The sequence below is a fragment of the Phoenix dactylifera genome, chromosome 8 (genome assembly GCF_009389715.1).
Source record: "Phoenix dactylifera cultivar Barhee BC4 chromosome 8, palm_55x_up_171113_PBpolish2nd_filt_p, whole genome shotgun sequence".
NCBI lineage: Eukaryota > Viridiplantae > Streptophyta > Magnoliopsida > Arecales > Arecaceae > Phoenix > Phoenix dactylifera.
This window is the reverse complement of record NC_052399.1, coordinates 15021526-15144683: the sequence shown is the minus strand read 5'-3', so window position 1 is coordinate 15144683 and position 123158 is coordinate 15021526. Positions and strand designations below refer to the sequence as shown.

Sequence of the window (123158 nt, the reverse complement as noted above, 5' to 3'; positions counted from 1 at the left end):
CCTGGGATAGCCTTATCGCCCCTCATCGCCATCCTGGGATCGCCATGAATTTGGCTATCAGCTCCAGCTACCCAGTGGCCAGTGCCCATGATGGGATATTAGGAATCATAGCTGGCTACCTGGCTGCTGCCCTGCCTTAGCTGCCTATGAAGTACGAACGATCCAGCCTCCAGCCTCCAGGCATGGCCAACAAGCAACAGACAACGGGGCTATGGAGGGCCCTATGCCCCTACGATCCTCCATAGCCCGTCTTCTCCATCCGCCGGCCGTAGTCACCACTCACCAGTCCAAAATGGCAGAATCCCATCCAGCCATCCCAGATAAGAGAAAACCAGTAAACCAGAGAGAGTCCTCCTTCTAAACTTTTCTTTGGTTCTTCCTTCTTCCCTAGTTCCTCACTTCCTCCTGAGTCCTTACTCCTTAGTTCTTCAATCTTCGGTTCTTCCGAGTTCCGACTTCCGAGTTCTGTCCTTCGCCCATTTCCGGCCGTTCGCCACTCGCTCAGTCGCTCTCGCCGTCGTCGGTCCTCCCCGTCGGCACTCGGCCGAAGAGAGTGACGAGGGAATAAGGGAGGCGGCATCGCCGGCGTGACGGTGTCTCTTCTCCTTCAGTCCTTCTCGACCCAGCCTTCCATCCTCGCCACCGTCGCCTACTCGCCGGAGCCCGGAGGTGAGTTTCTGCCTTCCGAGAACGGCTTTAGGCCCTCTAGGGTGTTCTCTTTGTTGGGATACTTGGGTAATGGGAACAGACTACAGAGGAGGTATGAGAAAGAACCCAAGCATGACTTGTGTAACAAATTTAATGCTCAGGCACAGGGCCCAGCTCGATAACAAATTTAATGCTCATCCTTGATATCTTTCCTCCCTGGAACAGATTCAGAATCTGTTTGAAGAAATGCCAAAGCTAGTCTGAAAAATATGGGGGTCATTTATCACCTGAATCCTGCACAGCTTCTTCCAATTTAATTTCAAGATCAATTCTTTTAGCAATAAACTTCTGAATCTGAAGCTCCAGCTCCTCAATCTTGGCCTGATATGTGCTAAGAGAAATCTTTGCAGCATCATTTGACTCTGCCTTTGGTCAAGTGACAGGCTCTTGAGTCTTGATGAGAATATGGTAGTCCTTTGCTCATCTGATTTTAGGAGAGCAGATATCAAGTATTCCTTTTCTTTAATGGTGGAGATTGCTTGTCTATATCTTTGTTCTGTTACTTCTGTACCAGACAATGCATGTTTAGTGGAGATTGCTAGACGAATTAATAGTGGAGATTGCTAGACGAATTATTTCTAAATAAATTTTTAAAGTATTTTATATTTATTAAAAAACTTTATTATTATTTTTTTAAAAAGGCCTCATTTAGTGAATTCGCCTTAGGCCTCCAAATGCATTGGGCCGCCCCTGCAAGGAGGTCGAGGCCATTGCATTGCTTTTATAGCCCACTAGAGGGAACTCCAATTACAAGAGTGATTAGTTTGATCCATACAAATGTTGGGTTGGACTGCAGTGTGCAAACCGTTTTCGAGATGGTTCATGCTACAACAAAGGAGGAGAGCTACAGCAAATTCGCATATGAAAGAATATAGGCAGCTCATCATCGGAGATTAGTTTTCACCCTTTAAGATAGGATTGTTATTGAATAGAGGCTAATTTACTGGCTTATAAGATAATACATGTCTATAAAGAAGCTAATAATGCCGCAGAATGGATGGCAATATATGTGACTAATCATATGGAGACTACCTTGTGGACTACTACATCAAATATCCTTTCTAATTTGTTAAATATTTTATTTTCTAATTTCCATAGATTAAATCCAACTTTTTAAAAAATAAAAGAAGGGAAGACAGGTATCATGGAGGGTCTTAATCGGTAAAAAGTTATTGAGTGTTGAATACCAATGGCATAGGTTAGGGTCCTGCCCTCATCTTGATTTCTGCTAGACCTCCTCCTATATTTTTGATTAACTTTTTCATCGTCACAGCCCAATAGGAAAATCCAAAAAATAAAACGCAAAAGAAAAGGTGAGCTGAGACGCCGAAAGGGCCACGGCACGTCTAAGAGACTAAGATCCAGCCATCACCTTGTGAGGCATGCCTCTGTGCCTATGAGATTTTTTATTTTTTGGACTTAAGGTAGATGGTAATGGTCAAGGCAGAAAAATCATCAGGTTGGGGAATTGGGATGGATCAAATTTTCGACAATCAGTGAAATAGGGTTTGATTGCTGCTCTTAAGGGACATCAAAGCCTAGTGAAGAGTTTGCTACTGCCTCCCTTGGAAGCCCATCCGATCCTGAGAAATCGAGTGCTCGGAAATATTTTTCTCACAAGGTTGCTTTGGGTGGAAAGGTCCCACCACCATCTCAGTTCTTATAATGTGTTGTCCTTTTCAAGAGGTTGCCTGGAAGCCCACCCCTTGCTTTGGGCGGCATGGGCTGACTTGGGCTACACGCAGCAAGTGTTGCAGATATCTTCCACCAATACTTGAGAAAGACTCAACCACTATGATTGAATGAATTCAGGATGGCACCAGCAACGGTAGAGGGGGTCACTTCTGCTTCGAGACATACGAGCTATATTGAGTGATGATATGATCTTTCAAGCTAAACATATTTTCAGAGAGGTGAATGAGACCGTGGACTGTGTGGCGTCGTATGTGGCTAGACATTTTGGAGGCATCTTGTGGGTTAAAATAGTAGAGTACTTCGTAATTTATTATTTTCTGATCTTATTAAAACTATCCGTACTAAAACTGTATGAAATCATCAAGATCCACATGCAAATGGGAACAATATGTTGCTCGCTAAAGTTTGAGATCTTCCTTGAAGCATAGCGGAGAGGGACCAACAAAACAAACGGTAATATGTGCTCGTTCGCAACGAATCCTAAACTTCCTAATCTAGTGACTGCTCACAGAGAACAACTCACACGATGAAAGGCACCATCTCAGTTAGCAAGCAATAGTTTTTGGTCCATGTATGGTCATATGCCTTACTTCGTACGGCATTTCACTTGGTGCAGAGTGAAATTCGTTGCATTTAAATCAGTGGACCCTTAACCAATCAAATGTAATGGGCGTCACAACTCTCCATCAAATAACTGTCCGCGGAGATCATTACGTTATGGGATTCTTCAACAATCTTTTTTTTTTTTTTTTTTTTTTTTTTGTTCTCTGGCTCACATAGAATATATTTATCCTCGCATGATTAAATTTATGCAATTTATAAAAAAAAAATATCATCGAGCTGTCACAATAAAGAGCCCTCCTACTAAACTTGGTACCCGACATTCGAGTTCAGGGATCAGACATTGTTTGTTACCTACGTACTGCCTATCAGCCCATTTAGCACCATAGGTTTCTAAATGCCACAAGAAGTTATAAATACGACTGAATAGCCTTCTTCGCAGCTCATCATTTTGAAGATTTTATTGAAGAAGATTACGTGCCTACGCCTTATTCTCTGTATTATTTTCTTTATTCTGTTTTTATTGGCTGCATCCAAATTCATCGTACCAAAAAAATAAATAACTAAAATGCCTATGCTTTAGTAGCACCGCATGATGAGAAATGACAAGATCTATGCCAACATCATGGGTCCCCTATAATGACGTTCACATATTCTGCCTTCAAATGCATAACATTCACGTATTCCAAACTGATTTTAAAGGTAATGGAATGACTTAGCTCCATGTCTGCATGCATAACCTATAATGCACAATTGCCATCTAAATGCAACTTTATTGCAATAAGGTCTGTCTTAAGGGAAGAAATGGTTTAGCTCTCACTCTGGTGCAACATGACGTGGATGAGTGCCATGGGAGCTAAACGGGTAAACTTGCAAGCTGCGTCTAAAGGAAGAAATGGTTTAGCCTGCACTCTGCTGCAACACGACGCAGATGAGTGCCATGAGAGCTAAACTGGTTGAGCGGCATATTCATGCATAATCTAAGGTCACGTTTGGTTTGTGACTGAAATCGAAATCGAAATAGATTGGAATAGCCACATCCTCCGTTGCATGTGGTTCGTGATTGGAATTGAAATTACAATAGAAATTGAATTTGAACACCGGAAAAAAGTAGGAATTGGATTTTGGAGAATTTGGATGTTAGTATTTTCTTTTGGAATCGGAATGAGAATAAAACTTTATTCCAACAAAATGATTGGAATAAAAGTTACCCAATTCTATTTCCAATTCAGAACCCAAATTTCTTCAACCAAACATGCCATGATATTACAAGCCATTGAGGCACAAAAATTTCTTCGAACTCTCACTGGCTAAAAAGTTAGCCTATGTTTATATTTGATAGAATGTAGAACGAGGCACCACCCTCAGGTGACTTAAAACAGAAGTCACGCACCAGCCAAAGTAACTCTAGCACGCAACGAACCCAAATGCGAACGTGGTTTGTGTGGAATATTGTTCACATTATTTTGCCAAGCTTGCTCACCACCTACCAAAATTCTACCAGTTGCAGCCCCACCTTGAGGCACGAGGGCCTCATTTCCAAGTGTGTGTGTGTGTCTAGGTACATATAATATGCATATATATATATATATATATATATATATATATATATATATATATATATATATATATATATATATATATATATAGGCAAAGGCTTGATGGACTGTAAAAGAGATGAGACCTCAACTAAAAGTTAATAACTATCACCTTTAGGAATATCAAATATAGCTAACGTAATGCATATCAAAACAGTAATATCCCATTTACTGTCCAATGGCCATGCCCATGTTTTACTCCCGCAAGAAGTTAATTCCTCATTGAATGAAGTTTGGTCACTGACTGGTTCTATGAAAATTTATGAAGCCACACCATCAGACCTTTATATACATTATATTCAGAAATAATCAGAAACATAAAAGAATCCCTTGTTTGCTCGTGGGGTCACCAAGGCTGCTGCATCCAGATAGTGCATTCCTTGTTCATGATCACAGCGTGAATGCCACTTAGCCGAAAGCAGTTAACCTGCAACAGTCGCAGAAATTCTAGTTCACTGCGGTGAGATTCGGATTTACAAGCTTTAAGGAGAGAGAAAAATATTAGGTGGCAGCCATCTGGGCGATGCCACAATGGAAAGCCACCTAATTGACATAGGAAAGGAGAATAATGAAACAAGAAGGAAAAGAAAAAAAAAACAAGGGAACAAGAACATACAATATTTATATGGTTCGGCCTATTGATCTATGTCTATAAGTAGAGACAATACAAAAGCTTCACTACAAAAAAATTGAAGATTACATAGTATAAAATTATCGCTCAAACTCTAGCTCTCAATACACCTGATCTATACAATACTCAATTCAAAATTCTCTTGGGGTTACAAGGGATATATATAATAGAGTAAATTAATTTGGTATTTTTACAATAATCAAGTTAGGCCAATATATAACTAGCAGTCCTAAGTTGATCAAGACTTGATCTGGTATCCTAAGTTGACTTTCTAAAATTGACGTGGATTTGACCTTCTCGAACTTGTAAACTTAAGACATACTCAATACTTCTCAATCTTGACTTGCAAATCAAATGTATCAAAACATTTCTCACCTTTTCTTCCACATCTGCCCCTACAGGCATCAACCTCTACATACACCAATCAAGTCCAAACAATGCATGAGGTCATGGTACATTGTACGGATCCGAACTGGGTGGTATAGGGTATACCATACCATACCGATTTTGTACCGGTATCCGGTATGTCAAAAAAATTTCATACCATACCGTACTGACACTGTGTTAGTATAGCATCGGTACGAGGTCCGGTATCGAGACGGCTAACCTTGGTTGAAGTATCTGTTAACTCAAAGTGGCTCAATCTCTTCATGCATGGTTGTGACCCATTCTACAAACTCCTTGATATTAATTGCATTCTAATATGAGAAAGGTTCCTTACCCTCAATACTCTCGGCTACTGAAAAAGCATAAGCAATCATAAAGATGGTCCAATCTGCCTTTTCTCTCTGCTAGTAGCAATACTGTACTGTTGTTGTTGTTGCGACACATCACCCTATATAGAATCCTGCATCTCTATCTTATTAAGCTAAACTGGAGAGTTTTGCAACATATTTCTGAAGCTTCATCATCAAGCTCTACCTATTTACTAACAATGCGGTCCATAGCTATACTATCTACCAATTCCTTCTTTTGGTTTAACATAGCAAACTCATTAAATGTAGCATCTCTATTAATAATAATTTTGGATGATCGAAAATCATCTATACATCATAATCTATATTCCTTCGCCCCATCTGTATAGCCTAGAAACATGCATTTTTTTGCCTCGACTTAAATTTTACCACCATTCATATGCACATATACAGGCCAAGCAAATATTTTCAAACCAGAATAATTAACAGAGTGATCGGACCATACATCATGCAGAATCTTACACCCAATTGTAGTTAATGGAGACAGATTTACTAGTTATAGTAATGTATTAACTGCTTCAACCCAGAAAATTTTGTTGAGTTCAACATTTGAGAGCATACAACAAACTCTCTCCATGAATATCCTATTCACCCATTCTGCAACTCTATTTTGTTGTGTCTTTCTTATGCAATGTGGTGTCTCACTATACCTTCATTTGTGCAGAACATGTCAAATTTACCAGAATAGTACTCCAAGCCATTATCAATCTTTAGTATTTTAATCTTCTTTTCGGTCTGCTTTTCAACCAAGGCTTTCCACTGTTCGAATTTGACAAACACTTCATCCTCATGTTTCAGAAAATACACCCAAACCTTTCTAGAATAATCATTATTGAACATTGAAAAATAATGATGTCCACTCATCGATGCAACTGGAGAGGGACCCTAGAGGTCTGAAAGTAATCCAACGATCCTTTGGTACTGTGAATACCGATACTGAATATTGCCCTACACTACTTGTCGAATACACAATGTTCACATAAATCCAATTTTCCTATCTTCACACCATCAAGCATGCCTTTTTTGGATGGAATCATAATCTCTCTCTTGCTCATATGCCCTAAATGCATATGCCATAATTGAATAGCATCCGTATCTGATAACCTTGATGATGAATTGTTGCAATACCCATCATTGTTTTACCCAATGAGTGATGCAAGCCATTAACCAACTTTTCATTCATTACTATGAGTGCTCTCTTAGAGATTTTTAGAAAACTATTCTCACCAGTATACTTATACGCTTGAGAATCCGAAGTGCCTAAGAAAATCATGTTCTTTTTTAATTTCGAAACATGCCAAGCTTCAAAAATTTTCACAGTATCATCATACATCTTAATTCAAATTGTTCCAATACCAACAATCACAATGGATTTATTGTCTCCCAATAGAACCTTTCCTTCCCTAGTCAAATAAGTAGAAAACTAATCTCTATTAGTACTCATGTGAAAGAAACAACCAGAATCAAGAATCCACTTTCTCAGAGCTACTAACACTGACTGATAAAATCTCACTACCAGCATTATTGGAATTTTTCTGTGCTACACTAGTATTAGCTTTAGAGATAGGCTCTCTCTTTTCATCCTTTTCTTTTCTCTCTGGACAAAGTCTTCTAATGTGCCTTTATTTGTGAAAATGAAAACAACATATATTTCAATTTTGATCTAAACTCCTTTACCATTCAAATTAACTTTTTTTTTTTTCTGTTCCTTTAAGTTTATAACTCCCAGACACCTTTTTTCTTCAACTCTTTAAATTGCAAGGTATCTTTTTATCACTAACTAAAATAGATTTTCTACTATACAGCATGGTATCAATAAAGTTCTCATAAGAAGGTGGTAGTGAGCACAATAGAATAAGGGCATGATCTTCATCACCAAATGGAACACTAATATTTTTTAAATCCAAAATAGCTTTATAAATTTCATCTATATGATCTTGCATGAGTGTACCTTTTTTCTTGTGCAAGTGGTAGAGCCGAATCTATTTAGAAGTGACTTGGTTATGTATCTACTCTTCAATTTTAACTATAGTTTAGCCATTGTCTTCTCTTCAACAACTTCTCTGAGCACTTTATCTACCAAACACAATTACATTGTATTGTGTGTCTTCGCCAACAACTCCTTATCTCCATCGAACATGTTCTCCAGTAACTTTTTCTTGCCTTCCAATATTTTCCACAGTCTTTATCACACCAAAAAGGCTCACATCTTAATCTGCCAAATGCCGAAATCATTTCCGCTATTGAATTTCTCTATTTTGAATTTTGCAGTTGTTATCATGAAACTCCAATCGAAAAGACTAAGGCTCTAATACCACTTGTTACGACAGGCAAGGAGAAAAATGAAATAAGAAAAAAGAGAAAGAATAAGAGAAGAATAAGAAAATATAATTTTTATCTGGTTCAGTCTATTGGCCTACATTTACTAGCAGAGACAATGCAAAACCTTCCTTATAAAAGAATAGAGATTACAAAATATAAAATTGTCTCTAAAACCCTAGCCCCCCAATGCACCTGATCTTTAGGATACTTAGTTACTCTTTTTCTTTGAGATTACAAGAGATATAAGAGCAAATTGATTTGGACTCGAACTGTTATTTTTATAATAATCAAATTAGGCCAATATATAACTGGTGTCTTAAGTTGATGTGAATTTTAACTGATATCCTAAGTTGATATTCTAGAACTAACATGGATTCGATTTTTTAGAACTTGTAAACTTAAAACACTCAATAAAAATGGCGAACGAGTTGACGTGATTGGCCTTTGGCCAAAAAATTATTGAATAACAAAAAATATGTACAATTTATTTGGACTTGAACATGACATTAGAAAGACAAATGTGACAAACAATCTAGAATATTAATTATCAGACTGCGACACCGAAAGAAATTAGCATTTAAGCCATCCAATCACTATAAACCTCCTCCATTGAGTTACTATATTGCTATGATGTTCTCCCTTCTATCACTCTCCAAGTGTTACAATTCAGTGTGGAGCCGGGAAGCCGTTTGGCTTCATTGAAGAGCGAAAACTTCTATTTCCATTGCAGTATCGTACAATAATTTTTATAGTTCTAAAATTGCATGAATTGACCAGATTCAAGTGGGATACAGGTGGGACCCAAGATGCGCATTGGATGGCTCCGTCCACAAGACTATTAGGCCAATGAAAACACGACACACGTCCATCCGTCGAGAAGCAAAAACATAATTTTATTTCTATTACAAAATGCCTAATAATTCTGATAATTCTATAGCTTGCATGAAATCTTAAAATCCATCGCGAGACACACCAGACCCAGCCGGGACACAGGGTGGGACCCAAGATGTGTCCTAGTGGCCCACATTTGTGACTATTTGGCCAACAAGATCGTGACACGTCACAAAAAATAAAAAAAAAAAAAGGTTCCCCACCTAGACGAAAATACGAGGACGCCAACGTGATGCACACGGGCACGCTATTGAAGAACATGGAGCCACGTGGTAGGTGACGGGTACTGATGGGAGAATCCTATCCGTCAAAGCCATAACCATCATGCGTGCCATCCTCGAAAAAGTGGGCCATCACGGTTGGTATCATTCGGTGAGCAGTCTCCGAGCGAGGACAGCCCATCTAATCCACGTGTCGCATTCCAGAGCCGCAGCAAATCCAAGCCCCGATCTCAACTGTAGAAATTGCATCCATGGTAATACCTGTGCAGAACAAGCACGGCTCCACAAATACTAGTAGCAGAACTTTGCCAACCGGCAATGACTAGAATAGAAGGCAAATTCTTCATCCCTGATGTAGATTGCTTAGCTACTAAATTTGGTTTCACCATTAACATCATGGGATTGCAGGAGTCGCACAATAACCCAATTGGAATGGCACTTCTCAGTATTGACAGATTTTGTACTAGAAAACATGTAGCCGTGATAATATCTATTGTAAGAATTCGTGCGGCGTGTGTTTAGTCCCACATCAGTTATTCCCTAAAAAAATCTTGAGTGCAAATATAGGATCAAGAAATTTAAATAGTATCTTCCGACTAGTCATTTTAAGTGAGGTCATGGGTTGTTATAAATAGTATCAGAGCGAACACGATCAATAACCTATGTGGACTTGAACGAAAAGAATATGTGAAGATCCATACGGACATGTATTTAGTTCTTTATCGATTATTCGCCGAGGAGCTTTTGCATACTTATATAGGATCAAGGAGTCCAAATAATACATTCCGATTAGCCATTTTGGGTGGGGTCATAAATTATTACATCTATATCTGAGGTAATTTTTTTTGATGAGTCCTCATTAAAATTCTAGTTATGCGATCTTTCTATAACAACACTTTTTAGTTCAAATTATAATCGAGCTCACCGTGTTGGCGTTGCTTCATAAGTTTCATGAGAGACATAATTTAACAAACTTGTCCTCCTCGGCGAGCACCGAAAGACAAATAAATTATCACAATTATTGGGGGACCATATATTCTTGATAATCAAAGCTCTTAAACCAATGGACTTTTTTTTTTTTTGGGGGAATCTTTCTTTTTTTTTGGACGTAATGAAGGTTTTCTTTTTCATCCACCTTGAAAGATCATCCATGTTGAAAGATTAGATGCTACTTTGAGAGCTGCTTATCACAAATGTGTTACATGACAGTTGAGTTGCTTCATAGCCTGCTTGAGGGCGGATAATTTTGTACAGGCCGAGATGAGTTTAATGTGCAAATCTCCATGGAAGAACCCATCAATCCAACTTCGAAGCACCGAAAGCAGATGGAACAAAATGGCAGAGAACCTCACAATTGAATCAAAGTCCAACCATGGCACACGCCTTCACGCCGACAAAAACAAAAAGAATGCGTCCAGCCTAGAAAACTTACCAAAGCAAGCAGTATTAATTTGTCACCCTTGAAGGTCTTTTGCTTTCTTTTGGCTGAAGTCCCAAGGAAGGCCTTTAAGACACCAACCGCTAATAAACGTCACTGGGGTCTGGAGGTACAGCCACGACACCATCATCTTTGAGGCATGTGCAAGGCGCCCCCATCCCATTCTTATCCAAATTAAGAACTACGTTGAACTCCCCACTGGTACGACCAAGTGGACTTTTGGATGCCAGCTCTTTTCTTCGGTAGAAGAACTTGGCTGGTTGCGTCCACCGTTCCCCGGTGTGAGATTTCTCTACATTAGAGTCCGACTTCCTCTTCGCTGGACAGAGAATGGACCAACGCCGATGAAATCCTTCATTGGTATCGGATACTGTGCCAATTTTTCAATAAAATGAGTAGATATAGGTTCGTGCTGTGTCGTGTGGACTCAGTTTTTCGATTTAGAACGGTTCTGCTGACTCTAGATAGAATCATCCATATACTTCAAGCTGTTAGTAGACAAAAACGAGTCCCCATCCACCATTACCTAAGATTTACCTCTTTTTTTTGCTGGCTGATAGGTCTTTAGGTACCATCTAAACTTTAAATGCAGTAAAAATCAGTGGGCTAACATTTTAGGGCGCATGGATCTTTGGTGTCCTATTATATTTCTTGGTTGGTACTACTAAAAAGTCAAATATGAGATAGCCTCACATGGAATGGTTACATGATTTAGACTTCTCATCAACTGGATAAGGGAAAAATATCTCATTTTTCTTTTTTAAAAAAAAGATGAAAAACTCTTAGAAAAGAACAAAAATTATTTTAAATTTCTACTGAGCCACTAATTAGTGATGGCGATTTTTTTCCTCTTTTCTCTAAATTCCATCTTCTCTTTGCCTTGCATGCAAGGTTACCTTTCTTGCCAAACTAAAGTCTGGACGGATTGCTTGCATGTAATAATTATGTGACTGGATAAAATGTTGTATACGGATAAAACGTACTGCTAAAAAGCCAAACGGGCGCATTCACGAGACGGCTGGTTGGTTCACACTTTCTGATTGAACATTGGTTGGTCAATAACTTCGTCCTCTCAACCACCGATGTTATATATCAGCGATGATGATTTGTTTGAGCTTAATTCTATCATAATTATATGCTATTTATCGTCAGAAAAAAAAAAATACTTGCTATTTGGGTGATGAGCATTTGGATCTTCATTATAATAAAGAGAAGATGAGCATGTCAATGAAGAAGTAGAGGGTGATAAATGAGAAAGTTTTATTATCTAAGCAATGCTCAATGCTCACCCCAAGGTAACAGAAATGGTGCAATGGAACCTTGCGATTATGTTCATGTTTGAACATAAATGTCCGAAGAAATCTTTGCACAGCCCATTAGATGTATGGTTACAAGGAAATGGATCTGAAAACAAATTCAATGCCCATAGCCTTTCCATCAGTAAAGCAAAATCTGAGAAGCCACAAACAAGTGAGACAAAACTTATTCCAACTGGGATAAAACAAAGGGGGGAATTATGCTATCGGTTCTTATAGCTCGTTCTGCATCGATCATCGCCTGTCTCAAAACGATATTTGAGATTCACAGACTACTAATTGGCTTTTAATTATGTAACCTCATCTCTTACATCATATAATTCTCCATATTTGCAATATCCTTACTCCAAGGAGTTTTCTTCTACAAAAATCCCACAGGGAATTGCAAGCGAGAGGATTCAAGAATAGTTATAAAATATAAATTCTGATGTTCTTGTTAGAAGGAAGAATCAAGAGAGCAGCAGCATATACAGGTATCTGAGAATTTACAATGACAAACCGAACAAAAATATCTTCAATAAACTCTACTCTCCTCGCATATCTTCTTCTTTCTTTTTATTATTCATTGATAATTAGAACCCAAAGCGAAGCCCGGCGGCCGGGCGTCAGTTCTCCGGTTCGGGGGCGGCGGCAGCCGGCGGCGGCGGAGAAGGAGGGGAGAGCGCTGCAGCCGAGAGGGCGTCGGCGAGGGTGCGCATCGCCTTCACCTGCATCTCCAGCGCCGCCAAGTAGTCTGCCGCCTCCTCCAGCAGGCTCGGCGCCGACAGCTTCCGGCACCCCGGCACAAGCCGGGCCAGCACACGGAGCCGATCCCTCACCTTCTTCCCCTTCAGCGCCGCCGGTGGATGAGGCAGCGCTGCGAACTTCCCGGCCGGCCTTGCACGCCGCCGCCGCCGGACCTTGCCGCCGGCCTTGAGGAGGAGCTTGCGCCGGCGGAAGCGGCCGAAGAGGATGGCCCGGCTCCACCGAGACTGTCCGCGGGCGGTGAGGGCGAGGGCGGAGTCGGCCGCCTCCTTGACGGCCCGGGCGCCGCCTGCTGCGGCCGAGCGGCCGGCCCGAGAGGAGCGGAGGGCCTCGACGAGGCGGCGCCCGTAGATCCGCTCTTGAGCGCCGGTCCGCCACTTGTTCCGGGCCTGGGTGGGCGGACCGGGCCGCAGTTTTATCCGTGAAGCGGACGCTGAGGAAGAGGAAGGAGCGGAGGAGGAGGAGGAGGATGAGATCATGGTGGGAAGCAGAGGAGGAAGCGGGAGGAGAAAATAATGAATTATGAAACAGATGTAGTGGTCTATTTATATTTATACTGTCGTTTTGTGCGTCATTTTCTTTGGTGCTTCATCTTTGGGGAAGCATAAATTTAACTTGGTAAGGGGGCATATATTATTGGAGCATAAACTGTGGTTAGGTTGGGGACATGGGAAAGGCTGAGGCCCAAGGCTAGACCCGCACCAAATTTATTCACATTATTCCCTTGTTATAATATTGTTAATATCTGGTATATTTTATTGCCAGGACAATAGTGTTGATACTTGCACCTAAATAATTTAATAAATCTACATCCTTTTAGGGTAGGATGGCTTCCAACCACCTAATAGAAATTGTTGTTGTGCGATATTATGTTGCCCAAATTGTGCCCTTTCCTTTGGCATGACACTAGATGAAATGAATGGGATTGTTTCAATAGAAAGAGGCATCCAAATTGTCAAATATGGCACAGATACTTGTACATTTTCTTACATGATGGTAAGGTATGACTATGCCCCCTGCAATCATCAAATGTGTTTATATATTAGCTGTTTCTATCAAAAAGAAATACATGCGTTGCGCCTTTTTCTTTTTCTTTTTTTGTGAAATGATTCGATCCTTTCTTAATTTGTTATTTGCATGATTGAGCAAGGATAAAGTAAGAAAGAATAAAAAATATAAAACTCATAAATTATTAGGTGCTACGATCGTTGATGTTTCTGACTCCAAGCCATTTTTATTGCATTCCTATACGTGCATAATGTTTGAAGTCTACACGTAATCATCAACATAGAAATCTATATCAGTTTTATGAAAATTATAATGTAACAACGCACCTAGAATAACTTCTTAAGTGTAGAATGAGTTTTGGGAGTTATTATCCTGTAGTTAGGTTAATAATTTGATACATAATGTGCTATGTAATGTAATACATAATGTAATATGTTGTTCATGCTAGCCAATCATCTAGGACATTTAATTAGAAGGCCATAAAATATTTAGAATCTACTTGGCATCGGTTTTATTTTTTTAGTTCAAAAATCATTTTCATTATTTCTAAAAAATAAAAAAAAAATTACTTTCAATATTTTCAAAAAATAAGAAATTCAGTTGTTTTATTACCACCAATGCCACCATCGACGTCTTTACCGTACTACTACTGCCATCATCGCTGCTTTCATCATATCACCAATATTATCACCACCATTGTTATTGTTGCCATTACATTACTGCCACCATCATCACCGCCTCCACCGATATCGCGGGCACCTTAGCACCATCGTCATAACATTACCTCTATCATATATTGTCGCCTTTGTTGTTGTTGTCTTTGCCACATAAATAGTGCATCTTTTTTCTTTCTTTTTTTGGTACAACGGCAGCTCATATGTAACGTATGTGAATGCAGCCAAGTAAAGCAACGACAAAAGTAGTGCATCTTCTACGGCCACCTTCCTCTTCTATCATTGTGGCCATACCACCACCGCCCTTGCCACTAACATTGCCGGTGTATTTATTATCTTTACCACTACCACTATCACCTTCATTATTATGGTTATATTTATATATTTAAAAATAATTAGAAGTAAATTTTTTTTTTAGGATGCAAATCAAGGAAGAGTGATTGAGTGGATAAGATCTGTATAAATCCAATAATAAACATGGGCAGAAGAGTTTTGTGGAATAAGAAATCCTTCATTCAGCATATCATGCACCAGGTCGCGTCCACTTGCAATATACAAATGGGTGAATTCTTCGACCCATGTGAGTAGGGATATCAATCCTCCAAAGTATAATCGGCACTTTGCCTTTGTCTAATGAAATAGACGGCTTTGGCTTTGGCTTTGGCTCGCCTCCCCCGGCTTTGGCTTTCCCCACTACGGCAGTGGGCGGCGGGGCCTACCGTGTCTCTCTCTCTCTCTTTTTTGCCGTCGCTTTACTTGGCTTTGCACAAATAGTTAATAAGCACAAATGTTTATAGTTGTTGGGCTGCTGTTGGTATTGGTGGTGGTGCTGCTGCTTTTAGTGGTTCTCTTTTCTATCGAACGTGCCGGTGGTTTTCATAAAGAAAGGATTTGAGGAGAAGAAGTGGGGATTAATTAGGTGGGCAGGGATGTCTCTTGCCACGATACCTTTGGATTAGTCTAATTTACTCCCAATGATGTGGATTTCGTGGGTGTTGTGGTTATCTTTTCCGTCTTTGTTGACACCTCCGTTTCGTCTACCAGGTTGAGTTATCGCATCTGCGGGACAGCCGGCTGTTCATTTTATCAACATAAAATTCAACGAATTTTTATTTTATGAGAGCAATGGCGATCCCTCATGTCAAATCTAGTACAAAAATATTTTTATAAAAATTAAATAACTTTTTTTCGAGCATGATCGTCTATATTATGATAGTGACCATCGAGTTCTCTCAGTATTTTACAGTGCAACTAGTGCAGTACAGAAAAAATTCTGATCTTTTTTTTTTTGCAGAAATTTCTAAATATGTCCTTCAATTTGTTTATTAATAGGTTTCTGATGGAACCCTAGCGGGCCCACCATGATTCCTCTACCTGCTTTGCAATGGGCTTCCAGAGTCTACAGATTCAGTACGTGGCAGGTGCGGATTGGGACGTCAACATGTGGCTGACTTTAACTGCGTAGCGTACTTTTTTTTCCTAATGATATTGCATGCGTGTAAGTGAGAATTAGAAGATTAGGTTAGGTGGAAGGGTCTCTTTTGGGAAGTTGAATGTTGCAAATATATATATATCCCCGCGTGGCATACGGGTCAAATTGAGTCATTACCTTTTTCTTCATCTAGTTTAATTAAATCCATAAATGGTTCTCATTATGTCTAGATCCAGTTAGACTAAGTAGAACTTAATAAAAATTTGAGCCTAATTAATCTACATTTGCATGCACTTGCTACTTTGGTGCATACATACGCCAAAGATTGCACGAGACGCAAAAATCGAACGAAATAACCTACATGGCACAGTAGACGATTAGATTACATTGATGGTGGTTAATTTTCAAAAAACTAATTAAATCAGGAAAATCACAAATTATATGCATGTCTTCCATGGCATAGAGTTGAAAGACATATTAGATGAGAGCATTCATATCCTTTAACTAAAAGAGAATGTATATTTTGGACTTTTTCTTTGTACAACCTCTGCTTTGCGAGCCCTTTCAGAGGTTGCTAACAAATTAAACCAGAGATAGAGAGCAGACAGAAGAATATCAATCAGAGCAAATAAGGTTACTACATTAGAGAAAATGGGGGGGGGGGGGGGGGGGGGGGATCTTTGATTGTATGATGAATTAAGGTTTGGCCTCGTTCATCATATCTGGACCCCGCCACCTTAAAGGAAATGTGTTACAGCTGAGTTCGATAGAGACGTTGGCCATAGTTATAGCCCATGGCACGAATAAGGTTAAGTGGGAAGTGTACGAAGCCAAGTTTGTTACTTTGGCTAAGTCACAAAATATCCAAGCTTGAGATTTTTATTAATGGGGAGATTGTCCGTGCGCTAGACTCTAATGGTGGAGCACGGTAAGCTGGAAAGAAGGTTCTTGTCGTTGGAGTTGGGTCATTTGTCATGGAATTTATTCTCGATCTCTTAAGATTTGGACAAATCAACTTCTTAAGTAGTGGAAGACCAGAATGTAAAACTCATATTTGGGTCTTTCACATTATATGGATTTTTTTTTTCATGCTTAGTTAGATTTCTTTCTTTTTTTGTGCTAAGGGTTAGATTTCTTTCTTTGAAAAGTACTCATGATTATATTTCTTGTTATTCTACAAATTATTTTCTTTTTGGAAAATACTATGTATACCTTGCATTGATGAAATAGGCAATAATATCCTCCATGAATCACCCATATATGACACAAAAATATTTGGCACTCATTTGGGGTATGCTAAGGGGTACACAAAATAGTGCTCTTTCTTGTTCGAATGTTTAGATCCTGTCTAATTTCTTCTTCTTTTTTTTTTTAAAAAAAGGTTGCTTGAGAAAAAGACTTTGCATTCTTATCCAGAGCAATTTCTTTTTTCAAAGAAAGATACAAGGATTCGTAAGAGTTCCATATTTGATCAATGGCTATAATCTCATTAGTTCATAAAATGTTTTGAGACTATACTTCTTCCATGGAGACTTCTTTATTTGTGTGTTTACAAATGCATTTTCTTCTTTTTGGCTTTCTAGGAAAAGTCTACTTATCATCTTTCTCATGAAAAACCGACCAAAATCATCTAAAATGCCAGATCCTTTTTTTTCTTAAGGTTCTCATTGTGGTTGATGATTGAATGTTTGCAAAGTCTAAGAGTTGCACTTGAGAGCCTGCATTATAATATATATGTTATAAAATATGTATCATCTATATATATAAAATCTAAGAAATAAAAGTGAGAAAATTCTAAAAAAGTAGGAAGATAGATAATCAAAGGAATATGGCGAAAAAGGTATGTGTATACATCATAACTTACGATTTTTTTTATGTAAGTTACCATACCAGTTGCAATATTTTCTAGATATGCTCAAATGTTTATTATAAAGAACTTAAAAGAAGGGGCCACACAAACATAAATTTAGGGGTAACTCAAATTTGAGCAAGTGTGGATTCGAGTTCCATCATTGAAGAAGATTTTGCAATTAAACTAATACACAAGCAAGCCATGCTTGGGTAGTTCTGGGCTTGCAAAAAGTAACTGCAAGCTTGGACGTCAGTGTAAGGTTGCTCAATTGGGAAAACAGCTGGGAGTTTGAATATTTGCAACACAACTTTGCTTTGAGGTTGAAGACTCCTCCTGCGTAACCAGTCAATCTTAGCATAGCTCAATGTCCACCTTTTTCTATTTTCACAACTGTTTTTGGGATGAACTTTAATATGTACATGACTTTTGGTGGTCAATATGAACCACTATGTCTTGTCTAACCTTAAAAGAAATTGAGTAATCAAGAACACAGATAAGTAAATTGTTGCTTCTTCTTTATATTTTGTGAGATAAGATTGTGCTTCTTCTGTTTAGATTTTTTTTTTTTTTGGGAAAGAAAGGAGACTGAGTCTAGGGTTAGAAATATGGATACTTGTATTTAATATTTATCATCCCTACAACTTTTCTTATATTCATGAAATGAACCAACTCGGCTGCCTTCTTGGCATGCGATAAACGTTAGAAGGCAAACAGGTCGCATCCTTGGGACATGACTACAGAATCTTTTGAAGCAAACAGGTCGCATCCTTGGATATCACTACAGGTCGCATCCTTGGATGAGACTACAGAACTTGTTACAGTCTTTTACTTGCATTCTCGCTCCAACTCTCTCTCTCTCTCTCTCTCCTCCTCCTCCTCCTCCTCCTCCTCCTCTTCTTCTTCTAAGTACAAGAACAGCTCACATTCGACGAGTGTGGATACAATCAACAAAATCAGAAAATAAAAGACTACATAAGGGCACAAATACTGACATGTCGCTCACCCACATGAAACTTCCAGAATAATGGGCTACATAAAAGGCAATACAGTCTGCAGCACCATTGGCCTTCCTGATTATATGCATGGCTTAATAAGAGACACTCCCCTAGCAATCTGCGGGCATCATGGAGCAGCGGCCTCCCCTCTACACCATCTCTCTGACTCCGAATCCACTCAATTATTATAGCCAAGTCCCCCTCGAGAAGGATGCGATCTGAGCCCAATACCTGCCTCGCATAGGAAATGCCCTTTCATGCCGCTTTGAGCTCGACGCAAGCAACATACGTGTCGAAGATCCGCCTCCCCTGCCGCCACTAACCTGGCGTCGTGGTCTCTGATCACGAATCCCATACTTCCGCAGCTCCTTCTCTCGCTGACGCTGCCATCGAAGTTCACCTTGAGAAAGCCAGGAGATGGGGGCACCTAGGAAACAAAAATAGTCCTGGTCGCTGCAAGAGCAGAATAAGTGCCACAAATTTTCCTAACTAACCCAATAGGTGAACCTCCAGAAATGCTGAGAAACTCCGTTGTATGTTGTAGAGCTTTGTCTGCCACTTCCCTCGGATGAGAGCTGCCGTCCTCAAAGACCTAAGTATTCCTGTCCAACCAACAGTGGTAGGCCAGGTACGCAGCCCGTGTCCCTCTCTCCTTAAGCCCAGACCATCGCACCAAGTCCTTCAGGTAGCATAAGAAGTCCTCGATTGACGTCCACCCCTGCCGCGAGTAGGGGTGGGGCAGGGCACACCCTCAGATCTGGCTAGCCCGTGGACACTCGATGATAACATGGTAGATAGACTCCTCCACCTCTGGGTAGACCATACAAACTAAAGGAATCCTCACTCTTCGCCTCACAAGCACATCTCTAGTAGACAAATATCCCCAAGCCATCTTTTAGAGGAACAGAGCAACCCGAGGATAGATACACATCCTCCAAATCCATCCTTCATTCATTTGTCGAGCTGACACTCTCCTGACCATCCCAGCCACATCTCGGGCTCGTACCCCGGACCTTCCGGTCAAGCTCCATATTCTCCTGTCCACCGCCTCCCCAATCGAGATCGACAGCGCTAATACCTGCTCGGCAAGCTGCTCTCCAAATGTCCGCCTAATGAGAGCCTTGTCCCACCTCCGCTCCCCCTGAATAAACAACTCACACACTCGGCGCCCCTCCAACTATCCATGGTCAATCAAGGTGGGCCAACTCTGCAAAGGCACCTCAAATAGCCACCTGTCCTCCATGATACTGATAGCCTAGGCATTTTCGATCTCCTGTCTGATCGCCGATATCACCACCGAAACGCGGGTACAGATCTCTCTCTAGATGAAGGAGCAACATCGATCCGTCTAGAAGACAAACGGGTCGGCTAGATCTCTGCACTTTGCCCTCAAAAGGGAACCCCAAAGGTTCTCCGGCTCTAAAAAAAACCTGGTTGCCAATCTAATCACAAGGATCTCCCGACAGTCGGTCAATTAGTGGATTCCCAGCCCTCTAGACATCAGTTGGCATATAATCTCCCAAGCCAGTAGGTGAACTCCACCTTGGTCCCCATGCCACCCCCAGATGAAGCTTCTGAAAAGCCTCTCCATACACCGTATCGTTGCAAAGGGCACCATGGTATTGGATAATAGGTAAATGGGGATAGAGGTTAGAACTGATCGCACCAGCGTGACTCTACCCATTATAGATAGAACACCTGCTTGCCATCCCTTCAACCTCTCGTTCTTTTGAAGAATTATGTACACAAACTAATATGAGCGCCCAAAGTATTCCAAGGTGCATCCAATTATGTAATAACTATTATTAATAAATCCATCTGAGTAATGCTGTAGCTCCATGATAATTATGGACAAAGGATGCTTACCTAGTTTAGATGATGCAAATTTTAATTATGATCATATCAACTGTTCCCATGATATGTTATGGCTTATGTGTGAATTTATGAACATTTGCTATATAAATAAACATGATGGATTTAAAAAACCCCTTGCTTGAGAAAGCAAAAGGTGGAGAAAAGAACAATGGCATAAAGGCGTCAACATATTGCATCTGCTTAGTTTTACATACTATTTTTATGATCCACTCGAAGCAAAAGGACATCATACACCCATGCGCATTGAAAGACCAAAAGTGGCACGACAGGAAAAGGTAATATTGTGGTCCAGACAGCTGAACTTCAGATCAGAACAAAGATGATGTTAACAACCAAATCCAGATGCTGAGCGATTTCCATTACACCAGCGTGATGAAAAACAGCAATTTATCACATGATTGGCAACACCTGAAACTGATTATGGTACAAGGTATGCTGTAATTCGAGAAAATGAGTCTTCTAATTGATGTCCAAGTTATAAGCCCTCTTAAATCATCAATTAAGAAATTTTTCGACATTTTCCTGGGAAAGTCAAAAAGCCTTGGATCACCTTGTCTGACAGAACTTTCGAGGATACTCTTCTTTGTAACTGGAATTGAAACAGCAGGAAGAACGCTTCTTGGATTGTTATATGCCGTTCATAGAGATACAAAGTTACTTCTTTTTGACCTTCGCGCGGTTCAAAGAACTTTGACCAACATTCATGTAGATTATCTTAACCGCATCCTCCAAGCGTCTCAAACTTAATTAGCAATTACTATGCTGTAACTTGTCACATTATAATCATGAAAATCGGTAATCTAGGACATTTCACTGAAATAACAGGAAGCATGGTGCCTATGAGCTAGATGTCATTCTACGAGCTGATCCATTATGAATTCATAAACTTTTGTCACTGGCAGTTCCAGTGCCACCGGTCTCAGCTGCGGAGAGGCCACAAAGATTCCTACTAACAGCAGCAAATATAACTAAAAACTGTGATTACTTATTCATGGAAGCCTACCAAATGGACTCCATTCTGTTGCAATGCATACAACAAAAGGTGGTGCCATGGAAAGGCTCTCCAGTGGGCACGACTCGAAGTCACTCATTGCTGGTTCACCTCAGAAGCAGCATTGCCTCCATCTATGGGGTAACCAAATGAAAGTTAGAATAATTGTTATTTTTATAATGGAAAACAATGAAGAAATATAAATGGCAATTCAATCATCAGAGATACCGTCAGTGTCAGAGGACGTGTAAATAGACCTCCGCAAACGCACTTGCTGGTGCAGAGTCGGCTGAACACAAGAACAAGTTAAAGTAACGCAGCATAAGCATATTGAAAACATATGGTGCAGAGAGCACAAAGGTCGATTCATAAAATGCAAGTATAAATGGAAGCGCAAATCAGCGCACAGTTCCATTTCCCTCTAGGAAGGATGATGAGAAAAATACCATACATCTACCTATGTGCATACCTGAAGAACAAGTTATTAGGATAAAAGGATGTAAAAGGAACTTTCCCATTTTACACCTTTGATGTAATGTCTGTGAGCACGGTGGGAAAGAGGGAAATATATATCACCTGCAATATTGGGCGAAGTGCCTCGAGTGGCCCTTTGGGCTTCTCAACGGGTGCACCTTGCTGTTGGATATCAAGAATAGGTTAGATGAATATCATAAACCTGGCTGGTTATGTTAGATGAAAACCACATCTGCTCTAGCACTCTGATTTATATAGATTCATATTCATAGTACCTTTCCTAAAGCCCAGTCAGCAGAATCGAAGTAAGCACGTTCATTATCCTGAACATAACAAGTAAAAGTTATTTCTTTGAAAGCATGATACTCAAAACAAGCAATATAAACCACTTTTCAGCTCACTGCAAAACAGCATTATTGCCAGTTCTCGAACAGAATAAGTAAAAGAGCAAACACCTTAGATATGAGTGGTGGTTTTTTGGGTAATATTCCTCCATATTTTTTCCTGATTGCTTCCTCCTGTAAAGAGACAAATACCAGTCTTATTAAAATGATTTGGAACCACATACAGTATACTAGAATGGATCAAAGCTGCAAACCAGTTCATCAGGTGTTTTACCTATATAAAGAAATTTCAATAATTAATAAATGCAATACATCAAGAATTATTTGAAGATTTATTTTAAAAAAAGGAAAGCAAGGAAAGGAAAGCAGAATTATCACCTCTGCTTGGGATGATGGCATTGCGTTCTCTTCAATTAGGTCCATGAGTTCAGGACCCTCCTCAGAAGCATGACCACTGGCATCAGTGGCCTTGGTGTATGACATGGTGAGATCAACCTGCAACTGAAAGCAAGTGTTTTCATGATCCCATCATCCATAGGGAACAAGAAAGCTCGATTCAATTTGTAAACATGCCAATTGAACTCTTGGGCCACATATTGTATCCAAGTTGGCTTACTACTACTAGAAACAACTTAATGATTATACAATTAACTTACAGAATTATAAATACAAAGGGAGGAGGTCATTATATGCTCAGGTCCAGAAATGTAGATAATGCAACAGGAAAAAGAAAAAAGAAAAAAGAAAGAAAAAAAGACAAAGAAAAAAAAAAGAAAGGAAACTAGCTAACAAGTTACAAATATTAGCAACATAATTAATGGAAAACATAATGAGATAAAAAAAATCTAGAAATTGGGTCCTTCAAGTTAGGCCTATCAACAGATCAGATCCTGACCCACAATTCAGACAGTTTGGCAGGCAATTTTGACTGGATAACCTGATAAGACAAACCAACTAAGAAATTGGACTAGGCTTGTGCCTGGATCAATACAACCTGATTATAACCCAATTTGACTTATTTATAATTAGACATTATATAACTACATAGATAATACACTTATGTTATAGGTTCACAGTTAGATCAAGGTCTAAGTGTGGAAGCTCGTGTATCTATTTTAATCAGAGCATTAAAGAGAGAGGAGAGAGCACCCACTCACCCTCCCCTCCTCCCACTATCCTCGAGGTGGATGGAACATACACTATGCACCATAGCTCTAGTCACCATCACTCTCCACTTATATCCCTATCCAGTGTAGTGAGGAGGGACTGGCAACCGCGGATCCAGGAACCCAGGTGACTCTCTCTCTCTCTCTTATGTGCGTGTCTTATCCTCTGTCATTTTCCCCTCACCCCACCCTCAAAATCTTCCACCCTCTCCAATGCACGTGTGCATGAACTCACACAAAATAGAAAAAAGAACTGCTGGCATCGTTTAACGCCAAATCCTAAACTCCTTTGTCCTTTCTTTCCTTTTTTGTTTTCAAACCAATTCGGCTTTCAGATTCAGTATCCAATCTTTGGCCCCATCAGGTTCAAATCACTCCTAAGCTGTTATGTCAAGTAATTGGATTGCATGGGTTGAGCACTCAAAACTTCATATAGAATTCAGATCAATCCTGATCTGTCCAAACCTGAGAAATTCATTATGAAAGAACTTCAATTATGATTTTTTCCCAATATGAATGAAACTATGTATAGTGTTTTTAGACAAGAAATAATATGCATGCTTTAAGGGTTAAATTAGAGGGTCGAATTGTAGGAGGAAGAATATAAAACTTTCCAGGAGAAAAAATTGTTGATAGAGGACAAAACATAGCTTTGGTGTGCACAACGTATTTGTATTGCACACAAGAATGAAACAAACATAAACTTGTGGAACCACAAAAGTCACATGATCGACGAAAAAGATTCTAAAATGCTTAGCATTGCATCCTGGAGTCTACCAGATAAATCGCGTAAGCAAACATGTGCAGTTCCCTAGACTCACAGGGACAAACAGGAAGCACCAATGGCTCGATGCAACAAAGTGGATCTTAGTTGCAGACAGTCGAACAATCTTACAACAAACTAATTTCAAGATCCTAGAAGGATTCAATGGAACAGTAAAGTAGCATCACCAAAGAGTCCTTTTAACATGAAACATTTCTACAACACTGGTGAAGTAGGTATTGAATACTACCAGAAAAGAGAACCTTGACCTCTCCAAAAAAGTGAAACAGAGAGCTAAAGGGTGCTGTCAGATCCAACATTAAGCAAACGACAAGATCAGTCACAGAAGGGTGATTATGAGAGACACTTGAAACCTCATAAAAATCTAGAAATCCTACACAATACATATATAGAACAAGTAACGCTAAAATACTTTTGGAGTAGCTCATCCCTACTACTTTATGCAAAAACAGTAAATTGATAACAACCCTTTTGAAATGAAAATCACAACATTGATCATGATTTATGAAACCAAAAACCACATGCTCTAGAGGTCTCTTAAAATTCTTACCTATGGAAGTGGATAGATAAGTGACAATTTTGAATTGCATAGCCTGCAAAACAATTTAGCACACTAACTGTTGTTACCCTCCATTTTGTGCTTGTTTAATGCATAGATAAGAGACCTTTGAAACACTTGATATTTTTTCATTTCCAGGCAATACAAACATCATAGATCATGATCAAAGGTCTAAATTTTCACTTTCAAAGGGCTGCCATTGAATTTTGGTTGGAGGAAGTACAGACCAATAACTCCCGAAGTATTTCTAGCTTTTCTCTGTTCGCATACACTGATAGACATGCGCATGTATGTAAGTATAAACTATATCTGCCACCCACTTGAAACAGAATGTATCAAAAATCCAGGGCAAGAAAAAGAATTTCTACAAAGCAATACTCAAGTCTTGTGGTGCATCTGTAGGAGCTGATTGAATAATGAAAGCACTCTCATTATGACATAAGGCCAAAACATATAATTTTATGCAGAACACACATCTTAGGCAAGAAAGAATATGATTTATGAAACCAAAAACCACATGCTCTAGAGGTCTCTTAAAATTCTTACCTATGGAAGTAGATAGATAAGTGACAATTTTGAATTGCATAGCCTGCAAAACAATTTAGCACACTAACTGTTGTTACCCTCCATTTTGTGCTTGTTTAATGCATAGATAAGAGACCTTTGAAACACTTGATATTTTTTCATTTCCAGGCAATACAAACATCATAGATCATGATCAAAGGTCAGACTTTTCACTTTCAAAGGGCTGCCATTGAATTTTGGTTGGAGGAAGTACAGACCAATAACTCCTGAAGTATTTCTAGCTTTTCTCTGTTCGCATATACTGATAGACATGCGTATGTATGTAAGTATAAACTATATCTGCCACCCACTTGAAACAGAATGTATCAAAAATCCAGGGCAAGAAAAAGAATTTCTACAAAGCAATACTCAAGTCTTGTGGTGCATCTGTAGGAGCTGATTGAATAATGAAAGCACTCTCATTATGACATAAGGCCAAAACATATAATTCTTAGGCAAGAAAGAACATGCTAGGACTGCATGCATCAAGAATGTGTTTATACAGGACATGCAATCCTCTTCAAACTTACAGAAGAGAAGCAAACATGACTGTTGAACACTAAACAAGTATTTGCAGCTGCATACGTACATGCATTTCTATGTATATACGCACATATACATGAAAATAGGAAAACTACTAAACACAGGTATATGTTCTCTAACCAAAAAATAAAAAGGTAAATAAGAACTCGCTAGAACATAAAGTTTGACATTTCACTTGAACCCTAGAGCGGAAACTCAAGACAGTTTCCTAGTTAGGCCTGAAAGAAAGTTATGGGCCAAATTCACTGTATATATAAGCTACCTGTGCCACTACTTTATCATTTCATCATTCTTTCAATGTTGGAAGCACCTTCTCGAAATTAGATTTTGACTTTGTGGGCATCAGAAAGATCCACAATGTAATGATTCAAACAGATTTAGTGGAGGTTTGGCTATCCTGAAACTCAAATATCATAAATATTTCAATTATCATGCAAGAGTTTGCCAAAAGTCCAGAGCTATAAAAATATGAATGTCTAATTTATTTTTATGATGTTTTCCTAAATTTCCTTGGTTTTAATTAATTGGTAATTCTTAATACTTTTTCAAGCAAAGCAGCATAAACAAGAGCTAGACTACCAAAATCATAACATTTTTGATCAAGCAAAACCAAGTTTGCGAACATTCCTAGAACACCAAAACATAGAGATGAAGAATACTGCTACAGAGAGATAAAGAAATGAAGCAATGTTGCATGGCTCAGTATTCATTTTTCAGTATGGTATCTCTATCTATTTAAGGCAAAACCCTCAAAATGGAAAGCTTATTATATCTCTTTCCAGTAATTTGATCAAAGCATTATTTGATCTCCCCCTCCTCTTTCTAAGCTCTTCAGATTACGTTCAAAACAACATCCCTTCCCGAGGACATGCTGACTCATTTTAAGCTACTCGTAAAATTCCTCTATCATAGTCATCTCCATCTTCCTCCTTCCAACTTATTATCAAACAAAGAGGGTAGAGAATAAGATGATAATGATGGAGAATTTTATAAGAAAAAATAACCAATCACACCAAACTGCAGAGTTATGAAGGGCTCCGGTGGTCTAGTGCTAGTATGATAGGACCCAATATATTATATAAAAAGGAATACCCAATTGATTAAAAAGAAGTATAGGCTTCTGATTGAAGGAGGTTTTCCATATGGTGTTATTGAAGGTGTTGAAAAGCTTGTACGACAGGAGCGCCTAGACCTTTGGCGAGAGTAGCCCATCTCTGAGGTTCATTGTGAAGCGTGCCCGGATACAGACGGTTGAGATTACTTATGCAAACCTGTCGCATAAACCTCTGATAGCTCGGAACATCTGGGGCTCTTTTTTTGCTCGTGTAGCGCCTCGGACGGTGTATTTCACTTACGGAGCCCTCACCTCCGAGTTTCTTCAAGGTCAACTTCGACGATTGCGTGCTTGATGGTAGTAGGAGAGGAGGTGTTGGCTTCATCATCAGAGGCCCAGACTCTAAGGTAGTGGTTGCTGGAGGCTGCTAGATTTTTTGACACCTCAGTTCCTGAAGTAGAACTGAGGGCGACATGGGCTGGCCTAGGTCATGCTCGGCGAGTGTTGCAGACTATCTCAGTCATACTTAAAGGTGACTCGACTACTATGATTGGATGGATTCAAGATGGCACCAGTGACGGTGAAGGGGGCCACCTCTTGCTTCAGGACATTCGGGCTATGATAAGTGGTGGTGTGGTCATCCAAGCCAAGCGTGTTTTTAGAGAGGCAAACGGGCCGGAGACTGGATGACTTCGTATGTGGCCAGTCACTCCGGAGGCACCCCGTGGGTTGGAATAGGGGAGTTTCCTCGAGCGCTATGGAACGTGTTATTTTCTAACTTTATTGGATGTATCCATATTAGAAATGTATGTATCATCCATTTAAAAAAAAAAAAAAAAGCTTGTATGAGACAAGAGCAAGAGAAAATGAGTCCTATAGTGACTTCCATCAAACATCACCAATAAGATGCACTAAACAATCACTCACATTATACAAACTTACGAAATTGGGCCCAGAGTAATAACACAGACGCTCTAAACCTAGATATCATAACGTCATTATCCGTCCAAGCCTCCAGATGTTGGTTTAGGAGATAGTTGGATAACCAACGACCAAATAGTGGTCAAGGGTAAAGGAAATTCCTCAATGGCGAGTGGGTTGCCGGATCCAAGGTAAGAAGAGATAACAATTGAGGAAGAACAGATAAATCTCTCAAGAATCCTGAAAGAAAAAGAGAGAGAGAGGAAAAGATGGAGAGGGAGGAGGGGACAGCGTGTACCAGCGGGTGGCGGTGGGCTGACGGATCTGAGGGGGGGGGGGGGCGGAAGCGGAGGAGGGAGGGTGGCCGGCGGGAGACCTTCGGCAGCTCGGTGTCGCCGAGGAGGACCCGAGGGAGGGAGAGGAGAACTGGGAGTAGGATCGATCTAGGGATTCTACGACCAGATAGCCATAGGTCTCAATTTGACGATCTCATAGCAGTCGGTGGGACACTGATCGTCAATATTACTTTGGCAGGGGGGTATATGTAAGAATGCCCGTCTTAGATTTGAACGAGATCCGGCCGGCACTTGAAGCGCCGGAACTGCTCAAAACGACCTGTTGTTGTGATTATCATTCATCGGAGATGGATATATTGACTGTTGCAATCATTTGAGGGTGGCTCCACCAAATAAATTGAAAGAAAAATAAAATGGTGGACCGGTAACTAAGGGGGATTTTAATTATTAAAAGGCTCGAGATATGCACGACTACTGAAAAAGCGCTATATAAACTTCTTATGGGACATATCATTAGAAAATTACCTTTAGTTGCATCTTGAATTAGTTATAGGTTCTAAATATACTTTAAAGACATAAGTTTGGCCCACAAAAAAAAAAGTACATGACCATTTTTATGTCCAGAAAAAAAGTGTTGCTATGTCTATAATTGGATCTTTAATTACTTATAAATTCTTAAGTTTGAGCCGTATATAGAGAGTATGAATGTTCGGTCATCATAATCTAACAAAAAAATAAAAAACAAGGAAGATTATTTAAGATCCCTTAACGAAGTCACTCCACAGTAAGCCTTTGATTTTTCATCGGGCTTGAAGTTATAGGATCTTTTTATTGCAAGTTTTCCATCCTGTCTCCATCATAATTTCATTAATATTTTGATTGCATAATTTAATATACGGTTCCTCCGTAGGCCTGCTTGCAAGAAAAAAAAGGGTGGTTGGCCCGCTGTTTAATTTCTAGTCTTTTTTCCATATGTTGCCACACTATGGTGTGTCATGTGTGTACTTTACCAGACCGGATGTTAAAAGATTAGTGAAAAGAGGCTTTTTTTTCTTTTTTTTTTTAGTGTAAGAGTCCAGTCCCACTAAAAGGCCGGTCATTAAGTTCTCCTTTTTGATTCTAACTCCTTAGGCGACGTGATCATAATACTATTTGATTGGGTTAGGACTTGGGAAAGTTGGGCTGGGAGCCTCCTATTGAAATATCTGCGGAGCTTCGTCAGAGCGGCCCAATAAACAGCCATGAGGAGGCTTCCCGCGCCAATTTCGAATCGCAACCCCTCCGTGTGCCATCACAAACACCTCACTCTTCATGGATCCTCCACTACCCGCCACAAAACTTTCCCTCCCTCCGCGGCTTCGAAGCGTGACTTCAAAGAAGGCAGCTCCCATTGGAAGGCAATACTCTCCCATCTCCTTGGAAACAATGACATCGATGGAGCCCGTCATGTTTTCTCGAGAATCTCGTCTCCCGACGTCCATCTCTACACCATGATGATCACTGGCTACGCACGAATCAAACGCATTGACCAGGCTTTTCAACTTTTCAATGAGATGCCGGCCCGAGATGCAGCCTCCTGGAATTCTATGATCAAGGCCTGCCTGGACTGTGGAGATCTGCATCTTGCTGAAAAGCTCTTTGATGAAATGCCCGAGCGAAATGTGATCTCTTGGACTACTATCATAAATGGGCTCGCACAGGTTGGTCGAATTGATGCTGCGGAGGGATTGTTCTGGAGGATGCCTCAGAGGGACACCGCTGCATGGAATTCTATGATATCGGGGTACTGCAGCAACGGTAGAGTTATGGATGCTCGCTTGTTATTTGAGAAAATGCCGTGCCCCAATGTGATCTCTTGGACTGCGATGATTGGGGGATATGATCAGAATGGGGAGAGCAACGAAGCACTGCACCTTTTTGAACAAATGTGGGCTTCAGGGATAAAGCCCACATCAAGCACGTATGCCTGTGCACTGACAGCATGTGCCAATGGGCTAGATTTAGGGCTGGGTACTCAGCTTCATGCTTATATTTCAAAAGTGGGCTATCTTTCAGATACGTTTGTTTCCACTTCTCTTCTTACCCTGTATGCCAACTGCAAGCAGATTGAGAACTCTACCAAATTATTTCATGAAAATGGGGACAGGAATTTGGTCTCATGGACAGCTCTCATAACCGCTTATGGTTTGAATGGTAGGCATGAGGATGCATTGGATGAGTTCAACAGAATGGTTCTTTCTGGGATCAGGCCGAACCAATCCACATTCACCAGTGCATTGAACTCATGCAGTGGACTAGAATCCCTTGATCAAGGTAGGAAGATTCATGGGAATGCAATTAAGCTAGGATTAGATATTGATGTGTTCGTGGGGAATTCTCTCATTGTATTATACTCAAAATGCGGGGACATAGATAACAGCTTAATGGTATTTAACAACATGAGGAGGAGGAACCTTGTGTCATGGAACTCTATCATAGTTGGTTGTGCACAAAATGGCTATGCATTGTGGGCCCTAAAGCTTTTTGGTGACATGAAATCGAGCCTTGAACAACCTGATGAGATTACATATGTTGGGCTGCTGACTGCTTGTAGCCATTCTAGGATGATTGAGAGGGGAAGACAAATTTTCCAACAATTAAAAGAGGACCTTTTGGTTGATGTGAAGCTTGAGCACTATGCTTCCATGGTTGATGTTTTGGGTCGATGCGGAAACTTGGAGGAAGCTGAAGATTTCATAAGTAGCATGCCTATGAAACCAAATGTTGCAGTTTGGCTGGTTTTGCTTAGCGCCTGTAGAGTGCATACTAACTTAGAAGTTGCTCGAAGAGCTTCGCAGAAGATCTTTGATCTGGACCCATATAATAGTGCAGCTTATGTTTTACTGTCCAACATATATGCTTCTGCTGGTAAGTGGAATGATGTCTCCCAAACTAGAGTGATGATGAGGATTCGAGGAATCATGAAGATACCAGGTTATAGCTGGATTACACTAAAGGACTCGAGGCATGAATTTGTTTGTGGAGATAGGTCTCACCCAATGACCAAAGAGATATACAAAAAACTGGATTGGCTGGGAGGGAAACTAAAGGAGCATGGATATGTTTATGATAGGAGTTTTGCATTACATGACGTGGATGATGAACAGAAGGAGGCCGTGTTGACATACCACAGCGAGAAGCTTGCTATTGCCTTTGCGCTGCTTAGTACTGTAGAAGGCAGCACGATTCGCATTATGAAGAACCTCCGGGTTTGTGGTGATTGTCACTCTGCCATAAAAGTCATATCAAAGATTGTGGGACGTGAGATTGTCTTGAGGGATTCAAGTCGCTTTCACCACTTCAGGGAAGGTTTTTGTTCATGTGGAGATTGCTGGTGATTGTTTGTGGCTTGTGGTTAATGGCAAAGGTCCTAAATCATATGAGTGGTGTGAAGATGCACAATGAAAATAGCAAGGACAAATAGAACAGCGATAACAAGAGATATCCCATCAAAATGATCTTGGCAAGAAGCAAAGATGTGCATGATTTGAACTAGGTACCAGGAGCAAAAAGAATTGGAAAAAGGTCCAAGACTGCTGAACTTGGAATCTGTGTGACATGGAAAGAATAGAAATGAGCAGCAACTAGCAATATTTCAAACTGCGGGCTATTATAAATTACTTGGGAAGTCAATTGATTGGAAGAAACTTCCAAAACAAAGTGGTTTGCAAGTAGTCATTCTATGCGAAAGAGGTATTTCTTTCCCTCTGTTCTGCACCCTCCCCTCAATCCCAAAAAGGAAAGGCTAAAAAGATAATGAAGTACAAATTCCTGATGCATGCAACAGTTGACCCATATATTCTGTTATATGCAATTTTACAATATAGATCAGAGGTGAGACTTAGTTTTATATCTGTCCATGTGATTATGCCATAACTCTAGGTATTGTCATACCGAATCCGTACACTTTACTAACTGGGTTCTTGTTTCAATATTTGATAACAGAAACTAAGTCTTATAGTCTTTCTGGTGAATGTAAGAAATAATTTTCCCTGTTGTTGAATTCGTACAAGGGCTTGACCAAGTTCTTGTTTCAAAACATGCAGTCCAAGTTTGATGGGTAGACATGCATGGACTAGCAAGGATCAAATATAATGTACCAGACTGTTGGGATGGCACTTGATAAGTTGAAGTCAAGGACATTAGTTATGGCTGAACCTATACATAAGAAACTTATATGAGGAAATTGTTTATGGTCCAGGTATCACTCTAGTGGTAGGAATACCTATATGCTTACCTTCTGTGAGAGTATAACTCTTCTTGATGGTCTGGCTCTGATGGCAAGTCTGTAATAAGAAGAAAAGATAGCAATTGCTGGAGTTGTTGAATATTACTGTTCCCAGTTGCCAATTGTGATAATCTGCAGAATAACAGAGTTTTTTTTTTTTACAATTTTTAAGATGATATCATTTTCCATACACAACAAAGCTCATGATGCTCACTTAATACATTCTTTAATTCTTTTCTTGACTTGTTTCAGTGGAATATTCATCTAACAATTCAGCCTTCTTTTTTTGAAGAAAGGGTGGCTATGGACCATGATTTTTCCTGGATTTCTATTCCGCAGACTATGCAATCTTAATCAATATTTTTTCGGGTTTAACACCTAATTATTGCCTTATTCCTATTCGATTCCTTGACTGTTTTTTTCTATTGTGAAGTTGCAAGAAAACCTTGCTCTTAGATTTGGCAAGCCAAATCATGCAGCTCCTCGTATCTGAGTTGATAATTATACTTTAAGTACTTAGATGAAAATGAATCCATACTGATTAACAAAGAGATAATGCTAAAGCTAATCAACATTTCATGACATATATATATATATATATATATATATATATATATATATATATATATATATATATATATATTGGTTTGTTTGTAAGAAATATTCATGAAGGTATGAGGATTAGCAGATAATGAACGTATGGAGAATAATCTAGTGAAATTCTGCTGCACTATTTTACATGGGTAGAGAAGATATGGTTAACTAGTGTTTTGGTGAAATTCATCATTTTGCAGTGTAATTTAGTTGTACACTTGATATCCTCCCCTAGGTCCCAACTTTATTTTTTTCCTCGCTAACTGCAAGATTTTACAGAATCGAATGGATAGAGAATGAGGATGACAAGTTTGTCTTAGGTGGTTAAGAAAACTAACATTCAATATTGACCAAAGGTGGAAATTGTGGTCAAACTATCTGCTTGATAAAAAATTATATGCCATTTTCTTGACTTTTGCAGTTACTCCTAACTAAAATTGTCATGAGCTAATTTTGTGTTCCTTTTTGCAACCTATACTCTATCTACTCTTATTTTTTTTTTAAACAAAAAAACATCTGTTCTTAAAAATCATATGATTTCCTTGTTAACTAACTACTAGACCTCAAGTTTAGGGTCTAGTATTAAGTTAACATGGTATTGAAGTTTCATCTTGCAGGCTCTCCACATGCAAGGGGGTGTTGGAGAGCGAGATAGTCCCCAATCGGATAGGCAGAGGACTTTAGGTGGCCTTAAATACACATGGGCCCATAAAGCTTTTTGAGGTTTAGTGGTTCATTAACAAGGTAACATGGCTGGAGTCATGACCCATTCAGGCCAATTTTCTCTGTTTACTTTCTTGAGTCTTTCCTTGAGTCATTCTTGACTCGTTTATGCTTTCATGTTCGTGGTACTAAGGTTTTATATGTATTGTTTACCCTTTCTCTATCAGCTTAAGCTTTTGGAGTCAATTGGTTATTCAACATGGTATCAGAGCTAGCTTAGCCTTAGCCATCTTTGCTTTGTTCTCCTCCCTTGCTTTCCACATGTCACCCTTTTTCGAGTTTCCTCTTGTGGGTTCTCCGCATGCAAGGAGGTCTTAAAGAGTCAGATAATCCCATGTCGGATAGACAACAGACTTTATGTGGCCTTAAGTGCATGAGTCCATCCTCCAATCTGCTTGAGCTTTTGGGCTGGATTACTAACGTTTCATGTATGTTAAAAATTAAAATGTCCTTTCCACAAGCATAAATGGACTATACAAGATCATGTGTTGTAGACTTTAAGTGAGAAAAATTAGACAAAATCTTTGGTCTAGATTTGTGATTGTAAAGGTTCTTCCATAATGACAAGGAAATTGTTCCAATTAATCTTTTGTTAGGATAAATGTTCTATGGAATCTATATTTTGTCAGCAATCACAATTATGTGTTATGTAGTTTGACTTTTCAAGCATCTTTTCCCCATTTTATGAAAGATATGGTTCTATGAACAAAAAATGCATTCTCTGACTAGAAAATGTTTCTTATGAGCTATGACTTCTTTTACTGCATTAGCATTTTAGAACTTCAGCCTTGGCACTTGATGCTTCCTTTCCTACACAGTGGCATGATATATTGACTTTCCACATACTGCAAAAGGGGCATAAATATGATGATTTTTTTCATATATATATATACTCTATTTCATCATGTCAATGAATTGAAAATGAATATCCCACTTCTTTACTCTCTCTCTCTCGCTGTGTGTGTAGTTTCTTACAGTCACTTGGATATATGGATGCTAATTCTTTCCCATCATACTTCTTATATTACTGCAGACTGTCACAACATTATAAAGAGGTGGCCCCATGATTGGCTTTATTTTCATAGAGAAAGCGGGCAAGGTGTTGGACTTGATGGTGAGATACGAGTTACCTACCCCACTATTCTTCCATTTATGCTAACATGCGGACGCTACAACCCCCTATTATTCTATTTATTCCCCCCCTATTCTCTCATCTTACTCATCTTGACTTGGTTCAGGTCTTGAATAGTTCCTGGTTGGTTGATGTCACCCGAGAAACATACCATTACTTAATAGTTTGATCCTGCACCAGCTGTTTGCCTCAAAAAAAGATCCTGCACCAGCTGCTTCTGTGGGTGAAACGAGGATCACCTGAGTGAAAGATATGGGCAGCAACTCCAGGGAGTCACATTTATTGAGATTAGTTTAAATGAATCTTTTATGAGATTCTACTATACTTATTTTTTACTATTCTTTATTATGACTCTCTCTCACTCCCCGCTTCCTACGAGAAATTATGAACAAAAGTTATATGGAACGGGCACCATAGAAAGAAATGAGGTGGGGCTCTTTTTTTGATACATTTTCTCTTGCACCTATATTAAAGCAAAAATCTAAAAGGGATAAGAGAATTTCTACTAACAGAGTCTGTTTGTTCCTAATTAAAGAAAAAAAATACAAAAGGAAAGAAAATTGCACACGTCAAGAGAGACCATTCGCAAAGAAAAAATCACCGCATTCTCTTTTTTCCTCTTCAACCCTCTCATTTCATCCTCTTTCTCATCAAATCGTCTTTCCCATCGACGAGGGTCTTCTTCTCCTCCCGAGTTTCTTTCTTCTTTTTTTTGGAAACTGTGTATCAGTTTACCTAAATGTGTGTATTAGAATGCCGGATAACTATTTTACTAGGTATGTATCACCTATTCATGCAGTGTGTATTCATGAATTTCATATTCTGAAACTATGTGCTAATTTACCTAAAGGTGTTGTGTATTGGGTTGCTGCTAGATGTGTATCAGAAAAGCTTATAATATGTATCAGAAAGCCGACAAGTATGTATATGCCATATAGTGTGTATCGATGAGCATCATTTTTTGAACTGTGTATTGATTTATCTGGAGGTGTATATTGGGATATTGAATGATTATATTGCTAGGTGTATATTGATTAGCCATATAGTATGTATCAGTGAACATCATATTCTGAAAGCTATATATCAATTTATCTAGAGGTATGTATTGGGTTGCTACTAGATGTATATCAAAGAAGCTTATGGTATCACTTGAAGAGGCAAAAAGAGGATGAGACAGTCTTTCTTCGTGCATGGTCTCTCTTGACATGTGAATTATTCTTATTATTTTAAGTTATGGAATTGACGGCTCTATTGGTAGGAGAAGTTCTTTTTTTATTTGACTTTTGGGTTTTTTCTTTAAGATGGGTGAAAGAGAAAATGTGGCAAAAATAAGCCTCGCCCCATATGATTTTTATTTAAAAATTATATCCTACACTGTATGCACCATGTGGCCGTGTACGCTGCCAATCATAGCTGCTTGTTTTTGTAGGTTTTCTTTATCAAGTAGTGCACTGCTACAAAAATGAGTGGTTGTGATTATTAGCATGCACGGCCTTGTGGTGCATGCGGTGTAGGGTATAATTTCTTCCCCCGGTCAAATGTACATCTTTGGTCAATTAACTATCGCATCATCAATGTGTTTGTTGCTTTACTTAACGTGGAGTAACAATGCCTTGTAACCAAACTTATTTGTTTATTAGAGGTTTGAATTGTTATCTCAAGAAGAAAAGAAAAAAAAAAAAGAATTATATAAGACTCTGAATTAGACAGCCTACCTGCACGTTTCTGTTGCAATTGGGTGAAGTGTCTTGACCAATTATTCTTTCGCTCATCATCCGAAAGATTCCTTTGTTTTCTGTGCTGATATCATGTTTTATCAGTACGTTACTATTTCCTCTATTTTAGCTGCTTCGGCTGTCAAAAAGCACTCATTTTCTTTTTTTTCAAACGGCAACTTCGTCGCTGCACGACCGTTGCTTGGAAACAGCTGCTTGAGAGAGACGGGCGAATAGCGTTTTTGAGAAGCCTTGGAGTGTGTCCCATAAAAGTTGGATTGCATTCCACGCCATTTTTCTTTGCTTGCCGGTTGTTACGGTGAAGCAAACACGATCATTATCGTCATACTGGGAATGACCGGGCTGGCATTCCAACCGACTTGGCTGGTAGCTGAAATAAACCTACCTAAACCTGACTGGACCTGCTGATGAGTGGGTTAGGTATTGGACCAACATCAAACGCATTGAAAATTGCAGGTTGGTCACAGGTCTGGCCAAGATAGAGTTGACCCAGGCCAAAACTGCTTATAGAATACAAGATATGGATTTAAGGTTTTAAGACTTGACCCGGTTCCAACTAGTTACTTAGGTAGATTATGATCGAGTCAAGTAGATTTCTATTTAAATCTGATTAGGTTATAGTTGGATAATGGGAGTTCAACATTGATGATCCGAGCCACTTCATATGTTATACTTCCTGTAAACCGTTTGCACATTAAAAATTTTATGATTCAAAGATTCCTAGCTTATGTATGAAGTAGTTGAAAATTAAATTATTTAAATAATATAAAATAATATATAGTTTTGACTACTCGGTATACAGGTTAGGAGTCTATAAATTATATAGTTTATGACGTGTAAGTAGTTTAAAAATAGCAGATTACATCCAATAGCTTGGATTATTGATATTGGAGCCTCGTCATCCAACCATGGCCAAACAAATCTCTAGAGAATCTACTCGGCAAGCATGTTGGGAGAAATAATAAACATAACAATATGTTAAAACATCTTTAGATGTTTGTAGTTGACTTATTTTTTGAGCAGTTTGCATACGATTTTTAATTAAGTGTATAAGCTATGAGTACCCGTCATTCATGATTTCCGGTTGATAAATTTATTAAAGCATGGATAGCTTTAGCCTAATTAATTGTTCAAGATGTGTCGCTTGATATCTAATTGGATCTTGTGCTCAATTTATACAACTTTAGCACGATGCATTTGTGTAGGCTATGAGGTCTTCGCATACGTAAATCCAACCCGAATATCAAATGGATCTTATCTTATGATATTTTAACATCCAAACGTGGACCTAACTAGATCCTTGAATTGCCAGGGCTTGGAACAAAATTTAGACATGGACCCTTGATGGCTTTGATTTAAGCTTAACAAACCCTGGAACCAACCTTACACGAGCACGTTTAACAATGACTAAATTTTCAGCCTGATTTCTAACCGGTCATACCAACTCATTTCTTGCTAATATCTATGCCAAGTCTCATCTAGCCATTGGAGGTGATATATACTTGGCTAATTTGCTTGGCTACGTACATTTTAGATCAAGCTGAGACTATTGAATAATTTCTTATCAATGTCTAGGTCTCACAGACGACCGCTGGATTTGGTGAAATCATACTTTGTAAGCTGTTCAATTGATAATAGCTGGTTGTATGGCTTGGCCACAACATCTAGAAACCAAGCTGAAGTATTCCAATAACTTGTTCTACGTTTCTTCGGACTGTCAAGCTGTCTGAATGTGTATGACGGATCAAACAAGTAGCCATTCAATTTCAAAGAAACAATTTTCTGCCACCTTGGGTCTCCATTTGGTAAAATGATACCGTTGGCTCGCTAGAAAAGTAATGGTATGTGAGCCAGCCTTGTCTTGTGCGGCACAATGACTATAGTTTTCATATGAGGTAACATGACTATCCTCGAGCTGTCGCACATTAATTTTTTTTTTGGGCACTACGGTAGCTCGTGCAAGCAAAATAAGAAAAATAAGAATAGGAGAGCAAAAACAATTATTGTTCATAAAACCTCTCTCAAGTGGTGAGCAGCAAAAGAGGCAACCAGGTCTGTTACCTTGTTCGCCTACCGAAACACATGAGCAACCTGAAACGAGCTACAGCCAGTCACTAGGCTCTGGATGTCCCTGAGTAAGGGGTGACTATCGCTGTGTCGCCCGACGTCATGAATTCACTCAGTCACCGTAGTCAAGTTTCTCTCCAAGATGATGCAGTCTGGCCTATGATCCTTCTCGCATAGGTGACTCCCTCTCACGCTGCTCTAAGCTCCGCTCTAATAGCGGTCAAGTCATAGGTGCGCCTTCTGCCTGCCACAATCAACCTAGAGTCGTGATCCCGGATCACAAACTCCATCCCTCCTTTATCTCCTCTCGCTAATGCGCTACCATCAAAGTTCACCTTGAGATGGTCAGAGGGTGGGGGCTCCCAAGAAACAAGAGTAACTCGGGGCGCTGTAGCAGCGAAAATGAGAGCCCCAGATGTTTCTAGCCCACTCTGGCGACTGTGCTCGGGTAGCGGCGATAATCTCTGTCGTATGACGGATGGCTCTATCCACCACAGCTTTCGGAGATGCTCTCCTACCATCAAAGATGCGGGTATTCCTGTCTAGTTAGATGTGATACGCTATATAAGCATGGATGATGCCTCTATCCAAAGTCTCCAGTCTTCCTGCCATCATCCTCAAGTGGTCTAGCAAATCCCCTGCCAACTCTGCACCCTGCGGCAGGAAAATGGGCGCCCTCTGCCACACATTAATTTTTAAATGAATTGGAATGTTAGTGGTATTATCGTTTGTAGCTAAATTCTTAGTCCAACAAGCTTGGTGTCATTTCTTTTAGGTGCCTCATATGGTGCATGCTATTTCAAAATGTTTGGTATCATATTTGAAAAATAAAATTAGAAGACTTTTATTTGTATCACGCGATACAGACATTAATCTGCTAGCTCCACTAAGTATGCATATAAGATTATACTTTCCATCACAAAACCAACTTTGTTAGAGAAAAAAAGTTAGGATCCTAGCATTATGGCAGTATTGGTTCGTATTTACCTAAACTACGATTTTTTGACATAACTTATTTGATGCTTAAAAATTTTCTATGGTCTATTTTTAAATTTTTATTTAAAAATTTTATGATAATTAGAGACCAAGATATAATATAATTTATTATTAAGACAAGCTATAAAAAGATGTTGTAACTGTTCCATTCACCTTCCAAAAATTTCTTTTTCTGCCAACAATATATATAATTAACTTTCAAGATAACAAAGAATATCCAATTTTTCATGATTTAATTGTTTGCTTTTTATAAGTTTGTAAAATATAAAATATTTGCTGAGAATCGAGATTTTTGTTTGCAAAGATAACTAATGAGTGGTGATTCTCCCAAGTTTGAAACTTGGCCGGTTTATCCGATTACAACCGTCCATGATGAGTTCTACGGCTACGATCAGATGAGTCCCGTCCGCGCGATACTGTACGTTTTGGTGGTTGTCCGTTTAATCGTAGCCGTGGTGTCAATCATGAACGGCTGTGGTTGGAGAACCAATCGTTTCCGGTTCGGGTACCAAGTTGAGAGGTGTCCGAGCCTTAAATGAGTACCCAATCAGTGTAATCATGATAAAAAGGATATTTAGAAAAACCAAATCGGACAAAGGATTGAGTAGGAATGAAGGATTTAACTACCTACCGGAACGTTTCCATTGCTCGCCAGGACGAGGACCGGCGAACCAGGAAGCGGCAAGCACAACCACCCCCCCACCCGCTCCTCCTCCCCCTTCCCTCCGCGACAGCGACCGCCCTTCCGACGTCTCTCCCACCCGCTTGACCTTGGCTTCAGATCTCCTCCTCCTCCCTTATCGTGGCTTAAATCCTCTCTCCCCCACCCGAGGCTAATATTTCTCCAAGAAAAGGACAAGAAAGATGGCAGAATAGAGAGAGAGAGAGAGAGGAGATCGGATCTTTGCTTGGTTTGAGGTAATCCTGGGTGGGTCGGTCAGTCTCTGCCCTGGTATCGCGTTTCTGGGATTTTAATTGTCTCCCGCTTTATGGTGTTCGTCTGAGAAGCTCTTGTTTCTCTTTCGTCTGGTTCTTGGTTTTTTTCTCTCTATCAGAGGAAGGAAGATGGGGGAATCTGGGCCTTGGAGTCCTGGGCAGGTGTGCGTTTCATTCTTCGCTACGTTTCTTCATATTTTGTCTCAATATATTGATTTTTGTTGAATTTGGGACAGGTTTTGGTTGGTTTTTTATGCCACTGTGTTGAGTTTTAGCCCTAGTGCTCGCTATGATTGTTTTTCTTGGACTTTCACGGGGAAAACATTGTGTTGGATTTTCTTTCTTTCTTTCTTTGAATCGATGATGGATCGAACTAACAATTTCATCAAAAGAAAGACTTGGAAGCTCCACCTGAACAAAGAATCGGAAAACTACCCAGAAAAACAAAATCGTCTTTGTTGAATCAAGGTCGGATTGTGGTAACAATTTGATCAAAAGAAAGAGTCGGGAGACCCCCCCCCCACCCCGCGGCGCGAAAAAAAAAAAGAATCAGAAAGAATCTATCTTCCATTCAGCAGGTGGGAGGAAACTCTATAGCAGAGGGGTATGTGACAAAATAAAGAAGGAAGTATCCAGCACCTGAGTTAGGTGCTCATGATTTGGCTTGAGTAGATTGACCTATGATGTTCTCTTTAAATGTGATATAATAGTAACATGATCTTGAAAGGTCCATGCCTAGAGATGCCACCTGTTTAGGACCACAAAAAGAGGAGGTAGGTGTTCTTCCTGCCATTTGATAACGGGATTACAGGATTCATTTTATCTTTCTGTGTAACCAATGAAATGACTTCCGAAAGCTCCTGTCTAATATAAAATCGGGGGGAACCCTTAATCTTGAAAGGACTCATTTTGACTAGTCTTTAATCTTGAAAAACAGTGATATAATGCTGATAAATTTCTCTGGTGTGAGAACAGTAAATAAACAGGTAATTGTAGTCCCCAAACAGAGATTGCAAAATCTGCACAAATTATCTCCTTGCCTTCTTCTCATTCATGATTTTCGAGTTGGAACCATTTGATGATCAATTATGTAAAAGGCAATATATCTTCGTGATTTTTGATTTAGACAATTAAAATAAAAATGGAAAAATCCAAATTTGTGTGTACTAGATTAAAATAACTGGCATAATAATTACTATTTTTTATTTTTTACTAAAATAATTGGCATAATAGAAAAAGATAGATTTTTTTATGCACAAAATTTCATTCATTTGCAGTTATTTCACAAGTATAAAAAGAAGAAAACAAGGGTTTCATTGCAAGTATTCCATTTCATTCATAGTCACGCTTAAAGGCCAAGAACCTCTACCTTTGAGTTAACAATCTGAATAAAATAAATAGGATTTGTGAGCACTGTCATATGTGGATTGCTCGTCTATTTCAGTTCAAATACATAAGTTACGGATAACTTAGCGATGATATTGTCAGATATACACAATATTGCAAACTGTTTTGTTTAGAATGGTATTCCTTCTTTCTTGTTACTCTGACATTGTTCATTTATATGAACTATGGAATCTATCTCTTGCAGTGGCCATTACAATGTGTATCGTTACATATGTCTTTAGGGTGAAAATACTAAAGACATAGCATAACAGATTCAAATTTAAATTCAGACCGATTATGTGATTTGCTCTGTATTTTGGCCATGGTGGGCTCTTCCAATCCTGCATTTAGAATGAATTGTGATCCATGCAGAACATTAGCATGCTTCTCCAAGGGTTTAGGATTTCATCATCAGTGCTTCACCCAGCCTTTGGCTAAGATGTTTCGTCCAAAATTTAGCTAAATTCAGTAAATTTGGATTTTTTTAAACAAAAATCAATGATTAAAAAACAGCATATAGGGTACCAATTATATATCACAATTCTGCTCCATGAATATATATTTTAGATTAAAAAGAGTCATCTTTGCTAGATGAAAAGATCTGTTGGACCTGCACATATGACATATCCATTAAAAAGTTTTAACTGAAGTAATTTTTAAATAAAGTTTTTCCTTGATTCAGGTCATTGCCTTTGTACTGTTAGGCTCAGCAAGACTTGTATCTGACCATTTTCTTATTGTTTTGGACGTATGTGGGGATGATGGGGACCCCAAACTTTATAAGTTTGAAAAGATGTGGCTAAAAACACTACTGTTGGAGAAGATATAGAATACAGTAGACCCTCTTAATATTGTTTGTATATTCATTAGAGTTCCCTTGGCCGCCCAAATGTAGATCAACATCCAAGAGGCTTGTGGTCTACTCCAGCAATTTCATTATCTTCATGTATCATATATACCAAGAGAAGCCAATCTGGTGGATTGGCTAGCTACAAAGTAAGTCTTGCATACAGGGACCTTCACATGTACTTATTATTTCAACGACCATTGGCTACAGGGAGGAAAAAGAGCAACTAAAGTTTTTGCTAAATAAAAAGGAGCAATTAAAGTTGGAAAATGGAGAAGGAGCCTTATAGAATACGTCAAAGACTTGAAAGAAAGAGGTGGTTGGTGTGGTTCACCACAAACTAAGAATCTCCTTTAGGCAAGATTTTAAAAATTGAGTACAGCTCAGGCCTGGACCAAAATGTTTCATCAGTTTTTCAGCGGACCAAAATGTTTCATCAGTATTTCAGCAATTGGGGACTGGAGAAGCAGTTATTCTGTGCTGTAGGGCTTGCTGGTTTACTATCTAAATTTAACTTAGAGCCTCCAACTATGTCGTATATGTGATATTGCAATTCAACTATAAGATGAGCTGTAGTGTGTAAGTGAACTCTCCCACTTCCCCAATTTCTCTCTTCCTCCACCTCATCTCCTTGTCTGAATGGAAGGCTTGACTTTATTGCTTTCCCACCACAGCATGGTATATTAATTCGCAAAGGTAGTTGGTCATCCAAATATCTCCTAAATGGTCAGGCTGTCACTGCACCGGACATTTTTGAAGTTTCCGATCTTGCATATGCTGTAACTATTAGCTTTCCACTGCAAAAATCTTGATAGATGTAAGAGATGCCTTTGCTATGCTTATTTTTATCTTCTGTATGAATATGCTGTCATTTGAGTCATTAGCAGTGACATTTTGTTATTGTGCAGGTTTCTTTTTTCCTTGGCTTCACTCTTGTGTTTGTTTCATGGGTATATGCAGAGATACTTGAGTACAAGAAATCATCTTCTCCTTCAAAAGTGTAAGATGTTTATTACAAAATTGAGATTATTGATCATGATTATGTTCTTAAATCTTTTGAAATGCATTCATAATGTACAAGGGACAAGCAAATAGTTTTTTTATAAATTTGATGTACATATCTGCATTGCTCTTCTGCATGATGGTGGAAAGTTTCATGTACCTTTTCATTTGTGTTTTTTACAGTTAGCAACATGTATATATTTTTTGTGAGTCCAACTTTGTAGCCAAGATCAGTCTATTAATTTTAAAAGACCTTCTACAACCTTTGCTAATCATGAGTACTGTCTCTTTTGGTCTGTATAAATTAGTCAGCAATAGTGTTGCTACATAGCTCACCAACAATAATGTAAGAAGATTAGATATCTAACCAGTTGAATCAGAGCTTAGAGCATATATTGCAAAAAGAAAAAGAAATACTGCAGGCAAATTGTACCAGGGTGATGGGTTTCTATTTCTTTTGCTCATGTATGACATGAATCATACAGGATCAAGCAAATCAGTGCCGATGTGGTTTACATTGTCATGCAAATGTCATGCTCTAGTTATACCACCAGATGGCTGTGATGATTCTATGCCTCTCAGTAATTCATTTCTTTCCGGTTTGCAGACACTCAGATGTCAATCTGGAAGAGTTAGGAAATGAAACAGTCAAGGAAGATGATCGGGCTGTCTTGCTTGAAGGAGGCCTTTCAAAATCAGCATCTGCAAAATTTCAGAATTCATCTGTCCGAGCAAATTTAATCAGGTTACTTCATAATATATAGAAGAGTATCAGCTTCTAATATAAATGATCTATCAAACATTTGTGGCTTATAATTTCTGGTGATATGTATTGAAGGTTCATAAGAAGGGACGAATCATTTTTCCTTGAGAATCGAGCATTATTGAAAGCCATGTAAGATTATTTAGCATCGCAGGAAAAATACTAAACAATTCATTTCCCTGGCTTCCTGGTCTAAACTATACAACCATGCAGGTTGGAATTCGGTGCAATTCTAGTTTACTTCTACTTATGCGATCGGACTAATATGTTCTCAGAATCAAGAAAGGTGTGTTCTTTAGTCAGTGATTTTAGTATGATAAATAACATTTTGCTTGTGATGGCTGGATTACAGATGATAAAGCTTACCATCACCCATAAGAAATCAAATGATAAAGCCACAATTTGTTCTTCTAATGCTTCCTGATACAGATTCAATGATATTGAACTCTTGTCTGATAGCCATATCTATCATGGCAATGTAATTTTGTTGAAGAGAAATTCTATTTTGAAAGTAATATTTCTCAATGATCTAGTGTTGTACTTTTGCCAGTGATTCTAAACGGTGACAGGGAATTGATCCTAAATATGCCCTTGTTTGATTTGGCTGTATACATAATTTTTCTTCCTTTTCTGCGCGTACATGTGACAGTCATTACAGTAGATATCTATGTCAACTCCACTTGCACTTATCCACATTTTGGCCTCTCTTTTTTTTCTTGTTAGAAGAGGCAAGCAGGCAATGGGCTATATAATGGGGGTAGCCCTCCCTGAATGCCCTAAAACCCTGGTGAAGGCTGGATTCGTACTCAGTCTCTTGGTACAACCACGAAGAGACTTTACCAGCTTGGTCCGCTAACAACTTCACATTTTGGTATTTCATAGCCTGAAAACTGCATCTTTTTTAATGCTTTGGTGTGGACCTTGTGAAGAAAGCCCACTGTTACAATTAAACATACCACTCCTCTGAGATAACCTTAAGTGGCATGCTACGCAAGTAAGGTCTAGTCATACAGTAAGGAAGTGTCAAGTTTTGTAGAGATAGGGGCTAAGTGAAATAATAATAAAAGAGTGTATCCAACAAATGTTCAAGGGGAAACCATGATCAATCATAGTTCTTACATCTTAAGTAGGTTGATCAGGGAGATCAGGCAATTATACCTTTCAGGATGTACCTGCTACCAATACCATTTAGTTGAATATTTGAATCTTTGAGCCCAAGGTGAAGAAAAAAAGAAATGGATCTTGTGGAAGTCATTAGGTAGATAGTGGAGCAGAAGAAGGACAAATCCTTGTTGGGACTGTTAAAGGTGGCATCTTGTGTCAGTTTATGTTTTGGGTTTTCTGAGTTCGATAGTTACTTAAATTTTGTGGAAGTCTTGCCAAAACCCATCATATATATCCAAATAATGCCACGTTCCTTGCGAATCCTTATATTGCAAATCCTTTTTTGCAACTTCCTTCCATGCTATTGTAGAGGAGTTCACAACGTGGATACCAGGGAACAGTAGAAGCATTGAACGGTTTTTGACCCAGATCCATCTTTTCTAACCTTGGCAGACAAGCCCTTGCTGTTCCACTTATTTATCAATTTCTAGAACTTGTTTAGAATATATCTGCAGAAATTTCATGCTTTATTATATAGTGAACTCCTGTATGCATTTTTGGGCAAATATGACAAGTACTTATATTCATTACTCTGGCAAAACATACACATAGAGTATCAATACAAGCTTGGAGAGACATTGAAGATCATGAATATAGTTTTTTTTTGACTGAAACTTCATATAAATAATGTGCCTTCTTTATTTCATTTTTATAGTAGTCAAGCATTCATAATTGGAGAGGAGGAAAGGTCTATATGCTGATATGGGAAAACAAACTAAAAGAAGCAATTTAGTTGCACTCACTCATAACTTGCTTTTATTTAGCTTTAGGAGAGTGGATGCTTGGATCTTGTAGAAGTCTCTATTTAGGGCCTGTTAGGATATTCCTATAGTATTGGGCTGAAAATCCTGCAGGAATTGAGCTTGTTGGCCCATCTAGCTTGCATTTTCTAAGAGTTTGTCCAAACCCAGCCCAGTCCTAGCCTTTGGGCTGCAGAAAGAAAAAAGATCTATTGCAGTCTTTTTTTTTCTTTCCCAATTCATGAATCCTACAGGATTTTCAGTCCAATTCTGTAGGAATAGCTAAACAGGCCCTTATTGTATCAGTTTTATGTTTATCATGTAATTCTAACATTAGATTAACCAGCTGTAGCAATGAGAATATTGTAAGCTTTACCATCATAAGCTAACTTTTACAGGGTTTCTGCAACTTGACTTGGTCCAGTTTTCTTCTTATTTGCTGTGTTAATCTTTTATTTCTGCTTTTCCGCTGCCTGTGTAACTATAGCTGATAACAGTAATATTCTATCTTGTAGTTCACAAAATTAGCTTAGAGAATACAAAGTCATGGACATCCTACTGTTACTAATGAAAATCTAGAGCTCCGGTCAATTTAATTCATCTCTTTCATATTTTGGCATCATAAGCGATTCTTGTATTTTAGCAGTTTTTCAAAAACATAGGATATGTTCAGGTGGTATAATGTGGCACTTTCCTTTGCAGAGTTACAGCCGTGACCTTTTTCTTTTTCTGTACATCCTTCTTATCATAGCTTCAGCCTTGACTTCTCTCAAGAAGCACCACGATAAATCAGCATTCTCTGGCAAATCCATACTTTATTTAAATCGGCATCAAACTGAGGAATGGAGAGGTTGGATGCAGGTTGGTACCTTGTGATTTCTTTATCTGATTTGCCTTTTGTCTTTTTAATTGTCTTTCTCAAAGCACAATGCATGTTTTAAGTTACATAAATTTTAGCTTAATGGTGGCATAGTTCAATTATAAAGTGATGTATACTTCCTAATTTATGATAGTAATCATCAGCAGTGTCTGGGTAAAAAGATTCTACAAGAAATGATAAAAGCAACTAGAATGATAAATGATCAAATTGAGCACTACATTGTTCTATTTTAGTAAATTCTTTGTTCACTTATAATATACTTGCTCTCCAATAATAATAATAAAATGAAAAGTGTGAATTCTTGTTATGTGATTTTGCTTTATTGGTTCATGCTGCTTTTCACTTGCCAATTGTTCAAGGAAGGATTTCTATTACTTAAAGCATCCTAATCTCCAAATATCCCTTTAAACTGTGACCTTTAAGCCCCCAACCTCTAGTGTTAGAGAATTAGATTATGCACTATTTGTTTTGTAGTTATTCTGATGTCTTTAATTGATAGAGATGAGCTGCTAAATAGATTTAATATTTTCATATGCCTAATTTGTTTTGTAGTAATTCTGATGTATTTATAAAATAACAAAATGATTGACAGCAGTGAGCTTCCAAATAGATTGAATATTCTTGTTTTATCTAAACTTCTTGATGATTGCACGATTCCTCAAAGCCCTAAGGTCCCATCAGCAGGTATATTATGGATGTGAATTTATACACTCTAAAACTGACTTCATAGCACTTCACTCAGACTGTTTCTTTGCTAAGAAAAAATTTCAGGTGTTCATTATTTGCTCTCTCATCTTCTCCCAGGTATTATTCTTGATGTACCACTACTTCGCCGCCACAGAATTATATAATGCAATACGCGTGTTTATTGCTGCTTATGTTTGGATGACTGGATTTGGGAACTTCTCTTATTATTACATACGAAAGGATTTTAGCGTTGCTCGGTTTGCTCAGGTGCCTTACTGATTATTTCATCACTTTAGATTGCCTTCATCTAGCAAATTGATATTCCTTTTCTATAGTCGTTTTTAATCTTACTAATTTTGAAATGAATCATGTATTCATTTGCAGATGATGTGGCGCCTGAATTTCTTTGTGGCCTTTTGTTGCATTATTCTGAACAATGACTACATGCTGTATTATATCTGTCCCATGCACACACTTTTCACCCTTATGGTATATGGAACACTTGGCATTTTTAATAAATATAATGAGATCAGATCAGTGATGGCTGTGAAGATCATCTCCTGTTTTTTGATGGTGATTTTGATTTGGGAAGTTCCAGGAGTTTTTGATCTTCTTTGGAGTCCTTTGACTTTTCTAGTAGGTCAGTATTGATTAACCTATCAATTCATTTTTCATCATCCAAAATTTGCTAATGTTTGTTGGGTGCAGGGTACAAAGACGCAGATCCTTTGAAAGCAAATCTTCCTCTCTTGCATGAGTGGCACTTTAGATCTGGCCTTGACCGCTATATCTGGATTATTGGAATGATATATGCTTACTTCCATCCGAATGTAAATTTCCTAGATGCTTGTTATGTAGTCACTGTTATAATATTGTCAACAAATTGATTTATCTCTTTAAAGATCTTATCCTATACCTGGATCAACAATAATATTTGCATCATATGCCATTTGTCTATACATATTTACTCGCATGCTTCATGCATATATATGACCACATGTGCCTACTTGAATGAATGTGTATATATGTATTTGATCAACATGTAGATATATGTGCATATTTTAGTGAGTGGTTTTTCTTGTAGTTGCTTACTTTTTCAATCCTCTTCCAAAATAGGTTGAAAGATGGATGGAGAGATTAGAAGAATCAGAAACCAAGCTGAGACTGACTATCAAAGCAATCATTGTTTCTGTTTCTTTGGTGGTGAGTCACAAGATCCTGTGCGGCAGATGTTGTATTGGCATCTATTCGTTAGTCTGGCACGTAAAATGATGATTTCTTTTATTCTTGTAGGTTGGTTATTTGTGGTATGAGTATATCTACAAGCTAGACAAGCTTACATACAATAAGTTTCATCCTTACACTTCATGGATCCCCATCACGTACGTATTTAGAAGTTTATACATTTCAAAAGTTTTCTGTCTATTTTCTGCCATAAATCATGTATAAACTGTCTATTAATTTGTAAATCTGGTTTCTATACACTTCAGCATTTACATTTGTCTGCGAAATTTCACACAGCAGCTACGTAGTTATTCTTTGACTCTATTTGCGTAAGTTGCTTCCCTGAATTGCTGTGAATATTTCTTCATCTGTAAAATTCTAGGATGCCTAAATTGTTTCAGCCAACATCCTAACAAATCACATGGGCCTCTTTTTCAGGTGGCTTGGCAAAATCACCTTGGAAACCTATATATCCCAGTTTCATATATGGCTGAGGTATTGATACTTCAAGTTCAGCACTTCCTAATGCGTTCTCTGGTTTTTACTCAGAATTCAGCATAAAAAATATATTCATATATATAAAATAACAGCAATAATCTTCAAATTAATTATAGTTCTTTGACCTAATCTATATTCTTTTTTTTCAAGTATATAATCTATATTCTGTTAACTGCTGATGTTTTGATGTTCTACTAGTTGCATTCTGTACTTGTTATGGCCATTTACAAAATGTTTAGTCTTCTTACATGATATAATTGGACAAATGAATCAGATTTGCATGGATATAGAAATTTTTTATTGCTTGTTGATTTGGTTTGGATATATAACAGAATACATATCTCATATTGTTGTCCTTATAATATCATGTATAACCAAGTCTCTTCCCCCCCCCCTCTCCTCTCTTTCTTCTCTGTATGTGTGTGAAAAACTCTTAGGGCTATATGAACCCAGGCAATATGAAACAAATGCAATGCTTGACATATTCATATCGATAGAGGCAGCACCTATCAGGCTATCACTGTATTCACAATCCTCTTGATCATGAGGCACAAAGTGGTCTTGCATCTTAGGTTGTTCGGGTCAGATTTTTGGGATGTCTCAGGCCAAACCTAACTAGTTAGCATGTCATAATGACCTGACCCAGAATGAGAAGAAACCTGAACTTCTTGATCTCAATTTGAGAGGACCTGTAATGAAAATGATTCAATTTGAATCAGGTCGCTGGATTATGCCATTAAAAGAGAAAGACTTGGTGCCTTTAAAGATATTTTGAGGTTGACAAAGAGAAAGAGTTGAGTGGTCTTGTGTGGAGAGAGTTTTTTTTTTTTTTTTTTGTTGGTGTTTTTTTTTTCTTTTGTGGGTTGGTGGGGGGTGGGGAGGAGTGTGTGGATACTACAAGCAACATATTTTAGAGAGAGAAAGACAGAGAGACCAGTTGAAGACTTCATTTTTAACTTAATTGCAACTCATGTACTCATTGATAATCTCCACCTGGCAATGTTACTGCACCTATGCCTCTGCTTTTTCAAGTTCACTCATTCCTTTTATGATATTTGGGAATGGATAGATAGGTCTCAGTTTGTAATATATATATATATATATATATATATATATATATATATATATATATATATATATATATATATATCGATCGCTTTAAAATAAAATCCTTGATTCATGATTCTTATCCAAATAGGTGGCATGCTAAAATCAAAGCCTAATATACATTTGCAACAAAGAAATTAGGGTTTGTCCGTTCATGTTCATTTATAAGCTTGTGTCACTAAAAATTAGCTTCTGCACTTTGGATCACTAGTTCAAGCCCCTGATGCAAAAATAGGAAGACTGAAATAGCATGGAGGGTTGTGGAGAGTCCCAACCACTCATCTACATTGAGGCATAGAGGCCGAGCATGTCCTTGTTCTTGAAATGGCATATGCCTGGGATCATAGCTGGACCTTGATGACGAGATAGGTGTGTTCTGATCCAGAGGCACTGGGGAGTGGTGAAGATATTGGATTTTGTGGTGGCTGACAGCGAGCAACAGATGGAGGATGCAGGCAGGATTGCTGCGGCAGCCGATATACTTGGTGAAAAATGGGCGGTGGGTGAGGCCCAAGGATTGCCTAACCGGTACCAGATGTCGTACTAGTCGGCGCCCGGTTTGGTCCGGTACCGGTTTGGTTCGGTATCGGTTCAAACTGGACGAAACCGTCCGGTTTCGTCCAGTTATGTCTAGTACCGGTCCGTTCCAGCCGATGTTATTGTAGTTCTGGCCCCGTAGGGGCTGGAACCATTTTCCATAAACAAACTGATCCGGTTAGAGACCGGGTCGGCTCGGTTTGGCCCGAACCGGATGGTACAGCTGATTCGGCAATCTTTGGTGAGGCCACAGTGGGCAATTTGTGTGTTCAGGCAGATAGAAGAAAGTGAGCAGAGGAGGTGATGAGGTCGGAGATGGCAGAGCAAATGAGGAGGGCAACAAAGGCTCAAGGGCTCCTTTTTTTGTTGTAGAATCTCATATATGATCCTCTTGTGCCCTGGCACTTAGGTCCTTTAGTTTCTTGGCCCTACAACTTGTTACAGGACCAGGGCCTCATTATCTTTTGTTCTCACATGAGAATTGCATTAAGTACCCCTTTTCTTGCAGCTCAATTAGGCACATACAGATGTAGAAACTAGAATGAGCATTTTATGATTTGTTCTTTATTATATCAATCAATTCATTGCTAAAAGACTCTGAACACTTAAACTAAGATTGGCTGTACTGAGATTACAGTCATTAGCCTTCACAACTTGAAGAGATAAAAATCTACTAGCTATTTTAGCTGACATACCTACCTTTCAGCTGACGTACATACCTTTTGCTTTACATGTTTTTTGGCCTAGTACTTGGAATCGCTGTCACAATTTCCTTCAGTTGCGTCCAAGGAAATAATGGATCCTAATGATTTTGTGCTGCAAATCTGCAGGTCAAGCAGGCCTAATGGTCAGCCCAAATGGCTTCTTTCTTTCATTCCAAATTACCCACTGCTGAATTTCATGCTTACATCTGTAATTTATCTCTTTGTAAGTAAACGTCCCTGGATATGCATAATTGTTGAGATATTTCAAATTCAAAATATTCTTACATGGCTCATATTGCAGATATCATATAGGGTCTTTGATCTCACAAATTCACTTAAGGTAGCTTTTGTCCCGAGTAAAGACAACAAGCGACTATTGCAAAATTTTATTGCCGGAGTAACTATTTCCATGTGCTTATACTGTATATCCTCGGTGCTTCTGCTCATTCCTAGTCCATGGGTATGCCATAAAACCAGTGCTCTATTTTATTTATATTTTTCAGTAGCAATTTGAGCTTAAGCTGCTTATGTTTTATCTAACAAGCGAGTGCATCAACAGTCATGACAGGTAGCGATCCGAATGTTTAAGAAGAGTTTGAATCTTTTGGTTTAAGATACTGGTCGTCCTGTACATGGAAAGAATTCTTTATAGTCTTAAGCAGACAATGAACTTCAGCACATTCATGGGGAAAGAATGGAGCTGTTCATTCCAAAAAGGTGGTTTTTTGTTGGGTGCTTTGGGACGTGGATGTAAATTCTCTTGGTGGTTCGCATATCTATGTATTATTGTGGATGACCATTCATCATCTCTTGTTAAAGACAGATTAAAGGGGCTAATGGCCTTGATACATGCTTTGTTTTTCCCAGAAATAAGATAAAAATTATTTAACGTCAACGCATCGCCCCGTGGGATACATATTCTCCATCATGTTGGTAAGCCCATGGGTTCAACTGACAGAACTCGCAGATCTATCAGGTCATATATATGAGATTGTTGTCACTTCCTGATGCTCCGAGTATTCTAATTCTTGAAATGTCCATTATATAAATTGAGCACATCATAAAGACAAATTGTTTGGACTATCTTGCAAGTTGGTTGAAAACCTCTAGATGGAGGGTTTTTTATTATTTGATAATGAATAATAAAGCTTCCATGCTATTGCCAATGAATTAGCTTCCTGGGAAAAGGTCATTGGAAATTTATGATGACCACGAGGAAAGAATGAAGGGCATCCATTTCATCCGAGAGAAGCCTTTAAACTCATCGGTAGTTTCTTGAAGAACAAAAGGCAGGCGTATCAGAGAATCTCAAGCTCTGAGACGGTTATATATTGAATCTCTTTTATCAAACCTCAACGTTTCTGCGTCCTCTCAACCTTGCAGGTAATATTTGCCCTCCTAAACTACAGTTTCTCAGAAACACAAATTGCCAAACGTAGAAAAATAAGTATAAAACCAGAACCAGCTCAAGCTTACAAAGTAACCTTGGACACAATCTAAACTTCAAAGGGAAGCCAAGAAGAAGATGAGAACAACCAATCCTGAATCCTAAAACTCTGTGCCTTGTTCTCCCAACTTCTTCTCAGGTGGGTCATGTTCCAAAAACTCCTTCACGGTGTCCGGGAACCCAATCGCCCCAAGGCCGTCTTCACCATCCTCCCGACCCCAATCCAAGTAGGCAGCCTTGGCCAGCAGCAGGTGAGCCAACCTCGCCGGTTCTCTCCTCTCCCCGCCATCACCTCCGCGGTAGTAGTAGTCAATCCAACCATCCAGTCTCCGCCTCTCTTTCTCGCATTTGGGGCCATTCACCCCGGCGACCTTGGAGTAGAACCCCCCGCCACCGCTACAGTCACAGCAACTCCCCACGCCGCCGTCTCCTTCATCCGCGCATTCCCCTACCGACAGCCCCAGAAGAGACATCAGCTGCTCGATGTCGTCCGCCGCCTCGCCGTCTTCATCGCCGCCGCGGCCAGCATCATCTAGTGGGTATGGGGAACTGGAACTGGAGAAGAAGTCGAGCGGAGGGCTGCTGCTGCTTTCCTGGAGGCGGGGCGGCCTGGAGCTGGGGCCGGCCGGGGAGTCGAGGAAGATGGGAGAGCTGAGCGGGTCTGATGATGGACAGGTCTCCGGCGTAGGTTTCGTTCGTTTCGTCTCCGATGCCAATCGATCCTCCACCTGCGAGAAACATAAAGGAGATGGATTTGTTGCTGCAGTGTGGAGAGAAGAGAGAGGGAGAGAGATTGGGGGATGGTATTGCGGTATCGGTATGGCACTACCTGTTTGAGAGAGGAAAAGAAACGGGCATGGGGGGAGAAGGGTTGCATCAGCGGCGTCCGACGGATTTGTTTGGGTCCTCCGATTGGAGAAGATGGAGGCCCTTCGGACGAGCTTTGCGCTTTGGGCAGGCCGGTTCAGCACGCACTGAACCGGTCCGGACACCGACCAGTTCGGCCATACAAAATAGTTCCGGTCCGATGGAACTGAAACTATAATACGTCTGGTGAGTGACTGTTGGGGGGGGGGTGATCCTCTCGAACTGGGTGGGCGGCATTGATGGCTAACCTCGAGAAGGGGAGGAAGGCGTCGTCTCAGGCAGGGAAGGATGGGAGTCCGAGGCCTGTGCTAAAGGGTGGAGGAGGGAGGGCCCCGACCTGGGCGGAGGTAACTAGAGGTACGTTGAGGCGCCAGGCTTGGACCACTCACAAGATATCTGAGCAGGAGCTGGGTTCGATACAGAATCGCTTCCCTGACATTCTGGAGGTGGAGGAGGAATTGCTGGAGGAGTCAAGGGGCTTCTGGAAGGATGTGGCGGTTTTGGTGAGGAGTTTGGGGAGACAGATCCCAGCGGAATGGGTCGCGAAGGAGGTTCGCCGTGCCCTGAAGCTTGACTATGATCCCGAGAGCTTTATGATGATGGATGGTTATATGACCCTCCGCTTGGCTAGTGTGGAGCACTGGGAGGCGGCGGTGCGGTTTGGTCCATGGATGGTGGCCGGACAGCTCCATGCTATGGAACGATGGCGTCCAAATTTCGTTCCTGGCAGGGATGAGATCGGTAGTGGTGTTGCATGGTTGAGGCTGCCCAGGCTACCCCTAGAGTTTTGGCGGACGCCGATCATTCTAAAGATGGCGGCGATGGCCGGGAAGCCGCTGGAGGTGGACTCGTTCACGGACCAGAGGAAGAAGATGGGCTTTGCACGAGTGAAGATCGAACTGGACTTCAAGGTGCCTCTGAGACCTGGTATCTTCGTGAAGGGTAGGAAGGACGGTGTGGAAGCAAAGTTTTGGCAGGATTTCCTCTACGAAAATCTGCCATCCCTTTGCTTTAAGTGTGGTCGGGTGGGTCACTTGGAAGAGGATTGTAGACGGAGCCCACCGGCAGCGATGGAGCCAGAACCGGTGGAGATTTTAGGTGATGCAACGACGGTGGATGGGATCAACCCGATGGAAACTCCAGGCAATGGGGAGGTTAAGGAAAAGGGGAAGGGAACAACCGGGGCGATGCCTTATGGCCCTTGGCTGGTCACACATAGAATTCGTCCCCCTCGGCCGGTGAAAGAAGGGAACCGACCGAAGAAGATTTCTGAGTCTGGTGGAGGGTCGACTTCAGCGGCGATGCCGCCGAGCTCGGAGATGAGAGCGGCGGTGAAGGGAAAGGGTGCTGCAAGTAGCTCGGAGGATCGAGACGGCTGGCAGACACCATCAAAATTTGCTCGTCGGAAAGCATCCGGGAAATCCTATGCGGGTGCTCCCTCGGTGGTCCCGTCCGGCGGAGCGGGTCGACCCGGTGGGGCATCTTTGTCTCAGGCTGAGTCGAGCCGAACCAACCAAGTCGGGGATCGTGACGCGGTCGAGCCATTTGGTGAGCTGGCTTGTGGGCAGCATCCGGAGTGGGTTAGCCAGAGTCCGACTCGGGATTGGGCTGGAGTTAGCTCGCCTATGGTCGATAGGGTCCAGCCCGCTACACCCGGGTTAAAGGGGGTGGACCTGAGCTCATTCAAACGGGTGAGGAGACCGACTTCTGGTCTGATGGTGGTGGATGATCTGTATCTCAACAGATCCGACGGCATGGAACTCCCGGCAGAGGGGCTGCGGAGATTCGAAGGCAAGGGTCGCCGGCGATGTCGGAGTTCCCCTCCACCGACTTCGCCGGAGTCTGGCCGGACATCCAGTTCAGGGCTGGTAGCTGGGGGAGGACGAGAGGGTGAAAAAACTAAGCCGGGCGGGACTTCTCGGCTCGACTCCGCGGAAGATTCGTCGACGCATAAGGCTGGGGGAGGTACGCCGTCGCCGGAGATGGAGGGTGTGGCGGCGCAGACCACGGCAATGGGAGGTAAGGTTGGCAAGCTGGTGGCAGAGGAGCTATCGGCCATAGTGAAGGGGTCTGTTACTGTGGATGAGGCGTGCCGGATGGCACAAAGGAACAGTGTGCAGGGGGATTCCAGCCATGTTCAGCTGCTGCTCCAGGTAATGGCCTCTGTGCAGAAAAGTTCAGAGAAGGTGATTTGTGATGCAGGCTCTTCAGCTAGCCATGGGAACGGCTCCAAGGAAGAGGGCTGTGCCGTTATCTCGAGTGATTCATGAAGATCATACTATGGAATTGCAGGGGGGCAGGGAAACCTTCCTTTGCTCCGGTTTTCCGTAGATTAGTTCAGCAGCATAGTCCAGAGATATGTGTCTTGCTTGAGACCCGTTTGTCCGGTAGTAGTTTACAGAAGGCTAGGAGAGCAGTGCCGAGATCTTGGGGTTTTTATGCAGTGGACTCCATTGGGCTATCGGGTGGAATAATAGTTACTTGGAGATTAAATTTTGGCAATTTGGACATCTTCAATATGTGTAATCAAGAAGTTATTATGGTGATATCTGAGGGGGGTAGACGGCCATGGATATTTGCAGCAGTTTACGCCAGCACTGATTTCAGGGTTCGGAGGACATTGTGGGAGGAGGCATCCAGGGTGGTTGATCAGGGAGCACCAGTGCTGATAGCAGGTGATTTTAACTGCATTGATGATCCACAGGAAAAAATGGGGGGGAAGAACTTCAGTTACAATAGGAAGGTGAGGGAGTTTCAAGAGTTTATTTCTGGGAATGGATTGATTGATTTGGGTTTTGTGGGGCCAAGGTATACATGGTGCAACAACCAACAGGGCTCGGCTCGGGTTTGGGAGAGACTAGACAGAGCTTTTGCTACAGCTGAATGGATTCAGGAATTTCCAGAGTATCGGGTAAAGCATCTGTCGAGGATTGCTTCGGATCACAGCCCTATATTGGTGAGTACGGAGATCCCTATTCCACACCGTTATCCTTTCAGATTTGAGAAGTTTTGGTGTTGTTATCCCCGGTCTTGGGATGTAGTGAGTGAGGCATGGGGTATGCCGGTTAGGGGTGATGCGATGTATCGAGTTTCTCGGAGGTTGGAGCTGACAAGGAGACGATTGATGAGGTGGAATAGGGAGGAGGTTGGGAACATTTTTAGAAGGATAGAGGAAATCGAGGAGGCTATCACTAGACTACAGTCTCAGGAGGTTCTGAGGGGAGGGTTATTGGCAGGGGAGATGACAGAACTTAGATCTCTTCTATCTTTGCATGATTCTCTTCTTCGTCAACAAGAGATATTTTGGAGGCAGAAATCAAGAGTTCAATGGATTTTAGAAGGGGATCGAAATACTAAATTCTTTCATCGATCTACACTAGTCAGGAGGCAGAGGAACAGGATCAGGGTTATCAGGGGAGAGGATGGTCAGTTGACAGAGGAGCCGGACAGGATTATACGGGTGGTGGAGCAGTTCTTCAGAGCTAGGTGGACTGAGCAGACAGGGAGTGGGATTTCTACAGACCTACCCTTGCCTTCGGTGGGGGTCTCGGCAGAGGAGTCTTCGGTGCTGATTAGGCCGGTTTCCGGGAGAGAGATTCAGGAGGCAGTATGGTCCCTTGCGGGGGATAAGGCACCCGGCCCGGATGGTTTTCCTCCGGTATTTTTTCGTAGATATTGGATGCTAGTCGGGCAGGATGTGATTGAGGCTATCCAGCAGTTCTTCCGTACGGCGGCGATGTCATCTGATTGGCAGAGAACCTTTGTTGCTTTGATCCCCAAGAGACAGGACCCTACTGAGCCGGGCCACTTTCGCCCCATCAGTTTGTGCTCCACATTGTATAAGGCAACGGCAAAGATTTTAGCTGTGAGATTGAGAGATATACTACCCAGGCTCATCAGCCCAGAGCATGGTGCTTTTGTCGCCGGGCGGAGCATTACTGATAATGTGCTCATTGCCCAGGAGTTTATGTATGATCTTGGCAGGGCTCCTAGACGGGGAAGTTTAATGGGGATCAAACTTGACATGGAGCGGGCATATGACAGATTGAGTTGGGACTTTGTTTAGCATTCCCTACAGAGCTTTGGTTTTCATGAGACATGGATTAGATGGGTTATGGGATGTGTGAGGGGCCCTTCCTTTGCTATATTGGTAAATGGGACTCCTTCCGATTTCTTCGAGTCCTCAGTTGGTCTTCGCCAGGGATGTTCTCTATCTCCCTTACTTTTCATTATGTGTGCCGACTCTCTCTCTAGGGCCTTGCGGGGTGCCTCGGACTCTCAGCGGCTGGAGGCATATAGGCCGGCACGGGGGACCAGGCCGATATCCCATCTATTATTTGCAGATGATAGTTTACTCCTGGCCCAGGCGACCAGGCAGGCTGCTCAGGTGATTAGATCGATTGTTTCTGATTATTGTGCTGCTTCTGGACAACGAGTCAACTTTGCTAAGACAACGATACATTTTAGCCCGAAGATCAAACCACAAGTGAAGGCAGCTATTTTGGTGATCTTGGGGGTTAGGCAGCAGGACAGTGGCCTGAGATACTTGGGAGTTCCGATCACGGGTCGACGACTACGCAGAGGTGATTGTCTTTCACTAGAGACTAGCTTCAGACACAGGTTGGAGGGTTGGCAGACACATACTCTATCTATGATGGGTAGGGTTACCTTGGCACGGACAGTTTTGAGCTCCATTCCGATTTACCTCATGTCTAGCTCCATACTCCCAGTGGCGTTATTGAGATCACTTGAGAGGCTTATCAGAGACTTTATATGGGGCAGGCGGTGCGACAGAGGTGGCATTCATCTGATGGCGTGGGAGGTGGTGTGCCAGCCGATCAGGCAGGGGGGCTTGGGCGTGACTTCTTTGATTTTGAGACAGGAGGCATTGGCGATGCGACATGCAGCCAGATTTCTATTGGAGCCTGACAGTATGTGGTCCTCCTTGATGAGGGCCAAATATGGGAGACTATTTATTGGCACCCGTGCTGGGCGCCACTCGTCCCCCATCTGGAGGGAGATCTGTGCCAGAGGTCCGATGGTGCTGTCGGCGATCAGATGGGCGGTGGGTGATGGTCGATCCATTGATGTACTCGAGGACAGCTGGGTGACGGAGCTCCCCATCAGTCAGATGCCGACGATGGTGGACGTAGAGAGGTTGCAGGGGTTTAGGGTATGTGATCTGATTGATCCCGGAGAGGGACGATGGCACGAGGGTCTGATACGGGAGGTCTTTGGAGAGCAGTTAGCGGCGAGAGTCATGGCATTACCTGTACCATCGCGGGAGGAGCCGGACAGACTGATTTGGGAGCCGACGGGCAGATCGGGAGTCCGAGCCAGGGATCTTCATGCTCGGATTGGTATGACGCCTCATAGGCAGAGGGATGTGGGTTGGATATGGAGGTTGAGGCTGCATCCTCGAGTAGCGCTCTTCCTATGGAAGGTGGCTTGGGGCTGCCTTCCGACCAGGAGTGTTCTGGTTAGGCGCGGTTTGAGGATGACACAGTTTTGTGAGGTTTGCCTGGAGACCGAGGAGACTATTCATCATGTCTTACTTCTGTGCCCTAGGGCTGTACAGATTTGGAGTAGCTTATCTGGGCTCTCACTTCCGAGGTGGGAGTTAGTGGAGGATTTGTTACAGTTCTTGCGGGATTCCACCAGGAGGCCTAGTACAGTACGACAGGGGATTATGGCAGCTTACTTGGCATTTCATATATGGCTGGATAGGAATGGACGCTTGTTTGAGGGGCGAGGGTCGGCCCCGAGGTTTGTGGTGGACAGAGCTATGACACAGGCGGCGGAGGTCTTTTCGATTACCTCATCGAATTCATTTTTATTGGCTAGGGATATCTGGGGTACCTCTCTTGCTGCTGCAGCGACTGGGTATGTTTCTCTTTCTTGGGTACCCCCACCCCCTGGTTATCTTAAGATGAATTTTGATGGTGGTATGGCCATGGATAGAGCTTCTGGAGGAGTGGGCTTTGTTATCAGGGACCAGCATGGTAGGTTGATTGCAGCCGGTGGTCGGAGCACGCCAGGTTTGACGGTTGTTGGGGCAGAGCTACGAGCTGCCTGGGAGGGCATCCGATATGCGAGATGTGTGTTGGGGGCCGACAGACTGTGCATTGAGGGAGACTCTGCCACGGTGATTGACTGGATACGGGGAGTGGATAGATATGGTGATGGTCACCCCTTGATTCGGGATACACGCAGACTAGTTCAGGAGTTATCAGCTGTCCAGATTGGTCATGTATATCGTGAGGTGAACCGAGCTGCAGACTGGGTCGCCTCATATGTGGCTCGTCATTCCGGGGAGGTCATCTGGACCAGTCTAGCAGTCGTTCCCCATTTGCTGCACTGCCTTTTGTCTTTTGATCTGGCAGGATGTACTCAATTTTGATTTTTTGGATATGAAATGCCGTTTTGACCAAAAAAAAAAAAACTATAATATTATCGCGCCGGAACCGGCTAGTACAAAAGGCATACCGGATGGAACCGTTCAATTCGATCCGGCTAGAAATCAGTACGAATCAAACAAATACGCCGATTGGTATTGGTTCAGCAATTATTATTTTTGGGTCATAATTCTGTGATTCGGATCTGACAATGATAACAGAATGATATTTTGATTTGAATGTTAGAATTAAGATTGAACGGGTTACTTGATTCTCCCTCCAAGGCTATTGGTGTTTGTCAAGTCAGTGTGATTTGCTCAATGTAAGATTGAGTTTGGACTGAGATCAATACCAAGACATTTATCAGAGGAAGCTGCTTCTCATAAAATCACAACGATAGGAGAATAATATAATGAGAGATTTTAGTCCTCGGCGAGGCAGCTACCCATAACTCCCGAAGGAGTGACTTAAAACGATCTTTCTGGCACATGCATTACACATGTATATATTTTTTATCATTAAATTTGTGTAGGTTATATATAGGTATAATATAATATATATTTTTTTTACTTTTAAACATATTTATGATATTTAACATAGTATCTGAGTAGGACAACAGCTGTATTTCTTCATCATGTCATTATAATAATATATAATAAGATAGCAATTTCCAAATATAATCTTATAGATAATAAGATAACCACATTGAGTGGTAGTCCTCTTAAATTCAAGGTTGAACTAAAAGGGACCGTTTCTAGATCACGGATTATCTATGTACTATAGGATGGTCTATAATTGAGCAATGCCTACCTATTGTCCGCTACAATGGATGGTGCGCGTCACTTGGTCACGAGTTATATATAACAGACATCTTTTAATTTACATTTGGACCCTTTTGGTTGCGTATATAAACATAGCTTAATTCGTATGTAAACACTGCTTCATATTTGTTGCATATAATGTTCCAATTGATGTTGTGTGCTGATATAATCTACTACTTAATAATATTGTTAACTTGACTTCACCGCATGGAATTTTTGGTGAATATGATAAATTCATATATACTCTGGAGATATTTGCCAAATGGTTCTATTGCTTTTTTTTTTTTGCTACACTAGACGACTCATGCTAATCCAATATGAATACATTAAAAAAAAAAAGTCAACATATAATAAGTCACGAAGCGCCCGAGGTAGCTCTTCCTCGCCGGTCCAAAAAACTCTCATAAAGTGATTTGCTACAAAGAAGGCCACTCAGTCCTTAGTTCCGTTGACCTTCTTAAAAACATACTTCGTGCTAAAGATAATGTTACCACTAGCTATGCCCTAGATGTTCCAAAACAGGAGGTGCTGTTTTCCAGCTATGCCAGGACAATTTTGAATTCAGCCGATCACAGCGGTTGAGTTACCTTCATGATAACATCGGTCTTAGCATACGCTGAGCATGACATAGACCACCCTAAATTGCTCTTAGTTCTATCCCGCATCAGGGACCGAGATGTCAAAAATCAGATTTTTCGGCTGCCACCATTTTAGAGTTCGGGCCTCTAATTACGAAGCTCACGCTACTCCTCTTGCCACCATTCAAACACAGCCACCAAGTTGATTTTGAAGAAGCTTGGAGGGTTGGGGGCTGTATGGGCAAGAGTTATTGATGTCCCGAGTTATTAAAGGCTCACCAGGTTCAATTGCTTTTAAGGAGCTCGAAAGTAGACTAAATCAATCACGATCAGATATTCTTCAAACATATCATCCACCGGATCCTCTCCAATCGATCGAGAATCCCCTTTTATCAGCCCTTCCGACGTCTTCCCGCGCTCCCTTCCCCATTTCTCTCGTCCCCAGATCGTTGCATTTCCCCTTTCCGAAACCATGGACTTAGCACTCTCGTCCTCGTCCGATGGCTCGTACGCAGCAGACCGCTCGCAAGTCCACCGGCGGCAAGCCCCCGCCGGATGCTCACTACAAAGGTATCATCGCCTCTACGCAATCGATCTTTTTTTTTTTTTTTTGTCTTTAGATTTCCTTGGAAATCCGCTTCCCTAAATCTTGCTTTTCTTGGCGATGACCACCGTCGGTGTCAAGAAGCTCCTCACCGGTTCTTCCACACAAGCAATGTATGCAGCTGTTTATTTCTACCATTTTTAAGGACCAACAACCTTAGATTGATAGTTTTTTTGTGTGCTTTGCGTTGCTATTTAGCGATGGATGAGGTTTCTTCTGAAGTGAATAAGTTGCGTAAAAAGATTGAGGGTAAGGATTCTGTCGAGGATCTTGACCTCCAAGGGACTGGGAGCCTGTTACCTGACGATGAAGAGGAGCATTTAGCTGGAATAATAGATGATTTTGACCTTGGTGGGTTTCCTTGTCATGTGGAGGAATTGGAAACGTTTGATCTCTTTGGCAGTGGAGGGGGTGTAGTATTGGTTTCTGATCCTACAGAGAGCCTCACAAATTGGGATGTCAAAGGCAAGTATTGTTGATGGCTATACTGGTAATGGGATTAATCAGTACAGCCTTCAAATGATGTTGGAACTACTGCTGGGGAACATCGGGAGCATCCCTCAAGAACTTTATTTGTGCGGAACATTAATCGTCATGCGGATTATTCGGAATTGCGGTCTCTGTTCGAGGTAAATTATTTCTGACATGGTCCTTGTTTCGCATTGCTCCAGTTTCACTGTTGCCTATGCAGTATTTCATTTAATTTTTGGTAATTTTGTATTCCAGTAGTACTGCCTCACCAATCTCATTTATTCTCTTTATGTTGTCTGTTGTTAAGTTTAGTTCTATTGGTCTTTCTAGTGCGTGTTATGCCGTGCCAGCCTGAACCGGGCGGTATGTAGCATACCGTACCGACTTGGTGTCGGTATTCAGTATGGCCGGTGTATCAACATTCGACATGCCAAAAAAATTCTGTTCCGTACACTGTGCTAGTGTGGCACCGGTACGGGTCTAGTACCGAGACGGCAAATCTTGGTCTGGTGTTTCAAAACTAGGAATGTTTTTGGCTCTTTGGGAGTCACTCTTAGCCAAAGAAGATATTAGTCATATCCTCAGTGTCCCTCTATTTGTGATTGATGTATATATCTCCGTGTTAATATACAGTGTAATTTTTGAAGTTTGCACAATATTCAGCATTTATAAAAAAGTTTATTTTCATATTAGAAATCTGGTCTTTGTATTGATTACTTACTTTCCCCACGATGAAAACTGTTTTTCTATTATAGTTTTATAAGTACATGTTGGAGCAATATAAAGCTTTGCCCTGAATTTATATATACATTTCACTTTGCATAATATTTAGCATTTATTAGAAAGTATGCTTTTCATTATCAAAATCTGGTCTTTCTATTGATTACTTACTTTTCCTGCAATGGGAACTGTTTTACTATTATAGTTTTTATAAGTCCATGTTGGAGCAGTATAAAGTTTTGATCCATATTTGTATACGCATTTAACATTTGCTCTACAGCATCCGGCCTCAGGAAAATAAAACCATCTTTAAAGGAATAATGCTAATCATATCAGCAATATGATGAGCAGCTTCTAAGTTGTTTCTGCTATTATTATTCTTGTTTATTATAAGGTGTCCACTTAACCAATATGATGTTAAGCTTTCTTCTTCTCTCTGTTTTGTATTTGTCATGGGGCCTTCTATTACTAGGCAAAAGATGCCTTAGTTCATGTTGCATGACCATTGTGTAGTTGGGAAGCTGTAAAGGATTCCTACATGCTTAAAAGCTGCTGCTGTAAACATAGTAAATAAATTCCTAATTCTCCTTTTGGGTCTTTAAAGGTGATATTAATCATATAAACAGTATGATCATACTATTTATATGATAATGAATTTATATGATAATATATATAGTTTACATCCAATCAGATAAATTCATAATTCTCCTTTTGTGGCTTCTACTCTGATATAAAGTTCTTGTAACACAAAAGAGACTAATTCTAACTTCTAAGGACCTTCCACTCAAATTGATTGCCCCATTTTGTTTGGACAAGGAGGGATATGAAATATTTGAATCATATTGGATTTCATTACAATTTATAACCCTCTCTTTGACATCATTTCTCATTTCTCCTGGTAGGGATTTGAACCCCAACTCTCCCTTTTTTTTCTTAAAAAAAAAAAATGAAGATCTAGTTATGATTGGGAATAAACAATTTTGTATTTTCGTCCATACTGCTGCTCCAAATTCTAAGGTTTTCTTCTAGCTACTTGTGATGTGATTCTGTGGGTTCATGGAACCAATTCATGATGTTGATGGTTTCTTGATGCTTCTTGATCTGATAATTCTATAAGGAATTTTTCAAATCAGTCTAGATCTTTGCCTTTTTTTTTCTTTCTTTTTGGTTTCTTGTTTATGTTTTAAGCTCTTTATTGCTAGCTTTGGGCTGTTTCATCTAGTTTTTGTTATTAACTACAGCAGTCTCATTGGTATTGGTATTTACAACTATGTCATATGGGAGGTGTGTTAGCATTTCAGAGGAGGTAGTAGTCGTACCTTCTTCTGCTGCCAATGATTACGTAGGGCTCTAGGGGTCTTTTATCTTGCAAGTTGCATAACAAATACTTCATTCTTTATGTTTCAATTTAGCAATGTGTTTCTGATGGAATATCATGATTAATGTTTTAGAGTGAAGAATTATGATGCATGCATTCCATTTTAGTATATGAAATTTCTTGTTCTTTTTAAAAAGTCAGATGAGATGTATATGTTATCTTGTTTTCCGTACACGTACTGTTTGACTTGATTGGTCTTATATTTCTTTCATCTAGCATGTATATATTACATCCATTTCAGATAATAACAATAATCATAAAGTATTCTTTCAAGGTGTGCGACTTACTAAATAAGATTAAAAGATTTTGCCATCGACAACAAGATAAATTAATATATGATAGACAAATTTGCCTCCATGGCAATGGGTTTTGGGAATAATTACTATACTATTTCTAAAGCCTTCACAGCACGAAATATGGTGGAAACACATGCATGTATATATATATATATATATATATAAGGGAAATGAGATGATTTTAGCGGCACATTCATTTGATTGCATGTTGGAAGTTTTTTTGATCGAAAATGGTAGTTTGGAATGTCACTTTAATGCTTCAACGAATGCCATAAGTTTGTTATTGTTTTACTCAACGATTCCAAAAAACAAATTATAAGGTATCCTTGATTGTACCTTTGTTTTCTTATACTATTCTAGGCAATGAAGAGTCTTGCGTAAAATATGTTTGTATATTCCTATTTTAACACATTGTTCCATTTTGCAGGGAAATAGTTAATAGGATTGCTGCACTCAATGAAAAAAAATATTCTCATGGATCTTTGGATGTTGAAAATATCTATGTGGTTAATGGTGTTGCGAAGTTAGCAAATTTTGGAATAATTGTTATCAAGTATTTATTTCTAAATATTTTTAGGATTATATTAAACTTTTAAATTATTGATATTCTTAATAATTTTTTAAGTATAAATTCAAATGATTGGAGAATGTTAGGCATAATGTTTAATCAAATTATTATATTATCAAGATTTACTTGTACACAAAATTATTAAGTTTTATTTTTTTGTTTGCCAATAAGATGAAGTGAGGTTTATATTATGTGTAAGTTAATTTTATTTATGTTGTTCGATATTAATAAGTAAATTTTATTTTTTAAATGAACATTGAAGAACGTTTAAACCATCTCGTTCTTTGGAATATATACGAGAAATTGATTTTCTTGATCCGGTTTTACAATATATCATGTCCATACCATAAAATTTTATAATAACTTTTAGTGGATTTAAAAATTGGCATGAGCTAGTAGAATAAAATGTTTTCAATCAAATGAGATCATTGGAAATAAAAATTATTTTATTTGATTAAAAACATTTGGGTCTGTTTGGTTCTGCTAATTTTTGAATCCACTGAAGTTTGTGTTAAAATTTTGTAGTACAGGATGCAATATATCATAAAGCCGAATTAATAAAATCAATTTCTCGTCTTTGTCCAAAAGTGCAAGATTGTTCAAAAGTTATTCATTTATTTAAAAAAGTTAAAATTGACTTATTGATTTTTTTTTGTCAAAGAAATAATAACTTGAATAAAAATAACTTACGCATGATATGAAGCTTGTTTAGACTCATTGAAGAAGCAAATAACTTCATGATTTTGTGTATAAGTGAATTTTGGTTATATAATAATTTGATTAAGCATTATTTCTAACATTATATAATCATTTGAATTTGCTAAATAAATATTTTATATTCGTATAGATTATTTTAAGATTTGCTAATTTTACAATATCATCAATTATATAGATATTTTTAAAAAATAAATTGTTCTGGAGTTTTTAGGAAGAATAGCTTCCGCCAGAGTTGACATGCGCCTTAGGATGAAGGGAGGCAGCACACTAGGCTCGCGAGGAAAGACAGGTATTTTTATGGTAACATATTTGATGCTGGCCGGGAATGAACGGGTGGTAAAGCAACAGTATTACAAATAACATATTTCATCGACGATTTAAGCAACATCTATTTGTTTGTGTCCGTTCTATTTTTGGATATTATTGAGATAACTACCGAGGCGGAAGCACGATGGGAACTGGGCTTTGATTCTACCAGAGTGGCACAGATTCGAAACGTGCGGGCGTCGATTAAATGTGGGGACCGAATGCCTCCGTATGGTTTGCTTGATGGAGTTGCTATCTGGTCTGCCGAATGCTTAGGTGGTGCTGGTGTAATGTACTCACACGTGGATGAGCTGCCATGCTGGTGGAGCTCTGCCACGGATCGAGAAAATTATGAGTAAAAATTATGGTAGCAAGCAATCAGGCGAGCTTATCAATGAGTCGGCAATTTTAGTGGATATGGGGACATATCAACGAGGCTCGTATCTGGTTTAACTTTGGATAAAAAAAAAAAGAAAAGAAATCAGTGGGAAACCCCAAAACGACCTTCGAGGTGCAGACCCAACTTGAGTCTGATTTCTTCATGGGTCGGGCTGGTCTACATTCAATCCTAGCATCTTGTCTCTGTCCGCCCCACCCTTCAGGGTTTTAAATTTTAGCTTTAGTGAGAGATGGTTTGGGATTGGACATGGCATATCTGAAAATGAGCACAACCAGAAGATCCAACCATGATCAATATCGCTGTCGCCAGAATCTAAACAAAAGAGCCGGGATGGGTAGACGACTGAGGTGAGGAATTGAGGTTGGTTGCGATTTGCGAAGCTCGGGATTTGAAAGTTAGGTGGAAAGTTGGCTGGAAGAAGTTGATGACGAGTGAACTTGAGCTTCCGGTACAGCAATACTTGGTTGACAAAAAAGGAAGCTCTTCTATCGGAATTTGTCCGATTGGAGATTCTCAGACGTTTAAGTTAGCCAGAGAGGGTTTGACAGGGAGAGGGACAGAGTTTCAAAAGAGAGTGATATAAAAAAACCTATATGGAGATCCTTCAGTCCATTTCTATATAGAATAGGGTAGGTCTCCATCACTGAAAATAACGGGATGTGCATTAATTTATGAGTAATTAATTCCATGTTGTGCACCTAATTCTGATCGATCGAGCCCGCGCAACCACCACTGAGATCGTGGCCATGTTTTTAGCGGGGCATTAACTGCTTTTTAAAGGGAAATACTCGGCTCTTCTTTGTTACTTGGTTGGATCCATCTAGCACCTCAATGAATACCGAGATAAAGTTTTCTTGGGACATTTCCGAGGTCAAGATGACTTCAGCCTATCCCAAGATCAGGTAGACAAATATCCAGCACTTCAAATGTCAATTTAGGTTCCTCGATGGTTCATTCCCAATACTTGCCTAGTTTAAGGGCCTGAAATTTAATGAGCCGAAGGACCTTACTTTCTCATGGTGTCGGTGCCCATGTCGTTTTGGTGAATCCAGAATCCGAGTCTAAAACCGACCGAGAATCTCCTGGTGCTACCCAAGCAAACCAAGACGTTGGATCGGATCGCTCTGTCGGGCTCCGTTTAGACCGGCCAAGAAAAAAGATATGCATGTACAAACCCGAGAAGTGTCTACCGAAAAAAAACGCAAACCCAACAGGTTCTTTTTTTAACTAGGCAACATGAGAGACTGTATCCTGTCATACGGTTCGCTTGTCTCTGTATTCCTACCACTGTCTCAACCTGAAAAAAAAAAAAAAACAAGAGCAAAGCTAGGTTAACTGGGAAAAATAAAAAAACAGTTGGAGCCTTGCACGAATCAAATTGCTCCATTTGTGGCATTCATGCGAATTCAAAGCACCCCTGCGGGCCTCTTTCAGTACTTCAAAGCATTTTCCATAAAATATTTTATTGGTACAATATGCACCCTATATCTTATGCATCATAAAACTATATTCATCCGTCGTTAAATAAGGAAAAATAATAAATAAATAAGAGGGAGATGTAATTGCCCCTAGGTTTAGATTAACTAAGACTCAAATTACAATCACGACGATGTGGAATTTGATAAAGAATTTGCGATTAGGCCATCATTACATGCAGATGTCGTATGAGGATCCGGATCCATGATATCCCGCCCGGCGCTTCAAGAGAGACATTAGGTTGGATCTGTGAGAGCATCGGGATTAGGTTGGCAGATTTGTTAACGACTTGGATCGAGATTTTTATGTCAAGAAATCGGCTATTTAAGGTAACGAATGATATCGAGAGGAGAGATATTGGTTGATCTTGCCCGGTATGGAAAAATGAAAAAGGTGGGAAATGACCGATATATTGCAAGTTTTCAATAGAGATACGAGATTACAAGATATTGATGGTCTTCAATGGTAGTATTTATTTCACAATAGATAATTGCTACGCATGAAAATAATCTGTACATGGCTGAAGGACTGCCATGTGCCCTAACTAATAGGTTGGGAAGGTTTTGCCTTCCTCATTTCCAATTTGGGTGTTGCTAGCTGCTGTCTTTTTATGAGAAATTATATCCTGCACCATGGGCACCACGTAAGTGGTGTACCATAGATGTGCAGGGGTAACAATCTAGCATAGAAATTCACATAAATCTAAACACGATTAGCATGGTGCACTGTTGAAATGGTGCGCATGGTGCAAGCTATAATTTCTTGTTATTTATGAGATAGAAAGGAGAAGTTATATTCCACACTGCACCACATGCATAATTGCTCATTCATATGGTCCTTATTCATCAAGCGCTCATCTCGATGGACTGTTATAGAAACGAGCAGTTGTGATTAGCAACATGCACGTTCACATGGTGCATGCCATGTACGATGTGGAGTAGTTGAGATGGTGTGATGATATATGGACCTTTATTTGGACTAGTCAAAATAAAGGACATTTTGGTAAGCATATACTATTTTCTTCCACTAGTTCTAACGCCTTTTTCCTCTATGGCCTCCTTTGGTTGATATCAAATCATACTCGAAGTAACTTTTCCGTCCAGTGTCTTCATATAAGAAGTCTTTTAATAGCATTAAGATTGACTCAAGCACGGTGATTGGCTAGATCCATGGGTGAGCTAGGGAGGTGGGCGTGAATTCTCTAATTCAGGACATCTGGAGTTTGGCGAGAGGATGCGACTCCTATGGGACGAGGTATGTATATCGGAAGGCGAACAAGGCCGTGGATTGGATGGCCTCCTTTATGGTTGACCATTGAGGCACAAATGCTAAAGGCCTTTAGGGACAAGTTGTCTGATATTTTTAGATGTATTCACACTAGAGTAGTGTGAAACGCCCATCTCGGCAAGAAGAAAAAAAAGCATCGAGATAGGGACAAAATAATTGAAAGCATTATAAAGAAGAAAATGCAAAGTGAGTTTGGCTCTCCTCTGAATCAGATTGGAGGAAGGCCATGGCGTTGCCTCACCCAACTATCCTTGGTGCTTGCTGCCCTAAGCGATTTCAAGTCGAATGATCAGATCAGGCAATTTTAAGTTTATATTGGCCGAGATAATAAGATGGCTTGGATGACTGACACGTATCGTCCAAATTATAGGTTACAAACTATTAAATAATTTTATAAATTTTAGCGGTCAATATTTAGAGGTAACATATGCTTCATTGACGGTAGCATGGGAAAAAAAAGAAAAAATATCTGTAATGCTTTCGAGATCACATATGATTGACTCCTTTTTCTAAATATTTTATTGCGGGGTGGCCTATATTGATACAAATCAAAATTGCTGCTAAGATCTTAACAAAGATGAAAATTTTGACTTAGTTATTAAAATTGGACATTTTGGTTTTTAAAAAAATATAAATTATAAATTTGATATTTTGCCAACACATCTAATTACTTTTCTACATACAAAAAGGAGTATCCCTACTTTTAGCTACTCCATTTCCTTCTCAAATACCAATCCTCTATGATGACTCAATACTGATATGGTGTACAAAAGGCACATGATAGGTCGAGGCCTACATATTATGTGACCCATCATCAACTTATATATTTGATCAGTGCATCGAACAAGGAATGAAGTGATGCAGTGAAGCTTTTATTTTTCTTTGAAAACTGCAATACTCTTGCGGGGCCTAGATACAGATTTAAATCGCTTATCATTTATAATATTCCCTAACTATATAGGTAAATAAAATAAAAAAATTGTAAAATAGAAATTCGGATATTAATGTATGGCTTTTTCCCAGAATTTGACGCAGCGTTATGTGTATGATACTTAGCTCTCATGCCTATTTGGTAGGCTCGCGAATTTAAACAAGAAGAATATGAGGAGATCACAACATGCTAAGAGCTTTTAGATGAATTCTACGAGCTCCATTCAGCCATCCATATGTTGGTACGTCATGTGGTATGCCATGAAGGAATTGGTGCAATTCACAATGACATGATTCACGAAGGGATGGTCAAATCATGACCTGCTATTATACTGCATCACACAATCATTAAATGTGCTGATATGTATCATATAGAAACACTCTCTAATTGCCATCACCTCCTCCTCCTCCTCCTCCTCCTCCTCCTCCTCTTGTTTTTTGGGTACATTCGGAGGGTCATACTAACCTACAAGGAAAACAAAATATCAGAACTCTGTTTTTACAGCTACCCCCGTCACCAGCCATTATGAACTTCTCAAGTAACACAAACCTGCAGAATCCGCATCTAATATAATCTGGAGCTCAGCTGGATCCATTTGATTGATATCTAAGTCTTTATCCCATGCACTCTCGGCAATCCAATCTGCAACTTTATTAGCTTTTCGGAATATAAGTTGCTTTGAAAAATATTAGAACCAGCTCCCATTATATTAAATCATTTAAGATAGGATGTTGCTGCAGGGGAGCGTGGAAAAAGGGGTTCCCAACGCTACAGGAACTGAGGAAAACTCAGAACCAAGTGAGCGCTGCAAGAATCACAAGCAACACTCTGCTTTGGAACCAGAAACAGGGCACCAAACAGGGGAATCACGCTGAACTTCAACGTAGTTTTTCATTAAGAATGGCGGCTGCAAACGAACATTAACCAAGAAGAAGAGCACGGCTCCCTAATCCCAACTTAATTCGAAACCAAACATATAACTTCAGCAATAAACAAGGACTCTAAACCGGCTTGATTAAACCCAAATCCAGAAGCAAACTAATATGATTCGACTCTCCTTGAACGTGGGACTGGGATTGATCCAAACACCCCATGGAGAAGAGGCTTCAAATCTTCACGGCTGCAATTTCTTCTCCCTGTTCCCCTGTTCCACGGCCCTGTTCCGTGGAAGGAACCCGTCCTGCATCAGATGTCCTGCATATTTCCATAAAGAAGGAGAGTTAAACCAGTATCTAATGGTATTTGAATCTCCTTCGAGCAAAGCCTATTCCTTTTTAAGGTGAATCACTGCTGATTTTATCCCCGCACAAGCTCCTATCAATTCAGCAAATGGCACGGAACAGTACATAATGGTATTTGAATCTCCTTCAAGCCAAGTCTATTCCTTTTTAAAATGAATCAGTGCTGATTTTATCCCTTCCCAAGCTCCTATCAATTCAGCAGATGGCACAGAACAGGGGTTAAGGCGAACCACAGCTGCTTTTAGTAGTTTGCGTTTAACAGTTTGCTCTTAGCATCTCTGATAATATAGTTTGTTGCAGCTTTTCCTTCTTTGATAGATCCATCAAAATTCACTATAGCAACTCCAAAGGGAGGGGGTAGCCACCTGACAAGAGTTACATTATTTGGTAGTAAGGATAAAGTTTCAGAACTACCCTATTACCTTGGTTGAGTTGCAGAGGCTTGCTGATCTTTAATATAAAAACTATCATCAAGGAAACATAATAACTGGTGCATAATCTGTTGTGGTGTGGTAACAATACCTTCAAAAGTTCTAGCATTTTTGGCTCTTCAAAGTAGCCATAGTGTGTATGCCATTATAGCCTTGATCCTCCTCTCTACCATGGCACTATCTAATGTACTGATTAATGCTGGCAAAGAGTGAAAATCTGGTCTATATTGCATCATTTCTGCTAACATATCTTTGCAAACTGACACCATGCAGATATATGCTCAACATCTTCCTCCTCATCAGAACATTAGTCGCAATTTATATCTTGATGATTGATAACACCCATTTCTAAACAAATATTGCTTACATGGCAGTTTCAATCATAACCATTTCCAACAGAATATGTTAACTTTCATGGGAACTTTTAAATTTCCATATCCATTTAAATGAAGATGTCACACCTGGTGGATTAGGATGAAGTAAATTATGATGAATATCATTTGAAGATATATGAACAGACTCTGTGGTGCTCCAGAATAACTGAACAGTACAAGAACCCTGTGCTATATGGGTATTAGCAATAATGGTCATCATCTCACTTGGGAACACTGTGGCTAGGCAATTATTGTTCCATGTCCTATTAGACTGGATGAAATCAGCTGCCTGCAAAGCTTGCAGATCCACTTCCATATTTAAATAAGTAGACCAAGCATTTAGAGGAATGGTAGAGAACCATGATTCATGCATTCAATTCACCCAAGTTCCATCTGATAATGCCCATTTGAACTGGTATTGCATTTTGGATGCATAAGAAGAGATTTTGCGCCATATATACGAACATTTAGGTGGAACTTGATACTTGTTCCATCTACCTTCAAATTTGTAATTGGAAGTTATTATTTTGGCCCATAAAGACTGAGGTCGTAAAGCCAATTGTGCTGCAAGTTTACACATTACAATCTATTGTCTCTCCTGCAAAGATTGACTACTCAATCCACCATTAGATTTCGGGGAACATATAATGTTTCAGGATATTAAGCGTATCCCTTTTTGATCTACTGAGCGTCCCCATAAAAGTGCTAGAAAATCTTTTTCATGACATTGTATATATTGATATAGATGCCAAGACTAATTGTAGCAAGATTGCTCTCTCCGCAAAGGAGAGAGCCTTCCATTGCCAACCCTCATTTTTTGTTTCTATTTTATCCACCATATAAGCAAAGTTTGCTTATTTCAATCCGGCATCTGATAGAGGAACGTCTAGATAATGCCAAGTATCTTCTTTGAGTGGAGTCCGCATAATTCTTCTGATTTGTTTTGAATGCAATGTCTATTAAAGGGTTGAAACTAATGTTCGATTTAGCTTCATTTACTGCACAGTATATTTCTAAAATAATTTGGACTGTTGCTCTAGCTACTCATAAGCAGTTATCAATGAAGAAAATGAGTAATGGGTGGTCCATTTCTTCCACATCTAAATGCTCGTAATACTTGATTATTGACTACTAACTGTAACAGATTAGGCGATATGTCAGAGCATATAATAAAAAAATTAGGTGATAATGGGCATCATTGTCGTAGGCCCATTGATGGTTGCAACCAGGATGTTTGTGTTCCATTAACCAGTAGAGCAAAGGTAGGTTTGATAATGTATAATTTTACCATTTTATAAATTTTGGATGAAAACTAAAACGGTTTAGAACTGAGAACAAGAATGCCCAATGTACTCTATCAAAAGCCTTTTTAATGTCTATTTTAAGTGCCATTAAGCTTTTTGTTCTAGGGGCTTGCCTTAAGAATGCATTATTCCTTATGCTATAAGTATATTTTCAGAAATTTTATGCCCTTGTACAAATGCCTTATGTGTAGAGTGTATTAAAGATATCATAGGTCTTAAGTCTATTTATTAGAATCTTACATACTATTTTACAAATAGTATTACATGAACAGATTGGTCTAAAATCGGCTACCAATATAGGGTTTTGTGTTTTTTGGAATTAAGGTGATATAAGTTTGTTTCCATAGTTTCCACTTAAATGAGGAAGACTATTAAATGGTGATTGGTCTCTTCTTGCCTCCTGAATACATTTTTTGCACTTAAATAGGGATATTAATAAATGGCGTTTAAGAGACATAGACATCCAAACAACATTTTGCAAAAGCATGTGTGGGCTAACTCGCCATGCAAATGTGAGAGCAAGTGAAAAAACACCGGTTTAAAATTCATTTTTGTTTTTTTACCATATAGCAAACTAACATTGATGTAATCTTTATCATGGTTAAATTTTCATAGCATGTAGATTCAACATATTAAAGTTTACTTAACAAGGTAAAACCAATTGTCACATGGAAAGAAGATAGAAGTTTGGATTTAGAGTTCAAACTCGATCATATTTGATCTCTTTATGGCAAAAGTTAGGAGAAAATTTATATCACTCAGCTATTATTATCATAAGCTATTTCAACTGAAAAATATTGCCGCTCATCATCACAAAAATGCTAAGGAAAAATTTGATACGTGGCCAAATCCATGCTATCAAATCCATCTAAGTTGGACATTCATACTAGGGCGCAAAGCTTGCATCAAAATATATTCAGCATATTTCCGAAGAGAATAAAAAAAACTCCCATATTAATTGCACATACCAAAATAAAACATTTAGCTATCCTCAAGGGCAAAGAACCTTAATTAAGCTTTCAATAAACACAAGTGAGAACCCAAATCTATGTATGTCATGCATCTCACTTTTATGTGTGACATGTGATAAGCTAACCATCTTTATTAAAAAAATTGATGTATTCAACCTCAAGTCAAGTAATTATCATGACGTAGCAGATGCAAATGAATTATGCCTCTCTGCCTAATAAACACCGACTGTATTTGAATTGAAAATCTGAATACAAGTCACGTCGTAAGCACCTTGACTCAAACATCACATATATAAAATCTATCCATATTGTATTATCTATAATAATACATAAATATTTTTTTTAACACGACACGACGAAGTGTAATATGATCAACATACAACTTTAGCTTTCAGCTCAAAAAAATTTGACCCGACACGTTAGAGAATCAAGCCAACCGAGCCAATTTCATGTAATAGGCCCTATTGATTTATCTACCTAGGCCATCTTTACCCACCGGCATCCAATGCCCAACTACCCCCAAGGAGCCACATCATCCTCATCATCTAACAATAATAATAAAAGATAATTCAGTGCTTACGTAGTTATCTTATCCCCAGCCACCTTCGCCTATTTTATAATTGGGAATAGTACTATAGTTGCAAAGAATGCTAATCACCGCAATCAACAGTCAATCAATTAACAGGACTAGAAAACAAAAGGAAAGATTATTCGGTCCCCTTCGTCATGGGAATAGTCAGCGTGGTAATCCGGAGATTCCCTGTTCAACCGCGTCACTGTCGTGTTATTCTAACAACTTTCCAAATTATCCCCGAGGATATTCCCTATTTAATCCCGTCCGCGGCCGAACAGGGAATAGCCTGCAGCGAGCGGAGAACGGAGCACCGAAACAACGCTGTGTCAACGGACGCCAAAAGCGATTCAAATACAGCAAAATCCCGGCGCATGCAATGCCCATCTCTCCCTTCTCTCTCCCAACCCGCTCGCTCTCTTTTTTCTTTCTCTCTGCCCGTCGCTTTCTTCTATTTACCTCGCTCGCCTCCAATCATCGCCCTCTTTTTGCTCTCTTTTTCTGGGGCATTGGGGGGAGGGAGTCGAGTCGAATAATAGAGGAAAGATTGGAGAAAGAGGGCTCTCTGTCTCTGATTTCTCTCGCGAATTGGGGGAATAGGGATCGTCTTTGGGAATTGGAGTTCGTGCGGCGGCTTTGAGGCGGGGGCGTAGTCTCGGAGTTTGATTTTCGGGAAATCTAGGGTTTGAATTGAAGAGTCGCACTCTAGGGTTTTGGTTTCGGTGAGTTCGGGGTTCTTTGGCTCAGTTCTGAGTTGTTGTGCTCGGTAAGGGACTATTGCTTCTTGGTTTTGATTTTTTTTGGTGTTTATTTGGGATTTGACATGCGATACGTTTGTAGGAAAGGAGGTTTTTTTTGGACTTGATCGTATGTGTTTGATGTGATTTGTTAAAAAGTTTTGGACTTGGAGTGTGTGATTTGATTTTGCTTTAAATTCCTTCGTTGGTGCTTATATTTTTCTGATCAGTCATACCAAGGAGCAGTTTTTGTTGTTAGATGCTCAAAATTACTTGGTCTTTAGTGGTTTTGTGTGGACTTGTATTTGATAAATTCGCGGTTTTGGGAGAGCTGTTGTGACTTACATTGCTCTTTCTGAGATTTTTTATATTTAATCGGAGAAAAATCGGAGGTTTTGATAAAATTCCGTTGTTTTTCTCTTTGTTGTATGATAAATTAGTGGCTTCTTGGACGGATTGAAGGTATTGTCAGCCAGCACTCTCATACCTGATGGATATTATTAGTAACAGAGTTAGTGCTCTTGCTGTTATTTCTGGCTGTCTGCTTTCGTAATATTAGAGTTCAATTTGGGTCATCTGATCTTTGGAATCGGGGGAAAGCTATTCTGTGCGTTTAACGTGCGGAATCTGGCATGTTTGAATCGATAAGTTGTTTTCCAATCAGATTATTCGATTTTTACTCCAATATATACTGTGTAGATGTATATTTTTTATGTGCTGTTTTTATTCTTAAGAAAGGATCCAATAAACTTACAATAGAATTTAAAAAAAGTACCTTGAATGATTACATAGTTGTTGTGATATGGTAATATTGGTAAAATAGTAGCAACTTGAAACTTACATCTCTCTCCAGCTCTACCTCAACTATCTATCTTCTTTTGCCAACATACAGAGTAGATGCCATGGATCAGTCGTGGGGTGGTTTAAAACCATCAGGTAGATTAGTACAAAAGTTATCGTGTTTCTCAGTCATGGAAAGAGAAATTCATTTAATCTAAATTGAAATTTTATGTTCGATTACATCCCACAGGACCTTCAAATATCCCTCCAGTGAAGACTATGCAGAAGGTCAGAAGCAGTGCCTGGGGAATTCCATCTGGATCTAATGCATATCATGGATCAAGTGATGCAAGCCTTTTCTCAAGCTCCTTACCTGTTCTTCCACACGAGAAATGTATGCAGCTGTTTATTTGTGACATTGTTGAGTACCGACCACTTTATATTGATTAATTTTTTGCATGCTTTGTGTTGCTATTCAGTGATAGATGAGGTTCCTTCTGAAATAAATAATCTGAGTAAAAAGATTGATGGTAAGGATTCTGTCGATGATATTGACCTCCAAGGGATTGGGAGTCTGTTACCTGATGATGAAGAGGAGCTTTTAGCTGGAATTATGGATGATTTTGACCTTAGGGGGTTGCCTAGTCATATGGATGAGTTAGAAGAGTACGATCTTTTCGGCAGTGGAGGGGGTATAGAATTGGATTCTGATCCTACAGAGAGTCTCACAATTGGGATGGCAAAGGCAAGTATTGCTGATGGCTATACTGGTAATGGGGTTAATCAGTACAGCCTTCCAAATGGTGTTGGAACTATTGCTGGGGAACATCCATATGGAGAGCATCCTTCTAGAACTTTATTTGTGCGGAACATTAATAGTAATGTTGAAGATTCAGAATTGCGGTCTTTGTTTGAGGTAAATTACGTGTGACATGGTTCTTTTTTCATGTTGCTCCAGTTTCCCTGTTGCTTCATGCAGTATTTCATTTCATTTTTGGTAATTTTGTATTCCAGTGGATCTGCTTCACCAATCTCATTTATTCTCTTTATATTGTCTGTTTTCTCCTATTGGTCTGTGTGGTATTTCAAAATTGGGAATGTCTTTGGCTCTTTGTGAGTGACTCTTCAGCCAAAGAGTCATGTACCCAATCTCCACCTATTTGTGATTGGTGTATAGATTTCCATGTTAATATACAGGTAATATTTGAAGTTTGCACAATATTCAGCATTATAAGAATGTATATTTTCATATTAAAAATCTGGTCTTTGTATTGATTACTTACTTCCCCGCAATGAAAACTTTTTTACTATTATATATTTTATAACTACATATTGGAGCAATATAAAGCTTTGCTTTGAATTTGTATATACATTTCTCTTTGTGTAATATTCAGATTTATAAGAAAGTTTATTTTTGCATTATGAAAATCTGGTCTTTCTGTAGATTACTTTTCATACGATGAAAAGTTGAAAACTGTTTTACTATTACAGTTTTTATAAGTACATGTTGGAGCAGTATAAAGTTTTGCTCTATATTTGTATATGCATTTAACATTTGCTCTTAAGCATCTATCCTCGGGGCAATAAACCATCTTTTAAGAAATAATACTAATCATATTAGCAATATGATAGGCAACTCTCCTATTTGTTTCTGCTGTTATTATTTTTGCCGAGGATAAGGAATCCACTTAACCAATGTGATGTTAAGCTTATTTCATCTCTCTGTTTTGTATTTGTCATGGTGCCTTCTGTTACTAGACAAAAGATGCCCTATTTCATGTTGTATGACCATTGTGTAGTTGGGAAGCTGTAAAGGATGCCTGCATGCTTAAAAGGTGCTGTTGTACTTGATAACCGCTCTTAAAAAAATATATAAATTGGGTTATGGATTGTCTTCTGAGTTAGAGGCTGCTTGGAGTGTCATTTTTTCCCCTTGCTTCTGTAAGATTGCCAAGCTTTGCTGAACCGATCATAGATGATTATATATATGTTAATTGAGGACCAAACGATTTGGTGTTTTGATATAATTTTCTTTTGTGGATGAGATACATTGTTTATCATGAGAATTGTGCCATTTTTTTAGTGTCCAGGCTTTTGACTCAGCGATAACATGAGCTAATATTGCTGACGTGATCCTTAGTATTAGTGTGACTGTTTTGGTTATAAATAGAAATAAAACTATTGATGTTGATGTTGTTGCTCATTGTTCCTTGATTGAAGAATAAGGTGTCAACCTATATGCCCCATTGCTGTGAAGCATGGCTGATATAAAACTTTATCTTTTTGTCACTGAATATGCTATGATTGGACACATGTATTCACATATACTATGTATGTATATGCTTGTGTGCTCGTGTGAATATATGTACGAGGCTATTAACTTTCTGCCAGCTTCTCTATAGCTTGCTTTATGTATAAGACAAGGTTAAGAAAAACTGATTTATCTTAGATTTGGATGGTTGGATTTGATGAAATGTTAAATTTACATTTTGAGATTGTTGCTGCTATTGTTTGTTTTCAGCTTATTTTTCTGATGCTACTAGTAATGTAACCACTCACAGAACACAGAAAAGGTTTTGAATCCTTTTTTTTATTTATTGATATGCCACTTTGTAAAAGGTCATAGTCACACATTTCATTCAGGAGAAACCAGATAGACTCTTGGAGATGGTCTTACATTTTTCCTGCTTAGCTAATGCTGGATAGCATGGGAAACCCTTGACTGATTGAACTATAGGATTTAGGATGCCTAAAGGACTAATTCCAGGAACTTAGTAAAGGAAATTTTTGGATGTTATGTTAGAGTTATGTTTTGTTGGTTTTAACATTTCATTTTTTTGGCACTAGGATGTGTTTTGACTGTTTTAGACATCATCTTCTGTTCAAAACTTGCAACTGTGCATGACAAAAATTTATCAGGCATCTCTTTAAGACACGTTTGAACATCGAGCTATATTTTCAGGTCTGGTTGTTGAGTAATAAGTATCTCTTCTGTCTATTAACTTGTATAAACTGTAACTTGTTTGTGCATGCTATACTTTAGAATTTTCTGGGAAAACAATATGAAAGTGTATATTCTTTACCAATTACTAGTTTCTTCATATGACAGTGTTTCCATAATATGGATAAAAACAATTGATAGGGACTGATACACAATACGCTATGCATCACATGATAAACTCTGATTTTCTTGGGTCAATAGTTTACCAGGGTATGCATGATTTTCCATATCCAATTGTTGCTGCTGCTTCATTTTGTTTCTTGATTGTTTACCTGTATAAAGTTTCTTGATTGCATAATCGTCATATTTGATTTTTCGGACTTGGTTGAAATTGAATAGTCACAATTCTTGTTTGATTGTTTAAAACATGTCTTCTTTCGACTAGGAGCCTGGTACACCCAAAACTCCTACTATAATTTGGTGTGCCCTTGGTGTGTCCTTTGTAGTACCATGTATTTTTTTTTGTGCTGGTACGTGCCCAGAACAGGTCAGCAATGGTAAATTGTGCTTGGGCATGACATCAAATACTTAGGCCCTCATTTAGTATATTGTAACCACTAGTAAATGTTTGTTGAAAGTAGAATACTGGTCTAATCAATAAAGCAAGTGGAACAAAACTACTGCTACTCTCTAATTATCGTTTTATTTTTCAGAATTTTGCTCATATGGATGAAGGTATGCAATTATGGTTGTTTTCCCTGGGTGACTATTAGTAGAGAACTGTTATCTTTGACATCGAGTTAGTATCTGCATTCATCTATCATGTCAATCATGAATCTTATGTTCTTGGTTTGATCCAGTTAGTTTTGCTTCTTGTAGGGTGTTCTTCTAAATTGTAAACTTTGCTCTTGCCCTTTCTGTTTGTTGTGTAAATTCTTGTAGAATGATTTTTCTATACATTCTTTATTTTGTTAGCAATTTGGGGACATCCGGAGTCTTTACACTGCATGCAAGCACAGGGGATTTGTGATGATATCTTACTATGATATCCGATCTGCTCGAACTGCCATGCGTGCATTACAAAACAAACCCTTACGACGGAGAAAGCTTGATATTCATTTTTCAATTCCCAAGGTCTGATAGAAGATATCTTCTCATTTGATTACACTTATGCTTTAACCTATCTCACTTCTGATAGATATTTTTGCTACCAGGATAATCCATCAGACAAAGATATGAACCAAGGAACTCTTGTAATTTTTAATTTGGATCCATCAGTTTCAAATGATGGCCTTCGTGAAATATTCGGGGCTTATGGGGAAGTAAAAGAGGTTGGAAGTTTGTTTTTTCAACCCCATCTCTTTCTCTCTCTCTCTCACTCACTCTGGCTTCATATCTGTTCGTGTGACATGTTGCAAATTCTTGTTGCATAAAGCAGATAAGAGAGACTCCACACAAGCGGCACCATAAATTTATTGAGTTCTATGATGTCAGAGCGGCAGAAGCTGCCCTTCGGGCATTGAACAAGAGTGACATAGCTGGCAAACGAATAAAGCTGGAACCTAGCCGTCCTGGTGGAGCTCGTAGAAAGTATGTTTGCCAATTTGGTTTCTGCATCTGCACTTAGTTTGTATTACATGGTTCTGGTTATTCTTTTTTTTATTATTATTTTTATCACGTAGTTCTATCTAAGTTTTTTTTTTTTTTGGGTTAGTCTGAGAGTTACATTATTTACTCAAGAATTCAAATATTTTATGATTGTTTGTTGATCAAAGGATGATCAAATCAGACTATCTTTGTTTTCACTTCTGTTCTCTTTTCCACCTGTAACAGGGCAAAGAAACTTTTCTAACTGAAATATTGGTGCTGGTTGGTTGCATGTGAGTTTTACTAAAATGTATATCCACAAAACACGATTATCTGTAAAACAGATTTTATGGAAAAAAGATAGAAACCTGTTTTTCATAAAATTCACTTTTCAGGTTTTATGACTTGTCAATTTTGCCAAAACAAGTTTTGCAGAAACGATCAAACAACTATTTGGTAAAACTCATTCATTTTGAGCTTTTCATTTACCCATTTTTATAAACCTTGTTAACTAAACAGCCCTATTGTTTCTTTCAAGATGTATGTTACTCTATCCTGAGTCTGACACAATAAGTTGTAGATTCCTGCAAAATTACATTAGTGCATTCCTGTTCCTGTTATTCAAGAACTGTGGTCAATGATTCTGGGTTTACTACTTCTGTGTCTTCTGAGACTGAGAAATGTTCTTAATGAAATCATGGTTGTTTGTTGCATGAAGGGAGTGTTACTAGTAATGAAGTCCAAGTGTTGCTATTTTTTTGCTCTTGAGAAAGTTTTGCAACCTATATGAGAACTCAGCCTTGCACATTGTTTTAGTTAAAGTTGATTCTTTAATTTACTATCTGTTGTCTGAGATTTTCTACCAAATTATGGTGGTACAAGCCACGTGAGGGCTGGGCCTGTTTTTACTGTCATAACTTGGCATGGTATAATTATGCCCTTTATTTGACATTTCATTTTATAATCTGTTTTTTTTTTCTTGAATCCTACAATTTTACTTACCAAAAAAGTCCTACATGTTTTAGTATATTATTAATAGGATCCCACTTTGAAAATGATGATACATGGGGATCTGGAAATCTTAATTATGCTAGAAGAAATTTGAGACCTTACAAAGTGGTCTGGATGAGGGGCATGTGTATAGCTCTTAGGATGTGTAGGTTTATAAGGTCAAGCATGTAACAAATGCTTGTGAAGGGAATCTCTACCTGAAGCCAATGAGCGCCTCTTGTGGGCCTGCTGACCTGTTATGTTCAACCAATTTGTGTGCCTTTCATAAGACCAAACTGGAAAGGATTATGGGGTTTAAATTTTCTGTTGATCATAGGCTTGCAATTGGTTGGAAGGATGCTTATTCAATTATTACATTTTGAAGTTTTCACCTTTCATTATTTCTTCAAAATAAATTTCTCTGAGTTGATTGCTTCTAGTGGAATCAGTCAGTCCAGATTTGTTTCTTATTGGGGATTTTTTCATACTGATTTCTGGTTCTTGATCACTCATTCTTTCCTATTCCTAAAAAGTACTGTGTAAAGCTGTGTGTGTGAATGCACATTTGCATGCCTGTCAATGTTACACGGGTTGCACATTCTTGTAACGCAGATAAAAATATGCAGATGGGAAATTATGTGTTACATGATATAAATGGTGTAAACGGCATGTCGGTTTTGGCTATGATATATGGAAGACATGTTTACTGCTTGTGTCATGAGCTATGCTTTAATTTTTAATCCCTCTTAAAGTAATTTGTGGTGAAAATCCTAAAAAAATTTACTTCCTGAATTCAGCTTGATGCAGCAATTGACTCATGAATTGGAACAAGATGAAACCAGAGTTTACAGGCATCATTTGGGATCACCTATAACCAACTCTCCTCCAGGTACATTTAATGCTCTTAGTCTTTGTTGAGGCCCATGCACCTGTCATGGCCATTATGTTGCTTTAATTTTGCCTCTTTTCACGAGCTGAGTTGGATGCCTCTTTGATGACAGGTTCATGGGCTCAATATGGCAGTCCAAGTGATAACAATCCACTTCAAGCTCTCAGCAAATCCCCAGCTGGGGGATCAATGAGCCCTATGGGTGGGAACCATTTGCCTGGATCAGCTTCTGTACTAACTCCTGTGATGTCAAACTCTATGAAAATTGCACCAATTGGGAAAGACCAAAACAGGGGTAACCATGTAGAGCCGGTCTCTAATAGCAACTCATCACATGGTGTTGCATCTCAACATTCTCATTCCTTTCCAGGGCATAATAATGGAATTGTGAGCTCAAGTCCAGGAACTCTATCTTCTTTTGGTCTTTCAGCTTCAAATGCATCTGGGATTGGAACATTGAGTGGACCCCAGTTTCTCTGGGGTAGTCCAACTCCTTATTCAGAGCATTCCCAATCATCTGCTTGGCAGTCACCATCTATCGGACACTCATTCGCTTCCAATGGCCATGCACGAGGGCAGGGATTTCTTTATTCAAATCACCATGGTTCTTTCGTTGGGCCATCACACTCTCACCATCACCATCATGTGGGGTCAGCTCCCTCTGGTCTTCCTTTTGAAAGGCACTTTGGTTTTGTTCCTGAGTCACAGGATACATCTTTCATGAGCCAGGTCGCATATGGAAATATGGCTATTGGTCGAAATGATGGAAGCTTAATGATGAATATGAGTGCTCGGGCCTCTATGAATCCTGGGATTGCTTTATCTGGAAATATATCTGGTAATAGTTCACCTAATTTCAGAATGATTTCCTCACAGAGACTGGGCCATACATTCTTTGGGAATGCTCCTTATCCTGGACCAGGTTCTGCTAGCATTGAGGGTCTGCTTGAGCGGGGTCGCAGTCGCCGAGTTGACAACAGTGGGAGTCAAGTAGATATCAAGCAGTATCAGCTTGACTTGGAAAAAATTGTCAGTGGGGAAGATATCCGAACAACACTAATGATAAAAAACATCCCAAATAAGTAATCAAATTGATGTTATAGTGAACTTATGCTGATGAGAGATTTTCCTTGTTTTAGTGGAGATACTGATGTGTGCTAATTGCTTTCCAGGTACACCTCCAAGATGTTGTTAGCAACCATAGATGAAAGTCATAAGGGTACCTATGACTTCCTCTACTTGCCAATTGATTTTAAGGTAATTTCAGTGAATTTGCAAAAGATACTGTGACCATGCCTTCTTGAGCTGAATTTGATGTTGACCTTCCAAATGTGCAGAACAAATGCAATGTTGGTTATGCATTTATAAACATGGTGTCTCCTTCTCATATCATCTCGTTTTATCAGGTGTTACCTCCACTCCTATGATTGCTTTTGACATTATAGTCATCAAGCCTTTTGAAATGATGACAGTATATGCTTGAACCCTATATTTGACAAACAAGAAGTCATGTCTAAGCAATCTAAACCTCAAACAAGGCATAGTATTTCTGCTGTACTGAATTTAGCTTCTTAACATTTGGAAGTATAAACTAGAATTAACTCATAAAAACTTGTGAAATTGAAAAACACTGTGCTAAGCTTTTTGATTCATGTACAGGCATTTAATGGGAAAAAATGGGAAAAGTTTAACAGTGAAAAGGTTGCCTCATTGGCATACGCTAGAATTCAGGGCAAAGCAGCACTTGTTGCCCACTTCCAGAACTCAAGCTTGATGAATGAGGACAAGCGTTGCCGCCCTATTGTTTTCCATTCTGAGGGGCCTGAAGCTAGTGATCAGGTAAAATGAATAAGTCTTTTTTTTTTTTTTTGAAATTCATAACATAGAATGATGTACAGGTATCTAAAATACGACCAGAATGCTGGACGTACATGTTGAATTCCTTAAATTTAGTATGTGAAGGTTTAATATGACCATGCTGGAACTGATAGAACTATTAACTATGATGTTTTGCTTATGCCATTGCCATCCACCAAGACCTTCCGCATTGCTTCGAATGTCCAGGCTACAAAGTACTTGTTATTTATCTTTTTTCAAATATGCAGGTTTTCTTTTTTTTTCATAACCAACATATGTCATTGACTGCATCAGTTGGCATTGAATGCTTAGATTTTCCATAACATTTGCTCTATGAATGCTGTCTTTGATGGATTAAAATTTAAGGGAAGATCAACTCCTCCATAGTCTATCCTTGCAAGTTTTGTATTACTTTGTATATAAACTTATGAACTCTAACTTCTTAGTCATCTTATTTGATGTGAGATTTGACCGTGGAATATTACATGAAATGATATGTATTATTTTTGCTCAAATTTTTTTATGCTAGGTAACATTTGTTATATGATATAATGACTGGTCTTTTTATACATGAGGATACAGCACTTAAAGTACAGTCTCATATCCTCTGTATTTATTATTCAAATCATGTGAATTTCTTGCTTTCATTTCTAGTATTTGCGAGATAAATGCACTGAAATGCAATGGGTTTTTCAGGAAGCATTTCCATTAAATGGTATGAACATTCGTGTGCGGCCTCAAGATGGGACTGTTTCAGGAGGCGACCTGGCAGGAAGTCCGACAGAGAATAATAATCCAAGTGAGAAACCAGAGGAGAACACCCTACCTGAAAATGGACCGAAAGTGTAGTGTTTACAGCAAACAGGTGGTTGTGAATGCTGACTGTTCTATAGGTATTCAAGTGTACAAAACCGTGAGAGGGAAATTGGAGGTGCAATTGTCTGATTGGGTGCATCCACTTTTTAGGTGATGGATGTGCTATTGCATATATCAAATTGTCAATGAAGGATAGGTTTCATGGTGTTCCTTTTTTTTTGTATAGATAGAAATTGATATCCAAGGGTCGTGCACAAGAAAGTAAGGTAATGTTGTATAGGTGATATTTTTGGTTGGTCCTTGAGCAACCAACCACATTGCTCGTAACCGAGCATGGTTGCAGTCATTTTCTTTTGGTTCTCTTATTCCTATCTTTAGTTTTTCTGGTACTTTGTTTATTTCGTAATTAGTATAGTTTTGAATTGTATAAAGGAACATAACTTGCCCAGTCAATCTTATTTTTAGTTCTTTTATGGGTTGCAGTAATGAAACTGTATAGTTTTGGGTACTGAACTCAAGCGTCTCTCTCTTGCTGACCATTTCGTGTCCCTATATGATATATATTGGTGATGAATATCTGTAGCATGAGAACGTATTCCTCCTATCCTTGCTAACAGGTTTTCACTGCTTGGTGTTCAACAATAGGAAAATCAAAGGACACAAATTGATCATTCTTGCCTGTTTTCTTCTAATTTATTAGAAAATATCAAACTCCTAGATATTGTAGCTAATTCAGATTAATGGCTGCTAATACATATGGTCGTTTATCCTTAATGTGCTCGGGTCCCTAATATGGATTGCTTTTCAGCATAGTTTTGGCATTATTGCAAATTCTGTGCTCAGATCAATGGCTTGTTTATCTTATGTCAGGTTCGATACCGGTATAAAACTTTCCTATAAATTGAAATTTAACGAGTCAAAGATTTTTTCGGTGGGGTTCCATCAGGACTAAGGTGCCTCTAAATCATGGTCCAAGTGGCTGATTTGAAGAGAAGTTATCTTGTGTGATTAAGCGATATTCCAAACTATCTCAAAATTTCGATGCCCTAATCTCATATCTAATGAAGTCAAAGGAAATTGTGCTGGTCGTTCATGCATTCCGATGTACCTTGAAAATTTCAATGTTCCCTAGGATTCTCAGCGCCAACGTTCTTGCTGATGGCTGGGATGCAGCATGCTGTCCATCACTCTCCAAACCCATGGCCATAATAGAGTTACCCTATTTAGTGCTGAAACCCTTTGCCAATAGGCCCATTCTCCTCAACATGGGCCAGGCTCATATATCCAGGCGGCCAAACGTATCCCCATACAGCTTGCATAAATTCTTAGATCGTGGCCTTTTTCCCGAGTCGGCATCCTCCGGGCCCTCTCAGAAGAAACTCTCTCTTCTTTACCATACGCGTATGAGCGCACTCATAAGAGTCAAAAAGCAAAAGCCGACGAAGGGGTGGGGCGAGCAAACTCCGTGCCCTCCCACCATATATCCTATTTTTGATCCACCAAAGTTAATGACATAGCGACCACTGTAATGATTGACTGCTAACTTGCCAGGCTTTAGTGGAGCAGAACTTAGTTCTAGACCGTTCAGAAGTCTGAAAAGCTAAATGAATCCAACTCTTGGCTCTCATTTTTCGGCTAGCAATGAACAAGTATTAGAAGTGAAGCGAAAAGATTTATTTCAAGATTGGTTGGGCATGTGTTTTTCAATCCGTGATCGGTTCGATGCTGTATGCTTTCGGCGGTGTTTCTCCAGAGGGCCAGACTGCCAAGTTAAGTTGGGGACAGTGATAAGGATTCTTGTGGAGCAGCAGTTAGGACTTCAAGCTTTCTGACTTGTTAACTATAAGTTCCTTGCCTGGTGGGACTTGAGAAGTAAGAATCACAGGGATCACATTGCAAAGAATCTCGGTAGCGGACTCGAGATATAAGAATATTTTTAATGTGCTAAAAAAATGATAGTCCTACTAAAGACCATCTTGGTAGCCAATGCATGAATTGTTCATGAGCAACTCTAGGTAGCCATCTCTGAACTCTTTTGCTTGCATTCTGTGTGGAAAAAAAGAGAAACTAACCGCATATTCTAGCAAGCGTACTTGCAGCCGAAAAGGCTGCGAGTTCTCTGCAACAATAACTACTTACGTTCCCTTGGTCACAATACTTCCTACTTAGAAACCTCTATTAAGGGTGCTAAGATTATTTTTGTCCGAGCAAATGTTTTCCCTATAACTTGAGATAGAGAAATTTCTGGAGGGGTGATTGGTTGGATCTAGAGTCATGCAGGTTCTAGTGCTGTTCACATGCTCTTGCTTGATATTTGGAGGAGCTCAAGGAATATCTTCTGGATGGTTAGATGTATCTATCGTGAAGCGATCAGTGTTGTAGACTGAGTTACATTTTTTATGGTAGAGCATCTTAGAGGGATGCTTTGGAACGACTTGTCGGCTGTCCTAATTATGTTTCGCGATATTCTGTTTTCTAACTTTATTGGTTATATTCATACTAGATATGCATGATCCATCTATCTTATCAAAAGGGAGGGGGGGGGGGTGAATACTTGAATGACAACACTTTCATGCATTGCCCACCTCGCAAAGGAATAAGGATGTCAACTTCGTCTCCAGGTGAGGTAAATTTGACTAGGTGTCGATAAGAGAGTGGTACCGAGGATGTAAGCAGATAGCCGGTTGACCACCAAGTGAGATAAATTTTGATGCTGAAAGGGCCTGGACCACTCCATGACACAAGCAAGGGCCGAAGTCCCCTGCAAAAAATGCAGACGAGGGGCATACCCCAACCCTTTTACTTTTTACTTTCTCTTGATTTGGCAGGATGTACTCACGTTAGAGCTATATAAATTGCCGTTTTCACTATAAAAAAAAAAGAAGAAAAGAAATGCAGTCGGTAAAGTGCAAGTTGGCATGATTTTGTATCATTATATGGTGCAAAGATTTTGTGTTCAAGTGGGTTCGCTTCATACTGTTCTTAAGTTCGTGGGCCATCAATGAGTTGTCTGGTTCCACAGGTGACTTGGACAATTGAGCTGGGGTAATGCCCAGCAGACCGTCCGTTGCTTTGCCTTTCATAGTTTTTTGGTAGGGCGCACCTGAGTTATCGGGAGGGTAGGTTAGTACCCTAGAGTCTTTAAGATTAAGAGTGCATTTAGTTCACAACCAAAATCAGAATTAAAATAGATGGTAATGAAAATCAGAATAGCTATATTTTCTGATGTGTTTGGCTTGTGACTCGAATCGAAATTAGAATGAGATTTGAATACTAGAGAAGATCGAGATTGGGTTTTGGAGAAGTAAAGCATTCCCATTTCCTCTTGGAATCAAAGTGGGAATGGGACTCCTCTCAACTAAATGGTTAGAATGGGAGTCACTCATTCTTATTTCTATTCCAGAGCCCAATACTCCTTAACGAAACATGCCTTAATTTTAAATCTCTTCATGAATTATCCAAGCTGATTGGTAGTTTAATCGAAGAGCTATAAATAATTCAACGGTTTGGGAAAGCTAAGTGATATTTACGAATAAATCATGAATCTATGAATTATTTACTTTCTTGAGACCCATCGGCCTGTGAGACTAGTTCACAGCCATGCTGTTGCTTGGAGTCTCTTAAAGGGCATGTTGTTATAGCATGACACCACTACAGGAAAGTGGGTATTTGACTTCTATTAAGATATTAATCTAAAAAAACATAAAGGTGTTGTTTGATATCACATTGATTTTTATTCTATATCCAAAAATAAAAATTTGTTTTTAACAAAAGCAATGGAGATAATAATTATGTTGGTGGAGAGAGTGGTAATGGTATGACAAAGATGCCAACAATAGTAATAGTAATGTGGTAGATGATTGTAGCAATGGTGATGATGGTGATAGTGAGACATCAAACATGCGGTAGAGATGACGACATTGATGATGGTTGTCTAGTGGAGGTGGCGTTGATGATTATTGTGGCAATAGTAGTGATAGTGGTTGTAAAAGTGTTGGTTATGTAGCGGAGGCAACGATAACAATTCTGGTGTTGTATCGTCAACAACAGTGATAACAAGATTAGAAATGGTAGCAGTGGCCATGGTGGTAAGGTGATGTTGATGGTAATAGTAGAAAATATGAGTTTCTTATTTTTTAAAATATCAAAAATAAAATTTATTAATAATTTTTAAAAATAGTAAAATAATTTTTAAAAATAAAAAAAATAAAAAAATATATGCCTTTTATCTTGATTTTGTATTTTTTTTAAAAAACCAGAACTGAGAAATAAAAGCTATCAAGCTCTTTTTCATTTTCTCCGTCCTACCTTCACCACTTCTTTTTCTCATCCTCCCCCGGGCCACGGGCTATGACTTAATCCTCTCTTCTGTTTAAGTTGGGCTCGCAAAGAGGACCACTTTATCATTTGATAACAAGTATTCGGAAGTAAAACATTGAAGATCACACCTTTATTGGCTATCTGATTCACCATTTTTAGAGACCATTGCCCATCTTTTGAGAGAGCTGGGGTTATACCTTTCACACCAAATAATGTTTTATCTTTTTTTTTTTTTTGTAACATCAACGTTGGATAATACAATAGCCCCTTCGAGTTCTGTGCAGGCAGGTGATAGAAGGATTTTAGAGTGCCTGCAAAGATCTCGAAGCCGCTATTGCGCAATCCAATGGTTGATGCCGGGAATCATTCTTTCACACGAAAGATACAACTTGAACCCACCTGAGGTAGGATTGTTTGGGGAACTTGTGCAGCTCGACATTCTTACAAAATAACACGTCTATAGAAAAACTAATGATGCTATAGACTGGATGGCAGCATTTGTAGCCAATCATGCTCGAAGTACTTCGTGGATGACAGTGACAAATATCCCTTCTGAATTGTCCGATATTTTATTTTCTGATTTCCATTAATATTTTATTTCAGACTGGTTTAATAATCCGATTTACCAAAAAAATAAGATCAAGCCTTTCTGTAATATAATCAGGGTAATTTTTACCAAAATAGATCAATCCTTTCTGTAATATAATCAAGGTAATTTGCAAAAGGAGGGTTGCGTCTGCAAACTAGAAGTCTGTTCAGTTGCAGCAGGCCTATTTCCCATGCAAATAGCTGCTGGTCCCATGATGCGGAATTTGCGCCTCCGACTTCGCTTAAATAAGAAGACCATCAATGTGGGGATCGGTAGTCTGATAATTAAGTCCTTATCATTGCACCGACGTCTAGATCAAAGAATTTGGGATTATTTCCAGTTCAGTGGAGGTTGCCCTGACTAGAAGTGAACTTAATGGATTGAAACAAGCGCAATTTTTCATTATCCCCTTTTTTTTTAAATACTAAAAGTAAACTTTATTTTTAAAACCCAGTAAAATATTCCAAGAAATATACCCATGTCATTTAGTCGCTCCATTAGACCAACTCCCAAATTGCAGCACTAAATAAATGAATTTAGTGAATTTACTCTTTAATACTTTTATATATATACAAAATCATCATACAAACACCGAAAAACTAAGAGTTTGTTTGGATGATTGGGCTCAAAATTCTATAGAATTCGTGGAATAGACCAATACAACCAGCAAAATCATGGAATTGCAGGTTGAGCTAGGCCTATATTTATAAATATCTAGGATTAGTTTTGGAGTGGGCCAACTCGAATCTTATAAAGAGAAAAAAATATCTGCCAAAACTAATCCTAGATATTTATGAATATATACCTACCCAGTCTGTAATCCTCCAATCTTGCTAGTTGTGCTAGCCCAACATATAAATTCTATAGAATTTAGAGCTCAATCATTCAACCCCTAAAGTTTCAGCAGAACCCTCACTTTGTGCCGGATGGAACTTACAGGGGAATATTATCCACCAGAAGCCATGGCATGTGTTTGGTGCATTTGCGATATTGCCCTTTATGAGTTCAAGAGTTCATGAAAATGTATAGTAGTAGAGAAACGCAGATATTATAAAACTAATTATAAGACTAGAAAATGTTCCAATACTGATCATTGAAAGAAAAAAAAAAAAAACTTCTCAGTGGATACCAGAGCACTAGCTAGCTTTGGCTAACAATCCCCTGACTCCGCTCCAAGGGGGCAAAAAGATGGAATCATTTAAAATTTCTTTGCAAACACGTACATTCGCGCAGGCTCACGCACATGCGACTTCCTTGCTGGGTCTTTGGCAGTGTAGAGCCCAATACCGGTTATTCGAGGCGGACACGACACTGGCTGAGCTATTTGATCATCATCAAAGGCATCCTCCGGTGTACGTCTCGCACCATCAGACGTGAGATGTCGGCCGACCAAATCACATGCACTGCGAGGCAGGACGTACATCCTCCTACCAGGCATTTGATGTCCTAATTGTCCTACGATTGTCCACCGGGCTCCTCACCAAAAAAAAAAAAAAAAAAGTTTAGCCAGAAGTCAGATCCGTGGTGGCTCTTGGCTCGCTCTCCTCGTAATCCAACAAAAAAAAAAAAAAATTTCTGCCCCTGCGGTGGGGATTTCTCCTTCTTTTTTTTTTTTTTTTTTTTTTTTTTTTTTTTTTTTTTTTTTTTTTTTTAGTTCAGCATCACACAAAGACTAAGCATTGGAGATGCACGTACTTTCTATGATGGATAGGATTACCTTGGTGCGGGCGGTTCTCACCTCGATCCCGATCTACTTGGTAACCAACTACATACTCCCAGTGAGGACTCATGTGTAGATCTTCAGAAACTTCATTAGGGGGAGGCATGATGGCAGAGAAGGTATCCATCTGATAGCATGGAAGGTAGTACGTCAGCCAACTAGGACTGGCGGACTAGGGGTGCCATCGTTAATGGCTATGCGGGAGGCCCTTGCTGCGAGACATGTAGTCAGGTTTTTGTTGGAGCTTGAGAGTATGTGGTTCTCACTATTGAGGGCCAAGTATGGGGTAATTCTAGCGGCGGCGAGCATCCGGGCGTGACGTCGCTATTCACTGATTTGGAGGGAGATTTGTGCTTGAGCCCCACTGATGCTACCGGCGATTAGATGGGCTATAGGCGATGGACAGTCCGTTGATGTACTGGAGGACATCTGGATGACAGAGATGCCATTAGTCTACTGCCGACCATAATGGACATAGCTAAGTTAGCTGGACTTAGGGTCAGCGACCTACTTGTTCCTGAGGAGGGTAGATGGGGTTAGGGACTGATTCAAGAGCCCTTCGGGGGACATCTAGCAGAGCGAATCTTAGCCCTTCCTATTCCATCCCGGGAGGAGTCCGACAGATTAGTATGTGTGCCGATAGGGCAATCCAGGGTGTGTGCCAGGGACCTCCATGCGTTGCTTAGTGGGGAGCTAGCTCGGCGGATTGATGGAGATTGGATTTGGAGGATGCGGATCTACCTCAGGTGGCCCTATTCATATGGAAGATGGCCTAAGACTGCCTACCGACCAGAAGAATGTTAGCAGGGTGAGGTGTTCGGATCACTTTGTATTGTGAGATTTGCTCGGACACTGAGGAGACCATCATCCCCGTCATCTTTAAATGTCCTAGGGCAGTACAGATTTGGGAGCTTTCTTCTATTTCCTTCCCACGGGCATTGGAGTCAATAGAGGACCTGCTACACTATTTGAGAGAGTCCATGAGAAGACCGGGTACAGTCGAGGAGAGTATCATGAGGGCATACTTGGCCTTAATATATAGTTGGATAGGAATGCCCGCCTCTTCGAGGGCAGTGGGTTGGCTTGAGGACAGTGGTGGACAAGGCCTTTCGTTATGCTGCGAAGATCACCACGATTGTCGTGACGAGTTCCTCTGTGATGGCCAGGGATATTGGGACACCCGTTCCGCTGTTATAGCACCCAGATTTGCCCTATTTTCTAGGGTGCCCCTACCCCTTGGTCATCTCAAAGTCAACTTCGATGGCGGCATGTTGGCGAATGGAGTACATGGAGGAGTGAAATTTGTGATCAGAGACCACCATGGCAGACTGATTGTGGCAGGAGGTCAGTGTACCCCTGGCTTGACTGTCATTGAGGTAGAGCTTCGGGCAGCGTGAGAGGGTATATCTTATGCGAGGAGGGAACTTGATGCAGATAGGGTCTACCTCGAGGGGGGACTCCTCTACAGTGACCGATTGGATACGGGAAGTGGATCGATATGGGGACGGTCATCTACTAATTTGTAAGACTCGCAGATTGGTAAAGGGGTTGGTCTCTTTTCACGCAGCACATGTGCATCGGAAGGCGGACAAAATTGCAGATTGGGTTGCTTCCTACGTTGCTCAACACTTCGATGAGCTTATTTGGACTAGTGATGTTGAGATTTCTTCTTCCTGGTATCATATTATTGCTTTTGACTTAGCAGATTTTACTTATATTAAAGCTATATGAATCCGTTTTTATTAAAAAAAAAATCACCATCGCTGGTACCAAATGCCGCGGGCCCATCCCCAATTTTATGAGGTTCGGACAAAAACTTTTATCACCGCCCTCGCGTCCGTCCAGTTGCTGGCGAGGCAGTCCTCGCCCATCGGCCAGATGGGCCTCACTGCAAACGGGTCTCCAGCATCTACAACATCCCCTGTTGCCTTGTGCCAAGGTACGGCTACTGCTCGAAGGAAGATGAGAAGAAAAAATCTGATGGTAATGCTTTGGAAGAAGGGGAGGTGATGGTCGTTAGGTGGAAATGACACTTTTCTCCGTACATAATATATTGTCTATATACGAAGAGTTAGGCACCAGCCCCATCGTTAAACTAGAAGCGGTCCAAGTTCCGTAGAGTCTTTCTGCAAATGGAGGATCTTCTCCTCCCAAAGGCCATCCCCCCTCCCACAAACCATCCTCCCATCACGGTCCCCAACTCCGCTAACACCTCCGTCTCACCCTCCACCCTCACCGTCTCTATCCGTTTTGTTGCTTTCCTCAGCCTCGCCGCCGTCTCCTTGTGGGCAAACTACGAAGCCACCAAAGGCTTCGAGATCACCATTCTCAGCGCCGACACGCACACCGTCGCCGGCCGGCGTTTCAACCTCATGTTCGTCTCCAACGGCCGAGCCGCCCAGCTCGTCCTCAACTCCAGCGACTTCATCGAGCGACTGCTCTACCCCAGCGAGCTGTACCCCAAGAAGCCCGTCCGCCACGTCACCCTTCAGCTGGCCGACGAAGACCTCGCCGAGGTCGTCGCGGTCAGCCCCGGCCGTGGCTCCCGTGACTTTGTGATTCATGTCAGCCCTAGTGTCATGGCGGAGGCCGACGTAAGGATGTCGGCGGCCTCGGCGGTGCAACGGGCCGTGGCACAAGTGTGGCTCTGGGACGGGCAGGGCAGGGCCCCTCGATCGCTCCTGAATGCCATGGGGGAGTACCTGACCATGGCAGCCCGTCTAGTGCACCACTCGAAGCACAATAATTTCTCCATCACACTCAATAATTCGCGTTGGGATGACAGAAACTACTTCGACGATGCTTGTTTCTTACAGTACTGTGAGGAACGGAGGCGGGGATTCGTTGCACGCTTGAACCGGGCCATGATGGAGGACTGGAACGAGCACATGGTGGACAGTGCACTAGGCTTGCGATCTCGAGAGTTGTGCTCGGCCTATCTCTTGTTGGCACGTCAGCAAGGAGCCCCATCTGGTTCAGCGACATCTTTTCCCTTGATTTAAACCAGGCCATGCCAGCGCCGGAGCTGGCGAAAGAGGTGAGGCCAAGAGCTGCGGGCAACAAAGTTGACGCAATGAAAGATGGAGGAGTCTTCTCAGCGTCGCTCGATCGCTAAGTTCGTGTGTGTTAAGCGCCTCAGCTCCTCAAGTAGGCTCAACAACCGATAATGGGTACTAGAGCCACGTGAACTTGTAAATATTATAAGTTACCAATTAGCGCTACATTCCTGACTTGCGCTTCGGGTCGCATGTGATTCAGGTTACTTTTTTTTTAATATAAGAATTCAGGTACGATTCTTCGCTTGTCACTTCGATATGTCAATTTCGGGCCATGACGAATAGTTTGCATCGTACCAATCATAGTTTTGAATAAATTAACCAATATTTTAGGCAACGCGTTATCACGTTATAACGGTTCTCCACGGGAATCGCTGCTGGCCTTCATTGTCACAGTATTTTTTTAGCAGAGCTATAAAAAACGGATTAGATTGATTGGTTGTATTAAAAATTTAGAGGAATAGACTTTTGGCTAATTTGATTTCTCATCAACATCAGAATTGTGGTTAGATTGGTTAAAAACCTCTAATCCAGTAAATTTTTAGGAAAAATGGTGACCTGGACAATCCAAATCAACTAGGATAATCAAGTCAGACAATTGTGCCAAAAAAACATGTTAATTCCGATATTCTAACCCTCTGGTGAAAGAATATTTGGCAATTATGCAATAATTCTTTCATGCATGTTACTATATTTCATAATCAATCATCTAATTTTTTAGAAGAGTTTAGATCAAGAAGCTCCAAAACACTACCTCTTGCTCGCGGCGGCCCTCGGGACGAACTTTTCATTTTCTCACAGCCATGGCGGACGTTGTGGCCGGGCAGTCGAAGATCAGCTACCTTGGCGTCGATCTTGATGCCCTCTTCGACATGTCCATTGATGAGCTCGTTATGCTCTTCCACCCTCAGATTCATAGGAGGTTTCAATGCAGCCTGAAGAGGAGACCGAGCTCTGATACCATGTTAAAAGAAAGTTCCAGCTCCATTGCTGCTAACACCCCAAGAAATGTAAGCAGAGAATAGAGGAGCAAAGAAAATGCCAGGCAGCTGGAAGGAAATGAAAGAATTGTTTATTACACTCTTTTTCTATTACATCTGTGTATTTATATACAATTAAAAAAGCTAACTCTGTATTGTACATTAAAAGAATAATATGAGGTAAGTGTGTGTGCCTTTTATTATAGCTGTACATAAAACTAATGCAGAAAACTAACTTCATCAATCACGTATCCTTGCAAGTGTGTGACTCTTCTAAAATCATTAAAAAAATTAGTTTCTCTTTTTACATAAAATCGAAAAACATTTCTACTTCATTTTGTCTTTTGGATGTTTTCAAAACCTTATAATATGAATTAATTTCAAAAAAACAGTTCAAAAATATTTAAGTTAATATAGAAAATTTTATCTTTGATACAAAACCAAAAAGTAAATACATTTTATTTGTTTCTTTTTGATATTTAAAACTTTACCAAAAGCACATGTAAGTTCCACATATTTTTCTACACTATATAAATAATTTTTTTTAAAAAAATAAAGGATCGCTTACAATTATTTTCCATTTGCTACAGTCAGAGAGCACTGTAGATCTATGCGAGTTAAAAGATAATATTCAAAATATTTTTATATTTATTAAATATTTGTAGCTATAATATAGTCCGTCCGGTTGTTTGACCTGGCGAGCCGGAGCCAAGTATTAACTCGAGGGCAGGCGAAGTGGCGAACGCAGTAAAACGAATTAACTCACTATGTCCCCGGGCCAGTCCACCGTAAAGATCGTAATTCAATGGCCAAACGAATTAACTTCACTATGTCGTTTCCGTGTCTGGTGACAGTTGTTGCAGTTTCACTGTTTCAGTGAGAGACCAGTGGCTGGATAAATTTGTTTGATCCGGAGATATTATGAATTTATGATTTATAACAGAATCTTGGAAACTCTCCCATTCCAACTCTGCTTCCGTTTTGGATTTTATTTTTTTAATATATGTTTTGACGAGGAACTAACCTGCTCTGTGTTGCTTCTTGAACCCCTTCTTGAGATTAGAGCTGATCAAATGTTATACTTGGGCGAGCCCTATGGTAGAAATTAGGCTCGATGTTTTTGCCCAGCCCCAATTGAGCTTTTATTCTTTGTCCAGACTCGGCTTAGTCTTGAAACATTAATACCATGCTTGTCCAACAGATCTGATCTTTTTTTGCCTCTATTTTTTGGGCTGATTTTTAATTTTTTGGAGCCTAACTCGATTTTCATATCAGTTTTTTTTTCCCTTTTCGCTCAGGCCAATTCCATGCATGTACTTATATTTAGCATTTAAGTTCATCAAATTTTGGATTAGGCTGAGCCAGCTGGGCAAGCCGATAGTCTCAGGAGTAACTCTACTTAAGATCAATCCTCCATATATTTAATATTTTTTTTCCAGAGTCCTCCGTATAAAGAAACAGGTGCATTACATTTACACAAGCGTAATGCTAGTAGCTTTACACTCCATGACTTATTGCAGCTTAATTATCCAGCATGTAGTGTCACCTTCCATGAGAAAGTGGTAAGAGTCCAATTTATACTCCTACCAGATCATTTACACGTCTGAGCAAACTGCATTGTGTTTTTTTTTTGAAAAAGACAAAATAGTAAGGTGAGCCAAAGCAACGAGCTCGAGAATTGCGCTTTTATTTTTTGTGGTAAAAACAGCAATTCATATAGCTCTAATCTGAGTATATATATCCTGCCAAGTCAGAAAAAAAGTAAAAAGCACAATGGGGGCGGAAGCCCTATGGAAGATGTCTATAAGAACTCTCCAGGATGTCGAGAATTGCGCTTCAGAAGCCTTTGCGAGCGATCCAAAGGGCAGGACTGCATATCTCGCATGGGACCTCCTCTCTATAATAATGTGGCGCTGACAGTCTCATCAATAATGCAAATCGCCGTACATCAAACGGTGGCCTACTGGGTCTATTCCGTGTCATTCGTGCATTACAAATAATAATAATAATAATAATAATAATAATAATAATAATAATAATAATAATGTCTGCCACTTTGCACGTGATACGGGGATCCTATCGTCAATCTAATTCACCTTTTTCTATTCCTAATCTCTATATTAACACGAGCAGATAAAATTAATGCTTTATTTTAGTGCTGATGCCGCCATAGGGTTATTTTCTAATCGAATTTGATAGAGAGTTACTGAAGATCCGATCCGACCTATTTGCGCCTCTAGTGATACTCTATCTATACTTAAATGTCTCCATATAGTTTAACATGGTTCCGTATTTTCAATTAATATTTTATTTTTAATTAATATATGTCAATTATTTTCAGTTCTTATCTGGACTCTCGGAGAAAAAAAACACTTTTAAAAATTAGGATATTTTTTTAAATTATATAAATATCTTTAATCACAATAGTGATTCACATTAACTCGTGACATTGTTCAGACGTACCACACACGTCAGGCTTTATTATTTGTACTACATCGAAGATTAGATGGGAAAGGTGACGTATATGGTGGTTAATCAATTGTCGTGGTGCCGTGTGGAGGCCCAAGCATCTCGATCATTCGTCGTGTCCGCCAATGGACCGTGTCCAGGCGGGTATTGAATTCAGTCACAATTTTTTTCTGTACTAATATTTAGGACGTTGATTTTATATCTTCTACCATTGGAGGACTGGATATGGAGCATCAGACAATTAAACTGATGTAACAGATATTTTTTTTAATTTTTTATATAATTTTTTCTAATTTTTATAAGTATATTTATTTTAGATTGAATAACAAATTAATTTACTTAAAAAAAAAATATAGCGCGTCCAGTTGAAATCACCACTTTTCCTAAAAACTTAAGCTTATAGAATGAGGTAGATTTATTTATATATTTTATATTTTCTTATACTTTCTCTCACATGTAGATCGGACTTTTCTTTAATGGGCGAGCCCAACATGTGAAATTTTTAATCATCATTTGTCCCAATAGCTTAAGCTTATAGGATGAGATAGATTTATTTATATATTTTATATTTTCTTACACTTCCTGCTACGGCTGCATTAATGGGAGCTACTACCTTACAGGGCAACATGGTTGGTATATAAAACAGAAATTCCCACCAAAAAAAAAAAAAAACATAGGTTGGCAGCCTCCCAATTTTATTTAACAAATGCCAGGTTTCTATTTTTTTTTCCGACCGGGCATCGCTTGGCCAATGGTAACTATTCGAGCAGCTATGTCTGTAGCCCCGTAAGCCACAGCTTAACCATAAGCTACGAGCTATTTTTGAGACTAGACTGCGGCTGCAGCAAGATGCTGTAGCTATGGCTTGACTATGAGAGGCTGCAGCTCTTTTTGTATCTGATTATTCATTTTTTCGTCGAACCAGTTGGGGCTTACAAGCTGAGATGATCTCTAATTAAATTGTGCTTGAGTGCAATTCTCAGAATTTGTATACGACATGGTGCAAACCCATGTTATTTGAACTAAAAATGTGTAGGCCATTTCGCAGGTGACTTCACTGGTTCAGGTTGCATTTTTCGCGCGAAAGAATAAGCGGCCTTGTCACGCAACGTCGGCCATTCGATCGTGTTTTATATAGATCTCAAAGCAGCTGTTGCGCGATAATTTGTTATCACTGCAGTTTGATCTGGGTCTTTTACAAATAGGGCCCCACTGAAAGATATCCCTGGCATCCTTTGCTATCGCTCCCTCATCCCGTCGACCCAAAATCCATTGTATCCAACCATTTACAGGGGCTGCCGACAGCTATGGCTGCCTTCCCAGCTCACTGCAGCCATACAATCATTCATATCTTGAATCAAACAAATTGCTTTCTCAGAAAAAAAGATAAAACGGTAAAAAGAAGGCTTTATCCAAACGTCAAGAGTGCACCGTGGACCGGAATTAGTGGACACTAATCAACCTCCAACTTACAATTATGAAGATTTTGAACGCTGTTAGTTGATTAGATATGGTCCGTTCGTTTGCCGCTCTATAAGAACAATAAGATGGCTCACCTAACCATGCAACTTTTTTTTTTCTCTCATCCCACAACATTCTCATCGTCGGCTCTTGCTAGCTACTCTCCTCATGGAGCAGCCCCTCCTTTCAAATCCCAATCCCTCCACTACTACCGACTCTCCTACAGCGGAATCTGCTCCCCCCACGACCCTCGCTGGCCTCGCCTTCGTCTTCATCCTCGCAGCAATGTCCCTCTGGGCAAACCTCGAAGCCAGTGAAGGCTTCGACATCACCATCCTCAACGCCGCGCCCCCCGGTACTCTCGCCGCCCGGCGCTTCGATCTCCTCTTTGTCTCCAACGGCAAGGCTTCCCAGATTCTCCAGAACGCCAGCGAATTCGTGGAACGCATCCTCTACCCAAATGAACTGTACCCGCGCAAGCCAGTCCGCAGCGTGACCCTCCGCCTGGCCGGACACAACCTCAGCGAAGTCGTGACAGTCGGTCATGGTGATGATTCCCAACGTCCCGGCGACTTCGTGATCGTCGTTAGCCCCACTGCCATGGCCGACCCCAATCCGGGCTTGGCGTTGGGCTCGGCGGTGCAGCGGGCCATGGCTCGCGTCTGGCTCTGGGACGGGCAGGGCGCGGCGCCGAAGTGGCTCATGGACGCCATGGTGGAGTACCTCAGCTTGTCGGCCGGGTTAGTCGGCGACGCCGTTCCACTCCGACCTGGTGGTCCATGTTGGGGGGAGGAGGAGGAGCCCGTGGGTACCGCGCGATTTTTGAAGTACTGCGAGGAGAGGAGAAGCGGGTTCATAGCTAGGCTGAACCGAGCCATGAGGAAGCACTGGAGCGAGATCATGGTGGACGTGGCTTTGGGCTCATCGTCTCAGTGGCTGTGCTCCGCCTATCAATCGAGGATACGGCAGCGAGGGGAGCTCTCTGGTTCCAGGTCAGTGTTGGGTCTGAGCCAGGCCATGTGAAAAAATTGATGGGAACAGGGACTGAAATTTGGAATCATTCATGCGCGATGCGAGGGAACTGTCACCAGGAGATGGGGACCCAATGAACACCAGAGTGGGCCACGTAGTTTGTATTTGCAATAAATAGGTCCGGGCGTAGGTAGGCCCACTGATATGATACACATTTGGTGCTACACTAATGATTATGTCCTGTTCCATTTTTATCTCCCGGGTCTTGTTTTCTTTTCTTCGTTTTTTTTGTTATTATCTCGGTGAATTGCATTGGTGGGGTTTCCCCTCCCTTTCTGTCTCAAAAAATACAGAATTGTTCTCTCATTGATGCTGTAGCGGAATATATTTACAATGAGGAGAAAACAAGAGCAGTGAAATTAGGCACTATCACTGTTCTAAGGAGTTACAGGTGAGTGCACAAACATGGTGAGAAAATAAAAAGGAAGCAGAAGAAGAGAGAGAAAAACTTACAGTGAGTGAAACGCGAACCGGTTTGATTGTCCAGAAACAACCTGCACTCCGGTGCCATGAAAAAAAGACCTCTCAAGGGGTCCAATTCCTTTGATCATAAGCTTCCTGCACTCCGGTGCCTGTAAGCATCAATAAAACCAAGCCACCTGAAAGTCAATTAGCCTTCCAAAGGGGTTCATCTAAGATTCCACATTTTTGCTCAGATATTTCCAAAATTCCGCAAGAAGTTCCTGATTCCACAGGTCAGACCAATCATCGAGGAGTGAGAAGCCCTATAATGCAACGAAAGAATGGATGACTGCTTGTCCAAAAAAAAAAAAAAAGAGAAAATTCTAGAATTCCTCTTTTTCCAACACATCCCAGATATGGCAGCCGATAACATTATAATAATAGGTTGAAATTTGTTGCGGGGGGAGGGGTCTTGAATTTAGTCCCACATCGGCTAGTAGCGGAAAGGTTCTGTGCCTTAAATGGGGGATGGAAATCCTTTCTTCTCGAGGCGCCTTTTGAAGGGCAAAACCGTGAGGGCAGTGGTCTCCCCCCGTCTGCGCTGGACGCGCGGGCCGGAGCGCCCAAAGCGGACAATACCTCGGGAGGAACGCAGTCCTATTTCTCTGCTAGCTTAATGTGGGCTATGTTGTTGTGTGAGGCTCCGGCAGAATGCCGTTCCCGCAACAGATGGCGCGCCAATTAGGGGGCGCCTCCTCCCACCGTTGACTACCCTCGGGACTGCGGAGGCTCAAGAACCTTCCCGCTGGGAGGGCTATGTTGCGGGCGGGGGGGGGGGGGGGGTGGAGGGGCCTTGAATTTAGTCCCACATCGGCTAGTAGCGGAAAGGTTCTGTGCCTTAAATGGAGGATGAAAATTCTTTCTTCTCGAGGCGCCTTTTGAAGGGCAAAACCGTGAGGGCAGTGGTCTCCCCCCGTCTGCACTGGACGCGCGGGCCGGAGCGCCCAGAGGGTAGTGGTCTCCCCCCGTTTGCGCTGGACGCGCGGGCCGGAGCGCCCAAAGCGGACAATACCTCGGGAGGAACGCAGTCCTCTTTCTCTGCTAGCTTAATGTGGGCTATACTGTTGTGTGAGGCTCCGGCAGAATGCCGTCTCCGCAACAAAATTGTTTTGTGAAGTTCCTCCACTTCCAACCAATCTCCGAATTGCTGATGGAGACTGTTTTTATGGATTTGCAAGACAACAAAAAGGTTAGAAAACTCGCTTAATTGACTTTGGCAAATCCTTTGATGCTTAAATCAGAGAGAATTCTTTTTAGTGTGGGATAAGGAAAAAAAAAATAAAGAGAATAAAGAGCTTAGTAGCGGTAGCAATGGTTGCAATAATGCCAGTATTAGAGACACACCTATCTCACACAGGCTTATGGCTTATTTATAGATGAGCGAATCTTTTGTGAATCATATCTTAACAGCTTAGAGTCGTGTTATTGTGGTAATTGTTTGAAGATTCGGCGTAATATTGAGAGATTATTATAGTAATCTTTTTCTCCCGCTTGATGGAGGGAACATTCTTCCATACAAGGTCGGAAGCACTAGCCAAGGTGAGAAGATTCAGGTTGGCTTGGGATAGATGCAGAGCTAAGTATCTGCAAGTCCAAAATTTGGGATTTTATATCGGATGGCACGCGATTTCGGAGGTTGGTTGCTTTTAGTCTGCTCATCTTGGCTTCTGGGTTGGCAAGGATAGTCTCGATCTGATTGCTTTAGATTATTTAGGGTATGTCTTGGTTGCCATATTGACTGCTGATCTGGACTAATTTGGTCATGCCATGGTACCATGCTCATTTTCCACCACATCACAATGCAAACAAAGATGCTCAAAAGTGGACTGCAGGTGAAGCACTCCTCGAGAAGAGCACAATGCCTTCCAAATAGTGGAAAAGAACCCGCACAAAGGGAACAGGTGATCCATTGACTCAGCTGCCTCATGACAGAGCATACACCTCTTGAGATTTTTTCTAAGTTGTTTCCCCAGAATTTCTCTAGTATTAAGCTTCTTTTGCCAGCATAGCCAGAGGAAGCATTTGACTTTACATTAAGCTTCCATAGGGAACTTACAAAAGCACACTTTAGTGTTCAAGAATTGGAAGAAAGAGGCTGGAGTAAAAGCTCCATTACTATTCATCTTCTATCTCACTTGGTCCTCTTCTTGGTTGAAAGTAACCATAGACAGGAGAGCCATAATTTGCACAAAAAAAAAAGAAAAAAGGAGTTGAGAGCGAGTCTCGGAAGAAGGGGATGCTAGTAATATGATCTTCCAAGTCCTAGATTTTGGATTGAAGAAACTTGCCCCGGTGCGACACTTCCTCTGACTTCAACTATGCCGGGCAAAGAAAAGGTCTTGTATCGGTGCTTCAGATATCCAACTATCTTCTCAGAAAAAAGATCCAAATCCCATTCCCAATTTCAAAGTGCACCCTATTCCAAAATACCGGAAGGGCATTTATATTATCTCGCCAAAAGTTAGAACATTTTTCAAGAGACTTCCAACTCTCAAAGAACTTACCCTTTTCGCCAATGTTTAGCAACTCGCTGTCTGTAAAAATAATATAAAAAATATAAATAAATTTATCTCATTCTATCAACTTAAATTTTTAAGATAAGTGGTGATTTCAATATGGTATCAAAGCAGAGGTTCTGAGTTCAAATCTTATCTAATATTAAGCTTTTATTCCTTTGCATTAATTTTTTTATAATTCTGTAAATGATCCATCACTTTTTTTTCTCTCTTAGGTAGCAATTGGGATTTGGTACAACGAGGACAAGAGACGCTAGTGTCACATCAGAGCTGATTGATTCCGTGAACCCCATGTCAAATAGGAAAACGAAGCGCATAATCCAAGTAGGGGTTTGTCATCCACTATTGGCCATATACGAGAGCAAATCCTTAGCAGTCCTAGAAAATTTATACAATCAAGATATGAGGCGACATATTTGATGATAACTTAACCCAACCACCAAACAAGAATGTCGTTAAAAGAAGGTGCTAGATTGCTCTCAAATTTCTTATGATGTAATATATAAAGAATAACTTAGCTTCACTCATTACAAAGAATATTGCCTGTTCTCCCTCCTATAACGGTATCTATCTTCTTTGCTGCTAAGTAAATGGGCATGCGAAAACCTGGCTGAATAGAAAGAAACTCTCTTGTTATTTTGTAGGAAAGGGAAAAGAACAAGAAAATTTCTTGCTCTCCATTTTCAAAATTAAACATAATCCCTTCCAGGAGACCCAATTAATTCCAACCCTCTACCAAGTCTCTTGACAAACAGGTTGATGCCATGGATAACCGCCAGGGCATGATACTATCCCGTGATACCAAACGCATCCCGTTACTGTATCCCTTCCAGGAGACCCAATTAATTCCAAGTCTCTTGGCAAGCAGGTTGATGCCATGGATAACCGCCAGGGCATGATACTATCCCGTGATATCAAACGCATCCCGTTATTTTTTTTGCCATGGAAAACCCTCCAATATCTAAATTAGGATGATGCTCGGGAAATAGAAAGAGATTCTTTTGCAGTCCGTTAGGACGTCGAGCACTTATCTTCCAGGCTCCTTTTTTTTTTGATGATAGTATAGGTGGAGGAGCTTACATACCACTAAATAATTAGGGTATGTGGGCCGGCCAGGAAAGACTAGCCTCAACATGGCCCGAATATCCGGCGTAAGTGTCTCGCACGCGGATGACGTTCTGCCTGTCTCATCAGCAGAATTTTGGTGATCACTGGGACCTCCGGCTAAAGCTGCCAACCATGAAAAGCTCCAAAGATGCGAATCCGGTCGCATGGCGTCGGGTTTGCCAAGGCTAGCCGCACGTTGGTATTGTAGAGAATTCTAATTGGTCGGTTCTTATGGTGAGCTGTGGTTGGCCTAGATGCACATCAAATCTCAATCTTAATTACACTGTTTCTGGCATCCTAGTTCAACAAAAAAGTTTTTCATTTTGGCCAAGATGTAGGCAAGGTATTGAAATGTAATGTTACCTACAACTCAAGGATATGAAATATGTAATTTATTTCATTACTAGCTACATATCTCGGACCATATGAAATCAATGTATTTTGAGATATATTGACAAATACTATACCAATATGCTTGCCGAGATTTTGTAACTTCTTTGTATTAACTGATCTTTTAATGATCAAAATTAAAAGTTTAGCCTAGAATTATTTTTGTAATGGTTATCTAATCACCGGACTCCAAAACTTTAAGCTGTTAAGAAAAAGATGACGATATATACCAGGCCTCGTTAGCCATTCATGACTCTCAAAGCAAAATTCTAAAATTCTTTTGGACTTCATGGCTGGCCTTGGCCTTAGGCAGGATCGTTCAGCGGGCGAGCGGGACGGCCAGGACAGCTTTGAGTCACCTAGATTTGAAGCAAACAAGGTGACGGTAATTAAGATCTCTCCGTCCCAAGTGTTTTACTTCTTACGAGACCAATCAGTGGCACGGGTTATGTCGAAGTTCGAAACGTCAAATCCAAAACCCTCTACACACGTGTAAACGCTCTGCCACGGTGGTAATGCCCCTCTTTCCTCGTCTACTTTTCTTTATTTGGTACAACGTAGTGTGGGTTTCTTTACATCTTTGGCTGTGAATCAGCCAATGTAATAATGTCGTGATCACTCCATTGTTGCATCGTCCAAAAAAAAACATTACAACTGCACGTACATACATGGACATGTCTTGTTGGCCGCTACAGTAGCGCTGCAGCAAATTATAACTCAATTCTTACTTTACCCAAGCTATTCGAGAAGCTGAGGCTTAGGGATGGTCATCCTGCGGTGGAAACAACAACAACAAAAAGAAAAACATATAATATTTATGTAGCTTGATTGTCCTGTATCCACAGGCTTATTTAGATGATACAAAAATTGGTTATAGAAAACTAAAAAATGCAGAATACAAAATTTCTAAAATATTTTAATATTTTTTTTTTATTTTATGATTATAATATATATATATATATATATATATATATATATATATATATATATATATATATATATATATATATATATATATATATATATATATATATATATATATATATATATATATATAGGGAAATAAGTTTATTTAGACTTTAACTGGTTTTTTACAAAAAATAGTAGGTTAGTTTGGCTTGCAAAAGCTCAAAGATCCAAACAAAAAGTGTTTTTCTTCGCTCCTCTTTCAAAGAACAATTCTTTTTTACGTGCACCGTCTAGAAAAGAATTTCGTTTTTACCTCTTAAAAATATGTAAACTTAGGACACACTCGGTGGATCTAGAAATGCACCAGTCACCATTCAAAGTGAGAATAATGAAAAACCAGTGCGTGGACAAAAACTATTACCGGCTTTTAGTGCGCGGGCAAAAACTATCACCGTCTTTTTGCTCTCGACTTTGATTCCCTCTCGCTTTCACATATTCGAACGATCAACATGGCCTACCTCATCATATAACCTAAAGTATTTCACCCTTCAGGTCACAACGTGGGTCCATTTGAAAGAACCGGTTCATGTCAAGGGAAAAAACTGAAGTAAGTCTAGTACTGCTGCAGAAATGAGTCACACCATGTGATAATTAAAGTGGGAAGGCAACCAGGGAAGCTCAATTAAAGAAGAGTTTGGAGCCGTCACTGTGGGATGGATGCAAGGATTTGGACTCTCGCGGTACCATATCAACGAGGCGGGACCCATGGAATCCACGCAATTGTCCAAGCAGGCGCGCTCTTATATATCGTTTCGTGATGAACAGGTTCGCTGAACAATTTGATCCATTCTGCGTGTTTGCTATTGTTGCTACGTTTATTATCCGTCCGGTTGCATCTGGTTGTGGATGGTTTCTTCTCATATCATTCATACATCACACCATGTTTCTACCATTTTGAAATACCTAAGCACGTCAAATTACACTACTTCATGCATGCATGTTTTTGCAAATACATCGTCCAAAATTAAATGCTTGACATGGAGAACCTACGATGATAAACATGGCGAGGAATGCTTCGTGCCAATTAGGAAATCAATTCTTAGGATCAGCAAATCAAGCTATTTTCAATTCAAACATGCACCATTTGTATATAATAGAAATCTAGGTATACCAGAGTTGTAAGAGCTTATTACAGCTATGGTTGTAGCAGCTTTACACTCTTCCTAGATGGAGGTTTTCAGTTGGAGAAATTATACCCTGCGGTGCTGCATACACCATGTGGCCGTGCACCTTGCCAATGATCTCATCCCCTTCTTATGGGCCCTTTCATCATGGCTTATCTCGTTGTTTGGTCCATGGGCAGGCCCGAGGGAGAGCTTCGACAATGTTCAATGTTAGGTTTTTCAGGCCGGTCCTGTAGAGTACTTTGCAAACTGTCGGACCGGGCCTCGCCCATTTGTATCCCCCTGTTGTGATAAGGAATTAATTAGCTAACATGACCAGGGATTGGGTTTGGACTTTCGATCAGGGAGTTTTGATTCAATGTTGTTGGTAGCAAGGCAAACATATATATATAGCCAAGGCCCAATGCACTGTTTTTTTTTTTTTGGTTTGCCACGAACTCAGACTCAGCTTATTGACTTACCAGATCGTCTCCTAGCTAGGTGCTCGAGTTATTTTTTGTGTAACAATATGACCGAACTACAGGGCAACGAAGCTTGCCGTCAACCCCGCACTTCTTTTGCATTCCAGAAGTTAAGAATTCTACCTTTTATCATGCACGATCTTCTATCTATCTCCAGGATACAAGCATTCGAAAGCCAGTTCAACTAAGTTGATACCCAAATTTCCAGGAATGCCGACTCAAAATAAATGTAGATAGAATACCGAAAACATACTGTCAGCAAATACTCTCATTACATGTTTCCAACAGGATAAAACAAACCGAAAAACTAGCAGTTTTTTAAGACCCAGGAAACGTACCAAGCGACTTCGCTTTCCAAAGCTAGAGCACATGCTTGTATGTCCTCGTGGTAACTAACTTTCTCATTGGAAGAGATGACTTCCGAGTTGGCACGCCAGCGATATGGCGTTAGATGTGGGGTTCTATCCTATATTTTATGATGGGATACTATATTTTTTTCTTTTATTTCTTTACCGATTAGGCCAGTCTCCAATTGACACATTTTATGATTGATATTTTAGGGTGATGCAACTCGGTTTGTGGTCCGCCCTGAGGTAGTTTTGTCTTAATTTGATTCTTTAAGATAATTTTGTATTTGTTTGACGGGCTCTTTGGTTGTAAGACTAGGAATTCATTGGAAGCAAAGGCGACGTCCAATTGTATATGGGAATAGGTTCAAAAAAGAAAGTGATAGGCTACCAAAAGGAAATACATTTATTGGACTTTCCATAACTTGAACACCCCTTAGGGGTCAGAAAAATCAAAAGTGGGGCGAGGCAGTATGGGTTTTTTACAGCATTCTTGACTGATCCCATTTAGTGGCCATGTGTCCATTGGTCTGAATTTGTTGTATGATCCACACACTTATAAACTATTTTCATTTGAAGATTGCTAGACTTGTTATGGCTAATAAGCATGTATATCTACAAGCCTGGTTCCAACATGCCAAGCATAGTGCAAGCTCCGTACTTAAAACTTAAACCATTTTAAGCTGGACTTGAGCTATTCTTGAACAACTCATCTATACAATTCAACAGAAACTAAAATTGCTAAATACCTGTACATACATACGTTGAGCAATTCTGCATTATAGTTAAAAATATTCTTTTTAAGTATTATGATGATAACTTATGACATAAAATAATTTTATTTATAAATAATAATTAAATAATATATGATATATATTAATATATATCAAATATCTAGTTTTTTGTTCCAAATTTAATATAATTGAGCTCAAGCAAGTTTATCTAATCCTAGGTTGTCTTGTTTAGGAATTAGTGAGCCATATCTGAGCCAAGTTTCCAATTGAAAGACAAGCTGCTGATTTAAAAGATGGTTGGTTCGAAGGCCGTACTGGCCTAATAGCTAGCTGGGCCATTATATTTGCCATCATATCTTTAACTACTCATTAATCAGATACAAGACATTCATAGGAATCATTTTTATGCTATGACTTATCTCTAAATGGGACTAGTAAGGAACGAATAATATGCGGTCTATCTCAAGAGCGTCTAATAGTATTTTTTGCGTGGTCTAATAGTGTTTTTGCCAGAGTCTAATAGTTTTATCCACTAGTTAGGCCAGAACCTTCCAAAATTTATAAAATTAAAAAAAAAATTGTTTCAATTTTCAAAAAGAGCTGATTTTCACGTCTTTGAGATAGTCATCATTTGGACCGAGCAAGAACTCCTAACAGATGAGTTGAGCTACAAAACATACTTCATAAAGAACTGTTTACTCTATACTCAATCTTGTGGATAAGGACTGATCACATATAATTTTATGCAATCTGTTTGTTGTTCATTCATTGAAGTTAGATATACGATCCTTGTTCCCATAAGATGTCTTTCCTGCCATATCTTTAAATTTTTTTGTATAGGGTGACAGATTTGAGTGCTAAGGAATAGCATGTGGTGATTATAGAAAATTTGGAAAAGAAACCGGAGGCTTATGATCAAGCTAAGGCATACACTGATGGTCATGCTCCTTAACTTAGCAGCTAAGGATTTTGGGTTGAGTCTAGGATGCATGCAAGTGCTGGGATACCTCACTTAAAAAAGCTAACCAGAACATATTATTTGAATTCTTTAGCATTGTATAAGTATAAAGATCTATTCATCACATACTCTACGTAGGACTAAACACATGCCCATGCAAGTCGTGACGTATTCTCTCCTTTTAAGCCCAAACATCCATGCAAGTCTATTCAAATAAAGTTATATGTATTATAAATCTAATCACAAATACCATGATCTGTTCGTGGTCATCTTAAATGAGCCCATGTTACACTATCTTCTAGTCCATATAGATATAGGTCAGGTTCTGCTCTGATACCACTTGTAACAACCGAAAATTTTATTTAAAAGAACTAGTCAAAAAGTATTATTTTGGTTTCTTAGCTATGCATAGATATTCTATATCTACACAATACATAACTAGTGTCGGACTAAAAATATGCCGCATGGGTCCTCATAGTGGCTTAGATAATTATAATGAAGTTGGGTAATTCTCCCTCCCTTACTATAAAAAGAAAAACAAACTCCTTAATATTATTGCTTAAATTTAATTAAAAAATACTGATGCTACTAAAATCATAAAACAACCATAGCATGAGTTTGTTATGACTACCATAAAATTATAATGGAACATTACTAATTGGCTGACAAATACTATCACTTTTGATGATCATTGGTATAAGCAACTCCATAGTAACGGTCTTGAGTCATCCTATGATCATGATTTATAACAATTGGTATAACTTGTTGCAGCACTATAGAAGCAATCAAAATCAAATATTTCTTTTATAAATTAATACTGCATCTATAATCAAATATTTTTTTACATAATCTAATACTAAAAATGAGTCGAATATTATCCTACTGAATTCATATCATTTGTAGGTTGCCTACTACTTAGCTAACACAATACCCTTAGCTTTTGGTATGAAGTTATGGTTTATAATAATTATTCAAAACTTACTCATATTAAATTTATAAAATTAAATTAGAATTGTTCCAATTTTCAGAAAGAGTTGATTTTCACATAATGGAGATCATCATCATTTGGACCAAGCAAATACTCCAAAAAATGCATTAAGCTACAAAAAATACTTCATAAAGAATTCATTACCATGTACTCAGTCTTGTAGATAAGGTTCTAACATATAGTTTTACGCAATCTATTTGTTGTTCATTCGTTGAAATCAGACATACGATTCTTGTTCCCATAAGATGTCTTTCTTGCTGTATCTTTATTTTTTTATGCAGGGCGACATTATATTTGATTGCTATGGATCGCATAACGCATTGTCAATCAAGCATTTGAAAAGAAACCATAGGCTTATGTTCTAGCTAAGGCTTATGCTAATGGTCATGCTCCTTAAAGTTGCAACCAAAAATTTTGGGTTGAGTCTAAGATGCATCTAAGTATGGAAATTATAACAATATAGTACTTTATCTAAAAAGCTAATCAGAAGATATTATTTGGACTGTTGGCTCTGTATATGTACGAAAATCTATCCGTATTGATATAAGATGAAACACATGCTTACGGAAGTTTTGATATACTTCATTTATTTAAACTCTAACATCCTTGCTAGTGTAAGATTAGCTCAGAGTCAACCCAAATGAGCCCGTGCAAGCTGTAGAGTCTATATAGATATACATCGGGTCTCATTCCAATACCTTTCGCAATAACCCAAGACTTTATTTAAAAGGATTAGCCAAAAGATATTAGTTGGGTTCTTTGGCCCTATATAAATATCCTAAATCTATGTAGTGCATAACTAATGTGGGACTAAAAGATATGCCGACATGAGTTCTCATAGTGACCTGAGTAATTATAGTTAAATTAGGTAATTCTAGCTCCCTCCCTCACTATTAGAAGGAAAAAAACACCTTAATACTCACACTTAAATTTAACTAGAAAAATAGTAATGCTACTATAATGATAAAACGACCATAGCAGTGGTCTGTAATGGCCACCATAAAATTATAATGGATTGTTCTTAATTAGCCTTTTAGCACCTTTTTAAGAAAAGAAAAACAAAAACTGTTCAACCAATGGTTATGCATGTATTCTTGACTTCTAAAAGAGGCTGCTGAGAATAGCAGTCAAAAATCCTCAGCTTGACTGTTGATGGAAGGTTTCCTTTAAACATGCTTGTTCAACATGCAGCTAATGGTTTTTCCTTAAATTTCCTGGTTTATACGTTTTGGACCCAAGCAAAAGTTGCAATTGATTTCAGGAGGCGTGAAATAGAAGTACTTTGACCGCAAGCGCGCGTCCAAAGTAGGAATTGACTATAAGAGGAAGAGCAACTATTTCAGTACAGAGGAGAAATGCTCGTAGCTGAGGCAGTGATTAACTTAGGATCTTTCATTAAGATCTCCCACTTAACTAATTCCTTTTATTTTTTTTTTACTTTGAGTAAACACTTCAGTATTCTTGAAGGAAGATACACTTACTGATTGAGTATGACACTCTACCAGCCTTTTCATTTAGTCATTTATTCATTGCATATATCATACATATAGTCTTTTAAAATATTGTTTAGTTGAGCACTACTTGAACTGAAGCAACGAGAAAAAAATGCAGCAATGGAACCATGGTGGAGCCTGAAACCCTAAATAGCGACACTTTGGAGGACGACGGTCTCCATGGTGAGCCCTGGTCCGAATCCATAGAGCACTCCCCAGTCGAGCCCCTCTCCAGTGGTCCCTTTCCCTTCCTTCGCCGACCGCTTCCTCATCTCGTCCAGTATGAAGAACACGCAAGCGCTGGACATGTTCCCGTACTCGCTAAGCACGTGCCGCGTCGCCCGGAGCTTCTCCGGCTTCAGCTTCAGTTTGGACTCGAAGGCATCAAGTATGGCCGGGCCACCAGGGTGCGCAATCCAGAACAAGGAATTCCAGTCAGAGATACCCAGCGGCTCGAACGCCTCCTCCAGGCTCTTCTCGATGTTCTTGGAGATAATGGTGGGGACCTGGTTGAGGAGGTGGAAGGTGAGGCCCACTTCCCTGAGGTGGCCTTCGATGGCCCCCTCGCTGTCCGGCAGTATCAGCTGAGCCGCCGAAGCCATTCGAAAGAGCGGCCTCTCGACACCTTGGATCGGATCCGCTCCGACGATGAGTGCCGCTGCACCGTCGGCGAAGAGGGCCTGGCCCACGAGGTTGTCGAAGTGGATGTCGTCGGTGCCTCGGAAGGTGACGACGGTGATCTCGGAGCACACGACAAGCACGCGAGCACCCTTGTTGTTCTCGGCGAGGTCCTTGGCGATGCGGAGCACGGTCCCGCCGGCGAAGCAGCCCTGGTGGTAGAGCATGACTCGCTTGACGGACGGGTTGAGGCCGAGGAGCCTGATGAGCTGGTAGTCGGCCCCGGGCATGTCGACGCCGCTGGTGGAGCAGACGACGAGGTGAGTGATGTTTGACTTGGGGCGGCCCCACTCCTTGATGGCCTTGACGGCTGCTTCCTTCCCCAGCTTCGGCACCTCCTCCACCAGGATGTCCTGCCGGGCATCCAGAGAGGGCGCCATGTAGGCGCACATGTTCGGGTTCTGCTTCAGGACATCCTCGGTGAGGTACATGTACCGCTTCTTGATCATGGATTTCTCACCTGCAACGTGACGCAGCAAAACAAGGTTAAAAAAAAACGAGCGACTTGCATGTGTATCTTTCATTCATGAGTTTGGATGATAATATTGAACGATCATTTTGCTAATTTCTCATCATCGAGGATAGGTTACTTTAAGAGGGAGAATCGATCGAGGCATGTCGTAGGATGATGGCAACCACTAATTGTTGCATGCCTGAGAGTGTTTGGATACATATGTGTTACGGACAGCTCCCTCCATATTCTTTGTTTTTTTATATTTGGAGGAAAGATGGGAAGTTGGGAACACGATCGGAAGGCTCCGGCTCCCTCCATATCATGATTCATGCATGCATGCTCACTAGGTGTCATGAGATAGAGCGAACGTGCCAAAGTGGTTTCTAAGTATAATACCAAAAAAGTATACGAGGAAGCAAGGCATGCAACAATTAATTAAGCTCTTACATATGCGCTTGAACTTCTCTTTGAGCTCGTGCTTGTGCTCATTGTTGGTGATTCGGAAGTAGAAGTCGGCGTAGGTGCTCTGGTCGACGGCATGAGGAGGGTTGGCGGTTCCGATGGCCATGATCGTGGCCGGGCCGTCAGCCCTCTGTGCCTTGCGAATGGACTCGATGCTGGCCATTCTAAGTGGAAGGGAGATGGAGAGACGGGCAGCGGTTGCTGAAGGTTTAATTGTTTAGGATAGAGCGCCGAGGAGTGTGGAGGGGCATGCTCTTGGCTTCCATATATGTAGCCCCTTTGGGTGGTATTATTAAACGTTTTATAAAACGTGGTATTATAAAACGTCCTGTCCCACCTAACCCAATCATGGCGCGTGCTATGCACCAACCTTTGCCTTCTTTGTGCAATGCGTGCGTCGGATGATGGGGACTTCGCTATATATGAAGCGTGTGGGTTTGGTATATTGAAAATATTTGCCTAAAATTATTATATTTTTATGTTATTAAAATATTATAATAGAATTATTTACTAAAATAAAATTAGAAGGTTGAAAAGAGTTTGTTTGGATTGAGACGTGTGATGTAAACTGTTTTAAGAACATGATTCGCTCTATACGTACGGTTGTGGTTCAAATTTGGCACAGGTTTGCGGCGATCTCGTTCCTAAGGTATAACTACACGACTCAGTTCAATTTTCCTCGAACGAGCATGATCGCTGAGGAAGCTTGATCCGATCGACTGTTTCAAATGCCTGATGATAAAGAACATTTGAAAGAAGTTTAGAAGAAGAGAAAAAGAAAAAAGAGAAAATAATTCTCTATTTTGTCTTGGAAAGTAGAGAAGTAGTAATATAGAACCGATACAATGCGGTGTTTTCAGAATACGTTTCAGAAATATCGCATCCTTACGGAAACTAGAACTAACGTTTTTTTCCAAAGAGTTGCATTTTTTCTAAAATGAAGCGTCTTATGAAAAAGATAGGTATTTTAAAGTATTTAAACCATCTAAAATTTAGGAGATAATGTTGGTTTATTTATTTTTTAAAATTTAAATCTGTTTTCTAAGTTAAAACTCCAACAATCCTCCACAAAAGAAATTAATTTAGAAAAAAATATAAAGAAAAATATCTGGGCCATTTATATTATACAATAGGCGAGGTGTTTCGTGGACAATTTAATCTCATTTTGTATTGATGGTATTTATCTGTATAGATATGAATAATTGGATTGGATTAGAATGAAAAGGCAGTAAAGGATCCAAATCTCTGAGGACCCGGACAAACTTTCAAAATCTATAAAAAATACAAATAAATGCATCTGGGACAGCATCTGTCAGTGAAATGAGCTCAGTTTTATGTTCATTCCGAAGCAATATAATCATTCAGTTGACTTTGGTTTCTACTGAAGTTTTCTAAATTCCTTACCAATGAACAATGAGAAAATGCATATAGTATTACTTTGTGCCCCACCTGTCAATTTTCTAGCATGCAAGCAACATTTGGGTTATTAAAATTTCATCAAGGATATTAATTTAATATCACTTTGTATTGATAGTATTTATCTGAAGAAACCATAGTGGATAAGATTTTGAACTAGGTCCTTTGACTCATACTTCTACTTATCACTCTTGCAGTACGGATCAATTAGGTCTTTATGTTGTTAGCCCCATTTAAAAGCCTTACACTTAATTAGTACTTTGATTGTTCATAAGAATTTTGTATAGGTCAGCCCAAACTGAGAAGTAGTAATGCAAATTGAGTAATCAAATACACTGGACCCAATGCCTATTTATGGACTCTATCTGGTGGCCGATACGGTGCAACATTTCTAAGCTATACGATGTTTCGAAATCATCGCATTCCTACGAAAACTGGAACCAACGTTCTTTTTCGAAGAGTCACAGCTCTTCTAAAAAAAGCATATGAAGAAAAAGATAAGTATTTTAAAGTATTTAAACTATCTAAAATTTAGGAGATAAGGTTGGTTTATATATTTTTTAATTTAAATTATTTGTCAAGTTAAAATTCGTACAAGGGATATGGGGTTTGTTGGCTGTAATACTTGTTGACAACTACCAGACTGGTTAGAAGAGCATCCCTAGCTCCTTCAAGCCGGCATATGATGATGCTTCCAATTTTGATCCTTGAAAAATTATATTAAATAATCTTTACTAAAAAAATTAAATCAAATAGTCTCCCTTGATCCATGAAAAGAGTTTTTTTGGGTGGCTGGGGGAGTGTGGGTAGGAGGAGAAGAAGGGGTGCTGCTAGATGTGTAGGAGAAATATGGCCTAGAAATTACTAGCTGCTATTTTTATTATTTTAGATAAGTGTTATAAAGAAATAATCTACTAAAATAGATTCAAAAGATTGAAAAAATTTTATCTAGATTAAGATGTATGAAATACACTATTCTAAAAACATGATTTGCCTCTTATACGCAAGTTTATAATGATCTCATCTCTAAGGTACAATAACTCGACTGAAGCCAATTCCCCTTTAACAAACACGATCCCTTGGAGGCTTGATCCGAAGGACTTCCTTCAATTGCTTAGAAAAGGAAGGAGGAAACTTGAAAAAATAATACTTTAGAATAGTAGTATCATAAGAGATATCAGAGGAAGTGGGAATGGAATATCGCATAGTGCTAGACTCATAGTGTATTTAAGAAATTTGTCCGGACGACCGAGGAGACATCTTGGTTCTGGGAATACATGATTTTACTGAAACATCGTATCTCTTCGAAAAGCAATATTCTTTTATGAAGGATCGTAACATTTACAAAAAAGTGTCTAGAAAAAATATTTTAAAGCATTTAAATCAACTAAAATTTAAAAATGAGATCAATTTTTTTGTGTAAATTTTTTTATAAAAAAATAAACAACATGATCCAATCAACAGCAGAGAGCGAGATATAGTATTATATATAGAAAGAGTGGAGGATCGTTAGTTTGCTATGTTTGTGGTTTGGGGACTTTGGCGTGGGTTGGGGCCTTTGGCATTTAGATTTTTGCTTCCTCTTGTTGGTACGTGTGGAGTGGGAACGAAAAGGGCGGGTGTGCGACTGGCTTGCGCCCAAAGAACTGCGATGCATGGTTCTCGTTCAACGAATGCCATGACCCATTGGGTGAGGAAAGACCATCACGGCCCCGCGACATCTTGATGGCACGTGTTCGTCACTCTTGGTCAGGCTACTTTCACTTGAATTCTATCATTAGACGGCCGAGATCCTGCTCCGTTGCTTTTTCGATTATAGGCAGCAATCGAGAAACATACCTCCATCCCTTAATCATCTCAAAGTGAACTTCGATGGTAGTATGTCAGTGGACGAGGTATCCGGAGGAATTGGCTTTGTGATCAGAGATCATCTCGGTAAGATGATAGCAGCTGGTGGTTGCCGCACGTCTGGACTTACTGTAGTTGGGGCGAAGCTGCGGGCAGCTTGGAAGGGGATATTCTATGCGAGGTGGGTACTTGGTACTGAGCATATATGCCTTGAGGGAGACTTCTCTGTGGTGATCGATTGGATTCGGAGAGTGGACAGATATGGTGATGGTCATCCTTTTATCCGTGATACCCGTAGATTGGCTCAGGAGCTGAGCGACTTTCAGGCTTTACATGTTTTTCGGGAGGCGAACAGCGCAGTAGACTGGGTTGCCTCATTTGTTGCCCGGCACTCCGGGGAGATCACATAGACATCTGTAGGAGATATTCCTCCTACCTTGTACTTTTTACTTTCTTTTGATATGGCTGGATGTACTCAAGTTAGAGCTATATAAAATGCCGTTTTCACCACACAAAAAAAAGAAACCATAGCCAATTTATTTCTCCGGTATCGTCTTTCTATAATTTTTTTATGAACTATAATACTGTTTTAGGCAGGATATACGCTGATGTAGTTGAGAATTGCATGACCACTCATCGACTAAGACAAAATCAAACCCTCTTTATCCAAGTATATTCTTATTCCCGAGAATGCTAATGAATTTTGATCCTTTGCCATCAGTTACATCCAAAAACACCCCGTCATTGTTGGTTTATTAGATGGCATGAGTCTTAACTAATAGAGGAGATCCAATATAGAGGGAAGAGAAAATATATAGAAAGGATAGGTTTTGGACACCTAATGTGATTATTAGTATTTTTAGTATTTGTTACATGAGAAGAAAAATTATATGATGGTTCTCAAGTTGCTTCTTGTAATAGTTAGGCTCACTTCCACCAAGTAAGGTTTTTAGTCCAGAGATATAAATTATCTTATTGAGTGAACGAGACCAAGATGAATCATTATCATGGCTTATACGGTAAATGAAGAAATTTGGAAAGAGCCAAAAATTTTGAAAATCTCAGCCAAACATTTAGAACTTAGAAATTAAAATCTTGAAATATATGATAAATATGAGATTATCAATTATATCAAAATATTAATTCAAAATTTATTAGTCAAAATAATTTTATTAGTCAATATGAAGATATTATGTTGATCCATATCTCAAATTTTGTTTGTTCATAATGATCGACATAATGAGATTGAAATTTTTATATTATATCATGCTCGATACTAAAACAAATCAAGATTTTAGCCAAGGTGAAAATCTTGCACTCGGACCATCTAAATATATATTTTACCTTCATGGATCATTGACCACTCCGCTTTACCTTTTTGTGTTGTACGATCTGTCTCAACCCCATCAAATCCCCTCGTTTTTTCTCCCTAAAATACCGAGGCAATCACACTCAGAGAAAGAGAGGGACAGAGAGAGAGAGAGAGAAAGGGCAGGCGCGCTAAAAGTCATGTTCAGTCGTCGCTCCGTGGGTGGCTGAAGAAGCAGCACCACGTTCATCGTTTGGCGGCTTTTTTTACATGGGCAGTCGAAGAAAAAGCACCGAGAAACTCATCACCTGCTTCCCTTGTAGCACGACAATCTCCGGCTGCTACCTCGGCAAAATTGATAATCTGAGTGATGACCGAAGGGATGATTGATAGTTGTACTTAAAAAATTAATTGGAGAGTGTTTATATGGTCCGGCCAATGCCAGCCGACGGTGCCTTGCCTGAGCGCCGTTAAGAGACCTTCATCGGAACTACTGAAGTGGTCAACGGCCAAAGCCCTTCCAGCCGTGTTTTTTCGGATGACTTCGTTTCAGGACGAGAGCAGAACTTAAAAATCACCTCAGGCCAACTAAAAATATGATATGAAATCCCCACGAAAATACAAAAAAATATTCAATATGAAGACTTCGGGCAGAAGTCTAATTTCAAGCAATAAAATAGACCCTCGTAAAGACGGCTTAGAAGCGACTTTAAGGCATTGCTCATTTGACGGAGCAAGGCAAAGTGCTAAAATTAATTTTGGGTCATCACCTGGACACCTACCCACCATCTGCAAAGAATCAATTCTAGCTGATGGTACGCTCAACTACGTCATTCATAATCACCTAACCTCTTAGTGGCCATGGTAAGGGAGCAGGAGAGTTTACTTCCTTTACTTTCACAATCGCCTGCCACATTTGAGCAAACACCTACCGCAGATTTGACTGTACTTGCTTAGTTGCTTGCTAGGGTTGGATTCTCGCCAAGTTGGTAGTTGTCGAACAATATATATATAATTTTTGGCATATGGAATGTTGATATCAATGACTCGGTTTCTGTTCCGTTGAGGTAATTTTGTCTTAATTTGATTCTTGTAAGGGTAAGATCAGATAATTTTGTAATTGTTTGACGGGCTTTTTGTTTGTAAGACTCGGAATTCGTTGGACAAGCTAGGGCAATTTTTAATTCCAAGACAAGGTAAATATTCAACTCTGATTGCACTAAACAATTGTATATGGGAGTGGGTTCAAACTACAATGTATCCAAAATGAAAGTAATAAGCTAGAAAAAAAATACAAATTTTGGACTTTCAATGACTTAAACACTTTTTGGGGCTTAGAAAAATCAAAAGTGGGAGAAGGCAATATGGTTTTCTTTATACCTTTATTGAATGATCCTAGTTAGTGGCACTGGCTCCATATATGGGTCTGATTTTGGTGTATGATTCACACACGTAAACTGTTTTCATTTGGTATGTGAAGGATGTTAGGGTGGTTGTGGCAAATGGGGGTGTAAACCAGCCAGGTTCAAACATAACAAGAATAGCGCAAGCTCAGTATTTGAACTTAAGCCATTTTAAGCTGGACTTGAGCTACTCTTGAACAACTGACTATCTAAGAAGTTCTAGAGAAACTAAAATCCCGAAAAGCCTTTACATGTATACCTTGAGCTATTCTGCACTATAGTTAAATATACTCTTTTGTGTATTATGATGATAATTTATGATATAAAATAATTTTATTTATAAATAATAATTAAATAATATATGATATATTAATATATATCAAATATATATCAAATATATATATATATATTTGCATTCCAAGTTTAATCTAATTGAGCATAAGCAAGTCTATCTAATCCTAGGTTGTCTTATTTAGCAATTAAACGAGCCATATTTGAGCCAAATTTCCAATTGAAACATAAGCGGCTGATTGAAAAGATGGTTGGTTCGGCAGCCCTAATAGCTTAAGTGGCAGTTGGGCCATTATATTTGCCATCATATCTTTAACTACTATGCTCATAGGAATCATTTTTATTATATGACCTATCCTTAATTGGGACTAATAAGAAGCGAATAATACCCGGTCTATCTCAAGAAGGTCTAATAGTGTTTTTGGCATAGTCTGTATAGTTTTATCTATTTGAAAGGCCGAAACCTTCCAAAATTTTAAAAATTAAATAGGAATTGTTCCAATTTTCAGAAAGAGTTGAATTTCACATATTGGAGATCGTCATCACTTGGAGATAGCAAGCACTCCAAACAAGTGCATTAAGCTACAAAATATAATTCATAAAGAGTTAATTATCATGTACTCAGTCTTGTAGATAATGTTCTAACCTATAGTTTTTTGCAACCTGTCTGTTGTTCATTCGTTGAAATAAGACATACAATCCTTGTTCCCATAAGATGTCTTTCTTGCCGTATCTTTAATTCTTTTTGTAGAGGGGGCAACATTATATTTGATTGCTAAGGAACATCACACAGTGTTAATCGAGCATTTTGAAAAGAAGCCATAGGCTTATGTTCTAGATAAGGCTTATGCTAATGGTCATGCTCCTTAACTTTGCAACCAAAAATTTTGGGTTGAGTCTAGGATGCATCCAAGTACCGAGACTATAACAATATAATACTTCACCCAAAAAGCTAATCGGAAGATATT

At 39.7% G+C, this 123158-nt stretch overlaps 10 protein-coding genes across 18 annotated transcripts; 6 read left to right on the top strand and 4 right to left on the bottom strand.

Annotated features, from left to right (window-relative positions):
• Nucleotides 1-12741: 12741 nt before the first annotated feature.
• Nucleotides 12742-13359, bottom strand: LOC103703358 (transcription factor bHLH149-like). The gene has a single exon (XM_008786189.4). It carries the CDS (start codon nucleotides 13357-13359, stop codon nucleotides 12742-12744), a length of 618 nt encoding a protein of 205 aa, XP_008784411.1.
• A 7506-nt stretch (nucleotides 13360-20865) lies between these two features.
• Nucleotides 20866-28728, bottom strand: LOC103703357. Of its 7 annotated transcripts, XM_026803092.2 has the most exons (9): nucleotides 28415-28727; nucleotides 25581-25623; nucleotides 25026-25068; nucleotides 22904-23026; nucleotides 22637-22699; nucleotides 22457-22504; nucleotides 22284-22343; nucleotides 21936-21996; nucleotides 20866-21841 (listed from the first exon to the last, which is right to left on the bottom strand). In XM_026803092.2, exons 4-9 carry the CDS (start codon nucleotides 23006-23008, stop codon nucleotides 21804-21806), a joined length of 375 nt encoding a protein of 124 aa, XP_026658893.2. In that variant the 5' UTR covers nucleotides 23009-23026; nucleotides 25026-25068; nucleotides 25581-25623; nucleotides 28415-28727; the 3' UTR covers nucleotides 20866-21803. The 7 variants fall into 7 exon arrangements, with proteins under 7 accessions (XP_026658893.2, XP_038984945.1, XP_008784408.2 ...); XM_039129017.1 differs by lacking the exon at nucleotides 25026-25068 and having other exon boundaries at nucleotides 22904-23020; nucleotides 28415-28728; XM_008786186.4 differs by lacking the exon at nucleotides 25026-25068.
• Nucleotides 28729-29611: 883 nt separating this feature from the next.
• On the top strand, nucleotides 29612-36391 carry LOC103703422 (pentatricopeptide repeat-containing protein At5g46460, mitochondrial). Its single transcript, XM_008786262.4, has 3 exons — nucleotides 29612-32144; nucleotides 35030-35110; nucleotides 35235-36391. The coding sequence occupies exon 1, from the start codon at nucleotides 29654-29656 to the stop codon at nucleotides 31787-31789; it is 2136 nt and encodes a 711-aa protein (XP_008784484.2). The 5' UTR covers nucleotides 29612-29653; the 3' UTR covers nucleotides 31790-32144; nucleotides 35030-35110; nucleotides 35235-36391.
• Nucleotides 36392-40543: 4152 nt separating this feature from the next.
• On the top strand, nucleotides 40544-53297 carry LOC103703356 (protein REDUCED WALL ACETYLATION 1-like). Its single transcript, XM_008786182.3, has 16 exons — nucleotides 40544-41025; nucleotides 44005-44096; nucleotides 44706-44843; nucleotides 44937-44993; nucleotides 45075-45147; nucleotides 47468-47626; nucleotides 48450-48599; nucleotides 48717-48972; nucleotides 49041-49162; nucleotides 49449-49535; nucleotides 49626-49714; nucleotides 49823-49885; nucleotides 49995-50051; nucleotides 52529-52625; nucleotides 52704-52862; nucleotides 52962-53297. The coding sequence occupies exons 1-16, from the start codon at nucleotides 40993-40995 to the stop codon at nucleotides 52965-52967; spliced, it is 1638 nt and encodes a 545-aa protein (XP_008784404.1). The 5' UTR covers nucleotides 40544-40992; the 3' UTR covers nucleotides 52968-53297.
• A 403-nt stretch (nucleotides 53298-53700) lies between these two features.
• Nucleotides 53701-54789, bottom strand: LOC103703355. The gene is made up of 2 exons (XM_008786181.4): nucleotides 54679-54789; nucleotides 53701-54577 (listed from the first exon to the last, which is right to left on the bottom strand). Exons 1-2 carry the CDS (start codon nucleotides 54724-54726, stop codon nucleotides 53951-53953), a joined length of 675 nt encoding a protein of 224 aa, XP_008784403.2. The 5' UTR covers nucleotides 54727-54789; the 3' UTR covers nucleotides 53701-53950.
• An 8047-nt stretch (nucleotides 54790-62836) lies between these two features.
• LOC120111787 (protein MEI2-like 3) lies at nucleotides 62837-67644 on the top strand. Of its 2 annotated transcripts, XR_005513188.1 has the most exons (3): nucleotides 62837-63080; nucleotides 63313-63743; nucleotides 66407-67644. XR_005513188.1 is itself a non-coding variant. In XM_039129681.1 (2 exons), the coding sequence occupies exons 1-2, from the start codon at nucleotides 63011-63013 to the stop codon at nucleotides 63591-63593; spliced, it is 351 nt and encodes a 116-aa protein (XP_038985609.1). In that variant the 5' UTR covers nucleotides 62837-63010; the 3' UTR covers nucleotides 63594-64170. The 2 variants fall into 2 exon arrangements, 1 of the variants encoding a protein (XP_038985609.1); XM_039129681.1 differs by lacking the exon at nucleotides 66407-67644 and having other exon boundaries at nucleotides 63313-64170.
• A 9329-nt stretch (nucleotides 67645-76973) lies between these two features.
• LOC103703348 (protein MEI2-like 2) lies at nucleotides 76974-87666 on the top strand. 2 transcript variants are annotated; one of them, XM_026803088.2, is made up of 13 exons: nucleotides 76974-77278; nucleotides 78186-78229; nucleotides 78324-78467; nucleotides 78553-78989; nucleotides 81990-82148; nucleotides 82229-82345; nucleotides 82453-82604; nucleotides 84389-84480; nucleotides 84593-85562; nucleotides 85653-85737; nucleotides 85818-85886; nucleotides 86140-86319; nucleotides 87034-87666. In XM_026803088.2, exons 2-13 carry the CDS (start codon nucleotides 78196-78198, stop codon nucleotides 87184-87186), a joined length of 2592 nt encoding a protein of 863 aa, XP_026658889.2. In that variant the 5' UTR covers nucleotides 76974-77278; nucleotides 78186-78195; the 3' UTR covers nucleotides 87187-87666. The 2 variants fall into 2 exon arrangements, with proteins under 2 accessions (XP_026658889.2, XP_008784396.2); XM_008786174.4 differs by having other exon boundaries at nucleotides 76974-77322.
• An 8248-nt stretch (nucleotides 87667-95914) lies between these two features.
• LOC103703421 lies at nucleotides 95915-96784 on the top strand. Its single transcript, XM_008786261.1, has one exon. The coding sequence runs from the start codon at nucleotides 95915-95917 to the stop codon at nucleotides 96782-96784; it is 870 nt and encodes a 289-aa protein (XP_008784483.1).
• Nucleotides 96785-101785: 5001 nt separating this feature from the next.
• On the top strand, nucleotides 101786-103068 carry LOC103703347. Its single transcript, XM_008786173.4, has one exon. The coding sequence runs from the start codon at nucleotides 101917-101919 to the stop codon at nucleotides 102769-102771; it is 855 nt and encodes a 284-aa protein (XP_008784395.1). The 5' UTR covers nucleotides 101786-101916; the 3' UTR covers nucleotides 102772-103068.
• An 11163-nt stretch (nucleotides 103069-114231) lies between these two features.
• On the bottom strand, nucleotides 114232-116160 carry LOC120111596 (chalcone synthase-like). The gene is made up of 2 exons (XM_039129015.1): nucleotides 115909-116160; nucleotides 114232-115467 (listed from the first exon to the last, which is right to left on the bottom strand). Exons 1-2 carry the CDS (start codon nucleotides 116084-116086, stop codon nucleotides 114476-114478), a joined length of 1170 nt encoding a protein of 389 aa, XP_038984943.1. The 5' UTR covers nucleotides 116087-116160; the 3' UTR covers nucleotides 114232-114475.
• Nucleotides 116161-123158: the final 6998 nt, after the last annotated feature.

Coding starts and splice junctions, on each gene's coding strand:
- LOC103703347 (XM_008786173.4), top strand. CDS start 101,917: ATGGAGCAGCCCCTCCTTTCAAATCCCAATCCCTCCACTACTACCGAC.
- LOC103703357 (XM_039129017.1), bottom strand. CDS start 23,008: ATGTCATACACCAAGGCCACTGATGCCAGTGGTCATGCTTCTGAGGAG. Junction 22,505..22,636: donor AACCACCACTCATATCTAAG/GTGTTTGCTCTT, acceptor TGTTATGTTCAG/GATAATGAACGTGCTTACTT. Junction 21,842..21,935: donor CACGTCCTCTGACACTGACG/GTATCTCTGATG, acceptor GTTACCCCATAG/ATGGAGGCAATGCTGCTTCT.
- LOC103703356 (XM_008786182.3), top strand. CDS start 40,993: ATGGGGGAATCTGGGCCTTGGAGTCCTGGGCAG. Junction 44,994..45,074: donor CGAGCATTATTGAAAGCCAT/GTAAGATTATTT, acceptor ACAACCATGCAG/GTTGGAATTCGGTGCAATTC. Junction 49,715..49,822: donor ACTTCATGGATCCCCATCAC/GTACGTATTTAG, acceptor TATACACTTCAG/CATTTACATTTGTCTGCGAA.
- LOC120111787 (XM_039129681.1), top strand. CDS start 63,011: ATGGCTCGTACGCAGCAGACCGCTCGCAAGTCCACCGGCGGCAAGCCC. Junction 63,081..63,312: donor GCCGGATGCTCACTACAAAG/GTATCATCGCCT, acceptor GTTGCTATTTAG/CGATGGATGAGGTTTCTTCT.
- LOC120111596 (XM_039129015.1), bottom strand. CDS start 116,086: ATGGCCAGCATCGAGTCCATTCGCAAGGCACAGAGGGCTGACGGCCCG. Junction 115,468..115,908: donor AGAGAAGTTCAAGCGCATAT/GTAAGAGCTTAA, acceptor GTCACGTTGCAG/GTGAGAAATCCATGATCAAG.
- LOC103703422 (XM_008786262.4), top strand. CDS start 29,654: ATGAGGAGGCTTCCCGCGCCAATTTCGAATCGCAACCCCTCCGTGTGC.
- LOC103703358 (XM_008786189.4), bottom strand. CDS start 13,359: ATGATCTCATCCTCCTCCTCCTCCTCCGCTCCTTCCTCTTCCTCAGCG.
- LOC103703348 (XM_026803088.2), top strand. CDS start 78,196: ATGGATCAGTCGTGGGGTGGTTTAAAACCATCAG. Junction 85,563..85,652: donor ATAAAAAACATCCCAAATAA/GTAATCAAATTG, acceptor ATTGCTTTCCAG/GTACACCTCCAAGATGTTGT. Junction 86,320..87,033: donor GGCCTGAAGCTAGTGATCAG/GTAAAATGAATA, acceptor TGGGTTTTTCAG/GAAGCATTTCCATTAAATGG.
- LOC103703421 (XM_008786261.1), top strand. CDS start 95,915: ATGGAGGATCTTCTCCTCCCAAAGGCCATCCCCCCTCCCACAAACCAT.
- LOC103703355 (XM_008786181.4), bottom strand. CDS start 54,726: ATGCAACCCTTCTCCCCCCATGCCCGTTTCTTTTCCTCTCTCAAACAG. Junction 54,578..54,678: donor TCTTTTCCTCTCTCAAACAG/GTAGTGCCATAC, acceptor TGTTTCTCGCAG/GTGGAGGATCGATTGGCATC.